Source organism: Nuphar pumila, chromosome 3 (assembly GCF_984573655.1).
Source record: "Nuphar pumila chromosome 3, dmNupPumi1.hap1.1, whole genome shotgun sequence".
NCBI lineage: Eukaryota > Viridiplantae > Streptophyta > Magnoliopsida > Nymphaeales > Nymphaeaceae > Nuphar > Nuphar pumila.
This window is the reverse complement of record NC_143251.1, coordinates 117,898,232-118,042,410: the sequence shown is the minus strand read 5'-3', so window position 1 is coordinate 118,042,410 and position 144,179 is coordinate 117,898,232. Positions and strand designations below refer to the sequence as shown.

The following is a 144,179-nucleotide window of genomic DNA, read 5'->3' as shown; positions in this document are numbered from 1 at the left end:
TGGGTATGATCTTTTAGAACTTGTATACGTGGATCTTTTTCTTTCTCTAAACCTTGTGAGAGAGACTGAATCTCTTAATGGTTATATGAGAAGCCTCAAAAAGAGAGCCATTATATAAGGTTTGGGGACTATAACCTAATGTGTATTCAATTAAGAGTCTGTATCCAATTCAACCCATTATAGAATTGTAGACAGAGTAGGTCTTTTCACATAGTGTACCATACCATATGAAATATCACATGGCTCAATCGGATTCAATAATATAAATCGGGCCTGAACCTAAGACAATCTATAATGTGTGGTTGAACGTATGTAGGCCCATATGATTTTTCTAACAATTTTTCACTTGGGCCACATATGTAATCTTATAATCACATATTATAACCTTATGAGCTCAAAAATATTGTCTTATCAATTAATATCTCTACCAATCTGGTTCATTGATCATGTCAACATAGAACCAAAGTGACCTTTATTACAAATAACGTAATTGAACTCATCAATGATCACATATATTGACATAACCAAATGACATGGATCAAGTATAGATGTGAAGCATGGAAATTACATACAATGTGATCAAACATGCTTATTTCCAGCTGGTCCTTCCTGAAAACTTTAGTGAGAACACAACATAATGAGTACAAAATGAAATTAAAACTTTAACTTTATACCGAAGTGGTAAAAAGAATGTTATTATAACATATAATGTCTAAATACAAACTCCCACTAAATCAACATATCATAAAATGATAAAATACCCATGCGAGCAATATGCTCGTAAAAGACCTTGGGTGGCAAACCCTTAGTAAGCGGATCCGCAATCATGGAGTTTGTACCAATATGTTCTATTGATATCTATCCATTCTGCACTTTTTTCTTAACAACAAGGAACTTAATGCCAATATGCTTTGACTTCGACGAGCTTTTGTTGTTATTAGAATATAGCATTACTGAATTATTGTTACAAAATAACTTAAGCAGTCTCTCAACATGATCCAAAATCTGCAGCCATGTGACAAAATTACGTAGCCATATTTCATGGTTGGATGCCTCATAACAAGCTACAAATTCTACTGCCTTTGTGGAAGAAGCAATGAGTGTTTGCTTGGCACTCCTTCAAGAAATAGCTTTCTAGGCCAACAGAAAAATATAACCTGACATGGATCTATGACTGTCTTGGCATCTTGCAGATTCAAAATCAAAATACCCAATGATCTCCAACTAATCTGGCTTTTTGTATGTGAGCATGTGACCTTTTGTTCTTTGCAAATATTGTATAACCCATTTGGCTGCTTTTTAATGATCCATAGCTGGGTTACTAAGATATCTGCCCAACATCCGAACAATGTATGCTAAATCCGGACGTGTACATACCTGAGCATATATAAGACTCCCCACAATAGATGCATAGGGAATCTGTTTCATAACCTTAAATTCAGGTTGGCATTTGGGGCACTGAGCGATACTAAACTTGTCTCCCTTAGCAATAGGAGTATCCTTGGTTTGCAATCCTTCATGCCATATCTATCCAGAATCCTTTCGATATAGCACTTTTGCGATAATCTAAGAATACCGCGAGAATGGTCTTGATGTATTTAGATTCCTAATACAAAAGAGGTGTTCCCATGATCTTTTATTTCAAATTTCTTTGTCAGAAATCTCTTGGTTTTGTGCAATATGCCTATACCATTACTGGCAAGCAATATGTCATCCACATACAAAACAAAAAAATAAATTTATTCATACTGAACTTGTGGTATATACATTCATCAACCACATTCATCTCAAAACCAAATGAGAGGACAACTTGATAAAATTTATGATACCACTGACGGAAAGTCTGCTTAAGTCCATAGATAGATTTCTTTAGTTCTTGGCATCGCCTGAGACAAAATATTCTGGTTAGATCATGTATATTGTCTTATCGATGTCCCCATTAAGGAATGCAATCTTAACATCTATTTGGTGTATCCCTAAATCATAATGAGCCACAAGTGCCATCATAATCCTAAAAGAGTCTTTCATAGAAACTAAAGAGAAAGTCTTTGTGTAGTGAATGCCTTCCCTTTGAGTAAACCTTTTTGCAGCAAGATAAGCCTTATATCTTTCCACATTACTCTTTGAATCATTTTTTGGTTTTAAATATTCATTTGCAACCAATGGGTTTCAGACCTTCAAGTAATAAGACAAGATCCCACACATCATTGTCTCTCATAGATTTAATCTTCTCATGCATTGCTTCAATCTACTTTTGAGAGTTAGAACTTTGTGTGGCTTGATGAAAGTTGATTGGACCATCTTCTCTTAGGCTAGTATCACCATTATGTTCTTATAGAAAGACAATATAATCATCTAAAATTATCATTCTTCTCTCTCTAGTGAATTTTCTTAATAACACTGGTTCTTGAGGTTGTTGAGTTTGAACTTTAGGAGTAAAAGCTTGATTTTGGATAGAGAGATCTAAAGCATTGCCTTGATCCAAATTTGTGGGGACAATATCAGGAATAAAAATCTGATCATTGTCAACCACAACTATAGGAAGAGAACAAGACTCTTCTTCAAAAGCAGAACAAGACTCTTCTTCAAAAGCATTATTTTTTACTTTATCACTATCCCCAAACTCAATACCCTCAAAGAAACATGCATTTTCTGTTTTGAAAAATGACTTATTCATAAGGTCATAAAACTTATAGCCCCTTGATCTTTCAGAATACCCAACAAAATAATAGCTAACCATTATGGAATTCAATTTCTTTTCATATGGTCTATAGGGCCTAGCCTCAGCTAGACATCTCCAAATATAAAAGTATTTCATATTAGGCTTTTTGCTTGTTCACAATTCATATGGGGTCTTGGTTACTGCTTTAGAGGGTACCCTGTTCAGAACATATGTTGCAATCTTTAATGCTTCTCTCTAGAGAGATTCTGGTAAAGTAGAATGATAAATCATTCTCTTTACCATATCTTTAAAAGTCTTCTTTCATCTCTCAGCAACACCATTCATGCTAGAAGTGTATGACATGGTATACTTAGGGACGATCCCACATTCCTCTATGAATTTAGCAAAGGGCCATGGACGTTGTTCACCTGATTCATCATATCTACCATAGTACTTATCACCACAATCAGATCTGACGACCTTAATTCTTTTGTCAAGTAGGTTTCCAACTTTGACCTTAAATGATTTGAACACATCTAGGGACTGAGATTTTTCATGAATTAAATCTAGGTACCCATAATGAGAATAGTTGTCTATAAACATAATAAAATATTATTGACCATTCCAAGAAGTCGTAGGAAAGGGCTCCAAATATATGTATGAATTAGTTGTAAGTCGTTTGTTATCCTTTCTATACCTAATATTCTTATGTTTGTCCTTTTCTCTTTTTTACACTCAACACAAATCTGAAAGTCAGTGAAATCAAGAGAATCAAGAATCTCACTCGACGCAAGCCTTTTAATTCTTGGTTTAGAAATGTGACCTAAGCGCTTATGCCATAATAAAGCAAAAATTTTATTTGTTAATTTTTTTTGTACCACAAAAACTTAATTGGAAGGTTCATTAAATGAGGCAATAATATCAAACAAATAAAGGTTATCAACCATAGATAAAGAACCAGTTTCAATAAGATTTAAATCAAAAAATAATTTAAATTTATTATTTTCAAATAAACAAGGATAACCGTATTTATCAAAAATAAAAATAGAAACCAAATTCTGCCTAAAAGATGGCACAATAAATGTTTCTTTCAAATCTAAATAATTTTCAGTCTTTAAAAGTAACCTAAAGTTCCATATTACCTCAACTTCAACTATTTTGCCATCGCCCACATAGATGAATCTTTCAACATTAATTGGCGGTCGACCACTTAGGCAACCCTATATAGACACACTTATGTGAGTGGTAGCACCGGAATCCATTCACAAAGTGTATTTGGTATAGAAGTCAAATTAATTTCAAAACAAACCAAAGTAAGGAGCATACATTTCTTCTCACGTGAGGCATGATACTTGGTATAGTCCTTCTTCATATGACCCTCCCTTTTGCAAAAGAAACAACTAGACTTTGGGTCCTTATGTCTTTTCTGTTTCTTCTACAATTGAGGGTCAACTGCAACTTCTTTAATCCTTTTCTTTTTCTTAAACCTATCCTTAGAGGTTACTGTCAAATGAGCACTCTCAGTCTTCTCTTGCTTCATCCTATCCACTTCTTGTACACAATGTGAAATGAGCTTATTAAGAGTCCATTTTTTCTTTTGACAGTTATAACTGACCTTGAACTTATTATATTGTGCAGAAAGGGATATGAAAAACAAATGCATGAGTAAGTCTTCAAACAACTCTAATTTAGTGCCTTGAGTTTTGAAGCAAGACAGGACATCTCCATAATGTGCTCCCTAATGCTTTCTTTGCCCTTATACCTCATTGAGACAAGACTCAAGAAAAGTACTTGTCTCAGCTTTTTCATTTTTCGCAAAATGCTTTTCAATTTCTTCAAGAAAATGTTTTGCATTTACCTCTTTGGACATGGTGCCCCTGAAGGATTTAAGAATTGTACGTTTCATGATCATGAGACTCATGCAATTAGATCGATCTCAGCATGCAAAGTTCTTTTTATCCTCAGCAGAACTCCTATCCGTAAGAGTAGGTGGTTGATCTTCTCGTAGTGCAAGATCCAAATCCATATATTCAAGAACAATCATGATATTCTCTTTTCAGTTCTTAAAATTTAAACCGCTCAAAACATAGATGAAATTAATATTTGCAGATATCATAAAAGCAGAGGTATTAACTGAATAAAGAACAAAAAAACTCATGATTAACATATATTTTCACATGCATCAATATAAAGTAACATATTAAACAATGGTGAACCCTATTATAAGATACCTAGCACAACATTGACACTTACTCTTTGGATAGAAGTGTTAACTTGTAAGTGGAACTCTCAAAACAGTAATCAAACATGAATAATTAGTTCGGTCAAACAACAAGTCTTTCTTTGAACCGACTCGTTATTCACATAAAAAATTTGAATAACTGTCTCATATTTATTACTCAAAGTATATATTTGGGTTCGGTCAAATAGTAATCTTCCTTTGGGCCGATCATTATTCGCATGAACCACAAATATATACACATAGCAATATTCCAAAATGAACAAATCTATATAACAGAGGTTACTTTGGCAATGTATTGATTTAACTAATTCAATTTAGAATATTGGACCTCAAAACAAAAGAATACCATCGTTTAAATATGTCAATACACGCATATGAATATAAAGTAAGCACAATCACAATATGCATAAGGCTGAAAATAACCAAAAATGGCCTATCAAAAGGACCCATAATGCACCCCAAATAGCCTTAAAACATAATAAAATCCTCATGATTTTTTTTATTATTATCTAACGCTTGTGCACGGGGTCTGACAAATCGGATTTGGCAAGACCCACCTATAGGTCCCATAAGCGGTCTGACCCAAATCAAGTCAGTCCCAACAACAACATGAGGTAGGGTGTTGGCTAAAAAAAAGGATCAGGTCTAACCGGATTCAGTTCAGACCCGACAATCCACTGAATTGAATGCGGGCCCATGTCGTAGGTTGGGTCTAACCAAGCCCAACCAATCCCAATGCATGGCTTGACTCGATCAGGTGGAGGTCGAATCGATCTTTGGTTCGGTTGGCTAAGAACCGATTCAAACCAAACCTTATGGTTGATTCGGTTCCTCAGGTCGTCGGCTAAAGAGGAAATCAGTCCAAACAGAATGACTGAATCGACCCTCTGGAACATCTCACAACAAATGCCCGAATCGGTCGACTCCTGAAGCATCACTAAGCTACCTCGTTGACACAGGTGCCAGAAGGCCGAACCGAACGTCAAAACCTACCGGCGGATGGCAGAGCAGAATGCTGATCCCCGATAGTGGAAGGCCGAATCAGACCTCTAGCATACGTCGGTCCTTAAAAAAATGACATCGATGGTAAAAAAAAAAACTCCAGACGTCGGCGAGCCAAGACTTTCCAGCAATGGTCAAGATCGACCCCTGATGCCAGCAACCCTACTGTCATCCGACCAACCAAAAAAGATGGAAGAATCATCTTGTCGATTGGCAATAAGAAGTGACAGGTATCTATGAGTATTTGACCTCCCACTGTCCGACGATCAGAAGGAGGAGGACCCTTCGTCGCTCGCCATCCGGCGATCCGAAAGAGGTGAATGACCCTCCTGTCGACCTTTAGGCAGAGAGAAACAAAAAAAACTAAAAATCTACTTTTGTCGATGGCCAAACGATCCGAATGACAATGCCTCGTGGTCTGAGATCCGAGACTCTGAACGGGTGTGACTGACCTTGCCGACAGGGGCAGGCAATGCACGTCCATCTAATCGAGAGGGAGAAAACCCCCTCCCCTACCTAGGCGTTGTCTGTCATCTGGTCAAATAAAAAGGAGGGAAAGACTGATCGGCCCTTCCTCCTATAGAATTCGGCAAATAAAAATGGGAAGGGGCCGAACGACCCTCCCAACCAAATTGTCTGATGACGCAAAGGAAGAGGGTCAAACGGCCCTCCGATCCATCCGAGTATAATTGAATGGCCGAGGAGGGTCAATCAACCCTCCTCTGCCCGCGTTCAGCCATCGACCAAGCTAGATCGCCACCAACAACAAAAATAATAATTTAGGCAATAAAATCATATTTTCAACGATTCAATGAGAATAGTTACTCTAATACCAATTGTTGAATTTAAAAATCCATCCAAATAACTAAAAAGACTGATTTACATGTTATCATTAAACCGTTGAAATCAAAATCAAAATCAAAATCAAAATCAAAATAGAACTTGATGCGAAAACGTACCTGAATCCACAAGCACTGCGATTGATCATTGACGAATATGATCTTCCAGAACATGTATACGTGACCCTTTTTATTTCTCTAAACCTTATGAGAGGGAATGAATCTCTTGATGGTTATATGAGAAGCCTCAAAGAGAGAGTCATTATATAAGGTTTGCGGACCATAACCTAATGTGTAATCAATTAGGAGTCTGTCTCCAATTCAGCTCATTACAGAACTATAGACAAAACAAGTTTCTCCACATAATATACCATACCATATAAGATATCACATGGCCTAACCAAATTAAATCACATGTAAACACAATTTTTCTAACAGTAAGCTTATGGAGTTTTACACTGCTAGGATAACAACCATAAGTACAGCAAGTAGAGCCTATAATAAAATTGCATAACATATGAAATATAGCGGCACGCTCAGTGTAAATATCAAAAACAGATGAAGCAAAAAAAAAGGGGCATGTATAGGAGTTTTCACCTTGAAAATGAAGTTAGGGTATATGAAGTTATGAATTGAAGGTCCAATATTTGACATGAAATAAACCTAAGATCTTGGTCAAGATTAATAATGGACCAACGTATCCCCAAGAGGTACAGTCCATATCATGATTCATCCATAACTGTCACAATGGGGTTAAATGTGGATGCAGTTTTTTGTGGCCAATCTCTCAAACATTTCCATCACTCTCTCAAACTACTAAGACCATTACAAAGTTCTAGTTCGGCTTCCATTCAGAATACCAACTCTGAACTGTTCACAGATGGTAGCGTCGTGAATGGTAAGCATAAAAAGGAGACATACAGAAGAACAGCCTGCCTGCATTTCCTTTTATTAGACTCACACACCATCTTTAATGAATCTTTGATACTTGATAAAGTCTGAGATCAGTGAATCTCTATCATTTATCACCAAGTCACTTCAGCCTATAGCATATGTTATTAATTCTTTTCCGGTATTGGAAAAAACCAACCACCTGATCTGAAACATCCCCCGTTGGGGACAGAAGAGCCATGACAATGTGGGCTTAACCCTTGATGCAGTATCGCATGGTTTTAGATGCAGAGCTCTATATTCATACACGGCCGGATTGGATTCTGATAAATCATCAAACACATGAAGTTCAAGAACTCGAGCAAAAGAGCTTGGTGGATTCTGATCGCTGATCAATTATTTTTATACTTTGCAATACCGCCATCGAAGTTCAAGAACTTGAGCACAAAAACAATCATGGCTCATGTTTCAAGAACTGCAACGAGGCATCAAGCTTTCTACTCTTCTGGGTGCCCCTTGCAAGCTTTCTGGTACAAAAAGCCACCATGGTGACATTGAAACTCGGATTGACGGTCAATATTGAAAATTCTGGCTCAGCATAACCAAGAGATCTTGGCTTCCAAGTCCAGAGATTGTAAATGAAGCAACGAAGCAAAAAATGAAACCAACTGAATAACAGGAGAAACGTAGTCGTTCTCTATCACAAGTTCTTGTCAATAAACTCACAAATCCTCTCTTCCATGTAGATCCGGTCCTGATATTGCCGAGGCATGTGCCTCTCATCGGGGAAGATTAGGAGCTCATATGGCTTACCAGCACCGATAAGTGCATTAACAAGCCTTGCAGTGTGCCGAAAATGCACATTTTCGTCGATCATTCCATGCACAAGCAACAACTTGCCCCTGAGTTTGTCCACATGATACATAACAGAACCATAGTCGTATGCTTCTGGGTTGTCCGCTGGCTTGCCCATGTATTTTTCTGTGTAGAAAGTGTCATAACCATCCCAAGAGGTAACCGGAGCACCAGCAACAGCACAGCAGAAGGTATCTGGAAATCTTGCTAAGGTGATGGCAGAGAGGTAGCCACCATAACTCCAGCCATACAGTCCAATGTGTTCAGGATTGGCAAGGCCTTGTTTTATAAGCCACTCTGCACCAGCAAGCTGATCCTCAGCATCAATACGGCCGAAGTTGTACTTGCAAGAGCCTTCAAACTTTAGTCCTCGCCGTGATGTGCCTCGGTTGTCCAACTGCAAATCCAGATAAAGTAAAACTGAAGCATTGAAAACTGCAACCCTATTTACAGAAAGCACAGACACCAAACTGAAAACTTTAGAAAATGGACAATTCAGATTTTTCATCAACCAATAAATGAATGAATATAGATTTTTTGGATAGCCAAGATGGGGGGTCGGTCAAAGAGAGGTTCAAACTCGAGAACCACCTCAGTTAAGATGGTGCAACGCTACTAGGCCAGCTAGTTCATTCAAACTTTATGAGCACATCATTTTTACGAATGTAATCCCCAAAGTTCAGAACACATCTATGTAACGTGGGTACTTCCACCAAAACCCTGAATCTGTGGTCATACCCGCACTAGCACTTGCACACTTTGGTATGGAACTATGGATTAATCAGGTTTTGGACTTGACTGATTTTAACTATTTTATGATCGAACCAGTCTGTAGTTAAAGCTTGAGATAAAAAGCATCCAATATTTACTAGATACTTAATATTCATTTGTTAGTTAATTATATATCTTTGACGTGTTTTAGGGTTGACAGCCCACAATTTTATATATAGAGAGAGAGCATTCCGTAAAATGTAATATATTTGTGCATTTTTTTTGTGTTTGTGTGTGTATATAGCCGTTCCCCCATACCCATCCTTTAGAAATTTACTTCGTGCCATGTTGTACCCAGTACCTGCACCTGTTCCTATGTTACATAGCATCCTGTGAACCCGTAAATCATCAAAGAAATTTATACTTTTAAGTTCCTAAGTGTGTATTCTGTTTAAATTTCTGCTTCCAAGTAATAAAATACAAAATTGACGTGGGATCTAAGCATCAATGGTTACTCGACCAATCCCACCACAGAGCACTAAATGGTTCGCCAAAGAAGCAAAGAAATTATCGGCTGATTCCAAACAAAAGTTCCTGGCAATAAGTTCTTAAGGCAATGTCTCGTAATAATTCCTAGAACTAGAAAATCAACGAGTCACTTATGTTACTAAGAACGAGTCATTTAAGCCAACTCAAAATCAAAATCCAACAAGGCAGCACAAAATTTTCAACAGCTGTTTCAGAGTGAGATCTTGCCACCTTGGTTGTGAAAGGAAGCCACATAACCCTTTGGGACAACTATATAACACCAACTTGGCATATATATATATATATATATATATATATATATATATATATTGGCAGCTGCTCAATCCATCCGTACTCAAGAGGAACACAATTGCGCACGTGATGAACGGTCAGTGTGCAAAAAATAGCAAAAAAGATGCCAAAACAAGCAAAAAAGGCCTTTAGCGGTGCAAGGTTTTTTTTTTTTGCTGGGACCTTTAGCGGCGCTCAAAACCGCTGCTAAAGGTCAGCTGGGGATGTGCCCAGTATTTTTTAGATTGTTTTTAGCGGCGGTTTTGAATGCCACTGAAGGCCTTTTTGTGGTTTTCAACATTTTTTGTGCAAAAAAATGCTGAACGTCCATCACACAGGTGATGTACATTAAGCAAGATTGAGTTTTTGATTGAGCACATATGGATTGAGCAGCTACCACTATATATATATGTGTGTGTGTGTGTGTGTGGGCGTGTGTGTAAAAGCTGCACAAAGTTCATGAATAAATATATTAAAAAGGAAAAATAACTGATCTGTGATGGTCAGCAATCAAGATTCCAATCGCAAGTGACTCATTGATCTATGGATAGTAACTTATAGACTGTAAATTTCCTTCTCAAACTATTAATCTGAAGACGATATATGCAATTGAAATTTCTTATATATTTCCTTATCATGCTGCTGTTCAATGCCCAAATTCTTATGTTGTGAGCAACTTAGCAATGTTATAAATAATTTGTAGCCCTTTTGAATATCTGTTTCCTTATTTCTAAAGTGTATGTCGTCTTCCTTGAAACTGACGTGTTGCCTAACCTTTCACCTGTCTATATGCAGATACCTGCACAGAACTCTCAACTGCTAGGGCATCAGTCGGGCAAATCACATGATACCAAGAACCAGTTTAGTAGAGACCCATGATCTCCAATGCTGGCTTACAATTCACAAGCCATATCCAAAGCATGGAACCCAGAATTTGTGTACCTCCATTTTCTGTGTAAGATGGGAAACACCTTAAACTAGCAAGTGGTAGAAAGATGGACTTTACCATTAAACAAAAAAGTAAAAATTTGACAAAGCAAAAATAATAAATTATAACTAAATCTGAACAATTTTACCAATTCAAATATTATAAAAAACTAACCTTCCAAACCAGGATTCCTTTGCTTCGAAAGTAATGTGCTCTCATATCAACAGTGTTCAACCATGAATCATAAACAATTTGGACGCTTGGACCACCATAGACACTGATCAAGGTCTTGTATGGTGGAGGCCCAAAACTTTTCCCATCAGGTCGATACAAGGCCCCATAGAGGACAGTACCATCACTTGCTGGAACTTCTAAAATTTCTGGTGGCACCAGTTGAAGCCTTTTGCATCGAGGAATAGTACGCGGCTGCTCAAACAGGGGCACCAACAAGCTTCCATCTAGAAGTGAACAAAGCAATACTCTGGGTGGTGTATTTAGGGAGTCATGAATATCAACGAACCTCTGCATCTGATGATCAAGGACAACCACATGCCTCCCGTTTCCATGGGTCAACCTCTGAGGCATCTGCAACGGGCTGCTCCAATCAGGAAATAAGCTAGTGCAGTATAAGTTGGACTCCAGAGGTCCATCCTTGGTTCCAGTGAAATAAATAAGCCCAGCATTCTCATTTACACCAGCAATTTGCTCAACCATCCAATCACCCTCAGTGATGGTCCCTAAGCAATCCCCATTCTTATCATGGAGATAAAGATGCCTAAAGCCAGTTTTCTCACTGGCCCAAATAAATCCCTTTGCAAACTTGTTTACACCTTTGTGTAGTGGCATAAAGCAACCATGTAAATTAATCCACACATCTGATTCTTCCACCAAGAGGAGTGTCCTGTCACCTGTGCTGATGTCAAAAGTGATTATCTTTAGTTTAGAGTGAGATCTATTCAATACCTGTGCAGCAAGAACATTGTCAGGCATCCATGTGATTCTTGCCAAATACTCTTCATCATGATCCTGTGTGCCACAAAGAAGGTCCATCCACGTAATTTCACCCCCAGAAGCAGAAACAACACCAAGTTGCACTTTAACATTTGAAGCACCAGAGAAGGGATAGGCATGATCTTCCTGAGCATCAGAACCAACATAATCTTTACCTTGATGCATGATTCTGAAAAGTGGAATTTCAGTTGCATCGACTTGTGTAAATGCGATATATTTTCCATCTAATGACCACCAGAATCCAGATTTTCGATCCATCTCCTCCTGTAACCATTGGATGGAAGAGCACCTACACTTTAACCTGATTGCCCCAAAAGTGGAATAACAACTCTTCAAATGAATGACATGGTTGAAGCTTACCTGTGCAATATACTCAGCAAGACCATGGGTCTGCAAAACGTCAACATACATGAGCACCGTCAATCTGGGAGTTGCTTGAAGGGTTATTTGTTCATTCTCATATGCCAAATTTTAGCATCAGAACACAAAAAAATGGTCAAAAACCAGTATTTCTAAAAACACAACTGAAACCTCCATCTTTTATAAAAAAATTGTAAAACCTATGTCACATGGGTGCGGGTGCGGGTGCGGGTGCGGGTGTGGGTGCGACACGGGTGCGGCGCAATTTCAAAAAATTTGGACACGGGGACTCGGCTATATATATATTAAAAAAAAATAATATATATATATATATATATATATATATATATATATATATATATATATAAGACTCGGTCAAAGTTGTTCCCATTAGGGGACAGGTGATGAGTTGTGAAGGCATTTTGTACACTTTCTTCATACAGGAATAATTCACTTTTGGGCACTTTCTTCATACACTGTAATAATTCACTTTCTTCATACAGGAAAAAACCACAAAAACTTGAGTTGTGCCCATTCTGTACTTAAAACTTGAAAGTGTACAGGTTTTTTAGTTGTGATGGGTTTTTTTCCTTACAGCTGTAGCCCAGAAAATTTTAAAAAAAAAATTCAAAAAAAAAAAAAAATTCCAAAAAATGGACCAAAATGACCCTGGGTGCGTTGACCACACCCAGGGTCGGGTTGACCGAGTCCGAGCCGCACCCGTGTCGGTGCGTGTTGACGCGGGTGCGGCGACCTTGGAGCCGAGTCCGTGTGACATAGTGTAAAACAAATATGTGAAGCATGTATAAAAGTATTAAGTATTACACTCAAGCACGACAAGGTTCAAGGATAGAGACAAACTGTAACATGCATTAGTGTTCCCCGAGTTATATAGTGTTTCGGGTAACCCTGGTCATGACTATGAAAGTCCTGATAAAGCGCAAAACGTGCAGGGAAGCGACCCTTTTAAATGGGAAACACACTTCCCAATATCAGTAAGCGAGTTTCCTTTTTTGGGGGGCTTGAACAGTTTTAGCCTTTACTAATTTTTTTTAACCAAAAAATAAATGACACTTTGTTTTTTTAAAAGGGTAAAATAGTCATTTTAAAATATCATGAAATAAGAAAAGTGAAAACAAGTAGGGTTTGGGGTTTTCGATTCCCAAACCCTACCCTCTCTCTCCCTCTCTCGTTCTCGATTCCCAGACTTTTGGCGACCTCCATGGGTGTCTTCAGGTCTCTCTCTCTCTCTCTCTCTCTCTCTCTCTCTCTTTGTCTTCATCTATTATGTGGCTTTCTCCATGTATTCTTCAGTGGCTACTCAATTCTTTAAATTTGCCTCATACATTTATGCTTGAAAATTCAATAATCTTTTGAAAAGGAATTGCTAGATATCATTATGCATTTATAGTATAAAAACAAATATTTAACTTATATAGTTATTTGGTTGTATTTTGTACTGCCATATAACCATTATTGTTTTCTCTTTTTGAAAGAAAAAATATGACATTTGTTCATTTATCTGTTATACCCCTGTTATTAGTTTCTTAGGAAAAGGAACAATGTCATCTTGATGTATTATATTAAATGGATGCAACAAGAATATGAATTATGATTTTTTCTTGATGAATTATTTATTAAATGCTTGCAATAGGATGCATTTGTTAAATGGTTGCAATAGGAATATAAATTATAAATTTTTTTTTGATGTATTATTTATTAAACGCTTGCAATAGGATGCATTTGTTAAATGGTTGCACTTGCATATATGACTCAATTTTGAGATTAATAGATCAGCTTTAATGTTATCTACTCATGCTTTATTTTGTCAATGATAATATAAATATTATATTTTGATAAATTAAAAAATATATAATTATATTTTTGCTTCCCTTTAGATTCCTATTCACTTCCCACTTGAATCCTAGATCGCTTCCTTATTCGTTTCCCCTTTGAATCTTGGTTTGCTTTTAATTCGCTTCTCTTCTCGCTTTTGAGACTATTTCGGTTCGCTTCTAAGTCATTCTGACTTCCCACTTCTTAAAATTTTAGAAGTGCATTGCTTCTCGCTTTCGCTTCTCGATTCGCTTCCTGCTCCCGCTCTCACTTCCTCGACTGGCAACTCTGGTCATGACTGTTTCCAACTTCAGGTAATCAAGGTGTGATTGAAAATGCCTCAATGCCATCATGTGTTTTCATTATTTTGTCTATGCATGGATGGTGATGTTAGATGTTCTATAATGGCCAAAGTTAACATATCATAACAGTAAAAAGATGCTTTATTTGAGTTACCATTCTAGTCGGTCCGGGACCTCAAATGGCAAATAAAAGGCGCCTGCAGAGCATCCAACATGAACATCAACCACTATATCACACCTACGTTGTTTTTTCCTTTTTCCTTTTTCAGGCTCAGATCTAAGTCCACAAGTTCAGGAGCCAGATCAAATTAGACAACATATGGTCTGCTCCCATCTAGACCCAAATTAAACCTGAATTCAACCCTTTAGAGTACATTACCAAAAAACACAATATTCTCAAAATCTCACCTATTTTGAAAATATCATGTTTCTATAACAATATTAACACAATAAAAACAAAATTTGCAACATTTTCATATCATTAATATTTGACTTACATTTTTATATTAACTTTGTATCTTTACATATGCCAATATTTTCTCGAGAAAAAATATATTTTTCAAAATATCACGAGATTTTCCCTCACTGAGATTTTTCTCAAAACAAGATTTGTAACATTGTTATTCAATATTCAGTAATCACAACCGGAAACTTTTTTCCCTTTTTGGTCCTTCATTTCTACATTAGATAATGACATAAAGATAGATGGGACAGAGATTTTGTTGACAGATGATCAACTACTAAATGCCAAAATTTTTCAGCCAATTCTCATATTTTCATCATGCATAGAGTTTACAAATCCAAGACTAAACAGGCTATAGAGGCAGATTTTGTAAAGAGATATGCGGAAATATAAAGAGTTTTATGAGCACTTGTAATGTCCTATAATGGACAAACAAAAGAGACAATAGCCAAGTCCACTAAGGGACAACACATACACAAGCCTTGAAAAAGGCAAAATATAGAAGCCGCTTTATTGAGAGAGTGAGAGAGAGCTCTCAAGCACATCCAATACAAAGGGATTCCCCCCTATTTATACAAGAAGAATTGAGGGAAAGGGAGGCCACAAGGCCTCAAAAGGTGAGCCAAAAAGGGGGCTCCCATGGAGTCGTTGGGGGCCCCAACGACTCAATGGTGTGACCCCTTTAAGTGGCTTAAAAAAGATAAAAAAAAGAAAACAAAAAAAAAATAAAATAAATACAAGAAATAAAAAAGGAGAAAAACAAGTACCCCTATCGGGTACTGTGTGAAATGACCATAATACCCCTATCAGGTATTATGGTGTAATATATATATATATATATATATATATATATATATATATATATATTGTTACATATATTTTAACACCCCCCCCTCAAACTTTACGAGGAGATGACCGAAAGTTTGCCAAGGAGAAACAAGAAGTGAGGAGCAGGAAGTGCTTTAGTAAAAAAATCTGCGAGCTGATAGACAGTGTAACTGTCCCCACGGAGATACTCATCACGAACATAGTGACAGTCCATTTCTATATGTTTGGTCCGCTCATGAAAGGTGTGATTGCTGGCAATATAGATAACACTTTTGTTGTCACAGCAAAGCTTCGAGGCATCGGAGATTTCAACTCTCATATCTTGAAGAAGACTTCGAAGCCACACAAGTTTCATCGTAGTAGTTGTCATAGCCCGGTATTCAGCCTCGGTAGATGATAAAGAGACTTTCTGCTATTTTTTGCATCTTCAAACAATTAGCGAATCTCCTAAAAAGATACAGAAACCCGTAGTTGAGATTCTGCTATCATTTGGGTTTCCTCCCCAGTCAACATCAGTATAGGCAAGCAAATTTAATGAACAGAGTGAGGATAAAAATAGCCCTTTAGTTAGAGTGTTTTTGATATAGCGAATAATCTGAAGCATGACACTCATATGCACAGTTGTAGGAGCATGTTAGAATTGGCTGACAGAGTGAACATCGTGAGCGATGTCTGGCCTGGTGATGGTCAGATAGGTGAGAGATCCAATGAGTTTTTTGGAGGGTGTAGGATCATCCAGTAGAACCCCCTCCTCCAAGTGTAGTTTAGCGTTGATGACCTCTGGAGTATCCACCTTTTTGTCATCTGTAATTCCAAATTAGGAACATATATCTGCAACAAGCTCCATCTATGATAATATGTACCCCTAGGGAGAGTATGCAACTTCAATACCAAGAAAATATTTGAGAAAACCTAAATCAGACATATCAAAGTTATCTTTTAACATATTTTTTACATCAATAATACCACTTTCATCATTGCCTGTGATGATCATATCATCAACATAAAGTAAAAGAATAACAATACTATTACCTGCACTTTTAACAAAGAGAGCAATGTCAGTATAACAAAAACGAAATCCCAACTTGATCATGATAGCACTAAATCTATCATACCAAGCCTTAGGGGCTTATTTAAGACCATATAAAGCTTTTAATAATTTAAGGGTTTGACCTTGTTCAAAAGTAATTCCCGGCGGAGGATCCATATATACTTCTTCATTTAATTGACTATTAAGAAAGACATTTTTAGCATCTAATTGAAATATAGGTCATTTCTTAGATGCTACAGCAATTAGGGTTCGAACACTAGTCATTCGAGCAACAGAAGCAAAGGTCTCCTTATAGTCAATGTTGTATTCTTGTAAGTATCCCTTAGCCACTAATCTTGCTTTATATCGTTCTAAGGAACCATCACTTTTTGTCTTAACTTTGTAAATCTAACGACATCCAATAGCTTTTTTATTTGGAGGAAGTTGAACTAATTCCCAAGCTTTAGCCTTCTTTAAGGCATCTAGTTCAACCCTCATTGCTTCAATCCAATATGGTATATTTTTTCCTTGATTATAATGAGAAGTATCATAATATGAATGTAAGGCTATTAGACAAGCTCTATAATTTGGTAGGAGAGATTCATATGAAACAAACCTATTAGGTGGAATTGATTTTCTAGAGAAGCGCCTAAAGAAAGTTTCTTTTAGAGGTTCATTAAGCCGCAAGAATTTTTCTAAAGCACTAATAGGTTTCTCTTGCTCACGCCGGGTGTAAACATGTAGATTGTCACCATTAGTTGGTGATATTTCAATATTATGTGTGAACTATTATGTGTGTTTTCTAATATTTTGGAATGACTTAAAGATTTATTATTTGAATCTTCTAAAAGATCATTTAAAAACATATATTCAATTTCATTTTGTTTGTCTAATATTTCAAATTTGTTCTCCTCTTCTAAAAAGGTCACATCTTTTTAGACATAATTTATTGTTTTTATAATCAAATCATCTATAGCCTTTTTGATTTTCGCCATACCCCAAGAATACACATTCAATTGCCTTTGGTGATAATTTATCACTTTTATGTAAAAGAATAAAGCATTTACATCCAAAAATACGAAGACGATTGAAATCGGGTGAGATTTTAAAAAGTTTTCATAAGTAGAAATATTATTTAATTTTAAAAATGACATTTGATTGATTAAGTGGAGGTTAACACGGCTTCGGCCCAAAATTTTTTAGGAATATTTTTAGAAATAAGTAATGATCTAGTGGTTTCTAAGATATGTCTATGTTTTCTTTCCGCTAGACCGTTTTGTTGTGGAGTTCTTTGACATGATCTTTGATGACAAATGCCATGTTGTTTTAAATATGTTTGAAATTCATTAGATAGGTATTCTCCTCTGAGGTCGGATCTAAGAATGAATATGTGACTTTGAAATTGATTTTGAATTTTTGCACAAAATTCTTTAAAAAAGGTAAAGACTTCTGATTTAAGGTTAAGAAAATAAATTCATACATATCTAGTATAATCATCAATAAAGGTCACATAATATGAATAACCACCTTTAGATAGAATCAGAGATGGTCCTCACACATCGGGATGCACCAATTCAAAAGGTCTAGTTGAAATAAAGGTTCTTATAGGAAATGGAATAGACTTCATTTTTCAAAAAATACAATCTTTGCAATTGATATCTTTTTCCTTACAAAACTTGTTTCCAAAAGGAAAAAGATACATTTTAGAATAACTTGGATGTCCAAGTCTTTTATGCCAAGTTTCAATACTTTTGTCTTGGGCATAAGTACAAAAAGATTTTATAGGGAGTGTCTAAGTGATCTATGTAGTAAAGATCTCTCTTTCTATGGCCTTGCCCAATCCGCTTCCCGAATTGGAGATCCTGCACAAAGTACCCTTGAGATGAGAAAAATATTTCACATTCATGGTCGGCAATTTGGGAAACGGAAAAGAGATTGAGATTTAGTTTAGGAACTATTCTTACTTTTGGAACAAAAAAGTTTTGAAAATGTTTAGGATCTAGAGTTCCAATGCCATTTATTTTGAGAAAAGTTTCATCGGCCGTAGACACACAAGACATTTTTGAATTGGCGCAAACGTTGGTTAAAGCATTTTCATGGAGAGTCATGTGAAAAGAAGCTCCGGAATCTAAAATCGAAGAATACGTACTGGGAGGTGATGAAGAGGCAATAGTGGCACCAGAGGTGGAGGAAGTAGCTTTCAAGATTTGTTGGAGAGCCATGGATATTTGACCAAGAGTGTCCTTGAGATCCCCGTTTTTGCCTTCATCTTCTTTAGTGGAGGATTCCTCAACGGAAGCCATTGATATGTCCCGGCTCATAACAATGATGACATATAATCATCTTCCTTCCACCATTCCCTTGTTTTCCAAAATGAGGTGGCTTGTATGTTTTAACATGGTTGTCGGGTTTAGATACGGCAAGAACATCATCCATGCTTTTACTCATGCCATGCCGAGTCTCTTCTTGAGTAATTTCGGCAATGACATCCTCTAATGGAGGAAGAGTGGATCTATGAAGGAGTGAGGATTTCATTTGTTCAAATTCAGGACGAAGCCCAAATAAAAATTGAAACAATCTATCTGGTTCCATTTGTTTTTGTCTCAGCTCAACATCCTCCATAGCCACCAATTTAGGCTCTAAAAGAGTCAATTCATCCCACAAGGGATTTAGAACACTATAGTAATCTTAGATGCTCATGTCCACTTGTTTTGTAGTTCTAGCTTTCTCTTGCAAGAAATAGGCTCTTGCAAGATTTTTTTGGGTATACATACCCTTCATGAAAAACCAAGCTTCATTGGCTCGGCGAAATTTTGCAATATTAGCACATACCTTAAGTTCAACATTATTCATAAACCATGCTAGGATTTTTGCATGGTTGTTTTCTCAATCTTCCACTTGACGTCGGTGGTCTTCTATTGCTTTGAGGCGAGCATCTCCCTCAAGAGCTTTTTCTTGGCCTCCTTCCGTCTTTGTGAGCTTAAGTTGAGGTTCCGGAATGATCCCCATAATATAACCCCAAAGCTTGTTTCCTTTGAGATTATTTTCCATTGCGGATGCCCATATCATGTAATTTTTTCCATTGAGCTTGAATGATAAGTCGATATTGGTCTTCATTGCTTCAATAAGAGAGTATATAAAAGAAGCGGAGAGAGATTTCACCTTGGAAGAATCGGATGGCTCTGATACCATGTAAAGAGATGCAAAAATATAAAGAGTGCTATGAGCACTTGTAATGTCCTATAATGGACAAACAAAAGAGACAATAGCCAAGTCCACTAAGGAACAACACATACACAAGCCTTGAGAAAGGCAAAATATAGAAGTCGCTTTATTGAGAGAGTGAGAGAGAGCTCTCAAGCACATCCAAATACAAAGGGGTTCACCCCCATTTATACAAGAAGAATTGAGAGAAAGGGAGGCCACAAGGCCTCAAAAGGTGAGCCAAAAAGGGGGCTCCCATGGAGTCGTTGGGAGCCCCCAACAGTAATAATTGTGACCGTTGGGGCCCCAACGACTCAATGGTGGGGCCCCTTTAAGTGGCTTAAAAAAGATATAAAAAAAAGAAATAAAAAATAAAATAAATACAAGAAATAAAAAAGGAGAAAAACAAGTACCACTATCAAGTACTGTGTGAAATGACCATAATACCCCTATTGGGTATTATGGTGTAATATATATATATATATATATATATATATATATATATATTAACAGATTTCCTGCCTCAGATCATCCAGTCACATACATTACAGTACAGAATGGCATTTGTTTCCCTACCACCACCTCACTCTTTTGTAACATTAAGATACAACAGACTGCTACATTAATGACATTTTAGGGAATGGACTAAATATAGGAGGAGAACATCAAACAGGGAGTTTGGCACTTATTTGAAAGGAAAGAGTGAACTTTCATTAAGGGCGCATTTGCATGCCATGGATAATTTGGAATTTCTGCGGAAACACATGCACAAAGCATTTCCACAGGTCCTACCATAAAAACACAAACAGAATCCCTGCTTCCTTTTTTAAGACTATCAAAAGCAAGTATAATAATAGTTATCGATCATTTTATTTACTATTCACCAGTTCTCCAAGTGTTCTGGAATTGTAAGTGAAACCAGTGTAACCATGGCAAAAGTTGCATGTAATGAGGAAAAGAGAAAAGGAGCTACAAACCAGTACTAATAAAATTCAGCACATACTGAAATAAGTCAGCAAGTAAATAATGAAACACAACAGCAAATGAAGAAACTATATTTTACCTTCAAACTTCCTCTAGCACCAAAAGTCAATTGTTTGGATTCACCAGTTGATAAATTTAGAATGCATAGTTCATCGTCTCTTACATAAGCAAGCATAGATGCATCAGGAGAGAGATGAGGATCAATGATTGGTGAGGAAGGAGCACTTGGAAGCTTAAGTTCGGCCTCCAAACCAGGAACCTCCTGAATATAAATCTGTTGGCAAAGAAAAAGCATCGCATTTCAATATAACAGACAGAAGTCAGAATACAAAACGGAAGCATATGAAGCAGCCAAAATTTAGTTATGCAAAAGCATTATGCCAGTGTGTGTGCGTGCATCTGCGTATGTTGCTCAAGCTTGACACTGAACAAAATGCTCCAAGGTCAGAAGAAATCGTTGAACGTCAATCTATGGCTGCTTCAGAGTAACCACAGGGCAAAAAAGAACTGTGAAATTTTAATGAGGAACGATTTATTGCATGAAATACAATAAGGAAGAAGAGATGGATGCTGCATGATAAATCAACTCAATAGAGCAATTAGCTTACAACAGTGTTGGACAATGCTTGGGGAAAAAGGCTGGCCAGAATCATATGGTTGCTTTTCTTCTAGAGGAAAGAAACAATGACGGACAGAGTACTAGCCTCAAAGACCCACAATGTAGATTTTCGCTAGCCAGTGGCTTCTGAAGGAATGCCAAACCAGCCAAGACATTATGTATGGTGATATACCTTGAGCTTAAATCATCTCACTAGGGCAGTGGGCAACAACTGCACCAAGAGGCAAGAAATAGAACCACCTAAAAGTGTAGGAAGCAGAAAGGGGAAGTAACCATGCATTGGAATCAGGATCATGAGATAATGGATTGTGATAGAGTGGAGCAGCTAATGGAGCCTAACACCCTTGAAGTCTGTGCCCTCCCATAAAGGAAAATTTTCTACTACAAAAGAACTAATATCGTGAAGAAAATAGGAAAGCATCCCAGGAATCAAGCAAAACATCTCAGGATAGCCTCCACAGATGAGAAGAGGAAAGCTGTAGATGAAGCCTTTTAAGCAAGCATCACAGCCATCAGTCACTGCCAGAATGCAGTAGCCAATAACTGAGTGTAATCCGTTTGGAGTTGATTTTTATTTCTCTCAGTTTAGCAATATACCAAAATAGGAACTGATTCAAGTAAGTCACCAGATCACGAGACAAATGCTTACATTTACTAAACCACTAGAGAAGTATCAGTAGCATATTTGAATTTCACCAAGCCATGAAAGAAAACCACCCCGCTTCCTATTAATATACTATTGGGCTTTTTGACATGCTTCAAGTGACCACAATGAACATACGATCAAAGACTTATTCAACCATTAAGAAAAAATTGTGATCTCTTCCTAATCCACAGAGTCTGCATGTTGAAACTTTGAACTATCAAGGACATGTTTTCCCATCAAAGACATGAAGACTAAAAATGAAAGAGAACTCCCAGCATTAATATTCCAAAAGTCCAAATAAAGAAAGAGAAACAGACTATCCTCATGTAAACTATAACTTAAAGATGGAAATACTAACATATAGCAGGATAAACATTGTAAACCACCACATGAATGTATGTTCTTGTACTATTGAATGCGTGCAGAACATGGTTCAGAGCATTAAAGAGAAAGGATACTATCACAACTACAGAATAACTTAAATTCACGCAGATAACAAAACAAAGAAAAAACGGAGTAGAAATAAAGAAAAACAGAGTAAAAACAAACAAACAGACCCCGCTAGGCAGAGGGATCATGATTTTGGCAGGCTTAGAACAAGACTTTGCCCATTCGTACCGGGTGACTCCCAACCCTCTCTCCCTCAGCCTTTCCCTCCTCAGCTTCTCTTCCGCAGACAAACTGCTCTCCCCTAGATTCCCACCCGGTGGACTAAAAACCAACACTTGTTGTTGTGTCAACGGGTCGAACACGAAGACATTGTAGTTCAGGGAATTGTCCGGACTGAACAAGAATGAAACCAAGCTATCGTCGGGACTGAAGCTGACAGAAGTCGGGGCGACGTAACCGGGCAAAGGGTATTGAACGATCTCCTCTACAGGGAACAGTAAACAATCATCTGGGCTCTGTTTAGCACAATTATCAGTGGGTGGCATGTTGTCTTCCGATGATTTTCTTCGTTTGAGTTTCCTTTTCGAGTTGGCGCGCATTCCAGAAGAGTTCTAAAAGTTAAAACCAATTTTCGATCACATGCATATGAGAACGAGTGAAAATTCAACATGAAGATCACACAAGATCAACAAAAATAGGAACTTTTTTTCTATATATAATAACAACGATCGACCTGAAACATTCTAAGGTAAAACTCAACGAAAATACCGAAAACTGCAGCTGATGGAGTGCTGGAAGAAATCAGAGGGAATCGTTTAGAGCCGTTGCAAAAAAGAAACAAAGTTTCAAGATTTTCCGATATTAATAAATGCTGAAACCGTATTTGACTCGGATTCCATCTCTTCAAAAGCCCTAGTTTTCATGCACTGCAATAAATTGAAGGGGAGAATAAGATAAAAATTAGTGAACTCCAAAAGATGGAAAGAAAACCTGTTTGGCTAACATAAAAACAACGAACTTGGAAGGTTCAAGTTGACAAACGATAGGATTTAGCTCTACCAACCAAACGGGGGGAAGTAATCTAATTCCGTCTAAGACAAGCAAAAACGCGAAAATTTAATCAGAGAACGGAAAGTAGAGGGGGAAACAAAAGGAGAAAATTTTGTTGTTACACAAAAATCCCACCAAAAAGTGTGATTTCTCTTCCGATTTTAACCAGAAAGAAACAGAATCGATCAAAAGAGGAACATCCTCAAATTTTCAAACTCGTTCTTTTCTCGATAAAGAAAAGCCCGATTCTCTACGCAAAATTTCCCGAAAAGAAATAAAAAAAAAAAGGATATCGAGAACGAGAAAAGTACAAGGGGTTGGGAATGGTCCAATCAAGAAAAGAACCCCAGAATTTCCCGTTTGGTGGAAATGGAAAGGAACAAGGAGGAGATCAGGCCGAAATCCGGATCTCGAAAGAAAAACACGGATCGAGGTTCTCGCGAGCGGAGGGCTCCGGTGATCGCGAATTTGTGATGCCGCGATCGCCAACAACGAGATTTCCGGAATTTTGAGTTTCGAAAATCAGCCTACGCCGTTTGTACAATGTGGACTGTACTCTAGCTTCTGGAACCAGCTGAGTGATAGCCAATGGGTTGGATAAGTTTTCATCTATCCGACCCGAACCGAAATCGAATAATATTTGGGCCGGGTCTGATTTTTGACAAGGATCTTGGATCTGTCTCGACGCATTCTTCTTACCTGAGCATTTCCCATCCCCTTGTAAGTAGAAGTGAATGTTTCATAAATTTTGGTGGGTTGGATATTGGATTCTATTTTTTGACCCCACATAGTGACCACTGACCACCAGTTGTTTGGGCTTGTTTGGATCCACCTTAATGGGTTTGAATTCGACCGCTTGAGTAGATCCATAGTAAAGGTGGCAGAAAAATGTAAAATGCTTAAAATTAATTTTTAATATTATTTTAATAGTTTTAACATATGTTTATAAATAATTTTGTAATTATTTTTTAGCTGGAACGATTCATCGGTATCGCTCCATTCACCTTGGCTGGCCCCGATACTATTTTGACAACATTGGATGGTAAGGAAGCCGAGAGAGAGAGAGAGAGAGAGGTTGTTTTGACCAAATATGTTTTTATGGATGCTTATGGCTAAAATAGTAGAATCGATTTTTTGATTATATTTTTCTAACGCAAAAAAAAAAAAAAATTAAGGGTTGATAATTCATTACGTTGTACACTTTTGATTTTTCAACCTTGGAAAAAATCTGGCATACAAGTCAAGAAAACATGACCTAAGAAACTGATTCCAACCAAAACCAAACATGTAAATCAGATCGGGAGGGCCATATGTGTCGAAAAATAAATAAAAGATACAATTAAAAAGTTTCCACTAAAGTAATCTTGCCCACGTGGATAGCCAACATCATCCCCTCTCTTGGTCAGGCTGCATTGCTTCCTCATGGTATTACTCTTCATGTGTGTTCATCAAGTCTGTTTTTTTTTGTTTCAGCTGTTCATTTTTTGCATTGTAGACGCCACTCACTTAAAACTTTGAATGGATCTCAAGAAATCCGTGAGACTCATCTAAGAAACAACCTATCTATCTAAGGTGCTCAGGCTGCCATTAATCAAATGGATGAACGGCATCCAAAGCAGCTTCGACTAGGAAATAAGGATTTATACCTACATGTAGGGGTGTCAACGGGTCGGGTTTACGTAGACCTGGCCCAGACCAAACCCTATAGGGTTTGGATATGGTGATAAATAACCGGATTACGTCCCAATTAATACATGGTACAAAATGAACTTTACGTTTCTTTCCTCCCCACATGGATAGAAGTAGGTAAACAGGAATTAACTCTAACTCCCACATGATGAAAAAAAGTAAAAGATCTCAAGAAGAAAATAATCATATTTGACCACTGTACATTGCTAACATCAGGAAATGGAATAATCGTGAATTTCGGGTAACTGGCCGAGCCGCTGAAGTAGCTAAAGTAGTGATAAATCCTGTCAATAAAATAGGTCCTATGGAAAGTCCGTCGATTCCGAGTCTCTAGTGAAAATCAAAAAGATTTATTTACTTTTTTTCATCATGTGGGAGTTAGAGTTAATTCATGTTTACCTACTTCTATCCATGTGGGGAGGAAAGAAACGTCTGAACTCAGCTACAAAGTTCATTTTGTACACTGCACGAGGTTCCATTTTTCTCTTAATGGGAGTTCTAGGTATGGGTTTATATGGTTCCAATGAACCAAAATTAAATTTTGAAACATTAGCTAATCAATCGTATCCCGTGGCATTGGAAATAATATTTTATTTTGGCTTCCTTATTGCTTATGCTGTCAAATCACCGATCATACCTTTACATACATGGTTGCCAGATACCCATGGAGAGGCGCATTAGCCCAACCCGAGTTCCGATTAAGACCAACAAATTTTTAACGTAAAAATGATAAAAAATATTATTTTATTAGGTATGGTGAGAGTCTTGTTCATGTAGTTTTTATAGGGTCCGGGTATAGTTTTTTTTTTATATATAACAAATCCAATTAGACTCAAGTCCAAACCCAATATAATACCCGAAAATCTGGTGTTTCTGATTCTACCTGAATCCCAACAAAACCCATGATTTTTTATGCTCCACATGGCCCATTAAAATGTCACAGATGAGGTCATCAAACATGATATCACAGTACAATTCTAGATGTGCAAAAATAGAATGGTGAATGGGGGCATTTTTTATGCACCGACGCTGCATATGCAGCGCCTCAGACAGACACTCATCTCAACATTTTTTAGATGAAGAGAGAAATGCCTAGATGGACGGCTGTACGAGCGATACATGATGCAGCGGTGCCGCATGCTGCATTTTATGTGAACACACATAAAAAACTTCTTGAACCATACTTTACTGTTTTAAATTTTTTCATGATTGAATTTGAAAGTAGGTGCTAACAAAAAATGTGCGTCTAACAACAGAACAAGGTTTTTTTTGGACGTTTTTGTAAATCTTACCGTGCAAATGTGCTCAGCTACAAATCGACATGGGGGCCAGCCCTTTTTTGACAGAAAAGTATTGATTTTTTTAACACCGAATATTTGTGAAACTTTTGGTTTGTTAATTTTTAATTATTTAAAAACCTACCTAGGTGTTGGAATTGAATGATTCAAAAGTAGATCACACTTATATAATCAGATTTGGAATAAACAAATCTCAATAACTTTTATTCAATGACTAATTACACAGGGTAGAGGTAGCTACACATCTTTTGGTGCGGATCTTTGTATGGCATTAACGGGGTGGAATTCATAAGTGCAAGTTGTTTTGACTCTATTTTTTTTATATTTACCGAAGAGGATCAAAGACCTAGTTGCACTGGCTTTGCTGCCAAACTTATGATCGCTGTCCTGACAATGTAAAACTTCATGGGCTTACCCCTTTTCTCATGGAGTTTCCCTGCTTCGGCTTGCACAAGGGGTGGCTCCCATGCAATTGGACCTAGACCCCTTAGTTTCCTTTAGAACCCTCAACATTTTTTCTCGCTCCTTACGGTGATTCTCATGATTTTTTTTGTTGCATTTTGATGGGGTTGTGATATCCTTCTTATCAACTTTTCTGGTTATGTCAAAACATAAGTTTGATAAATATATACATATATATATTGTTTTATTTTATTTAAACTTTTATTATAGCCCCATGTGTATTTGTGTTTGGTTGTTTTTGTTAATGTTTTTTTATGTTTTATTTAATATTTATCATCAGATTTATTATTGGGGTTTACTATGTTTATGTTTTTTTCACATTCACACACATATATTTGTCTATGTTGTCGATGATTTATATTTTTTGTTTGTTATTTAGTTAATATTTGGTATTTTTATTTTGGTGTAATGGGGTTAGGCTTGATTGTGCACAAGTATTGAATATGCATTATGAGATTATTGTGAGTAGTTGGTTTTTTGTTGTTGTAGGTAATTATGTTAATTGAATGTATGAAGTATATATAGATGACCTTTTCACAAATGTTATTTTCATTAGATGAATGATATGTTGTGTAGTTGGTGCAGACAGTTAATGATAACCTCTAAAAATATTAAAATATGATATTATAACATTCATCACCCTACTTAGAGATCTATAGTGGTCTCCAAAAATAGTAGTTTTAAAGAATCTATAGCTTTGATGTCTCGTAAAATCATATATGCGGAAGAGTAAATTATCATTCGGTATAATTGTTCTCCAAAGATATGCCAACATATATGGATATATGTCTTGGACGATGATGATATAAATTGATATTATTTAGTGATGATATTTACTTAGTTGCTCACAATGCTAAAAAAAAGGTTTGTTGCTTTTAGAGTTAAATAAGAAGAAATTGTAAGTGATGTACAAGAAACAATTGATGAATAAAATAATGAAAATTATCTAAAAAATGTGCATCTATCTCATGCACAATCTATCAAGATAAGTCATTTGGCAAACATGCAATTGTCACAAAGAGTAGACAATATTGATGTCCTAAACATTGAGCTCAGACACGCAAAGGGCATGCAGTTGCCTGATCTAGTTAGGTATATAGATGTTTAACACGCAGGTAGTGAAGAACTTCTACGAACAATGGATATTGTACATAATCAGAGGATCATTGTAAAGGATGTGAAATCACATGGGCAAACCAGTGTCAATGATCTTCATAGCATTAATTTGGATGACATCCAAGCTTCTTGGGCAGATAACAAATCTAGGTACAAGTTGTTGGACATTGTAATTTATTCTTGAGATATAGGTATGATGATGAATATAGATATTCGACATTCTGGCATTGAAAAAAAATTCATAAATAATTGATGTTGTATATAATTAGAGGATCATTGTAGAGGATGTGAAACTACGTGGGCAAACCAGTGTTGATGATCTTCATGATAGTAATTTGGATGACATCTAGCCTTCTAGAGCCGATGACAAATCTAGGTACAAGTTGTTAGACATTGTAATTTATTCTTGAGATGTTGGTATGATGAGAGAGGTGTTAATTTTATCGTTAATCTTGAATATTGAAAATGCAAGAATATTGCATGCATGAAAACAAGCAAAGCGATATATACGATAAATTTTGATTTAGTTTATGCAACCCAATAATCAACTAATGGTACTAGTGATTACGTTGACAATAGAAAATTAAATGATATCGATGATTATGACTATACCATGTTGGTTGAGCTTGACTCAGAATTGATAGGAGAGGACGAAGACATTGATGACATGAAAAAAATAATGATGAGTGAAATTGATGTACGAATGACAATTGAAAAGTCAAACCCTTGCTATGTTGTATAAGTTATATAAGCATTTGTTAGGCAGTTGAACTATTTTATATTTTTATACTAATAAGGTATGGTTGAATAGGTTCGCATTAAATGAATTCTTATATAATGAAGAGCAATTGCAAATCATTAAAGTGAAGGCATCTATGTTGTATGACGAGTTGTGTAATGAAAAACTTAATGATTGAGAACATTTTCAGTAGCTGACAACATGCTCAAACGATTGAGAAATTGCTTTTGGCAAAAAGGTTTACTGATCTTCAGCACTATCACGAGTTTTTCAATGATCATGCAATCAGAAATAACTATAAAGCAAAATATGTGAATAGCTGCAATAACAGATTCATTGTCATATACACGAGAAAGAACCTGTAGACTATGGTTTATTACCCCTGAAAAATCTATTACACAAAGGTGCATAAAGCAACATTCTTTCAAGTAAAGAAATATGAAAGCAAGTATATATGTGGTGGATCATTGAACAACCTTATAGTGAAAAAGGCATTTTCCAAGTAGATTTCAGATGTTATTCACAAACACATTCACAATAACCCTAAGATAACTCCAAGAGAAATCATGACTGACATCAGCCACGAGGATGGTATGGAGGTTACTTATAAACAAGCATAGCATGGACATGAATAAATGAAAGAGGCACTATATGGTTCATTTGAATAGTCCTTCAGGATGATTTTCACCCATTTGGATCATTTGATGAAGGCTAATCGAGGATCACTACGGTACATTGGATCGATAGAAAAGATTAATTTAAGTATTTTTTCTTATCCTTTTGTCCATGTATTGAGGGGTTTTTGAAATGATGTCTTTTAGTTCTTATAGGAGATGACATATTCCTAAAATGAAGATACATGAGTTTATTATTATAGGCTCATAGTATTGATCTTTGTGGTGAGATATTTTCAGTAGCATTTACAGTTATAGATAAAGAAATGAAAGATACATGAGCCTAGCTTTTAGGGCATGTAAAATAAGAGTTCATTGTCTTCGATGAATGTAAAGAAAGATTAAAGTTTTACAGTTATCTCATATAAACATAAAAGACAAAAGTATATTGTTCCCCACACATATCCTACATGTCATGTTGGATATTCTATAAAGCACTTAACAAATAACTTTTTTACAAAATTTGGTTCACCACTTAGTGCAATTTGGTAGAGCACAGCCCCAACAATCATGCGATAATAATATAATTATTTTCTTAAAAAATACAGGAGCAAGATAAAATTGCATATCATTATATTGCTACCGGCGTGGATCCGAAACATTGGGTTAACAATCACTTTTCAATAAAAGATATGGGTGCTTAATATATAATATAACAAATAGTTTCAATTCGTGAATTCTTGTCATACATGATAAGCCCCTAATTTTTCTTATTGAGAGGCTTCATCTCATGCTGATAAAAATTTAAAAAATATATATATATCAGGTAAAAAATATCATGCATTGTTGTGCTTGAGGTAAAAAATAATGTAATGACACTTAAGAGAAAGACAACACAACTACGTATGTAAGTAGTGCAATGCCACTGGCGTCGGTACGAAGCCCGTGACTAATCTCACAATTATAGTGTTGATCTTGAGAAACAATTATGCTCTTATGAAAAGTGACAGGTGAACGAGATTTCATGTGAGCGTGTGATCACATGTATTTTATATAAAGACAAGCTACTAGAGAATTACACACAATATGTCATCCACTCATTTTTTTATTTATCCACCAAAAGTGGGTCGTAGAGAAAGGTGATCTAAGGTGAAGAGTCAATAAACAAAACATAAGGTTATTGTGACATACAAGTGCAGTGTATGTGGTGAGGTTGACCATGATAGGCGTAAGCACAAAAAAAAATATGTTTGAGTACTTATGCTTTGCAAAATGTGTATTTGTTAAGAGTTGTTTAATGAATTGCTTATTTATATTTATTTAATATTTTTTAATAAACTTCTCAATGTCTTATGCCTTCTATATATATCTTAAGTAGTTTGTGATATATGCACATAAAGAAAAACATGACAGCAAAAAAGAAATCAAACCCCAACCTTAAACACGGACCCAATTATGATACCTGAGGTATAATGAATGTCCCAAGTCATGTGTGTATACAACCAGTGGTACTAACATATATGTGTTTGTAGACATCACAATTTTATAATGCCCAAATTACTAACATTTTAAGACAAGTATTTTGTAGGTACTGTTAAACGAGAATCAGGCATCCCTCACACTCGAATGACAAGGAAGATTTTGTCGTCCATCTAAAGGATGACTTTTTGTGTTGTCGTCCGTTATGGGATGATAGAATGAAATGTCGCCCGCTATGGGATGACATAAATGGAATGTTGTTCGCTATGGGATGACATTGTCACTTTGTTGTCTGCTATACTGAATGTGTGGATAAACCATATGGCTTATCCTTATCTCCACCCAACCGCCCTGTGCGTCTATCAGGACGGAAGAACTCTTCTTGAAAGAACTTTATTTTCGAGAAGACTTTTCTAGATAAGTTTATACTCTTCTAGAGATAAACTTAGATTCACTGAGATTGGATCTGGGTTTGAAGAAGTGCCTTGACCTGTATCCCATTCTGAATCCTATAAATAGGGGCTAGTCCCTAGGACCTAGACATCTGAAATTTCCCTGTTTGAGCTTCGATTATGGAGAGAAGAAGCCATAACCTATTCATACCACTCCAGAATCAGTCTACTCATGTTGAAGTATTGTTGAAGTTGCAACCTTTTTATCCCAATGTAGGAGCATCACAAGGATTGAAGAAAAAAGTAAAAGCTTAACGGGTTTCGAGCCCCAAAAAGGTGGTTTTCGGATAATTCATTCTTTTTTTTTATTTTCCTTATTTTAAAGAACAAATACTAATATACTTTGATCCGTTTTGCATATTCTAGTATCTCGATGATGCAAATCAGGCTAAGAACAACAACAAAACTTATTTCGACTTTACCTTTCTCTCGAACAAAGGATGGTCTAGATTTGTATATGACATCCCCCATATCTTTCAAAAAGGATTTCATCAAAATCTAGATAAGTCAGTTTTCCCTATTCAAAATATTTTTATCAACAATTATTGGAGATCACAACAGGATGCTATTTTTTGTTTTGATTTCTCGTAGTTAGACTTGCATCATCGAAAGATTCTTGAGTTGCAACAAATGCAAGAATCCTTATTCTCGTGTTTTCTCTTCATCGGATGACGAAACCTGTTTTGCCATCCATTGATTTTGTTGTCCAGTATTCTGTCATTAGGTACTATGTTGTCCACTCTGTTGGTAGCTTGGTTTCTCCGTTTATAGAGCTTTCTCAATAGATTTGTCATCTGCATATACTCTCCCTGTCAGATTTTCCATTTACAAACAATGTCATCTATAGACAATGTTGTCTAGGTAGCTTTTCCCCATCTATAGAGCTTTCTTAGTAGATTTGCCATCTACAAACAGTCCCCTTGTCAGATTTGCCGTCTGTAGACAGCATTTTTTATAGGGCTTGTCTTTCTTTCTACAACATTAGCAGACAATGTCATCTACAACTCACCCAGTTTGGCAGATCTTTTATTTAGTTTTTTTAATCGTTTATCCCAGGTATAGGCTGCTTTTGCATGAGTTGCATACATAAATATTAGGCTTAGGTTTTTTGATAATTTTTAGAGATACTTGCTAAAGAAAACACATGCTCACTTAGAAAATAGGAAAAATATAACCTCCAACAAGTTAGGGTTTGTTTGAGATATTGCTTGATCTTATTGTGTGCTCTTTGTTTTTTTTATCTCCTATTCTTTTAGGATAGAGACCCTCTTTATTTATTTATTTTTTAAATTCTCCCATCCTATCATTTGGATCCTCAAATCCCTCCACTAGTATCTTTAAGTTATTAGCTTGGGTATATTAGTGGTGGTACCATTGGAGCTAAATATTTTACACTAGTAACCTTAAGTTGTTAGATTGAGTATATCGATATGACCCAGAAGAAAACCATGAATCATAGAACTCGAAGAGACCTCACAGATCAGTGGACACAACTTTCGATGAGAACTAGGGTACTCATTGTTTTAGAAAAAACAAACTCTTGTTACTTGTTTGGGTCTGTGTGAATCATTGTTTGGGTATCATGATACCCGATCAAGAACCCAAAATAACTAACCTTCATCCATTCCAGCAGAACCATCTCTAGAAAATTCTACCCATGGGATGCTATCTATGAAAAATCCTACGTACGAGATGCCACCCCCATATGATGTTAAATACCCTCTTTAATAAAGAATTTGAAGATGATACCCACACAAATGTACCTGGTGAGCTTGAGTGAGATCCAACGAAAGGAAAGAGACTTAAGATCCCAAAACCTTGCTTCATAAGGCATTCACATCGTTCTCGTAAATATTCCTCCATGAATTATTTGATAGATACCTCCAATTTAGACGGGTCTGCAAGGAGGAGAGTTCCAAGGGTTTCCCATGTTAGATCTCCACCCACGTGAAGAGACCTTTGGGCATAGATGAGATAGTACATGAAAAAGATGAAAACAAAAATGGTTGAAATTCAGAAGAGAAAAGAATACGAACAGGCCCATATCATGAGAGAGATCTATAGAAGGGCAGAATATGAATAGAGTCAGGCAGCAAAGACAGATAGAAAGGGCAAACAAGACAAGAGCTAGGTAGATGCAGAGAGAGGAATTTATAGACCTTGGGTAACCCGTTTGATCCAAACTGTATCATAAGAAGCAAAATGAAAGATAAAATCTTTGGAGGACATGGTCTAGAACCTCAGTACCAGGGTGAGGTATATGAATATGAATTAGAGAAAATATTCTTTAAGGGATTTTCTGCTTGAAGAGTATGACGATGAAGAAGATATTCCTCATAAGTTCTTAAAGTTTAGTGGAAAGGAAGATATCAGAACTCATATAGCCTTGTTTATTAGAAGTGCAACCAATTATCAGAATATTGATAGGAGTTTAATCTATTGGTTCCCTAGGAGTTTGGAGGGAGAAGCATTAAAATGGTTTGCTACCCTAAACATTTAAAGTATTAGGGAATTTAAACAAATTATGAACCTCTTCATGAATTGATTCAGATTCAATCTAGAGGATCATGAATTCATAAATAGATGACGGGTCATGAAAAATAGAATGAAAGAACCAATCTTGGATTCCCATGCATTAGGAACAGTTGAGAAGAGAGCAAACAAGAGCTGAGAGAAGAGCCCAAAGAACCCAGGAATCAGAATGAGAACATACACGATCAGATAGAGAGGCCAGAAGAAAGAATAGACAGACTCCATAGCCACAAGAAGAGTTCAGTCAATGGGGAGAGCCCTAAGTATTTGACATGGAGAGAGTCCACAGATCCAGGCCCATACATTCAGTCCAAATCATGTCATTCAAATCAGACAGAAAAATCAAATCTCTGAAAGACATGGTTCAGAACTTAACGTCCAAAATGAGATATATGGACATGGACATGAGAGAATATTCTATGAAAAACTTTTTGCCTGAGGGATATGAAGATGACGATGATACGCCTCCCAAATTCTTAAAGTTCAATGAGAAAGGGGACCCAATGACTCATTTGTCTTTGTTCATGAGCAGTATGGCCAAATATCGAAATAACGATAGGAGACAGATCAATTGGTTCCCCCGAAGCCTTAAAGGAGAGGCCTTGGAATAGTTTGACACCCACAACCTCCAGAACATCAGAGAGTTCAAGCAGATGATAAATCTGTTCACAGAGAGGTTCAGATTTAATGTGGAGGCATTTCCTACCATAAGCCAGTTGTACGATCTCAAGCAAAAGAAAGAGAAAGGTACTTAAGAATTCATTAATCAGTGGTGATCTATGGCTAGTAGGAAGAAAGAATTTATTGTGGATTCTTATACACTGGTCATTTTAATCGACAACTTCTCTTAACCTCTACAGATCCTCATTAACATGACTCAAGTTGAAACATATGATGAACTCATCAAGAAGGCTTCAACTTTCAAGGTATATATAAAGAAAGGAGTGTATAACAGGTTTCTGAAAAACAATAAAGAGAATAACATTTACAGGAAGTCAGACTCGGCCAAGGGCCAGGTCAATACCATTAGGGCCTCAAACAAAACTCCAGCAAGAAGGGGGAGAAGGCAAGTAATCAGAAGGCCTCAAAGAAGCAAAATGAGAATAGATACAACGACAATCCTAAGTGGATCAAGGATAGAACATTCACCAAGTTTGAGTAGTATCAGTCACAGGTCATGGAATTGTTGCTACAGGATTGCCTACTCAGGTTACTCGAAGTGTCTAACCCACCAAAGATGAAAGAGAATGACCTAACTAAGTACTACTGATAGTTGTGGAGCATGACACTGAAGACTGTTTCATCCTAAAGTGCATTGTTCAGGATAACATAGAGAGTGAAGAACTTCTGAACGAGAAGCAGCTAGAGACCAGCAACAACAATCATCTTACAGTGATTCAGGCATGTAAAGCGAATAAAAACTTATTCTCAGGGAATAATATAAGACAAGGGTCATCTAACAACACAATGATCTGCATTCTACGAGCCCTCATCTGCAGTAACTATTCTTGTTCGATGACTCTGGTACCTCAAGTCAGTTATCAAAGGGAGATAAGGGTCCAAAAAAGAGGAATCCTATGGAAAAATCAGAAAGTCAATCAAATAAATGTGATGTATCTGAATCCACTAGTCAGCAATAATACAAAGGTTCCTCTCTTGAAGTCCATTACAGAAAAGGGTGGCCTTCCCACACAGTTTTCATTCTTCAAAATGTATAAGGTCATTCCAGTTATACCAAGAAGGATAACCTAAGGTCTCAGACACAAAGGGCTTAAGCAGCAAGCCAAAAGAGAAAAGCATATATAGGTCTCGAAGAACAACTTCTAACAAAGGGCCACATCAAAAAACATAGGACAAACTCTCTCTCCACGAAGACTCAGCCTGAGGCAAAAAAGCTTCAAGGCAGCCTGCATTCCCTCGTCTCTCTATCTAAAAAGGTTCAGCATGCTCAAAATAAGACTCCAATAGGATAGGGCAGAGTCATAATGGTATAAAGGAGGAAAGTTTTCCTATATGGATCATAATCCCACAACCCTAGTAAGCCTTCAAAAACCTTAATTCTATAAAATAGTATTTTGAGAAAAATAAAAAAATTAAAAATTTCAAAAAAATAGAAAAGTTTTCAAAATCCAAAAAATTAAAAAAACCAAAAATATTAGAAAAATGTTTTCTTCTTCTAAGGTTCAAGCTATCTTCTTCATTGCAGGAGCATGCTATTCATTTTGATGAGACTAAGGAAGTTTTTATCGGACCATTTCTAATTATGACTTTCTGACAAAATCATGTGGGGGTAAGTCAAAGGAATTTGAACCTATCCAGAACCTATATATAGGGTATTGCAAAGCCATCCAAATTTCAAATCTCTCAGAAAAGAATGAACCTCTAGCAGCCAAGCATCCAAACATCTAATCCCAAACTGGCTCGACCTCATTCGATGAGACCCAGACGGTCTTGAAAGCCTGGTTTACCTATAGACATTGGCTTGACCTCGTTCGATGAGACCCAAATGGTCTCCACATCCCAGTTGTTTCGAACACTAGCCCAACCTCATTCGGCAAGACCCACAACGGTCTTGGTAGTCCAGTTCACCTTGAATCTAACAGTCATAAAAAGATGAGAATGTCATCATGTTGCTAGATGTATCATTGCATTGATCATTAAAGTTCAAGGATCTTCTCTCAAAACGGATCCAGCTCTCATAAAAATGGTCATTCCTTCAAGTGTATCTCTGTGCATGAAAGTCTAACATATAAGGCATCTAATTCTTAGGGTAAGATAGGAAGTGACATAGTGCGGCCAATGTACTTTTATCCAATAATTTCAGCCCACGAGTCTATAAGGATGAATTATAGGGGTACATCATTATTATCAATGCATAAATATAAAGCCTTTGGAAGCTGACTTAGGTGACTGACTCTCAAGAAAAAGAGTAGGGTGGTGAATACCTTCCATGCTGATTTCCTCATTGGTTGGTCCTCAGAAAGGTTTTTCCTTCTATCTCAATAGAAAAATATTGAAAAAGTATGCACAAAAAGAGCAGTGTATTTAAACTAATACTTACCCTTGGGACCATGGCGTGGTGGTAGGCTTCAGTCATGAAATGACCTTTGGAGGAGGGATTGAAAATAAAAGTGTGTTAGGAGGAAGCTAATACTTACATTTAGAACTTATGACAAGGAGGCAGGCTCCGCTCGGGTGTTCTTAGAGACAGAGGTTGGATAGATAGGAGCATCCCTCCTAGATTGGGTAGTCATGAAACCCATGATTGCCAGATATCAGTTTAAGGAATGATAAAAGTAAAAATAAACCTCTTATGGGATAAAAGTTGAGGCTAAAAAAAGGACTTACCTAGGGGCATAATTCATACTTGAGCGTATTCTCACCCGAACTCTAGTCTTTCAAAGTTCAAGCCTTAGTGGGAATCCTTAGACCTAGCAAAAATGCTTGAGACTTAACTCTGTGTTTCTATAACTTGCCACTTGAAACCAAGGTAGAATTAAAGGAGAAAATTTTCAATGAAGCCAAGTGTCACTACCTTAGACCAACCTAAGATAAGGAAAGTCTAAAGTGTAGGAATCACAAGTTTAGAAATAAACTTGTTCGGAAGGTTCTAATTTTGAAAAAAGAACAAAAAACCTTTATCCTAAATGATCAATCATTCATGACTGTCTTAGGCTCGCTACCCATGCATGAGGCTCACTGCATGTCATAAAATATTCATTGCATGCATCATAGTCATAGAGGCCCTGAGTCTGAGAAATACATAGAAATCACTTCACTAGCTAGGGGCAAGCTAAATTAATCATCTTATTGGAAAAACTCCACTCTATTCATAAACCCACAAGAGGTATAGGACTCTTGTTGCTTGCACTCATGAATTTTCAAAAGATCATCATCAAAGACATCAAAAATCAAAATAAGCCTAAGAAGTATGAAAGCAAGTCACATCCTTGCCTAATGCCTAATATTTTTTTCCAAACAAAATATTTCTCAAGCTAGCCTGACCTCGCTTAGCGACACTACAGACGGTCTTAAAAACCTAGTTTACTTTCTGACACTGGCACCGACCTCGCTCAACAAGATCACCAAATGATTTTGGCAACCCAATTGTCTTCAGACTAATTTGACCTCGCTCGGTGAGACCCATAACGGCCCCAATAATCCAACCCCTTATTTTCTTTGGATGTTGGCACCAACCTCATTCTGTAAGACCCATCACGGTCTAGACTGATGTCTTCTTTTAAATCGTTGTAATTTTGAAAAGATTTTTATATGTAAAACATGTGAAAACTAGACATCAAATAATTAAAACCGGTTCTCACTAGTGGATGAAACCGGGTCGAACTCAGGGAACGGGAATATTTCGTATTCAAACACACAAATCTAAACTAATCTTTATTGCCGAATTATTAAAATGTAAAATGTTCAAGACAAGTAAAAACAACTAACTATTACAACAAATGAATACCCTTCGCAGAGGGCGTAAAGTGCAATATTTACAAACCCATTTAAATTCCTAATTCTAAACTGAAAAGTAAAAAGAAGCTCTATTCTTCGTACTTCGTGTCACGTAATCAATTCTGCTCCAGTCTGGTGCTATCCTGCACAATTCAAAGGAACACGAGCAGTACCAGAGATAGAAGTAAAAATTATACTAAGCTAGCTAAATGCTAATTACGAAAGCATGTGAAAGCAAAATAGAAAATCAATGAAGGACAAAGACTAAAAAAATTACATGCAATCACTGAATGAAAAAGACAAGAATTTTAACACATGAACAAACCGGAATGTAAGAGTAAACAGGAACTCAGAATTACAAGAAAAGCTGGAAATTACTTAATTGAAAAACAGAAACAAAACAAGGAATTATCAATGACACTACTACAAATTATACTAAAAATCAAAACAGAGGCAAATCTATACTAAAAATCAAAATACAAAGCATGCAGGAATGAACAAGCAAGAAATAACAACCAAGACAGAGAATGCAATAGAAAAACTGGAAAATGACTAAAAAGCATCAAGAACTACAAAATAGGAATTTAAAAACAGCAATAACATTGAATATTAACAATTGCAAAAACTGGAAATGACTTGAAATGAAAAAAAAACAGAAAATCAAAGCTGGAAATGAAGAAAAAGAAACAAGGAAACAACTAAAAAAACAGAAAATCAATTAAACAAATAAAAGCAGGAATTATAAAACCGAACTAACAGAATTTTGAATGCCAAAAAAAAGAAAACAAGAAAATTAAAACAAGAAATTAAAGACAGAAATTAAAAACATGAACAATTTAGCAACAGAAAAAAATGAAAACTATACCTAATGTAAACATTAAAGCAAACAGGAAATATTATGTAAATCTAAACATGAACAATGCAGAAAAAGAAAAAAAACAGAAATAACAAAAACAAAGATTAACAAAAACCGATAACACAAGAAATGAAATGATGCAAATCAAACAAAACAGAAATTAAAACATCTACCGATTCTAGATCTAAGCAGAAATGAAATGAAACAGAAAATTTTTAAAATATGCAGATGCAATGAATGATGCAGAGGATCGGCAATGAGGAAATACACAGAAAATAGGAGAAGCTACAGGATTCTATCTATTGTTTTTTTTATTTTTATTTTCTCATTTTTTTTATTTTTATTTTTATTCTGTTTTACACAGAATTAATGGAAGAAGAAGAAGAGGAATATGAAGATCGGAAGAAGAAGAATTGAATCAGACTTATCGTGAAATGGAGGAAATCGGGGAGAGGTTGGCGGCCTCCACCACCACGCCGTCGCCGGAAGGAAGAGTCCACCACCACCATCGGCTGGAAGACTGAATAGAGAAAGAGGGAGAAGGGGAAGGTAGGGAAAGAAGCAGCCGATGGTGGTAGCTGGTGAGAAGAGAGGGAAGAGAGGGAAAGAGGGGAAAGGGAAGAGGTTCTGGCGTGAATTGGGGGAGGCGCCTGATTTTTTTGTTTTTTTGGGTTTTTAACAGCAAGCAAACCGGTTCACCGGTTTGTTGTTGTTTGCTTTTTTTAGTTTTGAAAGAAATGCAAACCGGTTAAACCGGTTTGTGATTATTATTATTTTTTTCAGTTTTAAAAAAACCCAAACCGGTTAAACCGGTTTGTTATTATAATTTTTTTTCAGTTTTTTCAGTTTTCAAAAATCACAAACCGTGTAATGGTTTGTTTGTTTTTATTTTCAAAAATCTAAAATAAACTATTTAAAAGATTTTATTTGCTAAAAACCTCAAAACCTCATTTGATTATTATTTTTTTCTAAAAAAATATAACTATTCTAATCTATATATTTAATATTTTTTTTGTCTTCTTTTCTATAAAGAAAACCAAAATTATTTTATTAACTAAATTGCAAAATAAAGCTACTTTTTCAAGCATTTTCTAATTTTAATTCATTTTAGCTTATTTACTCAAAACCAGCATAAAATTGGGTTTTAAATCATTTTTTTATGAAATCATGCATATTTTTTATATAAAATAACCCTAAAATATATGCATGATCATAGACAATCCAATTTTTCTTCAAACACTGGCCTAGCCTCATTCGGCAGAACCACATCCAGTCTCAATGACTTAGTTTTCTGATCTTTGAGTGTCTACTTCTTTGTCATAAACCGATTTACATCGATTAATGACAAAGAGGGGCATCTGTAGACACCAAAATTTTTATGATGCCTAATCTCTAATATTTTTTCCAAGTGTGCAGGTAATGGTAGAACCAATTTAGCCATCCGGTGATAGATGACAGAATAGTTTGGTCATCCATTATGGGCGGCATAACACAAGTGTCATTCAATAAGAGAACGACACAACCAGATTGTCATTCAATGTATCGAACATATGCAGATAAGTTCAAGCTTATCTTTATCTCCTTCCAACCATCTTGGTATGTTTCTCAGGATGGGAGGACTCTTCTTAGGCAAATCTTTGCACGGGAAGAACTCTTCTAAATGAGTGCATTAAAATCTATAAATAAGGACCTACCCCTATACCATGAGGCATCTGAAATTTGCATACATATGTGTTGGCTCTGCAAGAACACATCTATATTCGTCCTACCAACATGTTATCTAAGAAGCCTCTGAAGAACGATCACATCTACTACAGACAGAAGAACGAGCCTAAACAATCAAACAAAACCCCATATTCAAAAAAGATATTTTATCCATATCCCTAATCCATTTATTTTAATCTTTGATTAGGTACTTATACACAATTTTGTGTTTGTTTTGCATATTGCAATCTACAACAGAGAGATTCAAGCTACAAGGATTGAGAAAATTTGTTTCATCTTTACCTTCCTGCAAGGCAAAGGACAATCAAAGCTTGTAATGGCATCCCCTACATTTTTAAAGAAGGATCTCACATGAATCCAAGTAAGTCAATCCTCTCATGTACAAATTTAATCATCAACACCTCTCAACTGCCTTGCACATCTCTCAAGGCGAGATGACTCTTCTTGGAAGAACTTATCTTCGAGAAGACTTTTCTGGATAAGTTTATCCTCTTTTAGGGATAAACTTAGATCCATTGGAATTGGATCTGAGTCCAAAGAAGTGCCTTGACCCGCATCCCATTCTTAGTCCTATAAATAGGAGCTAGCGCCTAGGACCTAGGCATCTGGAATTTCCCTGTCTGAGCTTTGATTCTGGAGAGAAGAAGTCCTGGCCTATTCATACCACTCCCGAATCAGTCTACTCATACTGAAGTATTGCCAAAGGTGAAACATCTTTCATCCTAACGCAAGAGCGTCACAAGGATCAAAGAAGAGAATAAAGGCTTAACGGGTTTCGAGCCTGAAAAAAGGTGATTTTTTGGATCATTTGTTCTTTTATTTTGATTTTTCTTATTGGATCATTTTTCTTATACTGATGTACTTTGATCTTTTTTGCATATATAAGTGTCTCAACGATACAAATTAGGCTATGGGGATTGAAAAAACTTATCTTTGCTTTACCTTTTCCTTGTGCAAAGGACGATCTAAACTCGTATATGTCGTCCCCATCTTTCAAAAAGGATTTTATCAAAATTCAGGTAAGTGAGTTCTTTCCTATTCAAAATATTTTTATCAATAATGTTTATATTCAATTTTAATTGATGATAAGAATATGTTAATGAAACAAAAAAAAATGTATACCAACCAGAAGGGCCAAAAGAGCATAAATTTTATGAAGAAACTATGTTGACAAATGATGCAAATGTTAGGTTTGCATGTTTGTTTGTTTGCTTTTTTGTTATATTTGTATGTAGACTCATTTGAATTCACTAACATGAATGTATCATATATTTTGATTATAGAGTATTTTAGAAAGATTCATAGAAAGACTCCAAGCATCTCATAATCAGGACATGACAACATGAGCGAAAATGCCAAAGACCATTTATGTCTCAAAAGTGTCATTCTTGTTGTTTTTCTAACGATTAATAAAAACTAACTAATAAACATTATTTGTTCACATCAAATGGTCAAAACTAAAGGGATGTAAGATGAGGCTTGTTCCTTCTTAAAGATCGATAAATTGTTATATCCTTTGAATCTAACAAGGTATTCGTTAGACAACTTTGCATATTTTTTATTTTGACAAAGAAAGTTGGGGTTAAGCGAACCCTACCAGTTATTAGAAAGAAAATTTACGTATACAAAACATCAATTTTCATGTGCATAATGATCTAAAACTCGATTTGTGTTGCAGATCTTAATCCCTGTCAATCGGGACAACAAACACTGAGTTTTTTAAGAAATGAATATGAATGTGAAGTAACTGAAGCTGTATAATTTCATGGGGTCCACGACTAATATAAATAAGAATGATGGGCACTTTCCATACTTCGTGGGTACAACATAGTACTATATATATGAGTAGAGCTTAGGTGCTTGTGATACATGCTTGATGTGTTTTTCGGGGTTTTTTTTTTGGTTTTTTTTTTTAAATTCTGACCATATGTATTTGATTTTATAGGGATCAACTCTTAAGTATTTGATTCCGACACATGGGTGAGTTTTATATGGTTCAAAAAATCAACGGTCCAAAATCATTGTAAAATTTTGAGGCTCCAAATAACATTTTTTTCATCGAAAACACATGATCCATGTACGGATTCCTCGTAAATTGACCATGCCCAACACATTTATGGGGTCAAAACTATAAAAAAAAACACCGAAAGAGCAGAAAAATTCATCAAGCACGTATCGCAAGCACCTAATGTTCAAGCACCTGCGCTATATATATATATATATATATATATATATATATATAGGCAAGAAAGAAAAAACCCACCCATGCGGAATGAAAGTATATTATAGCAACATTGGCCTACGCTATACTGGTAAGTTGCAGATATCCAAAGAAAGAAAGAAAAATTATAAAAAACTATTCCTATGTGCTACACTAGCAGCCCGTGTGGAAGATTCCTAATAACAACATTTGAACATGTCAATGACTTCCATATATAGTTCACGATTCCTTTGCTTTTCTAGACAATTTATAGCTGCATCACAAATCTAGTTTAGAATATTATTAATATAATCGCATGGACTAGGGATGCACAACTAGCGAGCTAGCTTGGGCTCGGCTGGAGCTCGACTCAAACTCGTTCAGGTAGATAAACAAGCTGAGCTTGATCAAACAATCAAGCTCAGTTGAGCTCGATTAGCCCGATTAAGCTGGGTTTGCATAGTTATATTATTCACAAAATATAGTCTAAGTAAATTTTATGTTTGCAAATTTGACACAACAATCTTTTTTTTTTTCAGACGTTGGAGGTGTTAGTCTTCCATGAAAGAGGTGGGTAGTTTGAAACGGTTTTCATTGCAGTTCAATTATTTTTGAAATAAAAAATGCTTGGCTCGAGCCGAGCTTGAACATCTAGTTTTTTATTCGAGCCGAAGCTCGGCTTGAACTGGGATCGTGTGCATCCTCCACATGGGACCATAATAACTTTTTTATGAAAAAAATCATGATTTGAGGCTGCTAATTTAGTTGAGTTGACCTAGTTGCAGTTATTCATCTGGCTCCCCAAACCCTTATTTCATCCATTCTCAGATTCACAGATCTCTCCCTTTTTCCCTTTATATAAGGGATCTCAAATCCTTATAATTTGAGATCACCCATTTGCGTTGTCTCAGATCTTTTGCATGGGGCCTGCACTACATCATCGTGCAACCTCCAAGTCTTGAATCTGATTTCAAATGAACCCTATGTTTCATACGTGAGAAACAGAAACACAAATCTCACCCTGATTTGTGTTTCACATGGTAGCAAGATCATGTAAAAGATTTTTCATGAGAAACAGGGGCTCCGTGTGGTTGGTAGGAGCTGTCAGTGCACGTCTCCCTGTGGTGGGACGTTGCAGGTTCAAAATTCCATGGTACTTTGAATAATAACTGGTAGGACATCTAACCTCAGTTTTGCCTTTCAAAAAGAAATAGAAAAAAGCAAAAATATTCCCCAAAAGGGTTTGGCCTGGTGAGATGGGGGCTAGGCCGCTAAGCAAGCAGTCTAGCATCAAATCTTATGGGCATCACCCCTTGGGTAAGTCGAAGCAGGCAAGGGGTAAGCCCATGTAGTTTTACGCTGTGATCAGGACAGTGACCGTAAGTATGGCAGCCAGAGCCAGTGTGGTTAAGTCTCTCTTCCTGGAGGGTGGTTTTTCAGTGTAAATATATAAAAGAGCAAAAATATTAATGGGCCTCACTTGCAAAAAAATACATTTGCATGAAAGAAGGAGCACCTATTGCTCTATGTTAGAGAAAAAGTAAAAAAAAAAGTGTTTTTTTTTAATGAATAATGTCAAAAAAGTGATTCTATGCAAAAAATAGCTTTTTTGCATTGATTAAGAAATGCTCACCATGAAAAAATGTAGTAGAAAAACTCTTTCAACAGGAGAGAGGTATGACCCTACTTTCACGTGAAATAAACAATCAAATAAAAAGTTATTTATCTTTAACCATTTCCTACGAAAATGGTGTTTTTTGTTTCACCATTTTCATGTCAAAGTGGCTCATTTTCTCTCTAAGATGGGTGAGACAAATGCCCATTAAGGGATGTTTAGAAATGAAAGAAAGCAAGTTGACTCAACATCACTTTATGTAAACCATGAGCCTAGGCATTAGGGATGTCAAAGGTAGGGTTTGGTTTGGACCCAGGTGAAACTAGACCCAAACCCGATATGAGATGATGGTACCATACCCGGACCCTATAAGAATTCCATGAACTAGACTCTGATCATAACCAGTAAAATAATATATATATATATATATATATATATATATATATATATATATATATATATATATATATATATATATATATATATTTTTTTTCTACATTGAAAATTGTGAATCTTAGTCGTAACTCGGGTTGGGCTGAGTTCGGTATGGAATTTCACAAACTATACCCAGCTCTATATATTAATCAGACCCTTATGGTCCGACCTGGATTCTAATAAACAAATAGCATAGTATCAAACAAAAAATTAATCTTGACTTTTTATAGTTATATAATACACTGCATTCTTATAATTCACACACATTAACAGAATGTTTTCCTTTCCTTTAAAAAAAAAAAAACTCTCTCGCTCGTCTCGTGTCTTCTTATATGTTATTTTTTGTGAAAAGCTATAGAGAAATAACGTATCCCGTGTCTTTTTTGCCTTGTCCATGTGACAACTCTAAAGGTGACACTGCACCAGATTGAGCCTTAATCTGCAAAGCATGCCAATGCAAAACCACACAGTCAAAAAAATTGTTACATGAGAGTGGGTCCGTGGTTCGTGGGTCACAGTATAAAGCACACTGTGGAGCGTATGACCCGGACTAGTTTCAAGGTCAACGATAGCGAAACTGATCAAATTTAGGAGTGGACATCGGGCTGGCCTGACTCAACCTCATCAGGGTCAGGCTGGACCAAGGTCTGATCATGCTCGAGTCGGATAAGGGGTCTATATATATGGACAGCCCAGCCAGGCTCAAGTCGAATCTGATTTTCCCTGATGGACATTTATTTCCCCTTTGCCTCAGGTAGGAATGTCAACAGCTTGTATTATCCATATCAGAACCGAATCTGAATCTAGTTAGTAGGATCCGGTAGCCAAAGTAGGAACGGATTAATAATCAATTAAAGTTTTACTTTGAAAGGTAAAGCACCCTAATATCATCCTAGTAACATGACCCAAAGCCATCTTATCCAATAAACCTAAATGACATAGCGACACGATCATTTGTTACTCCCTCTCTTGAAAGGACTAAAAGTAGGGATGGCAGTGGGGAGGGGCGGGGCGGGGGACAAGGTTTCCACCCCGCCCCGCCTCAAAATTTTATCCTCCACCCCCGCCCCGCCTCCGCGGCGGGGATGGATTTTATCCTCCACCCCCGCCTCCATCCCCGTTTCATACCCTTCATCCCCGGTCCAAACGGGGATGAGGCGGGGCGGGGATATTGCGGGGAAAAGTGGTCGGGGCGGGGTTGGGGCGGGGATTAGGCGGGGATCGTGGCGGGGAAAAGTGCACGTCCACCCCCGCCCCGCCTCCGCGGCGGGGATGGATTTTATCCTCCACCCCCGCCTCCATCCCCGTTTCATACCCTTCATCCCCGGTCCAAACGGGGCGAGGCGGGGCGGGGCCCCGCTTTCCCCCGGTCCACTGCCATCCCTAACTAAAAGTGTTTGTAGAAATAAATTACTCCCTTACTTTTATTGGAAATACCATTGCTAACCGCAAGTTAAAAAATATAACCAACATGGCCAGTTTAAGGTTTACTTGACACTTTTGCCCTTTGTCGCCTAAAATTTTAGGCCTCTGAATTTTTCAAATGGCAACTGACATGGCGCCTGTTTTTTTTTCAGGTGATAATTACATGATCATGATCATGGCATCGAATTTGTTAGGCGACAAAAGGATAAAACTGTCAACAAAAAAATCAAGTGGCCATGTTTGGCATATTTTGTGCAGTGAATAGGCCATGTTTGACATATTTTTTTAGTCTCAGCCAAAACAAGGAATGGTGCCAAAAGTGAGTACCATCTACGTCATATCCGGAATAAACTATCCTTTGAAAGTACTTTAGAATATAATCTGGATGTTTGGAATGTAAATATTACTGGCCGCCATAAAATCTGGTGATTGTGTTGTTTTTATTAGTCAGAAAATTTAACTTTCAGTATGGAATAACCAAATCATTTGTACTACTCTCAGAATTCACAGGTTAAAAGCTAGTCTTATTTACCTGTCATGCAATCACAGTTTATCTCATTGACTAAATGTTTACAGTATGTAGGGCAGGCATACAAAAAACTTGAGAACCAAGAGAATGTGGAAGGACATTTTTGACAGACAAATCCTGAAACAGAATAACAGGGGCATGACTCCATTGTTCACCACCATCTCAATGGTTTAGTCAAGTGATTTACAGTATGCTTAGATTTTGGCCTCTTTCAAGTAGCTGAGTTCATCACCAAGTGACATACTATGCTGTCATCCACCTTTGATTGAAAAATAAAACTTGGAAAAGCTGTAGTGATCTCCCTGCAAAATGTAGCCTTTCAAGATTATTTTGCTTGAAAGTTAATAATCTAGCATTTAATAAGATACTCTTGAGTCTATTGTCACAAATCTCATTATATTTGTCAACATTCTGTAAAGATCTTTGGGAATTCCTGGGATGTTTAGGACCACTGTTACTGGTAAATGGTAACCTAAAACAGTTTTTGTTATGCGGTAAAATATGTTAAAATTGTGTGTGACTTAGTAACAACATTCACTCTCCTGTAGGAAAATAAAGGCATCTGAGGTACAACTATTCCATATGAAATTAACAATGTACAAAAAGAAGAAGCTGACGTAGGAGAACACGACCATAAGTTTGAGATACAAAATATTTTCCCTCCATAGAAAGCGAACTATCCTCTATCAGAACATTGCTGGCGGCCAGATGTTTTATAGGTTGATTCTTTTGTGCATCTTTGAGATATAGGTACAGAAGTTCATCAATGGTTCTTAAAGCTCAAAACTCAAAAGCTGAACGGAGTAGCATATGCACAATTCAAAATTCATATATGGAGGATTCAGCATTGTTTTTAATCATAACTATGACTGAAACTCTCATCTATTCATTGAAAGATTATGCACTTGACTTTAAGCGGATTCAAATTGGTGACACCAAAGATGACAGAAAACATAAATCTTAATGCAACACTAAGTACAAGTAATGACATGAATACTACAAAGGGCTATCAACTGTCATGAGATTATGACAAATTACACAGGGAATAGAAAGAATATTTCTGCAGATGCATTTAATTTTCACAAGCAAGGCCACAATTCATAGCATGACAGCTAACGAAGAATTGCTAGTTCCAGCATTCATGATAATCAGAAAATCTTAATGTTTCTGATGTGTATTGCAAACTTTCTCTTCAAATTGTGTAAAGGTATTATCGCATCAACTAATCCAAGTGCTCAATAAAATCATCCATTTGTCAATAAGAAAATGGTTGAACAGCAGAGACCAGTTTGGACAAAGGACATTGTCCTGTTGGTTCTCCATTTTAAGAGAATAAAAATTTTCATGATGGTGATTTCAGTCAATCATTCTTTGATGCTTGTGGTCCTGTACTCTTCATATATCTCCATGAAAGCATATTCAACACCTCAAAGCCACCTGTACTTTCAGAACATGTCCTTTTGAGTTGAAACTGTTTTCTTAAATCCATCATACTAAGTGCATGCTTGCACATGCTACCTATCTTTCTTGTGTTGAGGTCTTGCAGTTCACCATATTGTATATGTATCACTTTCTGTTTCTCAATGTCTGTTTCATATTACTATATGAGTCAGGGATAACATCCCACTCCAACAATCCTTTGCTTAGGCGACAAGTCAATAACTACTGGTGCCATGATCACATCTCTGGACTACTCTTATCGATTAGCATGCCATTTTCCATGAGCAATGATGACACAGTTTCACCATCCAAGTACAAAAATCATTGCATGTCTTATCATGATGCCTTTACATGTTTCATGTGTTTGGTGTTTGAAACAACTTCATTACTTGCAAACAGTTCATGTTATTGTTCCTTTCTTTGCTAAATTTTGAAGTATTACACCCACCATCTTTCCTGCCCTCTCTTGGCATTCACCACTCAAGTACAGGCAAAAAACTGTCATGGTGTGTTTTCTTGTTCTATCCAATTCATATTCAATCATAATAGATTATGCAATATCATGATATTAGTTAGACAGCCTCTTATTGCATCCAAACTTTCAACAGGTATCTTGACAGAATCATACCTTGGACGCATACACAAAAGAATGTGGCTTGCAACAGCCAATCTTGTTTTGCCCCTCCTACATAAAAACTTCCCATATCAAGAAGACATGGAGATTATGGATGAATTGAAGCATGGAAGCAAGTAAAAATCCCAAGGACCCTGTAGTTTAAATTTGGCATATTCAGCAAATAAAATGTGTTGGCACTTCAAGTTTGCAAAGGTTGAGGGACGTGCATCTTTGAGGAAATGTTGCAGTTCAGAAAGCCATTCAAATATATTCTGATGAGAAGTTTTTGAGGCTTCCTGGGTGGAAGATGATCTCAGGGACATGGGACTGAGAAACCTCATGGAATTGCAGATAATGAAAATTTAGGAACAAACTGCTGATTTTCTTGTTGGTAACTTCAGAAGGACATACAAACTGGTGTAGATTGCGGAATAAGATGCCTTTGTGTACACATGCAAGAATTTCATCGTGATTTCTTAAACACCAACCTGTTTGATCTTTGAATATCAAGCATACACCTAGATGGTTTCTTCTGAATCTGAAGTGCGGATGATGTTGAGTGACAACATAGCATGTCTGATGGATTTGAAGTACTAAATAGAGCTGAGACAAATTGTAGATGGAAATGAGTACTAAATAAAGTTGAGACCAGTTGTACATTGAAGGAATCTCTAAGAATGAGGAGAGGGATGAGGAGAAAGAGGTATATTATTACAGTGAATGTGATGATAATATGCCTAAGAAAGATAACACGATGAGATCAGAGATGTTTCAAGACCAAGGAGGCTTAGTTACTCCCATTCTATTCTATACAATAACATATCAGCAAATCAGAAGAGTACCTTAACCAGTAGATGGATGATATACTGAACTTTATTAGGAGAGTATCACATGACATCTATATGACAAGAGGCAGGTAAAAGCATAGTATTTTTGTCTACATAGCATGAGATCACATCAGATATTTGGCAATTTTTCCAATATTACAGGCTATGGTAGAAACTAGAAGAAACTGAAATGTTGAAAACTATATCCTTGACACAATTAGGAGGATTTTACTTTAGATATGGAAGGGTCATGTTCTGTATTGATGAGGGATTTCGTGCCACAAATTCCCTCCACTCATCCTGATCAATCTTTCCATCCCCTTTTGAATCTGCACTGGCGAAGGTCTGGATATAACACGGAAATAGGCATCTCAGTCAAAGTACGACACAGATGTATGCAAAAGCTTACTACCCCATTATAGAAGTAATACTAAACTCTGCAGCAATCATCATGCAAACGAAATCATTTTGCCTCCCAGCAGACAATGGCAATAACCTTACCTTGTCAACAACGGATTCAACAACATCGTCAGAAAGGCTCATCTCTGATTCATTTAGCAGTGCAACCATCTCTTTCATCTATGAGATGGAAAATAATAAGAAGATAGCTATCAAACTATCAATGAAAGGATATTTACCGACTCTATCAAAAAATAAATACATCGCAGGTCAACTTCAGTGGGTCAATGACTAAATTGTGCATCTTTAAAATAGCATCTGAAATATTTTTGCATAAAAATGTACCTGTATGCATCAAATTAAAATTTCTATACTTTTGAAGAACCAACTCCTACAGGTCATATGCCAAAATAGGCATATTAGATTGTTATAAAATCTCTCTTCAGTATATTGATATTACCAAGCAAATTAATAATCATCGCATCTTCTATTCACCTATTCCTGACTAAATATTTGTGTATGCATGCCAGAGCCTCTCTCCATATGCACATGTACACGCAGATGGATGCACACACGTGCCTACATACGTGGATGCACTGCTTTGTGCAAGGTTTATCTTAGCAGCCACAGCAACCAACTGCTGTAAGAACGTTAAACAGAAGCAGGAAAGATGACCTTTATTACCAATTAGTTTAGCTTCTGAGTCCTAGTTCTTTATAGAGAAAAAGAAAAGAAAGCTGGGATCAATCTGATGATTACCTCCCCACGTTCAATATAGCCGGTGTGCCATATGTCATATAATTGAAAGGCAACTGAAATATCAGTAATCTGTATCAACTAAAAATTGGAATTGGCAACGAAATACTGTATAAACTGAAGTGAATCTTCATTAAATTCGGGATAGTCAGCATATTCTTACATGAAACTTTGTCGGATTCAGGTGAATTTGGATGAAAGATGCTCAGTGACCTAACGAATTCACCGAACTCAATTGCACCATTATGTTTTGAATCAAACAAGTCGAATATCTATAGAGGGAAAGACATAAAAAAGGGTGTTATTTGCTTCTAAAAATATCAAACACAACTCCATGGAAAATAACTGTCTTCCACTCATTTTTTGATGATCAAGCTGAGGGATTAAGGGTCCCCAATCCTTTCCAGTAAACAAGCCCCAGGAAAACTCGACTTTTTCAGAGGAAACACTTAACGACAAGAAAGGAAAATAGAGAGACCAACGAAGCTCTTACCCTATCAGAAAAGAGATTCTGCTTCTTACTGTTCTTGAACAGAGCTAGCTGAAACTCTTCCTAATTAAAATTGAAAAAAACACCCATCAAACACTAATAAACGTAAAATTATTCATTATTATGAAGAAGCTTTACCTTATGAACGTGAAATTCTTCAGCCAAATAAACATGAAATTATTCATTATTGTGAAGAAGCTTTACCTTATGAATGCACCCATCGTCCGCCAAGGAGCTGCTCAACTTTCTAAACAACTCATACAACGCTTCAACTTCACTAATAGTAACTGTAAAGTGTAAACCAAATCTAAGAGATTTGATTCAAATATAGTAACTTTGTAACATAGGACACGACAAAAATGATCAGATGCATGCCATTTAATGTTTAATCTTCAACTAAGGATAGCATACAAGCTATGTTACAAGGATATGCAGATATGAGGACATGTTACAGCAGCTTCCCTTGGCAAGTTAAAAAAAATGGAAAAAATAAGACAGTTTTCTTAATTCTTTTCAATAAAAATTTATTTTGATATTTTATTATTTAAAATGCATTTTATTAAGATAATATTAGGTAGTATTAAAATATTCATAAAAAATATAAAAATAATATTCTCGCATGTTGATGTCGGAATCAAAGTGTCTGATCATGTCATCAATTGGGATGCAAACGGGTTGGGTTTTGGATCCCAAAATATCAATGTTAAGTATTGGTGTGTATCTGCCTGATACACATCGTATCGGCAAAAATACGATACGCTACAGGCCTGAATAGGCTATTTTTTTAATAATTATAAAAATACAAAAAAAACTTTTAAATATTATTTTAAATTTATTTTAATAGGTTTAACATGTGCCACATTATAATTTTTTATTATTTTTGGGCCGATACAGAACAATTCAGTTGAGTATCACTATCGGGCGGATACAGTTGAATCAGTGGCCCAACGACTCAGAGCCGTTACCGATACTGACAACATTGCAAAATATAATAAGGAGTTGGGGAGTCGAGTCGGCGGGGTTCAGGCCCGGAACAGCCAAAATTTGCAAAAATGCCTTCATGAACCTGCCCCGTTTGCAACCCTACTCATCAGGGACACATGACCACAATGACCTGTTCCTAAAACATAGCATATAAGGGCAAGTATTGTTACATTGTACAATAAATTATTATTATTATTATTATTATTATTATTATTATTATTATTATTATTATTTGCTGGAGTTAGGCAAACACCTTTCCCACCACACACACAACTGAGAGGCTGTCAGCCAAAGATAGAGGGTGATGATCAGGTGCAGCGGCACACTGTGTGCAATCTGATTGCACCAGATCCGCCCTCCACAAGTACAAAATAGAGAAAAATACAAAATTATAGGAAAGCTATGGTGGAAAACCATTCAAGTAGTTTGTTCAAAAGTTTGACTTGTAGTGTATATGACTTTGGTTTAGTCGGCCTGGTCTCTCTGGAGACTTGTGATCACTGATATGAGCCCAATGTAACAAATATGGGCCATATTTTAGTCAGATCCAAAAAAAAAAGGTCCTTTCATTTAATGATATTAACACAATTTTAATACCTTTTATTTTTCACATATTTTTTTGCACTTTTTATGCATTTTAATGTTTATTATGTCGTTATTTTCTTGACATTTCCCTTAAAGTTAATGTTGGAGCTCATCTCAGGATCCTAAAACAGTTGAAGTTGGGACTGCAATTCTAGGTTAATACAGAATGTGAGTAATATAATTCACGATGATGTACTAAGCTAATTCAGACTAAGAAAATCAGGATAAAAAATTTTCCTAAGATCTGTGGATGCAAACGGGTCATGTTTCAGATCTCAAAATACATTGAAAAGTCGGTTCCAATCTGGTATAGCCAAATTTGGCAAATTCCTCTTACTGAATCTGACCCATTTCACAACCCTAACAACAGGGATCCTCCAATTTATGCATGTGCCTTATTTCCTTGTATAGTGGACCGGGGCAGGGGACAAGGTCTCCAACCCTGCCCCATCTCAAAATCCTACCCTCCATCCCCGCACGGGTTTTGATTTTAACCTCCTTCCCTGCCTTCATCCCCGTTTCATGTCCTCCATCCCCGGTCCAAACGGGGCAAGGCGGGCAGGACCCCATTTTCTCTCGGTCCACTACCATCTCTAAAGAAGGATCGGGCACGGGGCGGGGCAAGGCGGTGATCGAGGACCGGAAGGCCGGTATGGGAAAAAATGTAACCCCCCCCCCCCACTGGCCATCCCTACCCTTGTATACTATTCGTGATGGAAAACTGCAAAAAAAAAAAACGTGTCCCCATGTTCTTATCCAAGAATTTACAATCTACTCGCCTTAAATTGGAGTCAGGAGCATTGAGATTCTGTTAGGATTGAGGCCCTTATTAACGTCAACCAATCAGGGGGTTTATCTTTCGGCCAAAAATTCTTTTTTATTTTTATTTTGACTTTGATTAAACAAGGGCGCTATTATTGTGGTCTTGAACCACTCACTTATACGGTGGTACCCACTTAAGTTATATAAATATATATATTTAAAAAGCAAAACCTAACCTTTTTATCACGTTTAGCATATTTTATTTACTGTTTTATGTGTTGACTTCAGCATGATATTTTAAATTTGATTCCAATATTATAAACCATCCTTGTGTTCATGAATTGTGGGATCGCCGATTATTCACCACCTCAAAAATCAAATCTTGTGGTGAATTAGACATGATAAAACCTCATAAGTTAGTAAACAAAACATGTCGTTAGATCTAACATTTGGTGGTTGGATTTATACAAATAAGAGCATGTATCAGGGTATCGTATCATGGTACAGAACCACCATATATTTTTTTACTAAACAGTAAGCATATATTACAAAGATGTCTTTTTTTTATGAGATGTCAAAACGAGAAAAACCCTGGGTAAGGCCCCACGACCACCTTGCCCTACCTGACCCACCTATGAAAGCTACGGACACATCCGTGCAACAGTGAGGTTTGATCCAAAGCCTTCATGCCAACACCCTCACAACCGCCCCTTTGGCCACGCAGGTGACCTCGCGGTGGTATAAATATGCCTAAATTTTACCTTGCTTCTATGTTACAGGAACATGTTATGTAATCCTCACGTCTAGGTGACACATCCCATGTAGACATGCCAACATGTTCTACACTATTTTAATAATGGTTTTAATAGTAAATATATTTTTTTTATTAAAACATCAAACCCATATATATACACGATGAGGAACCTTTGCCGAGAACCGGATCGCCGACACCCAAGCCTTTACGGCGCCCACTAATTAAAGGCACCCATGGGAGATAAACCACCTATTTTTATAAATTAAAAACAAATAAAAATTCTTTGTCTTCATGTCTTGGTTTTAAAAAATAGAAAATGATTGTAATGTATGATAAAAATGATATGTTTTTCTTAAAAACCCCACAATTTGTGATATTTTTTCCTTGTCAAAAATTGCAAATAGCCAGTGTTTAAATGTCATTTTTACCTTTTGCATGCGCGGAACCAATGAAGTTCGCACGATATATCGCTCTGGTCTTCGGGTGCCGCATACGCCCACTTAAAATAAGATTCACACATTTTTTTTGCAGACTTCATGAAATTTGTATAAAATTATATGCGAACTTTAAACAAAATAAGAAAGTTCTCATATATTTTATATGAACTTTTTCAAGTTCTCATATATTTTATGCGGACTTGAGAAACTTTTACACGTAATTTTGAACTTTCTCAAGTTCTCGTATATTTTATGCAGACTTGAAAAAGTCCACACATATTTTATGCGAACCTCGTCAAGTTCCCATGAAGTCTGCAAAAAAAAATGTGTGGACCTCATTTTAAGTGAACGTATGCAACACCCGAAGAGTTGAGTAATATATCTTGTGAACTTCATCAATTTTGCGCATGCAAAAAGTAAAAAGAGACATTTTAAGGCTGGCTATTTGTGATTTTGAATATGAGAAGAATATAAAAAATTATAGAGTTTTTAAGAAAACCAGTCAAATTACCCATACAATATGATCATTTTCTATTTAAAGAATTGTTGCATAATGAAAATAAGTCGATTGCAGTTCTGAGTAACAAAAATTAGGCAAGATATTTTTGTAAAAACTAGGTTCCTTAGCCTTGAATATTGATCTTTGAGGCTCTCTTTGGAAACCGCCCATGGAAAGAACCAAAGTGCAGCATAAATCTAGCCGTAAGGATGTTATCTACAAGATTAGTTTTATAAAGACCAGCTCTTGAATCCTCCAATTATGATACATAAACGAGATTTTTTTAAGGCTTAAAATTCAACGGCTCATAATCTTCATAAATATTCAAGCATTTAAAAATCATATTTTTTCATCGAAGATACACAATCCCTAGTTGATTCCTAACAAATTCACCATGCTGAACACATTTACATAGTCGGATTTTGCAAAAAAACATGCCAAACACATCGACATAGTTGGATTTGCAAATGAACATTCTAAATGGCCATATTTCAGCTCTCATATTCTAGTGACTATATATAAACATTGTAGATCACATGCATAAGGTCTGATTTACAAAAAAAACTTTAAAAATATGAAATAAAGGTGATTTCTATTCAGTAGTTTTATAGCTTCTTTAGTACCAAATATTTATACATAGTTTTGTACCTTATTTAGTACCAAATATTAATGTGCATTCGTGTGCCCTTGCGATCCACTTTTCTTTTCAACTTATCATTCACGTCCATGAAAAACCGAAATATCGGCTTGCAGGCTTTCCCGCTCTAGCACCAACAATTAGTAGCATGAGCTGATCGAGGTGGTATCCATGTCCCCTGTAGGAACTGAATAAAAAGCATCCTCATGATTAAGAATGAGAAGAGCAATCCCACACGTTACAAAGCTTTTCCTCAAACACAGTATCGCCAAACATATGCTTCTCATTCAAAGGAAACCCTGAAAAATCTCACAACCACACAACGGTTCCCCACACTCGGCAACGAAGAGCATGGGATTACTTTTGGTGATAGTTCTATTGCATCATGTGGCATGAGGTGTTTAGCATGATCCAAAACCATGAATCATATTTTTTTCAATGAAAAAAGACGAGTTTATGAACCGAAAAATATCGCACAAAGCCTTATAAAATCCTACCGAGCCGAGTGTCTTGATCTAAGATTTCCACTTACCAAGCCATGTAGATCACATCTATAAAGTTGATTTCATGAAAAACAAAAAAAAATGAAAAAGAAAGAGGCCTTGGTACCCATGTCGTGGGAAACAAATCTGTTCCCAGCAAGTAAATTCAAACCAAGTATAAGCAAATCCTCAAAGGTTGGATCATCAAACTTTCAACTCAAAGTTCAATGTTGCAAAACAGTATCAGTAGTACATCCACACACATGTATGCAAAGAGACTAAAAGTTCTAATGACATTTACTTTTCATGCTTGTATATACCTTTGGCAAGCTGTATCAGTAACTCCCTTTAGAGCACAAGCTTCGAACCATGAAAGCGACCCAAGCTTAAAGGCTCAACAGGAAAGTATTGATAGCTTGATCCAAGATAAAGGATACAATCCTTCTCTGAAGTACACAAACTGAGCCAGCAGAGATGACACCACTTTGCCCAGATCACCGAATGCACCTCTCCTTGAAACTCACCATGCAGCGACCAGCATGAGATGGCTCAAGAGACGATGGGCAATAGAGCGCCAACTCTTGAGCAGCAGAGGCTATTGTAGTATTACATGCCTCGTCTGGGATTCTGAAGGATGAGCTCGATAAAATCTATGATCTGTCCATGGCAGCTGGTGATTCACAAGTCTCCAAGTCTTCAACTTCAGAAGTCAATACAAAGCTAGGAAATGCCAAGGTAATATCCCTGCAAAAATCCAGAGAGAAAATATAAGTGACCCAAAGTTGCAAACAAAAGGACAAGTTAAGGAAGCGATTCAGATACCACAAAGCATGATTTGATCCAAATGATCAGCATAGAAGTTCAATGGCAAATTTCAATTGTGGCAATACGTGGCCTTGCACCAAGGAAACAGAAACAGGAAAGATCTTAGGAAATGGAAACGGGAAACAAGACTTTTTTAGGCTCATGTAAAACGAAAACTGCATGTATAAAGTACAAATATAGTAATATATGTGAACAATATTACAAGTTTACACTTTTATTTATAAAACATGTGAATGCATTGATTACATGATTTATATTTGCTACAATCGATTAGAATCTCATGATGTGAGTTATTTTGACACAATCAAACCTGATAGATCTGTTCAGCATGCTCTATTTAGTAAGAATCGACTCTTGGATGATGTTTTTTCGACAAAAAAAAACGTTTTTATGAGTCCAGAAAAATCAATACATTCATATCCATTGATTTTTGGATCGCCGGAAAAAAATGTATACAGGTCAGATTCCAGCGATCCAAAAGCCGGCTCCTACTAAATAAAATATGTAGATTACATCTACGGTGTTACATGCGAGGAAAAAAACCAAAAAAGGGTGACGGCCACTTTGCTAAGTCGATTGTATTTACAATCAACTGTAGCAAATATATTCCCTTGATTACAACTATAAAGCAACCATACAAGTTGTACTTTCATGTAAACAAGTGATAGTTGTTCTACTTGTAATAAAATAGTAAATAGCATAGTACACGGTGCACTAAAATTTCACGATTGTAAGAATTGAGGTTTAGGGTTGAAATGTAAAGACTCAATTCAAAGTGCACTTTCTCTTCAACAAACCAGGCTGGTAAGATTGAACAAAATAAAGCTTGCACCAAGATTACCCATTATCTAATATAATACTAATGGCATGGCCAAATAGTTACCCTATTCAGAATTCACACAATACTCTCTCTCTTTGAGACAGTTAGTGGCAACCATCTTCCTTAATGACAAGAGACTGCTAATCCTGGTGAGATTGGTACACACCCAATGGCGATATTCTCCACCTGAGACTTGACAGATCCTTGGCATGCATGACTAGAAACTACATGGCCATCCACATCATCAATATTCAATATTAGATGTGCTCATCTCGAAAGAGCAGCAGGAGACTTTTAACTCTTGATTCTTAAACAATGGATAGCTCCCCATGACTTACATCATAGTTCAAATCTTCAAACTGCCACCCCTTAGTTTTTATTGGATACCTTCATGAAGGTCATTCTAGGTCCTAAGAGTTGAACATGGTGACAGATCAAAATATTTGTCAAATGCATGAGTAGGGTCACTGTGTAAAAATACGCCTTAGTAATCAGGTTTCTTTCAGTAAAGCCAGTTTCCTCCGATGTTTCAAAACTTGCCAGTCCAGGCTTTTCACAAGACTCGGAAAACTCACAAGTTGACTCAGCCGAATAAGCAAGTTTTCATATGACTTGGTTGGGTCAACTTATGATTCAGCCAAATCATATGTATATGTACATTATTTATATATCATATAAGTTTATATTGTATATATTTTGCATAATGCATATGTATTTATATTTATGTAACTGCATATCATATATATTTATGTAATTACCTATATATCTATTTGATTAATACATTTAAAAGTTAACATGAACCGGTTGAATCACCGAGTTCACGCCCAGACGAGTCCCGACGCACTGGGTTTTAAAACATTGGTTTCTTCATGATTTATTAAAGATGGTAGGCTTTTAGTGATGCAATACTCACTTCAAGTATGGTAAAGTCATGTTCTTCATCAAAGAAGGATTTTGTGCCACAAACATTTTCCATTCCTCTTGATCAATCCTTCCATCGCCTTTAGCATCAGCTTCATCAAAAGTCTGCAGCACATGTAAAACCACCAGACACGTATGAACAACATAATCTAAAACTAACATCCAAAAAGAGGTCCAATGGGCAGTTGTGTACCTTGTCAACAATTGTTTCTACGAAATCATCAGAAAGATGTAAATCTGATTCATTGAGAAGAGCCAATACCATCTCTTTCAACTAAAAAATAATTATTGAATCTAACCATTAACCCTTCAGAAAATCATAGATGATCTAGGAAAGGTTCTCAGGAGGACCAATGCCAAACAAGTCAACCAAAAAATGCAAGGATATTAAATACATCAGTTGAAAGAACATAATAAGAAGCCACAAGCAGAGGGAGAGTGAGAAGTTTGAAAATTCCATAAAGATACTTCAAATGTCCTCCCCTCCTTGTGAATGACTACTAACTTTGTGCTCCATACTCCATAAAGTGAACAACTTTGAAAGATCACAGATTCACCAATAGTTTAACAACGAGCTTCGGTATATGATTAAGGAAACAAAGCCTGGATATTAGAAAGGTGCATTGATAGTTTAGGCACCTGACCTACAGAAGGTTTGAGCTTGAAGCCCAAACCCTAAATGAGCACTTCAAAGCCCTGGCCTAGTAGATCAGTGAGTTGGGCTTGTGAACCACTCTCAACACAGTTACAATCCAAAGGCCACTTGAATCTATTAGATCTAACCTAGTTAAAAATGTGTGTGTACGTACAGGCATGTGTGTGTGTGTATGGGATTATATTTGGACACTAGACTGTCATGTAAATAAACCATGTGAATCATATATATATATATATATATATATATATATATATATATATATATATATATGCGTGTGTGTGTGTGTGTGTGAGAGAGAGAGAGAGAGAGGCTTGATGATCATTCACTTCTCTAAATACTTTAACATGAAAGGTAACAGATACTGTTAACTTAGAATCATTAGTAGTTAAAAGTTCATAAGAAAGCATTTACCTCTTCTCGCTCAATGTAGCCAGTGTGCCTTAAATCGTATAGTCTGAATGCAACTGCCACAAATTGTTCCCATATCATTAGCATAAATGTGGTTTAACCGAGTAAAATGAATAACAAAGACAAAAAAGAATCAAAGATTTAACTAACTAAAATGAATATCCACCATAGTTCCAACACATGAAGTGTACAAGTAAGCCAACAAAGGCATTGAAGCACATGATTCAAACACCAGATGTTGAAAATGTACCCCAGGGTTCAACATGGCAAATCAAACAATGATACCAAAAAGGTCAAGCATTTACCAAAGCATTTGTATGCACATATCATCTCTCTGTCAGTGTGAAATATGGTGCATATGCATAAGCTCTAGGCTCAGATAAAAGTTCAATAGTCATCTCCTTTCGAACACAGAAGGCATAAAAAAAGACCATCAGAAAAGATTACAGTTAGAATAGGGTAATTTTTAGGTCCTTCAATAGGTTGTCTTATTATCCACGTGATGAAGAAATGATTCATTTAATTTCAAACCTCACCAAAAAAATAGACTGCAAAACCATTTGGAGGACAGTAAAAAAGTTCTTTTGTCCTTTTCCTACTCCTTCCAAGCACAGGATAACCCCAAGGAGTTGAGGGTTTTTTTCTACCAACCGGGACCCTCCCTTCACCACCTCCATGGGGATGGTCTACAAGGTTCATAACTACTACTCTCACTTACCTAGACAACATTTAGATCCAACTCTACCCAATTTTTTCTGGTTCACCCCAACATTACCCACTTGTCCGACTGTTACTGAGACATTTTTGGATATCAAACAAACCTCTCCAGAAGGTAATCTCTGGGTATTTCCTATTACAACAATGTACTTATATATATATATTCCAGTATTTGTACATTATTGTAATAGGAAATACCCATTAACACTTAATTTATTGCCTTTCTGTTTTTTTATTTTTTGTAACCTCATTCAATATGAATGTTGGGGCAGCAGTCAAACTAGCCAACAGTCATATTTATGACTGTTGAAGGCAGTCATATTTTTATTTTTTGTAATCTCATTCAATATGAATGTTGGGGCAGCAGTCAAACTAGCTGTTGGATGGATCCCAACAGTCATATTTATGACTGTTGAAGGCAGTCCAACAGCTAGTTGGACAGACTCCCTTTTGTTGTGGCTTGGCTCTATAAATAAGGGTCATTTCTCCCTTTTGTTAAATGAGCTTGTATCAAGCACTTGCTGAAATATAAATTTATATTTTTTCATATTCTTTCGCTAGACTATTAGTGGGTTTATGCTAGTATTCTTGTATTGACCCATAAGAGATCTTTGTGCTCTTTTGTTGCATTTGGAGATAATGTGGTGGACCGTGAAGATCGGAGGAGCATCAGTTTGTTGCCTCGGGAGGCGTGTTATCAACCTTCATCTATTTATCCTCCTCTCTCTCTTCTTTTCTTTTCTCTTTTCCTCTATCTTTCTCTTTACTTTAATGGCAAACAAGGAAGTTGTAACTGTTGATCCCGTCAAAATTGATGGGACCAACTACAACATGTGGGCCACTATGGTAAAAAGAATCCTAGTAGAAAAAAAAACTATGGAACGTGGTTGATGGTTCCACTTTGAAACCTCAACCCATTCTTACTCAAGTTGCTACGGGAGGGAATGGATCGACTAAAGAAGAAACATTTAAAGGAAAAGAGAAGGAAATGACTCTCTTAAGAGTACAAAAATGTCTATAAAGCATGGAAAGTAGGTCATGTTAAAGTTATCTCTTCATGAAGAGCACGAGCGAGAAACCATGTGAGAATATTTTAGAGTTTGAGAGAGTGGATGAAGCTTGGACTTTTATCAAGCAAACCTACACTCAAAAGGATTCATAACAAAATTCCCAAATGCACACAAGGTGATAAAAGTGTGTGGGAATACTATGGAGTCTTAAAGAGGCTATGGGACCAAATGACTAAGTTTGAACCCGTTTGGGATACCCCTAATGATGCTCGCCAAAGGAAGAATTATTAGAATTTTTTCAATTTATGCAAGGACTTAAGACCCGAATTTGAAAGTGTAAAGGTCACTATTACCCATAGCGAAAAGGGTGAGACTCCACCTATTCATGAAATTTTTGCCCAAGTGTGTATGGAAGAAACAAGGTTGAAATCCATGACGGAGCCCAAAGAGCCCAAGGATAATGTGCTAGTTGTATCAAAGCCCGGAGCAAACACCAACACCTACAAGCCTCTTCATTTTTTAAAATCCAATTATGGGAGGCAACGTAATGATGAAGGAAGTGTAGAAGGGAGCAGCCACCTGTGTAGAGAGAGAGAGAGAGAGAGACGGCTGCACAGAAAACTTAATCACGTTGTCTTAGATTAGGGCTTCTCTCTATATTAAATAGAGAGAGGCAAAAAGGAGAAATTACATCTAAGTCCTTATGAGAACAAAAATTCAGAAAACCTCTAATATAAGAGAAAACCTAAAACCACCTATTCTCAACACTCCCCCTCAAGCCAGAGCATAGATATCAATCATGCTCAGCTTGTCACAACATTTTGAGAAATTTGGCCTAGCAAGAGGCTTTGTAAACATATCTGCAACTTGGTCTTCCGACTTTAGGTATTTGGTAGTGATATGACCAGCTTGAATCATATCTCTTACATAGTGGCGATCAACCTCAATGTGCTTTGTTCTCTCATGAAAGACAGGATTGTTTGCTATATATGTTGTCGCTTTGTTATCGCACATTATGGTCATTGGAGAGGAAACCTTCACCTGGAGATCATGAAGAACAGTGCGAACCCATATCAATTCAGCAGTTGTTTGGGCCATAGCCCGATATTCTGATTCTGCACTCGACCTGGAAACCACATTTTGTTTCTTACTTCTCCAGGAAATCAAGTTGTCTCCCAAAAACACACAGATTCCTGTGGTAGACTTTCTATCTACTACAGATCCAGCATAGTCAACATCAGAATAGGCTACTATCTCCAGAGTTTCACCTTTCCTGAACAATAACCCCTTTCCAGGAGAGGATTTTAGATATCTGAGAATCATTATGGTTGCATTCCAGTGTACCTCAGTTGGTTTGTCCATAAACTGGCTAACTTTGCTTACTGCTAAAGCAATATCCGGCCTGGTCACAGTTACATATAATAACTTCCCTACTAGGGAGCGATAGCTTTTGCTATCAACTGGTTTTGACCCTTCTTCAAACAACTGAACTTTATGGTCCATGGGAATATTTGCTGGTTTAGCTCCCAACATGCCCGTTTCCTTTAATAAGTCAAGAACATACTTCCGTTGAGACAAAACCATCTCTTCACGGCTTCTAGCAACTTCTATACCCAGAAAATACCTGAGTGAACCAAGGTCTTTTGTAACAAAGTGTTTTTGAAGATGAGCCTTTGTGGCTTCAATAGCTTTCACATCATCTCCTGTAAGAATGATGTCATCCACATATACCACCATAACAACTATGCCAGAGCTAGTTTTCTTTATAAAAAGTGTATGATCTGCTGCTGATCTATTAAAGCCAAAGCTTGACATCACTTCAAACAACTTTTGAAACCATGCACGAGGACTTTGTTTCAAGCCATAAATCGCCTTTCTCAATCTACACACCTTCTGACACTCCCCCTCAACCTCGAATCCTGGAGGTTGTTGCATGTAAACGGTCTCAGATAGATCCCCATATAGAAATGCATTTTTCACATCTAATTGGCACAAGCTCCAATCATGCTGAACAGCTACTGAGAGAACAAGACGGATGGTACCCATCCGTGCAACAGGAGAAAAAGTTTCAAAAAAGTCAATTCCATATGTCTGAGTATACCCTTTCGCGACTAATCTGGCCTTGTACCTTTCAATAGAACCATCAGATTTGTACTTTATTGTATATACCCATTTACATCCAACAATGTCAGCATCTGCTGGGGAATCAACTAGATCCCGGGTATGCTGAGATACTAAAGCTGTCATTTCTTCTTTCATAGCCAGCTTCCAGCGAGTATCAAGTTCTGCCTGTTGATAGTTCAGAGGAATAGTTTCAGCAGATAAGGCTGAAATAAAAGACTTCATCTGATGTCCAATTCTGGCATGGGAGACAAAATGAGATATGGGATATAAGGTACATTGTCTTGTCCCCTTTCGTAGAGCAATAGGCCTGTTATCATCATCCTGAAGATCACGATTATCAGTAGAACTTACCTCAGAAGAAGAAGAAGATGAAGGCTCTTGCGGAAGTGGAGCTCTACGCACATATACCAATGGAGAATTATTAAATCTGGAAGAGGATGAAGTTTGGTTCGGTAATGAGGGCACAGATTTCAAAGGAAAAGGAGGTATAGGTAATGGAAAAGACTCAGCTGGATCAACCTGCAGCGGGGAACCGGAAATAGAGTAATATGGAGAGGATTCCAGGAAAGATACATCCGCACTGACATACTCTCGGCGAGAAATAGGATCATAACATCGATAGCCCTTTTGATTTTTTGGATAACCGATAAATATGCATTTTGTAGCTTGAGCGGCTAATTTATCACGGTCAGGGCCAAGTTTGTGTACAAAACAAACACATCCAAATATTTTTGGTGATAAAGAAAAAAGTAGAGCATTAGGTTTTAGGATATGTAATGGAATTTGATCACCCATAGAAGACGAAGGCATGCGGTTGATCAGATAGCAAGCAGTGGTAATCGCATCACCCCAGTATAACGCAGGAACATTGGATTGAATCATAATGGTCCTGGCAACATCAAGGAGGTGCCGACGTTTTCGCTCAGCCACCCCATTTTGTTGAGATGAATAGGCACAGGAAGTTTGGGGTTGGATGCCATGATCTTGGTAAAATTGTAACAGACCTTTTGATTTAAACTCGAGAGCATTATCAGTGCGAACAATCTTGACAATAGAGTCAAACTGAGTTTTTATTTCAAGAATGAGGGATTTGATAATACTTGGAACTTCAGATCGTTCTTTTATTAAAAATACCCATGACAACTTAGAGAAATCATCAACAATAACAAGATAATAACGACGCTGAGTCCTAGTAGGAATCTTACTAGGACCCCATACATCTGCATGAAGAAGTTCAAAAACTTTATTACTAGACTGACTCGAAGGGAACGAACTTCGATGATGCTTGTGTTAAAATATATAGCTTGCGTATGGATCTGGATCCAGATCCATACGCATGGTATGTTAATATAACACATGCTGTATATTTCTCATTAATGGCATCCTTGTAATATCACTGATATTACAAGGATAGCTGTATAACTGTTTATTTATATATTGATTAGGGCTTGGAGGTCGAGCATCTTATTGCCGCCCCAGCCATTGCTCTCTCTCTCTCTCTCTCTCTCTCTCTCTCTCTCTCTCTCTCTCTCTCTCTCTCTGTGTGTGTGTGTGTGTGTCCTGTAGATGCTATACCAGCCAGATCTCAAAACTCGCATGGTATCAGAGCACAGCGTGAAGAAGATCTGGAATAGCAGGTCGTGAACAGCGTGCGTGAAGAAGATCTGGAATAGCAGATCGTGAACAACGTGGGTGAAGAAATTCTGAAATAGCAGATCGTGAACAGCACCCATCTCTCGATCATGAACAGCAGCAATCAGCACCCATTTCCTGATCGTGAACAACAGCAATCAGATAATCGAGAACAGCGTGTTCAGCGTGAACAGCGTGTTCATCAGATCGAGAACAGCGTGTTCAGCGTGAACAGCGTGTTCATCCCTTGATTTCCCCTTCTGAAAGTTGGTACAGCGTGTTCATCCCTTGATTTCCCCTTCTGAAAGTTGGTACTTTTATTTTCCTTTCAGCGTGAACAGCGTGTTCATCGACTGTGTTCATCCCAAGTTCCTTCCTTTCTGTTACCCTATCGTCTGTGCTGGTTCCAATTTTTTTTTCTCTTGCCTAAACATCACCAACTGCTGTTTCCTTTCCTCTTTGTTGTTTTAGTGTTCTTTGTGCAGCACTTTTGGTCATACAGGTATATGCCCTATTATAGTTTTTACTGATTAATTAAGTGATCTCAAATCTGTTTATTTCTTTTCATTCATCGTGTTTTGCTTATTCATTATTCCACTGATATGGATTATTCTTCATCTTCGTCATCCGGTCCCTCTGCCAATTTCTTTAGTCAGCTCGTTACAAAAAAACTTACTCATTCTAATTTTTTGACCTGGAAAAGGCAAATCCTTCCTTTTATACGGAGTCAGGATCTCGATGAACATTTAGATGGTTTAGTTCCTATACCACCACGGCTTACTTTGCAGGAAACCAAAGATGAGAAGGGTGACACAATTACCATTTCCATTAAGAATCCAGAGCATACAGCTTGGAGGAAGCAGGATCAGTCTTTGGTTGCTTATATTACGTCAACACTCTCTCAAGAAGTGTTGGTTACTCTTTCAGATGATTGCACTGCGGCAGATCTGTGGAGTAAGCTGTCTCAGACATACTCTCAGATATCAGAAGCCCGAGTTATGTACTTAAAACATGAATTTCAAAGTTTGAAGAAAGGCTCCATGACAGTCATGGAATACATAGGCCGCTTGAAGAGTATCACTGATCAATTGGCTGTTGTTGGAAGTGCTATTGCAGATAAAGATAAAGTTCAACAACTTCTCAATGGATTGGGTCCTGATTTTGACATGTTTACCACAGCTTTATCATGCCTCCCTCACTTGCCTACTTTTGACGACCTCCAAGCGAAACTTCTTCAGCATGAGATGATTATGAAGCAAAGGGCAGAAGGAAATGAATCAGCTCGTCCTCATTCAGTTTTGGCCATGGACACTTCTGTAGGTTTTGGACGAGGGAATGGAGGTCATCAAGGAGGCAGAGGCCGCGGACGTTTCGGGCAGGGAGGACGTGGTATCTTGCCTACACCTAATATTTCAGGGGGGTTTAATACAGGGAATCAGAGGAGAGTGCCCACTTGTTTCTTATGTAACAAAAGAGGACATGTGAAAGCTGATTGTTGGTTCAATCCACAGAATAGAGGAAAAATAAACAAAATTGAGAATAAATCAGCTACTGCTCTGGACACAAAAGTGCCATCCACAGATATGCAACAACTTTTGTTATCAGCATTGTCACAGATGTCGATCAAGCAAAATGAACAAGGCGAATGGTATGTTGATTCAGGTGCCGCCACGCATGTTACGGGTAATGCGGGTAAGTTATCTCACTTATTGCCTTACTTTGAAAAAGGTAGTATAGTTACGGGAGATGGAACTTATCACTCCATTAGTCATACTGGCAATGCACATATCCCTATGTCAAAGTCCTCACTTCACTTGTCCAATGTCCTTCTTGCTCCTAATATTAAAAAGAACATTGTTGCTGTAGCTAAACTTGTTGACGATATGAATTCTTCCGTCGAATTTACTCCCTCTTCTGTTTATGTTAAGGATCTACGAACGAAGGAGACGTTCGCTAAGGGGGAGCGACAAGGAAACATGTACGTCTTCAAGGAGATTCCTTCAGTGTCTTCGTCTTCAGTCCCAGTCCTCCAGTTGCACTCGTCCAAGCATTCTTCAGTGTCTTCGCCATCAGAGTCTTTGTTTTTTCCTTCATTGAAAGTTTTTAATTCATCTCATTGTAATAAGCCAGATATTTGGCATAGTCGTTTGGGACATTGTAGTCGATGTTTCGTTGAAAATCTTGTATCTGATGGTCTCCTTCCAGAGTCTAGTTTATGTTCATTTTCTGATGATAATAATAAATGTTCTTCATGCGAACTCTGCAAAAGTCATGTTCTTCCTTTTCATATTATAAATAAAAGAGCTTCAAAGCCATTTGAGATTATTTGTTCTGATGTTTGGGGACCCGCACCTATTCCCTCTCTTTCTGGCAGTCGTTACTATGTTATCTTTATTGATTCTTATTCCCGTTATACTTGGATATATTTCTTAAAACACAAGCATGAAGTTTTTCAAATATTTCGGGAATTCCATTCGATGGTCAAAACAAAGTTTGATTGTGATATTGTGCGTTTACAATATGATGGTGGAGGAGAGTATTCATCGAACGAGTTTATTGCCTTTCTTCGGGATAAAGGAATAAGTCGACAGGTTTCTTGCCCTCATACTCCTCAACAAAATGGGGTTGCAGAGAGGAAACATAGGCATATTGTCGAGAGCGCGATGAGCATGCTACATGATAGCAATGTGCCCGTTAGTCTCTGGACAGAAGTTTTTCACACATCTGTTCATATCATAAATCGTCTTCCTATGGCACTTTTGGATCGAAAATCTCCCTATTATACTTTATTCGGGCAACATCCCTCTTACGATGAGCTGCGTGTTTTTGGTTGTGTATGTTATGTACATGTTGATTCATCTCTGCGGAATAAGTTTCAGGACAAGGCTGTCAAGTGCAGATTTGTTGGGTATGCAGATGAATACAAAGGTTATCGATGCTATGACCCTACTACAAAATGTATTAGGACCTCCAGAAATGTTGTTTTTGACGAACGAAATTTTCAGGTTAATGACTCTGCAGCGTTGCCATCTCGAGAATTAGAAGTATATGATCCATGGATGAGCGCAGATCTTTTTGCTAATACCGGAGAAACATGTCAGACAAATTGTCCTCCCTTCAGCTTGAGTAGGGAATTGAATGACTCACAGATGCATGTTGAATTATCTCCAATTGAGTCTCCAGCTCAGCCAACCCCAGTAGAACGCTTCTCTGGACAGATATATACTAGACGGGACAAAAATACAGAGCCGAGGAATGTGGAAAGCATCGCCAATGATTCGGCTCAAAGGCCGTCACGCATTAAGCATCCTATTCAACGATGGGTGAGTTATGAGACCTTCTCCCTTGATTTCCAGTTGTTTATGTCTCAGCTCACAAAACAGGATGAACCCACTTGTTTTAATCAAGCTCTTCAATCCCGTCATTGGACTGAAGCTATGAATGAAGAAATGGAAGCTCTTCATGAATGCCAGACTTGGGAAATAGTCCCTCGGCCAGAAGCAAAGAATGTAGTTGGCTCCAAATGGGTTTATAAAACAAAGTATAAGCCTGAAGGAAGTATTGACAGATATAAGGCGCGACTTGTTGCTCGAGGATTCACACAACAATATGGTGAAGACTACGATGAAACTTTTAGTCCGGTAGTCAAAATGGGTACTATTCGTGTCATCATATCCCTAGCAGTCGATCGAGGTTGGAGCCTTAGCCAGATGGATGTTAAAAATGCATTTTTGCATGGAGTTTTAAAGGAAGAAGTGTATATGGAGCAACCTCCTGGTTATGCCGAGAAGGATCCTACTGCCTAGGTGTGCAAACTAAGGAAATCTCTGTATGGGTTGAAACAGGCGTCTCGTTCCTGGTTTGAAAGTTTCTCTATGCAAATTCAGAGTTATGGTTTTAGAAGATGCTCTCTGGATCACTCACTTTTTATTTACCAAAAGGCAGACATTGTTATACTTCTTCTTATATATGTTGATGACATTGTGATCACTGGGAGTTCAGATAATCATGTGCAAGACGTGAAGCAGTTTTTAATAAAAACTTTCAAGATGAAAGATTTAGGGGAGTTGAGGTACTTTCTTGGTGTGGAAGTTGACAGACAACAAGACACGTTGACACTCATGCAACACAAGTACACTCTTGACCTTCTGGAAAGAGCCGGCATGACGAATTGCAAACCAGTCAGTACTCCTAGTGTATTACATCAAAGGCTGAGCTCTGAAGATGGTCATTTTTGTGTCAACCCTACAATGTATAGAAGTCTCGTGGGAATGTTACAGTACTTGACCTTTACCAGACCTGATATAGTTTATGCTGTCAATCAGGTATCCCAGTTTATGCATGCTCCAACGGAGGGTCATATGGAACTTGTGAAGCGCATTCTACGCTATTTAAAAGGAACTATAGGAGACGGACTTGTTTATCGCAAGAACGATAATCTGCATAGAGGACATGAACTCATCACTTATACAGACGCAGATTGGGCAGGGGATCCAGATGAGAGACGATTTGTCTCTGGATATTGTGTTTATATTGGACACAATTTAGTATCCTGGAGCAGCAGAAAACAAAAGGCAGTGGCACGATAGAGTACAGAGGCTGAATACAGATCGATGGCTGCAGGCACGGCAGAAGCCACATGGATTAGACACTTATTGAGTGATCTTGGGGAGACAATTATTCAATCCTTTCTTCTATGTGACAATCAAAGCGCAATAAACATTGCATGTAATCCTATCCAGCATAGCAGAACGAAGCACATTGAGATTGATCAACATTTCATACGGCAGAAAGTCGAGATGAAGGAGATAGAACTACATCATGTTCGAACAGAAGATCAAGTGGCAGACTTGTTTACCAAGGGGTTAACAGGACGTCAATTTTGGCTATTGAAGAGCAAGTTGTACATGATCCAAAATCACGTACAACTTGAGGGAGGGTGTTAAAATATATAGCTTGCGTATGGATCTGGATCCAGATCCATACGCATGGTATGTTAATATAACACATGCTGTATATTTCTCATTAATGGCATCCTTGTAATATCACTGATATTACAAGGATAGTTGTATAACTGTTTATTTATATATTGATTAGGGCTTGGAGGTCGAGCATCTTATTGCCGCCCCAGCCATTGCTCTCTCTCTCTCTCTCTCTCTCTCTGTGTGTGTGTGTCCTGTAGATGCTATACCAGCCATCGCAGCTTGCCCAACTGACATGCTTCACACTGAAATGATGTGGTGGAAGGAATCTGAGGAAAGACCGACCGAAGCTTTGACAATGAAGGATGACCAAGACGACAATGCCACTGAACAGGACTGAATGAATGTTCCACCGCAGCATGAACAATACCCATTGGATGATGTAGGTAGTAAATTCCATTTTCTTCATAGCCTCCACCAATCTTCTTCCCCGTCAGCAAATCCTGAAAATGACAACCCATTGGATCAAATATTACTCTACAGTTTTGTTCTTTTATAAGGCAACTAACAGAGAGTAAACTTTGAGGAAAGTTTGGAGCATGAAGAACATTTTTCAACTGTAATGAGGAGGATATAGAAATATTTCCCTGACCAACAACCGGGGAGGAGCTCCCATCGGCTAAGGAGACTCCAAGCTGAGCCTTAATATCCTTTAGATCTGAAAAAACACGTGAATTTCCACACAAATGTCTGGATGCACCAGAGTCAATAACCCACTTACTATCAGTCGGATGAAGATGATTTCCGGTTGAATATGCAACACCAGCTACAGGAGGAGTGAAACTCAAAGGTCGAAGAGCTATCAGCTCATCATATTCCGCACGACTAAGGGTGATACTACTTTCATTTTCAGCGATATTCTTTTGTACATTTGTTGCCTCGATAGTAGTCACATTTGCTTTAGGAGTATATGACTTTGATGAAGAAGAGGTTGGCCGACCATGCTTATCACAGCAACGATCTTCTAAATGTCCAGATTTTCCACAGAATGTACATTGAAGCTTTCCTCTGCCTCCCATACCACATCCACGTCCTCGTCCTCTGATATTATGAATATTTCCACGCCCATAACTAGATGGGACAACAAGAGCAGATGACTGAGTCACAGACTGAGATTATGGCAGAGAGATCGCAAGTCTACTCAGACGATTGTAAGCATCAGCAAGAGTGGGAACATCTGATCCAGTCAACATTTGAACTTTTGCAACAGAAAAATCTGAAGAAAGACCTGTAAGAAAACGAGCAACCATGGTTTGTTCTTGATGATCCTTTTGCTTCGAGCAACAAAGAGGCATGTGAGCATTAAGTCTTTCAAACGCAGCTTTGACAGAGGCATAGTACTGGGCCAAGGCCTGATCTCCCTGTTGCAAATTATATATTTCCTGTTCGACTTGCAGGATACGACTCACATTTGTTTCTTGTGAGTATGTATCACGAAGATTGTCCCACATCAGTTTGGCTGTATTATAGTAGATCAATCCATTTGCAATATGGGGTTCGACACTATTCATGATCCATGACATAACTATGTCATTATCTTCATCCCAAGTAACATATTTTCCCAATTTCTCAGTGGGTTCGCCTTCCAACAAAATGTGTTTTCGACGATGTCCAGATACCGACATTATAAAAGTTCTGGACCACCTGGCATAGTTGGTTTCATTCAACCTTACGGAAGAGCCATACGAGAAGGGGTTGGCAAAAGCCTTATACTCCCCAATCTGTTCCATTTTAGAATCACATTTCGAATTTTTAGCCATACTGCTCACTAGAACAAGTATTCAAGTAGAATTTTCCAACACTGCAAGGAATCAGCCCTGCTGTTTCCAAAAAAGAAAACAGCCCACAACCAGCATGTAATCACTCCTGCTACTTTCACGACAAAGGGATAGCTGAAACTAACACAACACGAAACAAAACTCGACACAGCAGGGAGTCACGACCATTGCTGCACCCAAACACACCACGACCAACAATAATATTCAGTTGCAACACAGATGAACACGACAACTGTTGTTCCCCAAACATATAAAGCATAACGGCCAATAAGTCTTCAGAAGACAGTAAAATAGATCAATCATATCTCGATCACACACAGCAAACACAGAAAAAAAAATCCAGAATCACGGCAGTCACGCAATCAGCACAGAAAACATGACAATCTCGGCTGGCACGCAGTATCACAGAAACTTGTTGCGTGACCCAAACAGCAGGAACAGCCAACAGCTCACGGTTGGCACGTAGCAGCACAGAAGCCTGCTGCGTAACCCAAACAGCAGGAACAGCAGGAACAGCAGGAACTAGTCAATCACGGCACGTCAATCACGACAGGCACGCACCAACAGGAACTTGTCAATCTCCTAAGAATCACGACAGGAGATGACAAAAAAAACCCCACGAAGAGAGAGAAAAAAACCAGATTCAAAAGAAATCGTTACGGCTCCAGGAAATCACGACAGGAGCTTCATCCTTAGATCTGACGACAAATCTGGGTAACATCCCAGATCTGTTATCAGATCTTCCACACTAGTGCAACAGCAAACCTGATTTTCACGCAGTCTGAATTTTTTTTTTCGTTGGTGAAGATCAGTCATCTTCGTGATCACGCTCCCAAGATCGAGGGCTCTGATACCATGTAGAAGGGAGCAGCCACCTGTGTAGAGAGAGAGACGGCTGCACAGAAAACTTAATCACATTGTCTTAGATTAAGGCTTCTCTCTATATTAAATAGAGAAAGGCAAAAAGGAAAAATTACATCTAAGTCCTTATGAGAACAAAATTTCAGAAAACCTCTAATATAAGAGAACTTAACCTAAAACCACCTATTCTCAACAGGAAGAAAGAAAATTGTGTCACAATTGTGGAGAACCGGGACACATCAAAACCCTACTACCTCAAATTCAAAAGAAAAGATTAGTGAAGAGTGGCAAGTGTAGAAGCATCACAAGGGGACAAGAATGAGTCCAATAGAGATTCAAAATCCATTGAAAACATGTCCTTATCTCAACTAGTGGAGGCCTTGCAACCATTTCTTAAAGGTTCATTATCTTCCTTCTCGGGTGCCGCGGTCTCCTCTTCTTCCACTCCAGGTAAGATTTCTTGGCTTTTAGACTTCGGTGCCTCATTTCATATGACTTCAAATATATCTCTACTCTCGGAATATAAAAATAATTCAAATAGATCTAATGTCTTTAATGTGGATGGTTCTTCTCTTGATATCAAAAGGATTGTTATTTTAAAAAACTCTTCAAACTTTTCTATACCCAAAATTAGATTTGTTTCAAAATTAAACTTGAATCTTCTTTCAGTTTCCCAAATAATCAATCATGGTTGTAAAATCAACTTTTCATCCAACCAATGCCTAGTGCAAGATATCCAGTCCGAGATACAGATTGAGGGAAGCAATAGAGAGAGATCTTTATTACATGGATCATATGATCATTCCTCAAAATTCTTTTTGTTGCAATATATAAGATTTGGATATTTCTTTATGGCATCAAAGGCTAGGTCATCTTAATTTATCTAAATTATCCAATATACAACATTTAAGAAAATTTTATAATGAAAATTTTGATTATATTTATTGTATTCTTGGTAAAATGAAAGTCGTTCTCTTTCAGTAAGAAGTTTTTTTCACCTCTAGATCTCTTGAATTAATACATTTAGATGTATGGGGTCCAACTCCTATTGTTTCTAAACAAGGTTATGCTTATTATGTAATTTTCGTTGATGATTATTCTTGCTATACTTGAATCTATTTTTTTAGGCAAAAAAAAAATGAAGTGTTTGAAAATTTTAAAACTTTTCACAACTTAGTCCAAAATTTATTTAAAAGCAATATTGTTATTTTTCCATCTGATTCAAGGGTAGAATTCATGTAAAATTATTTCAAAAAATATTTAGAACTTAATGACATTGTTTACCAAAGATCTTGTGATTACACCCCTCAACAAAATGGTTTAGCCGAAAGAAAACATAGGCACATTATAGAAACTACCAAAATTATTCTTATTTAAAAAAATATTCCTAAAGAATTTTGGGCCGAAGCTAGACTTATTGTTGTCTATCTCATAAATAGAATGACATCGGTGAAGCTTCAAAATATTTCACCTGTTGAAAAACTTTACAAAATTTCTCCAAATTACTCTAGATTGAGAACCTTTGGTTGCAAATGTTTGGACCTTACAACAAAAGATGATAAATGATCCCCTATAGGTATTCCATGTGTTTTTATCGGATATGGAGAAACACAAAAAGGCTTTATATGTTATGATTTAAAAAATAACAAACTTTATATTTTCATACATGTGATCAAAATGTGCCTGATAAAACTAGCAATTATTCCTTTCTGCTTGAACTGCTTCCTAATGATAAGGAAGACTCCTTATGCATTGATTGTGTGAATGAAGAACCACAATTAAATACTTCTGATGATGAGAACCATACGGTAGATAGACATCAACCACCTATTATTCAGTATAAACGACAAGAAAATATAGTGAACCTAGTGCTTTATAAAAATATTTCAACCTTGACTCAAAAATCTAGTATCATTAGAAGATCCACTAGGGAACTTAGACCTCCAGATAGATTTGTATCCTACGAGTCATTTTTCCCTCAATATAGAGCCTGTCTAGCAAAAATCTATTCCTACTTTGAACCTAATACGTACAAGCAAGCCAAAGATCATCTTGAATGGATAGCTACTTTGAATTCTGAGCTTGAAGCCTTAGACAAATCCAGTACCTGGACAATAAAAGATTTACCTAAACAAAAAAAATTATAGGTTGCAGGTGGGTCTACAAAGTTAAAACTAAGAGTGACGGCTCCCTTGAGCGATATAAAGCTAGGTTAGTAGCCAAAGGATACTCTCAAGAATATGGTATAGTCCATGATGATGCTAGGATGACCACTGTCAGAACCTCTATAACCTTAACCACCATTAAGAATTGGCAAATTTATAAAATAGATGCGAAAAATGCATTTTTAAATGGTGAACTAAAGGAAGGAGTATACATGGATCCTCCGCCAGGACAAGAAATTATTTTTGGAAAGGTTTTTCATTTACGCAAAGCCTTGTACGGCTTAAAACAGACTCCTAAGGTCTGGTATGATAAGTTCAGTTCTATTATTGTTAAACATGGTTATATATCCTATTATACTGACATTATTATGTTTGTTAAGAAATCTGAAGCAAGAATTGTTATTCTCCCTATGTTGACAACATGATAATCAAAGAAGGGGATAAACAAGGAGTTAGTTTTATTAAACATGTTTTAAAACAAAGCTTTGAAATGGCTGACCTAAGATTTTTTAGATATTTTCTAGGAATTGAAGTTGTTTATTCTGCACGTGGATATTTTCTGACTCAATCCAAGTTGGATACTAATATTATTAACAGGCCTGAGATTACAAATGAAAAAAAAGTAGATACTCCTGAAGTAATCAATGCAAAAAAGAAGATAGATGATGGAACACCCTTGGATGACCCTACTTCTTATCGCCAAATGATTGGGGCCCTTACCTATTTAACCATCACCGGACTTGATATTTCGCATGCAGTACACATAGCCGGTCAATTCCAGCATTCCCCTAGTATTATGCACATGAGTCTCGTTACGTGTATCATTAGATATTTGCAAAATTCTGTTTCTAAAAGAATTTTACTATCTTCTTCTTCCCCACTTGAATTAATTGCTTATATTAACTTTGATTGGAGAGATCACAATGATAGACGCTCAACTATTGGTTTTTATGTCATTATAGGTAACTCATTGTTGTCTTGAAAATGCAAGAAGCAGTAGAAAGTATCATTGTCATCAACTGAAGCTGCCGTCATGGCTACCACGACGTCTGAAATTGTATGGTTGAGCCGACTATTGGCAGATATAAGAGTGTTGATGAAGACACCTTCTCAATTATGTTATGATAATAAAAGCACCATATACATAGCTGACAACCACACATTCCATGAAAAGATCAAACATATCGATATGAATTGTCTTTATGCTTGAGAAGAATATCTTAAAAAGGCGATTATCTTGTCGTATGTAGCATCAAAGTTTCAACTGGCAGATTTCTTTACGAAGGCGCTTCCTTCTCCCCGGTTTCACTTCTTGCTTGACAAACTTTGTGTGATCACATCGTAAGTTTAAGGGGGAGTGTTAAAATATATATATGTATATGCATATATATTATATTTGTGTGTATATATATATGTATATATATCAATATTTGTACATTATTGTAATAGAAAATACTCATTAGGAGTATTTCAGTTTTTTTAGTGTTGTAATAGGTTGTGCTCATTATGGGCACAAGTCACTAGGGACTGTTAAAATATGTAATCTCATATAATATCTCATATGTAATCTCATAGACATGTAATGTTTTATCTCATTTCTAGTTAGGATTTTTCGTTTAATTAATTCTAGTTAAAATACAACTAGAATTAGCCAAACCAGTCCAAGGCCTTTACCTTTTTGACTAGTCAAAAAGGTACCTTTTTGACTAGTCAAAAAGGTACCTTTTTGACCAAGTCAAAAAGGTAAATCCAAAAAGAGTTGTTGGACTCCCCAACAGCTCTATTAGAGCCATTGGAGAGTCCAACAGCTCTCTTAAGGCTTCTCTCTACCTCTCTATAAATATGGGGCTATTCCCCTTGTAAAGACTTACTCTTGTTTTGGGTTTTTATCTCAAATCAATAAAATTGTTTATTTTTCATTTTTATACCCGTTTCGGGTTGTGTGTATTCTTAAGTTCTCTTTGTGAACCTTTGTGGTTCTTATGGTGTATTTGTGAGAACTTGTTGAGAGACATTTGTTGTAGCGTATTTTTCACTTTCTTACATGGTATCAGAGCAAGGTCGGTGGACGTGTATTGGGAAGCGTGCCATGCAACTACTCTTCAAGAAAGTGAAGTCTCTTTGAAGGAGTGCTTGTGTGTAGCCTTGAAGGGCGTGGAAGGCTACTTATTTTCGATCTTTGTGGTTAAAATATTCCTCTTCCCACTTGCTTTTCTTCTTCCCCTCTCATTCCCAAGCTTGTAAAATGGATGACAATGATAATGTCACCATTAAGTCCATAAAACTCAACGATTCAAACTATGTAACATGGGCTTCAATCATGAAGCATCTTATTTGGGGAAAGGGTCTATGGGGCTTAATTGATGGAACCGATAAGGAACCTAAACTAACGCTCACTAAAGAAGGTGGAAGAGAAGTACCTCTTTCGGAGGTGGAAAAAACTAAGGCCATCTCCACATATGAAAAGGAATGGAAAGAATGGAGAACGGGTCACGCCAAGATCATGTCTTGGCTAATTTCTAGTGTAGACATAAAGAAGTGTTCAAGTCTCGCAAAATTTGAACATGCTAATGATGCGTGGAAATATCTTAAGAGAATGTATTCTCTTAAAGATATTGCTCATATATGTAACTTACAAGAAAAGGTTCGGAATATGGTTCAAGGAGAGAGAAGTATTAGAGAATACTACAATAGCTTATCCGAACTATGGGAAGAGTTGGCTCTTCTTGAACCAAAGTGGCATTGTCCACAAGACATTGAGCTTCGCCAAAATCAAGTAAATGCAGAGCATTTTTTTCAATTTATAAATGGGTTGAGACCCGAATTTGAATCAACAAAGTCCGCTCTTCTACATCGGGGAAATGTTCCCTCTATTGAAGATACCATTGAAGAGCTAAGTATGGAAGAAAATAGACTCAAGAAACGAGTCGACAAAAGCGATGATGATACAGTTTTAGCTGTATCTAGACCAGGTAATCACATTCGCACATACAAACCTCCACATATTGGGAGAATAAACAATGAAAGGGCAAGGAGGCGATTTTGAAAGGAGAAAAGTTATTTGTTATTACTGTCATGAACCCAGACATGTTAAAACTTACTGTCCAAAGTTGAAAAAATCTAATGAGAAGAAGGTAGCTGTTGTTGAATCAAATGAATCAAATGAGACATCCATTGGAAACATGTCCCTGTCTCAGCTGGTGGAGGCTCTACAACCTCTTCTTAAAGGAACTTCTCCCTCAGCTGGAGTTGCGATCTCTTATGTTGGCACCACTCTGGTGCTTCTTTTCACGTGACACCAAATTTAAAATTACTGTCGCATTGTTATGACTCAAGTGGATCGAGTGTTTTTACTGCGAATAGAACATCCCTTGAGATAAAAGGAATAGGAAATTTCGAAAATAACTCTCAAAACTCAAAAGGATTTTGTGTTCCAAAGATTAGATATATCCCCAAACTTAATCTAAATCTCTTATCTGTTTCTCAATTAACTGATCATGGGTGTAATGTTTCCTTCTCTTCTCATGATTGTCAAGTACAGGATCACCAGTCAGGGAAGCTGATTGGGGAAGGCCATAGAGAATGAGGCTTATATTACATGGATTTTTTAGAATTACCCAAGAAAACATTATGCTGCAATGTTCAAAAAGTAGGCTTGGATCTTTTACACCAAAGATTTGGTCACCCTTGTATATCCAAGCTTCAGTACTTTCCAAACATGAAAAAAAATTGTAATTTTGAAACTTTCACTTGTGAAAAATGTATTCTTGGAAAAATGAAACGACTAGCATTTCAAGAAAGAACTTTTGTCTCCACTCGACCACTTGAATTAATTCACTCTGATGTTTGGGGTCCTGCACCAGTTACGTCAAAAGGTGGGTTTTTATACTATGTAATTTTCGTGGATGACTTTACACAATATACCTGGATTTACTTTCTCAAACACAAATTTGAAGTGTTCTCTTTTTTTCAAATATTTCATAATATGGTCAAAAATCAATTTAAGAATGATATTTCAATATTTCGCACTGATTCATGGGGAGAATTTTTATCAACTGAATTTAAAGAATATTTGAACTCACATGGAATTTCACACCAAAAATCTTGTCCTTATACCCCTCAACAAAATGGGTTAGCTGAGAGAAAACACAGACATATTATAGAAACAACTAGAACACTACTTATCACACATCAAGTTCCTAAAGTTTTTTGGGCCGAAGCTATTTTAACTGTTGTGTATCTTATTAATAGGATGCCCTCATCCTCAATAAAGAATATTTCTCCTACTGAAAAGCTTTATAAACAAAAACCTGATTATTCTAGACTGAGGGTGTTTGGGTGCAAGTGCTTTGTTTTTACAGATAAGAATGATAAATTCTCTCCCGTGCTATACCCTGTACTTTTTTAGGATATGCAAATAATAAAAAATGATACAGATGTTTTGACCCTAAAAACAACAAGTTATACGTTTCAAGGAATGTATCCTTTCTAGAAAATGAAAGTTTTTTTGAAAACAAAAATTCTACTGAAATAGATGAGTATTCCTTCTTGTTGGATCTAGTTTTAAAGGATAGTGAAAGAGAAATTGATCTAGATGATCAGATGGATGTGATTGATTCTGATCCTCATAGAAATAGTCAAGATTGTATTCAATACTCTAGACGAGGAAATTTAAAAAGACAGTGTGCCCTGGATAAATACACAAGGGAACATGAATCTGCCTCTTCATCTAGAAAATCCACTAGGATCTCGAGGGTTCCTGCAAAGTTTGTGTCATATCAGTCTTTTTCACCAAAACATCAAGCCTTTATTGCTCTAATTCATTCCTATGAAGAACCTCTCAGTTATGATATAGCCAAGGATCAACCAGAATGGGTCAAGGCTATGAAAGTCGAATTAGAAGCCTTAGAAAAAGCAAATACTTGGACCATTCAAGACCATCCTCCAAACAACAAGAAACCTATTGGTTGTCGCTGGGTGTACAAGGTGAAAACCAAGAGTGATGGCACTCTTGAAAGATTCAAGGCCCGGTTGGTGGCAAAAGGCTATTCCCAAGAATATGGAATAGACTATGAAGAGACCTTTGCCCCAGTAGCTAGAATGACCACTGTTAGAATCCTAATAGTTCTTGCATCAATAAAGGGATGGCATATCTTTCAAATGGATGTTAAAAATGTTTTTCTAAATGGAACTTTAGCTGAAGAAGTATACATGGACCCACCACCAGGAATGAATATACCTAAAGGAAAAACACTTCGCCTAAACAAGGCTTTATATGGTCTCAAGCAAGCTCCAAAAGCTTGGTATGATAAGTTTAGTAAGATTATGCTTGATTTTGGTTTTCGATTTTGTCTTACTGACACAACTTTGTTTGTTAAGAATTCTGATGCAGGTATTATCATCCTTCTACTCTATGTTGAAGACATGATCATCACTGAAAGTAATAAACAGGGAGTTTATGATATTAAAAAAATTCTCAAAACACATTTTGAAATGAGTGATTTGGGTTTTTTGAAATATTTTCTTGGTATAGAAGTTGCCTACTCACCTAGAGGTTACTTGCTAACTCAATCTAAGTTTTATTAGATATTGTTGCCCGGTCAGGTATTTCAGATGAAAGACATGTTGATACTCCTGAGATTGTGAATGTCAAAATGAAGATTGATGATGGAGAGCCACTCGAGAATCCGACTCCGTATAGGCAACTTGTTGGGGCTCTATCGTATCTATCTATCACAAGACCTGACATTAGGGGTGGCAATTTCTGACACGACCCGCCAACCCGACCCGCCAACCCGCCTCTTAGGCGGGTTCGGGTTGGGCTTAAGCCAACCCGTTTAATAAACGGGTCGACCCGCATAACCCGTTTATTAAACAGGTCGGGTTCGGGTTCGGGTTGGGGGTATGCCAACCCGCCAACCCGGCTGACCCGTTTAATAAACGGGTTAGGCGGGTGGGTCAACCCGCCAACCCGTCTGCCAACCCGCCAACCTGCCTACCTGCCAACCCGATCCGTCAACCCGCCAACCCGACCCGCCAACCTGAAAACCCGTTTACCCGACCCGACCCAACCCATTTATTAAATGGGTTGGCGGGTCGTGTCGGGTTACCCGTTTATTAAACGGGTCGGGTTCGTGTTTGCCACAGCCGACCCGTTTAATAAACGGGTCGGGTTCGGGTTGAGGTATGCTGACCCGCCAACCCGACCCGATTGCCACCCCTACCTGACATTACACATGTGGTCCATACAGCCAGTCAATTTCAACATGCTCCAACTTCTGTTCATATGGGAGCAATTTTGCGTATTATTAGATATATCAAAAATTCTATTTCTCGAGGATTATTTTTATCCGCTTCCTCTAACTTAGAATCGCTTGCTTATACTGATGCAGATTGGGGTGGTGATCCAAATGACCGCCACTCAACTACAGGTTTTTGTGTCTTTTTGGGAGAATCCTTGGTGTCTTGGCGATATAAGAAGCAACAAAAGGTCTCTCTCTCATCAACTGAAGCTGAATATAGGGCAATGGCTACAACTACTATGGAATTAGTCTGGCTTCGACGTCTACTTTCCGATATGGGAGTTGAAAGTCCAAAAGCATCAAATCTGTGTTGTGACAACAAGAGCTCTATCTATATTGCAAGCAATCAGACATTTCATGAACGCACCAAGCATATAGAAATAGATTGCTATTATGTTCGAGAGGAATTTTTGCGTGGCACCATCAATCTTCCCTATGTTGTTTCAGAATATCAGCTGGCTGATTTCTTCACCAAGGCTCTCGCTGCTCCTAGGTTTCACTTTCTCTTAGGCAAACTTTCGGTTATCCAACCGTAAGTTTGAGGGGGGAGTGTTAAAATATGTAATCTCATATAATATCTCATATGTAATCTCATAGACATGTAATGTTTTATCTTCTTTCTAGTTAGGATTTTTCGTTTAATTAATTCTAGTTAAAATACAACTAGAATTAGCCAAACCAGTCCATCATTGGACTGATTTGGCCTTTACCTTTTTGACTAGTCAAAAAGGTAAATCCAAAAAGAGTTGTTGGACTCCCCAACAGCTCTATTAGAGCCGTTGGAGAGTCCAACAGCTCTCTTAAGGCTTCTCTCTACCTCTCTATAAATATGGGACTATTCCCCTTGTAAAGACTTACTCTTGTTTTGGGTTTTTATCTCAAATCAATAAAATTGTTTATTTTTCATTTTTATACCCGTTTCGGGTTTAGTGTATTCTTAAGTTCTCTTTGTGAACCTTTGTAGTTCTTATGGTGTATTTGTGAGAACTTGTTAAGAGACATTTGTTGTAGCGTATTTTTCACTTTCTTACAGGGACAACACCGTCTTTTTACTGTCTTGTTTTATTGGTTTTTTATTTTTTTATTTTCTATAATCTCAATCAATATGACTGTTGGGGTAGTCAAACTAGTTGTTGAACTGCTCCCAACAGTCAGGACTGCCTCCCTTTTGTTGTGGCTTGGCTCTATAAATAGGGTCATTTCTCCCTTTTGTTAAATGAGCTTGTATCAAGCGATTTCTGAAATATAAATTTATATTTTTTATATTCTTTCTCTTGCCCATTAGTGGGTTTATGCTTGTATTCTTGTATTGACCCATAAGAGGTCTTTGTGCTCTTGTATTATTGTGTTCTTGTAAGCCCATAAGTGGCATCTACTTGTGTTTTTGTATTTCATTACAATCTTAGTGTGGCCGATTTACCCTTTTTTGCAATCAGTTTTGCTTCAGCACCTGCAGATCCAGCTAATTGTCCTTGATTGCATGAAGATGTGTTTGTATTGTCTACATGTATGCACGTCTGAATGCATGCACTTGGGCTACAAATGGTCCATGCTCATTAGGGGCCACACTCAGATTAGCCATGGCTTAGAAGACTGGAATAAAATAAACATAGTAGGCACTGGTTTTCCATGGGCGCTTGTGCCTAAGCCCATATTAAAAGCCTCATAAACAGCAGCAATTAGTCTCTCTTTCTCATAAGAATACCAGGTGAAAGAGAAATTTAACCAGAAAAGCACCCAATAACCACTATGGTTTAAGTCTGCAGACATTTGTTGGTTTCACCCAATCAAAATTATCAACTTTCAGCTCCATCTCAACAAGGTGAGTGCATTCCTAAATTCCATCAAGCTAAAATCAAATGTATTTTGCCAGTAACTTAAAGAAGTACTATCTGCTCAAAAGTAGCAACAATACTAGCAATCATCTTATAAATGTGAATGGATACATCTAAAACAAATCAAAATTTACTATTCTTAAAAAGTAGATATTTATCATACAAAAGAGTTTCCCAAAACATAACAATGAGAATGCAAAAAAATAGGTCACTAGAGAATAAAAAACACCTACATGAAATTTTGTCAATTTCCGGAGTATTTGGGTGAAAGATGCTCAGTGATCTGACAAATTCTCCAAACTCAATGACCCCATTGCGCTTGACATCAAACAAATCAAATACCTGCAAATATTAAAGAAGATTAAATGCAGAACCAGCAGGTGAAAAATTGTAAATACAAAATGTTGGTATCCCGTCAACATGAAGTATGAAAATGAAAAAAAATATAAAATCATGTACTCTGTAGAAGACTACTTGCCAGAAAATTTTACGAGTAAAAAGTTACCAGCAGTAATAAAATGTATTTCTTCAATTTATATTTATGAAAAGATATAACCAAGAGCAGCAATTGAGTCATCTTGACAGAATGATTTGTTAAACTGTATCTCTCTTATGTATATATATTTACATATATATAAAGAGAGATACATATGTGAAAATCTCTACAAAAAGAGATTGTGTGTAACACCACAATACAAGAAATACAAAGAGTGCACAAAGGCACAAAGGAGAACACTCACAAGTGCACGAAGGCACGGATACACATGCACAAAAGCATGAAACAAAATGAACTTCAATTCATAAGTTCCCAAGAGGGGCTTTACAAAAGCATTGTTATTGCATATGCACTCACAAAAAAGGATATGTTTATAAGGGCCACTAAGGCCTATTTATAATGCAAAAAGAAGCCACAGGTGCAGCTCAATATGACTGTTGGAGCTGCACCCAACGATCACATTTGTGACTGTTGGGGTAGCTCCAACAGCTATATGGAGTTGTCCCTTTCACAACAGTCAAAAAGAAAAAAAGTGTAAAAAGCAAAAGTAAATAAAAAATGAAAAAGTAAAAATGTTAGCCCATTAGGGTGGCTGACACCTATTGAGTAAAAGGACTGAAATACCCCTGATGGGTATTTCAGTTTACAGTTAAAAGAGACATAATATTTTAACACTCCCCTTCTAACTTAGGGTGTCACGACCGAAAGTTTGCCAAGAAGGAAGTTAAATCTTGGAGAACACAGCGCCTTGGTGAAGAAGTCTGTCAGTTGATATTCTGATATAACATAAGGAAGGTCAATGGTTTTTCTTAAATATTCTTCACGAACATAGTGGCAGTCCATCTCGATATGCTTCGTGCGCTCATGAAATGTGTGATTTTTGGCAATGTAGAATGCACTTTTATTATCACAACATAATTTTGTGGGCCCTTGAACTTGAATATTCATATCTTCCAACAAGTTCTGAATCCAAACAATCTCCATGGTAGTAGATGCCATGACTCTATACTCAGCTTCGATGGATGAAAGCGATATTTTTTGCTGCTTCTTGCATCTCCAAGAGATTAATGATTCACCTAAAAAAATACAGAAACCAGTGGTGGAGTGACGGTTATTTGTGTCACCTCCCCAATCAGAGTCAGTATAAGCAATTAAACTTAATTCAGACGTAGAAGATAGAAATACTCCCTTGTTTACTGTACCCTTTATGTATCTGATGATGCGAAGAATGGCGCTCATATGGACTGTAGTAGGTGTATGTTGAAATTGACTAGCAACATGTACTGCATGAGAAATATCAGGTCTGGTAATGCTGAGATACGTTAGGGATCCAACCAGTTGCCGGTAAGGTGTGGGATTTTTTAAGAGAATCCCATCATCAATCTTCATCTTCGAACCTACTATTTCAGGAGTTTTGCAGACCTTGTCATCTGTGATTCCTGATTTATCAAGAATCTCACAAGCAAGTTTAGTTTAAGACAAAAAATAGCCTCTCTGAGAATAGGCAACCTCAATTCCCAAAAAATATGTCAGAAATCCTAAGTCTGACATTTCAAATTTTGAAGTCAAAATAGATTTAATGCTCTTGATTCCCTTGATATCATCACCTGTTATTAACATATCATTAACATATAACAACAATATAACAATCCCTGCATCAGATTTCTTAACAAACAATGCAGTGTCAGTATAGCATGAAGTGAAACCATTTTAAGTCATTACATTGTTAAACCTATCGTGCCAAGCCTTGGGTGCTTGTTGTTAAAAATAAAATTGTATTCAAATACCCGATAAGGGTATTTTTGTCTTTTATCATATAGTACAGTCCACTAAGGACTGAAATGTAATTTAGCATTGTAATAAATAAACTGCCATACAGTTCCAGCACAACAGTCAAAATATGACTGTTGGGCAGCAGTCCAACTAGACGTTGGACTGCCACCCAACAGTCATAATAATGACTGTTGGAAGGCAGTCCAAAGAGATGGACTGCCTCCCATGTGTTGGAGTGAGGCTTTATAAATAGAGTCTCACTCCCTTGTTATTCCTCAATGCTTTAAGAAGCATTTGAGGGTTTTCTCTAGAGTTTTTTCCCATCTTATAGGCTTGTATGCCTCTTGTGCTGTTTTAGTATTTTTATCTCTCTTGAGATTGTATTTGGTCCATTAGTGACCAAGTGAGTTTATTAAAGCCCTGTGTTGGCATTGTGTTTGTTTCACTATTGTTCCATTGTACCTTGCTTCATTACATGGTATCAGAGCTAGCCTCTTGAAAGAAGGAGAATCTCGTGAAGGAAGTGTTCTTCGATTATTGATCATTCTCTATCTCCTCTATTTTAAACTCTAAGTATTCATTATGGGAGAAAGAGAGTCCGCCACCGTCATCACCTACAAACTCAATGAAAACAACTACTTGATGTGGGCGACGGTTATGGAGAATCATATCAAGGGAAAAAAATTGTGGGGTTTTGTTAGTGGTTCTACTAGTAAACCACAACTCAAATTGACTAGAAGTGAAGGAGATCAAGTCAAAGCCTTGTCTGAAGAAGAAAAAGAAAAAGTTCCAAAATAAATTGGAAGATTGGGAGGCAAGCAATGCACAAATACTCTCATGGTTTATGAATACCATAGATATAAAGATCGCCACCAATATCATCAAATTCAAGAAGGCATGTGACGCATGGAGCTTTCTAAGAAGTACCTTTATCCAAAAGGATATGGCTAGACTTTATTATCTCCAAGACAAGGTACGTAATTCAAAACAAGGAGATAAAAGTGTAAGAGATTTTTACGGTATTTTATCTCCTATTTGGGATGAATTAGCCATGTTGGAACCAAAATGGGAAGGTTCGGCTATTGATAAGAGAAGGACCCAAATCGAAAGAGAAAATCTTTTCTCCTTTCTTTATGGCCTTCGACCGGAATTTGAGCAAGTAAGATCTTTCTTACTTCATAGGACCACTTCTCCTTCTATAAGTGAGGGCCTTGCTCAAATTTGTCAAGAAGAGACAAGACTTGGAATGCACAAGTCTAATGATGAGGTCATTGCCATGGCAAGGCCCGGAAATTTTGTGAAAACATATAAACCACCTCACTTTGAGAAGAAGTTCAATGGGGAAGGACATAATGGAGGAGGATACAAGGGAGGATATAAAGGAAAAATTATTTGTCATCATTGTAAGGAACCCGGACATATAAGACCGGAATGTCCCAAATTTAAAAAGGTGGCCGCCTTAAGTGAAGAACCTCAAGAATCAAGAAAAGGGGGCAGCTTCAATGAATTAAATCTTGCTCAAATAGCAGAAGCCGTCTCACAACTTCTTAAGGCTGCACCTTCTACATTCGGAGCTGTCATCTCTTCCTCGTCTCCTCCAGGTAAGACCTCTTGGATTCTAGACTCAGGTGCTTCTTTCCACATGACTCGTAATGAATCTCTATTATCCGATTGCACTAAATCATATTTCTCATGTGTGTCAACTGCCGATGGTACCTCTTTAAAAGTCAAAAGCTTAGGAAACCTTGATGATATTTCAAAAAAAATCTTTGTTCCAAAAGTGAGTTATTCCCAAACTGGATTTAAATCTTTTTTTGGTCTCTCAAATTGCTGACTATGGTTGTAAAGTATTCTTCTCATCTAAGGCATGTTGGGTGCAGGATCTCCAGTCAGGGAAGCTGATTGGGCAAGGCCATAGACGAGGAGACCTTTACTACGTGGATTTCCTGTGTTTACCAAAATACTCGTTTTGTAATCATGTCAAAGACATTAATATAGATCTTTGGCATAAAAGATTAGGACACCCAAGTATATCCAAATTATCTCTTTTTCCATTTTTGAAAAAATTTTGTAAAGATAAAAATTTTGTATGTGAAGATTGTATACTTGAAAAAATGCAAATGATACCTTTTGGGTCTAGAACATCTGTGCCACATAAAACTTTTGAATTAGTGCATTCGGATGTGTGGGGTCCCGCCCCTGTCATGTCAAAAGGTGGCTATTCGTACTATGTTACATTTATAGATGATTTTAGTAGACATACTTGGATTTACTTTCTAAAACTCAAATCCGAAGTTTTTTCATGTTTTAAAAACTTTCACAATCTAGTTAAAAATCAATTTAAAACAAATATTAAAGTCTTCCGCTCTGACTCTTGGGGAGAGTTTCTTTCAAATGAATTTCAATTATATATAAAAAATCATGGAATTGTGCATCAAAAATCATGCCCTAGGACACCTCAACAAAATGAGATTTCTGAAAGAAAACATCGTCATATCATTGAAACTACTAGAACCCTACTTATTTCAAAAGAAATTCCAAAGCAATTTTGGGCTGAAGCTGCCCTAACCGCAGTCTATCTAATAAATAGAATGCCTTCTCAAACTTTAAAAAACAAGTCTCCTATTGAAAAACTCTTTAAAATTTCTCTTGATTTAAAAAGGCTAAGGGTATTTGGTTGTAAATGCTTCGTGCTTCTTGAAAAATATAGCAAACTCTCTCCTAAAGCCATAAAATGTGTCTTTCTTGGTTATGCAGATAATCAAAAAGGATATCAATGTTATGATAAAACAAATGATAAACTCTATGTTTCTAGAAATGTTACCTTTCTAGAAAATGACAGTGGATTTGATTTTGAAGTTCCTAAGGAAGAATCCGAGTATGCTTTCTTATTTGATTTGTTACCCAATAAAGGTATTAGTAATGATATTAAAACCTTCGAGTCTATTAATGACTCAAGTAGTGAACCATCTCAAGATCTTCTTCAATACTCTAGACGAAATACTGGGTAGCATCCATGTGCCCTTGACAGATATAATCAATTAACAAATACTAAAGAAACTAGGGTTAGAAGGTCAAAACGAACACATAGGCCTCCAAGTAGGTTTGTCTCATATGAATCCTTCTTACCAAACTACAGGGCATGTCTTCTAGCTATTCATTCCTATCATGAACCATCCAACTATAACGAGGCCAAAAATATAAATGAATGGGTTGAAGCCATAAAAATTGAATTAGATGCATTACACAAGGCTCACACTTGGACAATTCAACATCTTCCTATCGGAAAGAAGACAATAGGGTGTAGATGAGTGTTTAAAATTAAAACAAAAAGTGACGGGTCTCTTGAGAGATATAAAGCAAGACTTGTTGCAAAATGATATTCTCAAGAATATGGTATAGATTATGAAGAAACCTTTGCCCCAGTAGCTCGTATGACAACAGTTAGAACTCTAGTTGCTATAGCATCCATTCGAAAATGGCCGATATACCAGTTAGATGTTAAAAATGCATTCTTGAACGGAAACTTAAATGAAGAAGTATATATGGATCCTCCCCCTGGTTTGTCTATTGAAAAGGGCATGGTCCTTCGTCTTCAAAAAGCCCTATACGGGCTTAAACAAGCCCCTAAAGCATGGTATGATCGGTTCAGTGGTACGATATTAAAACTTGGATTTAAATCTTGTTACACTGACACTGCTCTTTTTGTGAGATCTACAGGTACCTCATTGACCATTCTTCTTTTGTATGTTGATGATATGATCATCACAGGGAATGATCAAAAGGAAATTAAAGATATTAAAATTTTACTTAAAAAGTCTTTTGATATGACTGATCTTGGTTTTTTGAGATACTTTTTAGGAATTGAAGTAGCCTACTCACCAAGAGGATATATTTTATCTCAAATCAAGTTTGCAGCTGATATTGTTGAGCGTTCAGGAATCACAGACACAAAATATGCTGATACTCCTGAAGTAATAAATGCAAAAATGCGAGTTGAAGATAGAGTATTATTAGATGATCCAACCCCTTATCGACAACTTATTGGATCGTTGATATACTTGTCCATTACAAGGCAAGATATTGCGCATGCTGTACATTCTGCAAGTCAATTTCAACATGCGCCCACAACCGTCCACATGAGTGCAGTATTAAGAATAGTTCGATATATCAAGAAAACTATATCTAAAGGACTATTCTTATCCTCTTCCTCATCTTTAAGTCTTATTTCTTACACTGATTCTGACTGGGGAGGAGATCCCCAATAACCGTCACTCAACTATTGGCTTTTGTGTGTTTTTAGGTGATTCTCTCATTTCTTGGCGATGCAAAAAACAACAGAAAGTGTCTTTATCCTCTACGGAAGCTGAGTACAGGGCAATGGCTACCACAACCACTAAAGTTGTGTGGATGAGAGCACTACTTTCCGATATGGGTGTTGATGTCTCAGAACCTTCAAAGCTATGTTGTGATAATAAAAGTGTCATATATATAGCCAGCAATCACACATTTCACGAACGAACAAAACACATTGAGATGGATTGTCATTATGTTCGCGAAGAATATTTGAAGGGGACCATTACGTTGCCATATGTCCAGTCCGAATTTCAGATTGCAGATTTCTTCACCAAAGCACTTCCACTACCTTAATTTTTGTATCTTCTTAGCAAACTTTCGGTGATTTCCCCATAAGTTTGAGGAGTGTTAAAAATAAAATTGTATTCAAATACCCGATAAGGGTATTTTGTCTTTTATCATATAGTACAGTCCACTAAAGACTGAAATGTAATTTAGCATTGTAATAAATAAACTGCCATACAGTTCCAGCACAACAGTCATATCTATGACTGTTGTGCACAACAGTCATAATAATGACGGTTGGAAGGCAGTCCAAAGAGCTGGATTGCCTCCCATGTGTTGGAGTGAGGCTCTATAAATAGAGTCTCACTCCCTTGTTATTCCTCAATGCTTTAAGAAGCATTTGAGGGTTTTCTCTAGAGTTTTTTCCCATCTTATAGGCTTGTATGCCTCTTGTGCTGTTTTGGTATTTTTATCTCTCTTGAGATTGTATTTGGTCCATTAGTGACCAAGTGAGTTTATTAAAGCCCTTTGTTGGCATTGTGTTTGTTTCACTATTGTTCCATTGTACCTTGCTTCATTACACTTGTTTCAGTCCATAAAGAGCTTTACGAAGATGAAGAACTTTATTTTTAGGGATTTTCATACCAGGTGGAGCATCCATGTAAACTTCTTCATTAAGATCTCCATTTAAAAAGGCATTTTTGACATCCATTTGGTAAATATTTCATTTTAGAATTGAAGCAATGGTGATAAGACATCTGACAGTAACCATACGAGCTACTGGAGCAAATGTCTCTTCATAGTCAATCCCATATTCTTGACTGTACCCTTTAGCTACAAGACGAGCCTTATACCTTTCAAGAGAACGATCACTCTTAGTCTTGACCTTGAACACCCATCGACATCCTATAGTTTTCTTGCCATTGGGAAGAGATTGAAATTCCCAAGTGTTAGCTTTTCTTAAGAGCTTTGAGTTCACTCTCCATGTCTTCTCTCCATTCAGTACATTGTTTGGCTTCTCCAAAAATTTTTGGTTCAAAATAAGAGTGAATGGCACTCAAACAAGCTCGATATTTAGGAGAAAAAGAATCAAAAGATACGAATCTAGAGGGAGTCCTTCTAGTTCTTTCAGTTCTCCTAGGATGAGAATCATGAGTGGAAATAGTCTCACTAGGTTCACTATATAGTTCAATAGCACTCCTAAAGGTGCTTCTATCTCTATGCGAATAAGTGATGGGTTCTCTAGATACATTTTCTTCTTGAGGGGTAGAAGGGTTAGAGTTATTGTTGATCACAACCATTTCATTTTCACTATTATATGTTGATTCATCATCACTAGAGATATCATCATCCTTAGATAAAAAGTCAAAAAAGAAAGGAGTAATCGGCATTTTCTAAATGAGATTCATTTTTTTCAAAACCACTATCATTTTCCAAAAAAGTTACATTCCTTGAAACATATAATTTATCATTCTTAGAGTCATAACATCGAAATCCTTTTTGAGTTTCCGAATAGCCAAGGAAAGCACAAGGAATGGCTTTTGGTGAGAGTTTATCATTTTTATCGGTAAGAACAAAGCACTTACAACCAAAAAATCTCAACCTATTATAATCAGGTTCTTTTTCATATAGAATCTCAAAGGGAGAAATTTTATCTAAATTTTTGGATGGAAGTCGGTTAATAAGATAGACGGAAGCAAGAGCCACTGCAGCCCAAAAATTTTTAGGAATATTTTGGGAAATGAGAAGGGTTCTAGTGGTTTCAATGATATGTCTATGCTTTCTTTCGGCCAAACCATTTTGTTGTGGGGTCTTAGGACACGATCTTTGATGGACAATGCCACAATCCTCAAGATATTTCTTAAACTCATTAGAGAGATATTCACCTCCGGAATCGGTCCTAAATATCTTTAAATTACTATTAAATTGATTTTTAATCATCATATGATATGTTTTAAAACATGAAAAAACTTCATGCTTATGTTTGAGAAAATGTATCTAACAATATCGTGAGAAATCATCCACAAAAATCACATAGTAAGCAAAACCACCTTTGGATATGACAGGTGTCGGTCCCCAAACATCCGAGTGAATAATTTCAAAAGGTTTAGTACTAAACATAGTTCTTTGTTCAAAAGGTATACTTCTCATTTTTCCAAGAATACAATCATTACAAGAGAAAGTATTTTTACAAAGATCTTTAACAAAATGTAGATAGGATAACTTGGTAATGTTGGGATGACCAAGTCTCTTGTGCCAAACATTTATGTCTTTATGTTGGGCCACATTACAAAAGGTGTTTTTAGGAATTTGAAGAAAGTCCACATAGTACAAGTCTCCTTTCCTAGAGCCTTCCCCAATCAATCTCCCAGACCGGTGATCCTGTATTAAACATTTATTAGATGAGAATTGAATGTTACACCCAAGGTCCGTGAGTTGAGAAACGGAAAACAAGTTTAAATTTAATTTTAGTATAAGTCTAATTTTTGGAATAAAGAAGTTTTGGGTTTTAAAATTTCCAATTCCCTTAATTTCTAGAGAAGTACCATCCGCGGTCGAAACAAAAGAAGGTGACACATTTTTAGAATACTTGGAAATAGAAGAAATGTTTGGGGTCATATGAAAGGATGCACCTGAATCTAAGAGCTAAGAAGTTTTACCTGGAGGAGAAGAGGTGGATACGGCGGCACCGAAAATAGCTCCCTTTAGAAGAGGTTGAAGAGCCTCCACAATTTGATTGAGAGATAGAGCTTCTTTTGAAGATTCCTCTTTGGATGGTTGAGATGTAGTTGTCATTGTTAGAAGTTTCTTCCATTTTGAGAGAACCGGTTTAATATGACCCGGTTCTTTGCAAAAGTGACACGAGATTTTGCTATAATCTCTTCTTCCTCCTTGATTACCTTGATTTTGATTCTTAAAATGAGGAGGCCTATATGTTCTTAAATTGTTAACGGGTCTAGAAACGGCATTAACACCATCACATTCTTCTTGATTTGTGGACATTGCAAGCACACTAGGATTTTGCTTGCTAATGCCCATACGAGTTTCCGCTCCACTTAATTTAGTTAAGACATCTTCAAGAGAAGGAGAGGTGAAAGAGGATAGGAGAGAAGATCTTATTTGCTCAAACTCGGGCCTTAGCCCATTCAAAAAATTGAAGAATCGGTCTTCTTCTAATTGCTTATGACGAAGCTCTATGGCTTCTCCACTCCACTTGGGTTCAAGCATGGCAAGCTCATCCCAAATTGAAGAGAGTTCCGCAAAATACTCTCTTATAAACATATCACCTTGAACAAGAGTTAACGCTCTCTTTTGAAGATAATACTTATGGGACAAGTCCCTAGAAGCATACATCTTCTCAAGATACTTCCACGCTTGAGAAACCTTTTTAAACTTTATAATGTTGGCATTAATCCTTGTCTCAACGGAAGAGAAAATCCAAGACAAGATCTTGAAATTCTTCATTTCTCATTCCTCATGTTTCCTACTATATTCCTCAAGAGCATTAGTTCTTTCATCTCCCTCAAGGATTTTGATTTCCCCTTCTTTAACCAAAGTAATTTTAGGCTCGGGTTCCGGAATCGAGCCTTGAATGTAACCCCAAAGCCCTTTCCCTTTGATGTGAGCTTCCATATTTCCGGCCCACACGTGATAATTTGAGCCATTTAGCTTGAAACCAAGAGAAAAATGAGAGTCTTTCTCACACATTAGAGAGGAAAGAAGAAAGAAAAGAATACGTACCACAATAAGATTTTAAATCTTTCTTGTTGTAGTAATCTTCTAAAATATTGAATGAAGAATAGCCTCTACTCCAATCACCAAAAAGTTGAAGGCATGTTTTTCGAGGCACTTGATATTGAGAAGAATCACACCAATTTCTTTCTCCAAACAACCTTGCTCTGGTACCATGTGAAAATCTCTACAAAAAGAGATTGTGTGTAACACCACAATACAAGAAATACAAAGAGTGCACAAAGGCACAAAGGAGAACACTCACAAGTGCACGAAGGCACGGATACACATGCACAAAAGCATGAAACAAAATGAACTTCAATTCATAAGTTCCCAAGAGGGGCTTTACAAAAGCATTATTATTGCATATGCACTCACAAAAAAGGATATGTTTACAAGGGCCACTAAGGCCTATTTATAATGCAAAAAGAACCCGCAGGGAGCTGCACCCAACGGTCACATTTGTGACTGTTGGGGCAGCTCCAACAACTATATGGAGTTGTCCCTTTCACAACAGTCAAAAAGAAAAAAGTGTAAAAAGCAAAAGTAAATAAAAAATGAAAAAGTAAAAATGTTAGCCCATTAGGGTGGCTGACACCTATTGAGTAAAAGGACTGAAATACCCCTGATGAGTATTTCAGTTTACAGTTAAAAGAGACATAATATTTTAACATATACATATATATATGATATATATATGTATATGTATCTATCTTTATATATATATGTAAATATATATGTTTCTCTCTCTTCTTGTAAAACCCGCAAGGGAATTATAGTCATTTCCCCTCTTTTGCGCATATTCATAATTATGAATATGCTCTAATGTTTTTCTGTATTTTTATTTTACCTTTTCTTCTTTTCTTTTTCTTTTCTTTTTCTTTTTTCTTTTCTTATTTGTTGACTAAAGCCAACTTGGAGGGGGCTCAACACTAGCTTTTGGGCCCCTCCAACGGTTAGAATTCTAACCGTTGAAGGGGCTCCAACTATGTCATTGGGATTCGGCTAGCAGGGTGCCGCACCTGCGTCGAGTCGCGGCACCGGGTGCGGTCAACCCGACCCTAGGTGCGTTGAGCGCACCCAGGGTCATTTGTGTTCAACTTTTTTATTAAAAAAAAAAATTGTGTCAATTTTTTTTTATTAAAAAAAATTTGTATCTCCCGAGACCACACCCCGGGACCCGCGCCGGGAGGGAGCCCCCAGACCCCCCTTTCTGCAAGGGCAAAAACTCTGAATCAGACTCCACAACTCATCAGCTCAACCCCTCCCCTGCACAAAGAAGAGGGCGCAGGAAGGGGCTCCCCTGCACAAATTATATATATATATATATATATATATATATATATATATATATATATATATATATATATATATATATATATATATATATATATATATAAAATTTGTCGCGTCCCCACCTCCCCACCCGCACCCATGTGACATAGGGCTCCAACAGCTAGTGGAGCCCCTCCAAGGCTTCTTGCTAGCTTATAAATAGGGGAGTTCCCCCTTTGTAAAACTCACTTCTTGGAGCTTTTGTTCTCTATTTTTCTCAATAAAGATTCTTTATATTTTATATGCCTTTGTGCATTTGCGTTTCTCTATTGTACCTTTGTGTACATTTGTTCTAAGCGTTCTTGTGCCTTTGTGCACATACCTCTTGGTGGTGGTGTGCTTATAGCACACTTTATCTCTTTTTGAGATATTTTCACATAGTATCAAAGCAAGGTTGAAGTTTGAAGATCGTGTGATTCTTCGTATTTGCAAGTGCCTCGAAAAGCATGCCTTTGGCCTCTTGGTGATTGGAGTGGGGACTTCTCTTTCCTCAATTTTTTGGAAGGTTTTTACAACAAGACTTAAAAGTCTTTTTGTGGTACGTATATATTTTTCATTCTTCCCTCTTTAATGGGTGAAAAAGAGTCTCATTTCTCACTCGGTTTTAAATTAAATGGCTCCAACTAGCATGTTTGGGCCGGAAATATGAAGGCTCACATTAAAAGGAAAGGTCTTTGGGGATATGTCAAAGGAACCATTCCCGAACCCAAGATCACCATTATTGAGAAGGGTGAAATCAATGTTGTTAAAAGCGTTGAGGCGTAGCGAGGCGCTCTACCAAAATCTGAGGCGAGGCGTAAGCCTCGAGGCGCAAAGTGTAAGCCTCAATTTTTAAAAAAAAAACTTAAAAAAACTATTAAAATTATCTAAAATTATAAATAAATAAAAAATGCTTTATTGATGAAGCAACAACCAACAAAAAACAAAAAATCTCAAATAAATACGGAAAAAATATCCAAAATGGTAAAAGGGCCACAACCATCTATAAAAGAATAGTCTTTGAGGCACCCACAAGAAGCACCAGCCTTTTTTAGGTGGGGATTTGGGATTTCATTAGCACCTCCTTTTTACTTCACTTTTGGAAAAGAAGAATCTAATTCTCATGAAGATACAATTCCGGAAAAGAACTATCCATATCACTCTAGCCAAACATTCCCCATTTGCAGTTATTTGGGACGTTGCAAGTTCAAATCTAAATGGTATGGTTGTTTTAATGGGTAGGGGTCTCCCTAACCCCAGCTTTCTCAGTCGGAAAAAAGTAAGCAGGGTTTATCACCTTGTAAGACGATCGCTTCATTAAGAAGCAGTTGACAGTCGTGTTTACTCAAATAGAACACACAAGATTTTATGTCACATGGATACACCCAAAAGGACACGAACATGTCATTATTGTGCAGTTTTCCATATAAGAGGCAGATATGGTTTGTTCTTTTTTTTTTTTTTGAAAGAATGTGTATAGTTCAGTAACTCGTTATATTGAAAAAGAAAATTTAGATAGACAAAAGGCAATTTGAATTATAAGTGATTTATACAGCTACTGAGTTTTGTAAACATTGAACCCATAATAACAATGCCCTTAATAACTTTGAAGAAAGGGGTGTCTACTTGGTCCAGAGGAGAAAATACTTAAGGATCTGATTTTATCACTCCATTTAGTTTTATTCAGTTAGCTAAAACCATATCTGATTATAATCAGATGCAATTATACTTTTTGACTTTTGTTACTGAATCTCATTACATGTAAAAAAATCACATTTGGTACGAGCTTTTCACCATCAGAATCCAAATCCACTTAGCCAGTATCTAATCAGACGTCTTCCACCTGAACCGGTGATTTCTTCCTTAAATATCAACAACAACGAAAACTTTCGGTGATTAAGGGAACCAAACAGTGAAATCATGGAGAACTAAGTTCAAGATCCAATCGGAACTGGATCCATTTCCAACCGCAGGTCCACCCCGAGTCTTTGTAGTAGTACCTCACCGTCTTATCTTTTATTTTTGAGAAGGATCACTTGGTAACTTCAAAACGCTGAGGGACATGGGTACCAATGATTAAGGACAAGCAGGAGAGCAACAAAACAATCTTTGCCCCTTCTCTCCTACCGAACCCCTTTTCGTTAAAAACAAACAAACATCACAAATCCTGGAGGAAGTGTAACACAGGAAAGGCTTGTCCGGGTCGGAATCGTCGAAGCCACATAACCCTTTCTCCCTCCTCATGCACTCCCTGCACCTACTGAACCTATCGTCCGTCTCATTCCACCCCACCTTGATCCCGTTCTTGATGAGGTCATTGAGGTCCGCAAAGATGTCTCCCAACTCCAGAAATTGCGCGATCAGAAAGCAGGGACGGCAGGGGAGCCAACCGAGAGAGAGGGAATGACTGTGAGAGAGAGGGAATTCGACGTGTGCACGTTCGTGAGCCCCATCGACAGCTTCATAACAGGCCCGGCGACCGTGACCCTCAACTCTACAGGAGAGCATTACTTCCTCTGCAGTGTCGGCCAGCACTACACCTTCGGGCAGAAGGTCGCCATCAACGTCGTCGCGGCCACCGCCTCCTCACCTCCACCGGCTAAATCTCCTGCCTCGCCCGCTCCTGCTGCTGCTAGATCTCCTCCAGCTGCATCGCCTCCTCTTCCTTCTGCTACATCACCTCCTCTTCCTTCCGCCGGATCTCCTCCTCCTGCTGGATCTCCTCTTCCTTCTGCTGCATCTCCTCCTCTTCCTTTCGCCGGATCTCCTCCTCCTGTTGGATCCCCTCTTCCTTCGGCTGCATCGCCTCCTCTTCCTTCCGTCGGATCTCCTTGTCCTTCTGTTGCATCTCCTACTCTTCCTTCTGCTGGATCTCCTCCTGTTCCTTCTGCCAGATCTCCTAGCGGGTCGCCTGGTGGTCCTGCTCCTTCACCCAACCAGCAGAATTCTGCGTCTTCACTCAACAGAGGCTTCGAATGGGCTACCCTTTTCGCCGTGGCTACTTGCCTTGCCTTCGTGCGGTAATCGAACACCCTCCTTTCCTTTCTTCCAAAGTCGGTGTCTTCCTGCAGAGATGGACGGATTTTATTATGGTTTTTTTTTAGCTTCTGGGGAGTTCAGGACTGGTGGATGATTTCTATTCTTCTGTGTTTTGGGTGTATAATGGCACTCCCATCTGGGGAGAGACCTGATGTTTTGTTAGCAATATGATGATTTGGGTGCTTTTTGTGTGCAACTCTTAGCATTAGCAGTAGTGGCCAACAACATGAGGCGTGCGCGCCTCGCCTCGAAGCGTACGCCTCAAAGCGTATGAGGCATACGCCTCGTACGCTTTTATGTTTCATGCATGCGCCTCAAGGCACAAAGGCCCTCGCCTTAAGGCGAGGGGCGCTTTTTGCGCCTTGAAGGGCGTTTTTAATAACACTGGGTGAAATAAAGGTTCTAGATGGTGAAGAGAGAGAGAAAGCTTTTGAAGAATACAACAAAAAGAATGAAGAATGAGAGAGGAAAACCTACAAAATCCTTTCATGGTTTTTCTCTTCCGTTGAAACGAAAATAAATGCAAACATATTGAAGTTCAAGAAAGCCTTTCAAGTTTGGGAGTATCTTGAAAGAATGTATACTTCAAGAGATTTGCCCCATAAATATTATCTCCAAAAGAAGGCATTAACTCTTCAACAAGAGGAAATGTCCATTAGAGAATATTTTGCCGAGCTATCCACTATTTGGGATGAACTTGCTCTCCAAGAACCTAAATGGAGTGGAGAGGCAATTGAATTGAGGGCCAAACAATTAGAAGAAGATCATTTCTTCAATTTTTTAAATGGGCTTAGACCCGAGTTCGAAAAAACAAGGTCCTCTCTTTTGTCTTCTTTCTCTTCTCCTCCGTTGGAAGATGTGCTTACCAAATTAAGTGGAGAAGAAACTAGATTGGGGATGAATAAAACCAATCTAAGTGTGTTAGCCGTTCTCTCAAAGGATGAGGATGAGGGTGCTTATGTCGTCTCAAGACCAAGGAATAATGTCAAAACATATAAACCCCCTCACTTCAACAAAAATCAAGGAGGAAGAGAAAATGATGAGCAATATGGAAGAAGAGATTATAGTAAAATCATATGCCACTTTTGCAAAGAACCGGGACACATTAAACCAGTTTGTCCTAAATGGTGGTGGCTATGACTACAACTTTCCAACCAAACAAGGAGGAAGGACCTTCAACTTCCAACAATGCCACTTTGTTTCTAAATCAAATCATAGAAGCTCTTCAACCTCTTCTCAAGGGATCCGTTTCCGGAGTCGCCATGACCACCTTCTCTCCTCCTGGTAAGACTCTTTGGCTCTTAGACTCGAGTGCATCCTTTCATATGACTCCAAATGTTTTTGCACTTTCTAAATACTAAAAAAATTTGTCACCCTCTTTTGTCTCTACCGCGGATGGGGCTTCTCTTGAAATAATAGGAATTGGAGATTTTGAAAGACAGTTTTTTTATTCCTAAAGTTAGATTTATCCTAAAACTAAATTTAAATTTGCTTTTCGTCTCTCAACTATCGGATCATGGGTGTGATATCAAATTCTCATCAAATAAATGTTGGATACAGGATCGCCGGTCCGGGAAGTTGATTGGAGAAGGCTCTAGGAAGGAAGATCTATACTTTATGAAATTTTTTCAAATTTTAAAACACTCTTTTTGTAATGTTGCCCAACATAAAGATATAAATGTTTGGCATAAACGCCTTGAGCATCCAAATATTGTCAAGCTTTTTTATTTACATTTTGTTAAAACTTTATGTAAAGACAACTTCAATTTTAATGATTGTATTCTTGGTAAAATGAGAAGCTTACCTTTTAGACAAAGAATTATGTTTTCAACTAAGCCTTTTGAAATTGTGCATTCGGATATATGGGGACCAGCACCCTTTGTGTCTAAGGGAGGATTTTCATATTATGTTATTTATGTTGATGATTTCTCAAGATATAGTTGAATATACTTCCTCAAACATAAACATGAGGTTTTCTCTACCTTTAAGGTTTTTCATATAATGATACAAAATCAATTCAATAGTAAATTACAAATTCTTAGAACCGATTTCGGGGAGAATATCTTTCAAATGATTTCAAAAGTTATATTGAAAATAATGAGATTGTTCATCAAAGGTCTTGCCCCAAAACACCTCAACAAAATGGATTAGCCGAACAAAAACATAGACATATAATAGAAACTACAAGGACCCTACTCATTTCTCAAAAAGATTTTGGGCCGAAGCGACTCTTGCATCGGTTTACCTCATAAATTGACTTCTATCCAAAAATTTGAATCAAATATCCCTTTTTGAAACATTGTATAAAAAAAACACGATTACAATAGACTAAGAATTTTTTGTTGTAAACGCTTTGTCCTCACCGACAAGAACGATAAACTATCTCCCAAAGCTATTCCTTGTGCGTTTTTGGGATATTCGAAAACACATAAAGGTTTTAGGTGTTATGATATTAAAAATGACAAACTATATGTTTCAAGAAACGTAATCTTTTTAAAAAATATGAGTGATTTTGAAGAACACAAAACTAATGAAGATAATGCTGATTACTCTTTTTTGTTTGAATTATTATCTAGAAATGAGGATTTTTTTAGCGATGATGAATTGAATGAGGAAGGGGATATAAGTGAAAGTATTCCACCACCCATCCAACTTGAAGAAGAAATGATAGTTGAACCAATTACCTACACACATAGAGATAAAAGTACCTTTAGAAGTGCAATAGAAAAGTATAGTGACTCTAGTGAACCCTCCAACTATTCTCGAAGAACCGAAAGATCTAGGAAAAATCCTTCTAGATTTATATCCTATGAGTCATTTTCTCCAAAACATAGGGCATGTCTTAGTGTTATTCACTCATATCAAGAACCTAGGAGTTTTGAAGAAGCTAAAAAAAGGATAGAGTGAAGGGACGCAATGGATAATGAACTTAGAGTCCTCAACAAAGCCAAAACTTGGTCCCTTCAATATCTTCCAAAAGGAAAGAAATCAATAGGATGCATATGGGTTTTTAAAGTCAAAACCAAGAGTGAAAGATATAAAGTTGTCTTATTGCAAAAGAATATAGTCAAGAATACGGCATCAATTACGAAGAAACCTTTGCCCCCGTTGCACGAATGGTCACTGTAAGATGTTATCACCATTGCATCTATTAAAAAATGAAATATTTACCAAATGGATGTTAAAAATGCTTTTTTAAATTAGGACCTTAATGAAGAAGTTTACATGGATGCTCCTCCTGGTATGGATGTACCAAAGGAAAAAGTCATTCGCTTGCAAAAAGCGCTTTATGGTTTAAAACAAGCCACTAAGGCTTGGTATGATCGATTTAATGAAGTAATGGTTCTAGATGGTTTTACTTCATGCTACATTGACACTGCTCTGTTTGTCAAAAAGTCTGATGCAGGAATTGTGATTTTACTGTTGTATGTTGATGATACGTTGATAACAGGTAGTGACATAAAGGGCATCAAAAGCATTAAAATCACTTTAAAAGAAAGGTTTGAAATGTCAAACTTGGGGTATCTGACTTACTTTCTTGGTATCGAGGTAGCCTACTCTCATAGAGGCTATTTTTTTGTCTCAAACTAAACTTGCATGTGAGATTCTTGACAGATCAGGTATTAATGACAATAAAATCTATGAGACCCCTGAAATTGTGGGATAAAAAATGAAGATCGATGATGGGATACCTTTGGAGGATCCCACCCCCTACCGGCAACTTGTGGGGTCTCTAATGTATCTTAGCATCACAAGGCCAGACATCTCTTATGTCGTGCATACTGCAAGTCAATTTCAGCATGCTCCTACATCCGTCCATATGAGCGTCGTTCTCCGAGTTGTCAGATACATAAGGAGAACTTTAAACAAGGGTGTTTTTCTTTCCTCATATTCTGAGTTAAATTTAATTGCATATATTGACTATGATTGGGGAGGTGACCCAAATAATCGTCACTCCACTACAAGCTTTTGCATTTTTTTAGGTGAGTCTCTAATCTCATAGAGATGCAAGAAACAACAGAAGGTGTCTCTATCATCCACCGAAGCAGAATATCGAGTCATGGCTTCTACAACTATGGAGATTGTCTGGATTCATCAGTTGCTGCAAGACATGAAAATTCAAATTCAATGACCCATAAAGTGATGTGATAATAAGAGTGCAATCTATATTGCTAAGAATCACACTTTTCATAAGCGGACAAAGCATATTGAGATGGACTGCCATTATCTTAGAGAAGCATATCTACAAAAAGTCATCGACCTTCCCTATGTGACTTCAGAATATCAGTTGGCAGATTTCTTCACCAAGGCACTTTGCTCACCAAGATTCAACTTTCTCCTTGGCAAACTTTCGATCATTGCGCCCTAAGTTTGAGGGAGGGTGTTAAATTGTATCTCTCTTATGTATATATATTTACATATATATAAAGAGAGATACATATACATATATATATATGATATATGTATATGTATATATATATATATATGTATATGTATCTATCTTTATATATATATATATATATATATATGTAAATATATATGTTTCTCTCTCTTCTTGTAAAACCTGCAAGGGTATTATAGCCATTTCTCCTCTTTTGCGCATATTCATAATTATGAATATGCTGTAATGTTTTTCTATATTTTTTTATTTTTATTTTACCTTTTCTTCTTTTCATTTTCTTTTTTCTTTTCTTGTTTGTTGACTAAAGTCAACTTGGAGGGGGCTCAACACTAGCTATTGGGCCCCTACAACAGTTAGAATTCTAATCGTTGGAGGGGCTCCACCAGCTAGTGGAGCCCCTCCAAGGCTTCTTGCTAGCTTATAAATAGGGGAGTTCCCCCTTTGTAAAACTCACTTCTTGGACTCCATTCTTCTCAATAAAGATTCTTTATATTTTATATGCCTTTGTGCATTTGCGTTTCTCTGTTGGACCTTTGTGTACATTTGTTCTAAGTGTTCTTGTGTTTTTGTGCACATACCTCTTGGTGGTGGTGTGCTTATAGCACACTTTATCTCTTTTTCAGATATTTTCACATGATTAACAGGAAATAGAACTACAGCTACACGTGGTCATGGGTCAGAGAGTGCAAATCACCATGTGATCAAAGACCCACAACCTTAGGGATCAAATAAGATGGATGGATGGCAAGATCACACTATCATAACCCACATGGGCTATCCCAGATTTCCTTCGACGGGGAAAAAATAGAGCAACAAATATAACCATGCTACCATGAAATCTTCCTTTGTCGTTCACAAATAGCTTCAGTTTGATATGATGATATTTGAGGAAATGAGCAAAGATTGGATGAGGAATCAATTCCAGAGGAAACAGATGGAATTAGTTCACTAACACAAAAGAATCAAAGCCACCAATTGGAAGGAGTTTAATGTCTCTCTCTCTCTCTCTCAACACCCTATGTCATTTCACACTGAGAACTCTAGGATAAGATAGTATCTCTTAACTGATCCAGTCATCACATTTGACACTATTTCCAGAGTTACCGAAAACGCCTAGCCAAGTGAGGAAGCGCAAAACGTCGCGCTTTTGAAACGCGGTGAGAAGCGCCAAAAATTTTTGGAAAGTGTGTTTCCCATTTATGGGAAACGCGCTTCCCCTCTTTTTTTCATTTTTATTTTTATTTTATTTTATTTTATTTATTTTTATTTTTATTTTATTTTATTTTATTTATTTTTATTTTTACTTTTTATTTTTATTTTCTCTTTTTTCGCTTCCCCCTCGCTTCCTATGTCGCTTTCGAGACGATTCTTGATTCGCTTCTAAGTCGTCCCACGCTTCCCACTTCCTAAAATTTTGAAAGTGCCTCGCTTCCCGCTCCCACTTCCGCTTCATCGACTAGAAACCATGCTATTTTCTCTATTTAATGTATCCACAAACTGTTCTCAAAACTTGTTTACCACGACAAATATGTAGCCCATTTGGAAAAGCCATATTTCTTAGCAGAGGGTTTTAAGATATATTATGGTTGGAAACTATGTCACATGGATATGGTTGCAGATATGATGATACAGCCATTTTTATGAAGTTTTGAATATGACTTATAGAAGGGGACACAATATTGGGCCAGAAAGGATTTCCTGTGTGACATAGGTTGGACATCATCAGGCCATGTGTGCTGCATGTGGAGCTTGAAGCTCCATAAGATCCAGGCCCCACCCATCCTGAACAATAACTGGTCTGGGCTTGGAACCAAGTAATCAGAGAAGCCCAGCCTGGCCTGGCTTGACCTGGCCCAACCCTGTTACACATATGCATGAGCTTAGGTCCTAGGCATGAGACTAGAAGACAAGGGTACAGGAAAATCCCAAAGAAGAGTTAGGCAAGGCCATCAGAGAGTCGAGCCTTCTCCCAGGCTCATCAGACTCAAGTATACCTGACTTCATGCCCACCTCTAAGTTTGAAGTCAACAACCAACCTCTGATTGCCCAGAAGAAAATGTAGGTTAGGGGCATAAGCGTGCATATAGTGAGTTCACATAGATATCTGCTTATCACACTTAGTGGATTATTAATCCAACATCAATCAATTAAATATGATATACATAACCTTCATGCATTAATGAAGGGGTGCTGATGCTACTAACAAAAGAAACAACTAAGTAACTAGGTCCATCTTGATAACAAACTAGCAAAAATAAAAAGAATCAGAACACTAGTACTTACACGATCAGCAAAGAGATTCTTTTTGTTGCTATTCCTGAAAAGTGCAAGCTGAAACTCCTCCTATTTAAACACATAAGAAATACCAACAATCATTACACTTAAAAGGAGCAGGAAGCGAGTAGAGTCACCAACCGAAAAACAAGCTTATAGAGCAATATTTTTCACCAGCAAATAGAGGAGAAGGAACCGCCAAAAGAGATACCTTGTGAATGAGACCATCATTGATAATAGAACTGCTTAATTTCTTAAAAAGCTCGTAAAGGGCATCTACTTCACTCACGCTAACTGCAGATAAAAAACAAAACTTTGTATATTAGATTCTAAATGCTATCCAAGAAAAAGCTGTAAAAATCTAAAAAAAATTAGGGAGGAACCACTTAGAGTTGCACCAAAATTTCGAAGCTTTCTTTGCATGGAAACCATACCAATATTTTGAACCATACTGTATTAGTTATGTTGACATCGCATACTTTTCTTGACATTGAACAAATTACTGGGCAATTAGACAACTAAAAAACATACGTTTGCTATTACATGCTAGAAATGAGAGTTCAGAATATAAAGAGAAATGACCAAATAGCCAGCAGAAAGGAAAATGCTTACGGACCTTGAAGAAGAAGAGGGTTACAACTTACAGGATGTTTCAGCAGCAAGAACAGAAGGGTCCTCATAACCAGGTGGTTTCTTCGGATGCTTCGAGAAGATACAACCCATATGAAACAACCACCAAAGGGAGAATCACCGTATATTGAGTGGTCACCTACATAACAACCAAATTGTTAATTAGTGTGATGTAGAGCTTGGAGCAAGTAAATCTCATATGTTTGAATTTCAAGCAAAGCAACACAAAGTACAATCTCAATATCACGCGTAACAACTTTTTTCAAAACAAGGGTTCAACGACATTCAACATAACTACAACAAAACGCCCTTCTTGTTCATTTGGAGGCCCCTGATACTCTAAAAAGAGTCCATGATTTCTGAAATGCCTTTCAGGACCCAACTTTTCATTGAAACTGTCAAATAGATACCTCGTTACTTTCGTGGTTAAGGTTCCTAGAAACATGTCAACTCTAACCTTTTTCTGAAAAGGGTATGGTTGCCTATTTTGCTATGCAATAAGAGTAGTTAGGTAATTTTATTATGAACAACTAAGTACCAACCTTTTCTTAAAAAAAAAACTCACTACCAACCTGAGTTAATCCATCTGAGGTATCCATGAATGCAAAAGACACCTTTCCCATATCGAGATCACTTTAGTAAGTTGTATAATTGACATACAGAGTTGACTGCTATTTTGGCTAATTGGCTGACACATATTTGAAAAAGACACTTTCGAAAGGCCATTGTGTGCCTCAAATTGATGATTGAAAAAAAAAAAACTTGTGGACGTCACATTGAAAACAGGCGTCAAGATTGAAACTGGATATATACTCCCCCGATTGATAAGAAAACTTCAAGGGTTTTACCGACCGAACACCTGACAATACAGTTCATTGGATTTTCTCTTGGCTCTCCCCAAAGTACGCTTCTGAATGTAAAAAGATTAGAGATCTCCTTTCTGACTCACTGTAAACCACCCATCTACCCGCGCACCCCCATCCCACCCACAAATAGTTTCCAGTGAAGCAACCATTTTTTCGGCCATTATGTCCCCTGAAAAAGGTGGGCTTTTGACCCCACTCTCTCTCCCCCTCTCTCTACCCATTGAAAGGAAGTGAAAATGGAGAAAATGACAACGATGACGACGATGATGATACTGAACAGGAAAGAGGTAGTAAATATGGTAAAAGTGATGACCCCGGTGATAGGGATCAATGATCAGTTAAGATGAGTTAAAGGAGGTAGAAAAAAAGAGGTGGCTTCCAATGGTTTATGATGATAATTTTGATAGGAAAGCTGTATGATGATGGTGGTCTAACGGAGGTGGTCTGGGGGATGAATATTTAATTAAATATCAAAAAAAATATTTCTAAAAACCAAAATAAGATTCAAACACCACTTCGGTTAAAAACAAAAACAGAACTTTTTATTTATAAAATGCGTTTTTATTTATGTTTATAAACAATAGAGACGACGACGATCTCATCGAAACAGGAACCCAAGCAAGATGAAGAACGTGCAGTAACCCGTCAAATCTCGATCTTGGAACTTCCCAAACGAAAAAACATAACGAGAGAAAAAGAGGGAGAACAGAAGAGCGCCAAAAACCAACCAGAAAAGGTACCCGCCAACCTTTCCTTACGGCCTGAATCAGTGAAACAACCGCGTCGGATCCTTCCCTCTTCCCCTCTTGAAATTCCGGCGGCTTTTGCCTGGAATCTCAATGGGAATTTCTCGTTCTTCCCTAGAATAGCAGAATCCCCATCAAAGTCCAGCTAAAACTTCCTCTCTCTCTCTCCACACCTTCAAACTCCCGGCGACTCCCTGAAATCTCAGGTGGAACTTCGGCGACTCTCTCTCTCTCTCTCTCTATGGTTTACGTCCACCTTTCCACCGCCATTGCTTCCGCTCCCTATTTATAGCCTTCTCGACCCATGCCCTCTTTCTCTTTCATTCAGGTTGAAATCGTAGTCATCTTAAAAGCAAGCCGGTTCATGTTTTATTGCCACATATAAATAAACTAGAGATTTAAGCGTTTAAGACTTTGGCCAAAGGATCTCACCGTTCAAACCAATGGCCTTGTTTTATAAAGAAGATAATTGTCACGCATTATCTGCTGAATTGGTCGCTCTCTCTCCGCCGATATCCCGCGAGTACGTCATCAATCTACGATATTTGACGAAAATGGTCCTCTCGAACACATTCACCCCAAGTCGCCCGAGTGGCAGTGGCTTTGGTGTTGGGGGTGAAGGAATGGACCCCTTCATCCCAGGTTCAATTTTCACCGGATGTCAGATGTGTGGATGCCTCTTTACCTTTATTTTGACAGAGAAAGCTGGGGTTAGGCAGACCCCTACCAGTTATACAATCGTACCATTGAGATTTGAACTTGCAACGTCCCAACATCCCAACTCAACATAAGGTGACATGCACTAACCGTCCTCCCCCTTTTTGGTGTGGATGCCCTTAACTGGTGAGCTCTCTAAGAGCTTGGGTGCCGGTGACCTCACTCAAGGTTTATTTGGCATGGAGGAGGCCCCATTAAGTATCCCGATTGTCAGTATGGATTTTTTGTCATAAAAAAGAAATAAAAAAAGTTTTTTTTTCTAAATCGTCCTTACCTTGTAACCATAGTGACAAACATTTTTTTTTGGCAAAAATTTTGTTTTTCAAAAACTTGCGAGAAATTGAAATTTTTTCATAAATCTCATGTTTTTCTGCAAAATCTTGCAATAAAAAAATAAAAAATAAACAAATTTTATAAGAAAATATTAATAAAATTATTTAAAAATAAAAATACACAGTTTTTTCATGATAAATAACCGTTTAAAATGTAAAATATTGCGTTTAAATCATGGTATTTATGTTTTTCTCATAAATCTCTCGATAATTTGAAAATCTCGCAAGAAATTGCCATTTTAAACTTTCAAGCAATTTATCACAAGATTTTTCATAAATCTAGCGATATTTGTCACTATTCAAAATCATAAACCTCGCGTTAGAGTAACCATGGTCAAACGTTGATCATGGTTAAGTGGTCAATGAAATAACCAATTTACCCTTGAGCTTGTGCACATTTCCAATCACAAGTCTCTCTCTCGATGATGTGTTTCTCCCTTTGGTGCAGATTGATTTTTTTTTTTTTTTTGCTTTTTGCATTAAGACTGCGTTATTTAGTATCTTTGTTCTAGTGGTGTTCTTGTGTGGTTAAGACATACGAAACGCCAAGCAATATGATTTCAAATAAGGCCTCATACAAATGGGAGATCAGATCCACCATCAACTCATGAGAAACCTGAGACATATTTCCAAAAAGGAAGCACCTTCAAGGATTATTCCAGTTGCCACTTTAAACATTCTACCAAAGAAGATTCATGTATCTCTATGGTATGGCCAAAGAACAGCCACCATCGTTCACGAGCCATTGCAGAGGGCACAAGAAGGATTTTCAATGATGGTCTCATAGCAGCGAGTTAAGCTACAGACAATATAATGTTGTAGAAGATGGGTTTCTCATAAAACCAAAGATGTCATTTCAATAAGTAGCCAAGATTATCATCAGTAAATAATTCGGAATCTACTGAACTTTCCCCTTTTTCCCTCCCTGATGAAATCAATGAAGACTCCGTATGAGCAAGTTCTCCAAAAGAGCGCCCTGATGAAACCGGTGGAAACTCTCACCGTGTAAGCAAGACCATCTCGGACAGGAGTCCTACCACCTTGGATAGTCTTGTAATTAAAAAACAGTAAAACAAGGAAGACTCAAGAATTATCAGAGGTGCTAATCTTGTATATCTCTCTCTCACTTGAGACCACTATGTACCTAAAGGACTCCTCCAAAAAACGTTTAACCTTGAGGTCCTCTTTCTGTTGAACGATTATTCTTTGAGAGATTGAGAGAGCATTCAAATCGTGGATGTAGATCCCTGTGATTGAACCACATTCTTTTGTTGTTTATGTGGTTTGGCAAGTATGCTATTTTTTCATGGAATCAAAGTTAAAGCCACCAACATTGATTTTTGTATCCAAGCCTCTCTTCGGGATTGTTCATGGAGTCCAATCGGGAGCAAGAGTAAGTAGTCCTCCCCTCCTACATCGCTTCTTGCTCTCAATAAGTTTCTGTATTTCTTGAGCACCAATCTCACGATGGATAAGTATGACTTATGAACCTTTTAGTTCAAGCCTCGGTTAATTTTATAGGATTTGCATGGTTACATTGATGGATTAAAGATCAAACTTGTGGAGTTCATAACCCAAGGTGAGAAGCGGGTTCCTAATTCAGAGTACGTGACTTAAAGACTTAAAGAAGGCATGATCAAAGTATGTGACATAAATTGTAGATCTTGATGCCTCGTTCGAGGTATGGAGGACGCAAAATTTATGAGACTTGTATATAATATGTATGTGTTATCATTGCAAAATTTTACTTTTGCAAGTCAAACTGATATTTTAAAAATAACTCACCTCCGTTTTAAAATGCAGGATAATTTCGAAGAATAGGACTCGTTTGTCGGTACGAAGTTCAACCGTTCTTGGCACCATAACCAGGGGTAATTAAACCAAGAATCAACCATATGTTTTGCTTTGCTCAACTTGTCTAAATCGATATTCTAGTTCTAAATGCACAAAGAATCAGGCATGTGCACTAGATTTCAGAAAATGCAGATTTGAAAACATGTTGTTTGCTTAAAATAATTAGAAATATTTGGAAAATGGGACACCTTAAAAATTGTGAACCATGTTGAGAGAACATTTCTGAAGAAAAGAAAATCGATTTCTGAAGAAATCTTGATTTGTTGTGAAAATTGATTTATGAGGAAAATCTAACAACTTTGAGAAAATTGATTTCTTTGAGATGAATTTATGAAGTAAATCAAAAGAAGAGGCGTGTGAACCTATGAAATACTTTCATGATGCAATCTAAACCCAAGTGAATGAATGAATGCAATTTGCAAAAAAATATTTTCTGAAGGATTTGAGAAAAAGAATTTTTGTGCCTTATAGAACTTAGATGAAATATATTCTTTACATATCCCTGACTATGACCACGAATATGTATTGAATATAGTTTATTTGATTCTAAAAGGAAAAAATATTTAAAAAACTTTGAAATATGCAATGATTTCTAAAAATGCCTAAGAGTGTAGGCCATTTGTGGCTTAGAAAAAAATGATAAATCTGGGTTTCGTTCGTATTCTCACTATGGTCATAAATACGAAACCCACCGAGTTTATCAACTCCTTATAAGCTAGTGCATGTGTTATTCGTGTAGACCATGGTGAGTTTGAATATGCATGAATCATCATTCATCACACATTGACATTATTAAATGAAATAAACTATATACAATGCAGTTTTATTCTAAGTAAAAAATTAAATTCTAATTCAATGTTTACAATTATAATTTACATAAAAAGAAAAATAAAAGAAAAGAAAATACACTCTTAAATGTCTCTGCAAAACTAGAAATCTTGTTAGTAAAAATATGTCGGCTTTCGAGATTTATCCAACAATATCTGGAAATTACTGAATTTATCCAAATATAAGCCTTTTTCTATGTTTTCCTTAGATAAACATAATAAAAGGTTATGTAAAATTGAAGAAATAATAAAGATAAATAACTTTGAAATTCAAAATTTAGAGAAAAATGACAAAAATACCTCTAAAAACAAGACTATGGCCTTGAAATTAGGGTTTTCAGAAAAGATTTTGGTAAAACTTTAGATTTAGGGCTCAAATGGATTCAAATAGACACCAAATCGGGTGTGAAGCTCCCTAGTATGATTATAAACATAATCAAACATTAAAAATATAAAACTTTTTTATAAAGATTTTGAAATATCATAAAATACTGATTTTCGCTAGTGTTTTACTCAAACCAGGACTCCGCGGGCACCCTGTTTTTGTGATTTGATTAAATAATATATCAATTGAATTAAAAAATCTATACAAATTAACATAGATTATTCTGATAACTTTAAAATTAAGCTGTATTAAAAACAATATGTGTTTGACATTATTTTAATATAGAAATTGAATAAAACCCTAAAAATATATGATTTTGCCCGCGGGCATGTACCTATTATAATGTTAGACCTGAATCAGGTATCAAACAACCATATAAATTCATAAAAAATTACAAAGAGATATTAGACAAATAAACAATTTTTTTCTTTTTACAAATCAGAAAAATCATCTTCGGTTAGGGAGATATCGCTCCAACAATATACGCTTGATTCCGGCAAATATATAACGAGTTGAAATAAATACATTCGATTTTGAGTATAGGAAAATATAGCAAATCATGTTAAAAAATTATAAAATTTTAGCAGATGATAGTCGATACATAAAGGGAGATTCTCTTTTTTATGTATTATCAATCAGATCTTTGGTTAAGGGGATTCGATCGACATAAGTCAATCTAGGGTTTAGATAGTGCATAAAGGCTAAGTGAAACCGGTTCTAATTTCTGTCAGAGGAAAAATAACAAACAGATATATAAAAATTTACAAGAAATACAAGACATGATAAATAAGATACTGCAACTTATGGATCATCGATCAGATCTTTAACGAGGGAGATATCACATCGGAAATTCGTTCCCAAACCCATATAGCATTTTTACATTTCAAAAAGCAGGGTTCGGTTTTCTATTTTTTTGACAGAGTTACATAACCCAAAATAATCTGATTTTTTATAAGAAATCACTGACATGTTCACAGTTTAACCCTAAAAAATTGTATTTTTTTGATAGAAAATCAAGCATGAAATAACCTCGTTCCCGCGTGCCCAGGATCAAAATCTATGGATTATCGATAAAGCATTAAAAATCCTAATCTAAGCATGAAAAAAAAAAACTTGCAAATAACAGCACAAATTTGGATTTGATGTTTTAATGGATAGAATAAACATGAATATGATAAAAAAATCAAAGAATACATGGTGAGAATTCAATTTAGCCTTTGAAAAGAGAGATTTGACCCATTGAATGGGTGAATCTCATCTTTTATTTAGCTTAAACATAAAATATAATAGTTTAAACGATTTGAAATCATAAAAAATTCCCTCACACAGTATTAGATGACTTTCTTGAATCGATTCCACGATTCTTGAACAAAAGCTAAGCTTGAAATCCATATGCAAGGGGCGGCAAGGGTGAAAATATAAAAAAACAAGTAATTAAACTAATAAAAAGCATGAAATAAGATAAATAAATCTTACCTTGGAGGTTGCTGCACCAATGGAGGAAGGAAGGTTGTTGGAGGAGAGAGAAGAAGCAAGAAAATAATAGGGGAGAGAGAGCATGGGTTGACCCCCTATGCCCCCTTTTTTATAATATTTTTCAAAAGCTATTAATTAGGGATAATTAATGCATTTTGACTTTTTCAAAATTTTATCTAATGAGGCTAACTAAAGAGGGCAATTTTTGATAAACTCCTAACCTAGGTGAGATACTAACCTAATTAGATTAACTGACTCCTAACTAAACCCTAAAACTCCCTTAAATGGGGGGCCATCCATGGGACCCACATTTGGTTTCTTTAAAACTTTTAATTTAAAGGTTAAAATGAGTTGTAAAATGCTAAGGTGAAAATGGACTTTAAAAAAAAACAATTTTGACTCTTTTAGACTCCTAACCTAGTTGGAACACTAACCAATTTTACAAACATGTTATTTTTAAAAATGCATATTGCATAGCATGACAAATTTTATATATATTGACCCAAAAAGTGCAACTTATTGTAAATTTTGAACATGCTACATTTATTGTGAAAATGACATATATTGAGAAAATGTTCTCACAATGATAAGAAAAGTTACACTAATAATTTTGAATCTTGACACATTAAAAAATGATAAACGAGTGAGTCAGCCAAATGTGAATCGACGTCAGCACCAATCCCGTAAAATTTTTAATAGTCTCTACGAGGGGTAATTTCCAATGCGAGGTAGTTTGGACAATTTTTTCTAGGATGATGAAAACTCAAGATTCAGGATCATTGTGAGGATGAAAATCCAAGATCAGTAAACCTAAAGGACAATGGATCCTTTTCCCTCAACCACGATGAATTAGAGAGACTTTGGGGTTCAGCTAAACAAAGCTTTAATATTTAATTTATTATAATGCATACTCTTATGTGTTTGGTACGTTGTTTACATATTTTGGGACAAGTTTTTTACTGAGATTAGTGAAGTTTGATTGGTATTTTGCCAAAAATCTAAAAGTCAGGAATGACTATGCAGGATCTATTATAAGATATCGTGGATGCGGGCATGATTTATACAATCTCTGGGTATCTTGGTCATTGTTTATTTAATTGAATATTTGTCCATTTCATTCGAATAAACTTATTGTAATAACTCTTTTAAATCGTTATGTGATGAACTTCTGGTTTTTATCTATTTTAATTAATGTCATGTTTGGATGCTAACCCCAGTAACTCACACAAGACATTCACCATTTCATTTAAATTATTTTTGTTGTGTTTATTATTTAAAAGAAAAATATATCAAAAAGTTTGGGTGAAATTTTGGGGCATTGCAGTTATGGTATCAGAGCCAAAGTTAAAACCCAGATCTGAAAGTGTGAATCATGGTCCATTCAGGCAACCCAACAACACTTTGTAAGTAGAAATTGTATTTAGTTAAATTTGTTTTTAGTAAAACTTATTTCGTGATGGCTAGATGCCAAGGAAAATCTAGATGGATGTATTGATTGAAGCTATGCAGGATCTCGTTAAGACAATGCAGCAACATGCCACAGTCATTCGCGACCTACCACTGCCAGTCTGGGAAAATGCCAACCCTAGAGTTGTGGATGAGGCAGGTTTCCAACTAGGACTCGGCTGTTGGTGATGCCATCACCGCATGAAAGGGCAGGCCTACCCCTACAACGGAGAGGGTTGTATCCATTATGGTGAGATAGACCACACCATTCAGGATTGCCAAATAAGGAAGGTCGTGGATAAAAAATGCACTACGGCAATAACTCTCACTAATAACGATTCAAATCACTCGATGAGACTTTCTTTGTATGTTACAGTGGCAAAAGAGTCGGAAGAAAATCTGCCAAAGCAAATACGCATGGGTAACATGAGGGAGTACCTTAAGATATACTCGCAATGCCCATGAAGGACAACAAATTTTTTTTTACCAGTAGTTGAAATGCGTCAGAAATAAGCTCGTAAAGAATAAATTCTTTTATGATAGTATTCTTATAAGGATGAACCAAATTTAATATCGTACCATTGTCGTGATCAATAAAAAATAAATAAAATTTAAAAAAATACTTTGATAAATAGATGTATGATAGGTAGTACTCATTACAAAATCTTATTAATATGGCAGATGAGTCATCGTGCAAATGCCAATAGGAACGTGAATGCAAACATAAACATGAACATAAATGTGAACACAAACACGAGCATGAATGCTAGCAATGCCAATGAGTAGCAGGAATAGAGAGGCTTTGTCATTGAGGCTCTCAATAACCTAGCACAAACATTGAACATGCACATGCAGAATCAACCCAGACATGTAGCACCAGTTTAGCCAAACCCAAATAATGGTCAAGTGACTTATGAGAAGTTCTTTAAGTCAAGCTTGCCTACATACTCAAGAAAAGCTGATCCTGAGGTGGCCGAGAGTTGGCTCGAAGAGATCGAGCGAGACTTTCGTGTTCTACCAATGCCACAAGACTGAAAGACTGACTTCGACATATATCGATTGAATGGAGATGCTCAAAAGTGGTGAGACATTATCTGAGGGGTTCGATTCGCTAGAGTAGAATAGATTCCATGGGGTAGCTTCATAGTAGCCTTTTTGAAGACATACTTCCCTCTACATGCACGATAAAAAAAACAATAGGAGTTTCTAGAACTCACTCAGGGCAACATGAGTCAAGTTGAATATACCACCAAGTTTCAGAGCTTGGAACGACACTACCCAAATCTTTTCCCTGATGATCAGGCCAGGGCCAATAAATTCATCTAAAAACTCAAGGACGGATTGAGATACTAGGTACGGACCCGAGGACTTTCTATGTTCAATGATGCCATCGAAGCAGCTACCACTCTTTGTGAAGAGTGAAAGAAATCAAAGGACAACAACAAGTATGGCATGAAAGGTGAAGTCCGCAGACCACTATTCAATGGCGGAAAGGGGCAACCTTCCTCTAAGAAGCAGAAATAACAAGGAGGAAACCACCCACCACAGAAGCAGAACTAGTCATGTCCAAAGTTCCACCGAACCCATTCGGGATAGCCATGTCCTCATAACATAGAAACTTCCCATTATTGTGGAAAGGCCGGCCATTATGCTCGAGATTACAGAAAAAGGATGGTGGATGCTTGGGGACAAACCATTGGAGGAAGGCAACCACCACCGCAGTAGCAACAACAACGACCACATATCGTCCAAAAGAAGTTACAAGGGAGATTGTATGCCACCACCGTCGAACAACTGAAAAAGAGCGACTTGGTTCAAGGTACAATCTCTATCATTGGACATGCGACACTTGCCTTATTAGACTGCAGAGAAACATATTCTTTGATATTTTTTTATTTTACAAAATAACTTAGAGTACACATAAAGCCACTGGATCATGCTTTAGATGTATATAATCCTATAGGCTTTAATTCAATGTGTGTGACATATGTATTCGATGTAAACATTGAACTAGAGGGCCATAGTTTACCTACTGATCTAATCATGCTGGACATGACTGAGTATGATGTAATATTGGGTATAGACTGGTTATACGAAGACTACGCATGTGTTATGTGTCGTGAGGGAAAGATTGTGTTGTCTCAACCTAGATGCCCTATAATCGAGTTTAGACTCTCAAGACTTATTTTAAAGAGTCAAGTCATCTCCACATTAAAGGCCTAGAAGTATATCAAGAAAGGATGCATTGCATTCTTGGTCAGCGTGACAGTTGTAGATCCAAAACACGTACCAATAAAAGGGTTAGAGATTGTTCAAGAATTTTGAGAGGTATTTTTTAAAGATCTGCATGGACTTCCTCAAACATAGGAAGTAGAGTTTGGTATCAATTTGGTACTGAAAATTGCATCTATTTCCAAAGCACCCTATCTGATGGCACTAATAGACCTTGAAGAGTTGAACAAACGACTATAGGAGTTGATGGATAAGGGTTTTATATGGTCCAATGTATTACTTTAAGGTGCACCTGTTTTGTTTATAAAGAAAAAGGATGGGTCAATGAGGCTATGCATCGGCTATTAGATGTTGAACTAGACCATAGTCAAGAACAAATACCCACTGCCACGTATCGAGGATCTGTTTGACCAAGTGCAGAACACAAAGGTGTTATCAAATATTGACCTTATATCGAGTTATCATCAGCTTTGAGTTAAGGAAGATGTCCAGAAAATGGCTTTTTGAACTAGATATGGACACTATGAGTTTATAGTCATCCCATTAAGACTCACAAACGCTTCGACTGCATTTATAAGTTTAATGAATTAGGTATACGACCCATATCTTGATTCATTTGTAATTGTATTCATCAATGATATTGATATACTTCAAAGACATGAAGTACATTGATAACATCTATGGATCATTTTAGAGACCCTTTAAAACCACCAACTTTATACAAAGTTCTTTAAGTGTGAGTTTTGGCTCGAATAATTAATGTTCTTAGGCCATATAATCTCTAAAGATGGGGTGTCAGTAGACCTTGCTAAGGTAACACTCGGCAAAAAACTTTAAAAAATAAAATACATTTTTTTAGACAGACTGAAACTTAAAAACCTTAACAAATAATCTTAAATGATGTTATAGGCAGAGTCAGTTCTAAATTGGGAGCCACCAAAGAGCGTAAGTGAGATAAAGAGCTTCCTGGGATTGGCAGGCTATTATAGATATTTCATCTAAATCTTTTCATGAATAACATTGCCCATGACCAAGATGCTGAGAAAGGGCACTAAGTTTGAATAAAGTGATAGGTGTCAGGAGAGTTTTCAGACCTTGAAGCAAAAGTTCGCTTCGGCTCCAATGCTAACTTTGCCATTGAGACATGAAGATTTTGTGGTTTTCACAAATACTTCAGGAACCGGTTTGGGTTGTGTCCTCATACAACACGACAAAGTTATAGTTTATGCATCATGACAATTGAAGACACAAGAAAGGAATTACCCCACTCATGACCTCGAGTTGGTTGTCGTCATATTTGAACTGAAAATATGGCGATATTACTTGTATGAAGACCAGTTCGAAGTATTTGCAGACCACAAGAGTCTAAAATACCTATTTTCTAAAAGAAAACTAAACATATGGTAACAATGTTGGTTGGAGTTTATAAAGGATTATAAGTTCACTATCTCTCACCATCTTAAGAAAGCGAACATCGTGGTCGATGCTCTGAGCCGAAAAGCAAAAGGCAACTTAGCTAGTCTAGTGAGACAAGTCTGGAAGATATTAGAAGAATTTATGGATTGAAAACCTTTTTCTAATGATTCCAGAGTGATTCAGATATCTAGCTTCACCATTCAACCTAAGTTTATTGTCAAGATTATCAAGGTACAAAAGATAGACCCTCAGTATGAGAAGCTAAAGAAGCTTGCGCAAGCAGAAAATGCCTCTCTTAGGTTGAAGGATGATAGAAGCTTATGGATGAAGGACCAAATCTGAGTACCAAATGACCCTAAAATAAGAGAAGAATTGTTGGATGAGGTTCATAGATCCAAATACACCATACATCTGAATAATACAAAGATATATAAAGACCTACAATAAAGGTATTGGTGGAACAAAATGAAACAAAAGATCACAAGATGAGCAATGTTGAGTGGATTTTTGAATATTTTTATAGTATTTCAAAATTTTTTATAACATTGCTTATTGTCATGATATCATCAAGTATGTCTAAAAATGTTTGACATGTCAATAGGTCAAGATCAAACATCAAAGACCAAGTAGAATGATGCAACAAATGGACATTCTACAGTGAAAAAGGGATCTTATCATGATGAATTTCGTGACAACCCAGGACCCGACCACAACATGATGCGATTTGGGTGATCATCGACTAACTCACCAAATTGGCACATTTCTTACCTATTTGGGTCAATCAACAACTGAAAAGTCTTAAAAAATTATACATTCAGAAAGTTGTGTGATTACATAAGGTACCAGTCTCAATTATATCGGACTGAGATCATCTCTTCATATCATATTTTTGAAGACAACTGCAGAAAGCATTGGGTACAAAGCTAATGTTCAGTACCACTTTTCATTTACAAACAGACGGACAGTCAGAGCGAACAATAGAGACACTCGAGGATATATTGTGAGCTTGTGTTCTTGACTGGAAAGGTGATGTCGATCCACCCAAAAAACCCCATAAATGGGTTTGATCCTGGATCAGTTCACATTGGGTCAAGTGCAAACCCGATCCACCCAAAAAAAAACCCATAAATGGTTCCGGTCTTGGATCAAGTCCTACTTGGAACAAGCACAGACCTGATCCAACTGAAACCTCGAAAAACGAGTCCAGAGACCGGGTCCACCCTTGTCGGGTTTTACTGTAGCAGCTACAGTAAAAACCCAACTCCTCCCCTCACTGAATGCATTTTTTTTTTTTGCATGAGGGTTACGTCCCCTCATCCTCTAATGCATGCAATTGCCACCGGCGACTGTCCTCTTCTGTCGATGGCCGACGGTGGTTGGCCACCGTCGGCCTCAGCCATCCATCGATGGCTGCAGTGGCAGAATACTAACGGCAGAGAATAGGGGACGTTCTTTGTTCCCTCAAACTACATCCCCCACCAAGGCCAGCCACATCCACCATCGGAATGGCCAGCTGCCATTGACCGAGGCCATCCACCGACAACGACAACCAGCCTGTGGCCTGGCTGAAGCAGACTGTGGCCCTGAAACTCAAACCCTTTGGTTTATTAGGGTACTTCCCCTCCTCCCTCCATTTGTAGATATAGACTGTCACCCATGACCGGCCTCCACCGCCAACGGCAACGGCCTGTCATAGTCTTTCACAGTCACCCACCATCAGCAAACAGCCAGCCTGGGGCCGTCTGCGGTCAACTGGGGTTGTACATAGCCATAGTCGTCGGAAGCCTCCAGCGGCCACTAGGGGTGACTGACCTCAATGGCCACCGGCGATGGTCGGCCTCAGGCGACAAACCATCGCCCGACATAGCCTAACCCGGCCTCCCGGTGGCTGCGGTGATGGGTTGTTGGTAGCGGGGGCTCCAAAACCCTGGTTGAAAACCCAAATTCTAGCGACCTAGCTCACCGACGCCGACCATCGTTGTCTCCATGGGGGGACAACGACTGTTGTCGTCCCACATGCAGTGTGTCGTCGGTCAATGCTTCCCCCTCACTGTTGACTTTTAAAAAACAAATGGGAGTTCGACGATGGAGAATAATGCTGACAAAAAAAAAGTGTGGGCGAGCATTGTATGGATGCCGACACCCCCACACCCCCAAATATGCACAGTGAAAGCGCGGCCTAGCTCATATCCCAATGTTAACATATGATGAATCGGGCCATGGACAATCAAAACAACACTTCAGTTGAGGTGGGTGGTCGGCATTTTCCTTAGCAAATCGATGCCCTCAATGAGCCCAGACTAGAATGTTGAGAGGTGAGCGTGACTCTTGAACCTCAGAAATGATAAGACAGGTAATACTCATCACAATAGTACGAGTCTCCAGTTTATAGAAAGATCTGAAAGGAGGTCCATAATGAGCTGAGCTTATATGGATAGTTATGAGACCGTAACCCCCAAAACCAAGAGCCTCTTCAATGTGTCCCTTAAAGGCATGTTTTGATGGCTCATCCCATGCATCGCACGGGATGAAACAGACATTTATAACATCTTTTTAACAAACATTGGATGCGGCAGACTGCATTTCGCATGTTCGCCGCATCCAATAAATATAAACTGTAATTGTTAATCCATCTCTCCCTTCCAAAAGCAGGTTAAATGTTCCCCTCTCTCCCAACAGGATCGGTACTCCATCTCATGTTCGGGTGTTCCCAAAGAGCGCCACATATAAGATGCAGACCGGCATGTATCCCCATGTGTGTTCGCATCATATTGCATCGTAATTTGGTGTCATCGCAAAGACTTAAGTACCCTTTACCGTCATTCTCTTCCTCTTTCTCGAACGGACATAAATGCCCTCCATCTAGAAAACTGAATCGGCGGTTCGTGAAAAGGACAAAACTGCCCTACATCGTTATCGTGCCAAAATATTCCGCAAAGTTTGCGTATGTAGCAAGTTGTATGTTATAGGATTTAAATACTTCAAAACAATACATTCTCGCCCTAAGCATAAAACTCTATCGAAGCATACTTTGCTTTCATTTGTTGTGGCTGGAGCATCCTTTCCTTTGTTCCTCTACCGTCAGAGCATCCGTTTCCGTCTTACGCGCAGTCGCAACATCGTTGTCACCTTCTGTTGCGTATTAGTTGTTACTGTTGCTTACTCTATATTTGGAATATCCAAAATCCTATCGTTTCAGTGAGTTTCGTGTAAGGTTTCGTTATTCAATCTGAAGGTTGCTTCTTATACAACGATTTGTAAGTTTGATAAATCTTACAACGATGTGTACTTATTAACCCAAATATTCCAATGATTTCTAATCATGATGATCGTTTAATGTGTTGTGCAGGTTAACAATGTCTGCGGCTCATCAGAGAAGAGATGCCTCGTCGTTCTATGATTTGTGTATTAGAGAAGTGATCCGTCAGTCTCATCTATCTAAGATTTTTGAGAGGTACCAAAATACACTACAAGAAAATTGTTAATTAGCGACAGATTAGCTAGAGATAGAATCTGTCGCTAATTCGCGACGGATTAGCGAGGAAACAACTTTTATCGCTAATCTGTCGCTACTTAGCGACGGATTAGCGACTGTATTTTTTGTCGCTACTTTTTATTACAAGAACACCATTTTAGCGATGGATTTAGAGAGGGAACTCTGTCGTCGCTAATTAGCGACGGCGTAGCGACAGAATATATTCCTTCGCTTTTTTGTATTTTGATTTAGCGACGGCGTAGCGACGGAAACATTCCGTCGCTAAATGTCGCGTAAATCCCTAATCCCATCCCTCTTTCTCTTTTCCCTGTTTCGCTGTATTGCTCCCGCCCGCCGCCCTCTCCCTCCCGCCGCCCGTCGGCTCTCGCCACCGTCCGGCCGCCGCCGCTCGCTAGCCGCCGCTCCCCGTCCACCGCTCGCCAGCTGCCGCTCCCCGTCAACCTCCCGCCACCGCCCGGCGACGCGCAGGTAATCACTTCTTCTTCTTCTTCTTCTTCTTCTTCTTCTTCTTCTTCTTCTTCTTCTTCTTCTTCTTCTTCTTCTTCTTCTTCTTCTTCTTCTTCTTCTTCTTCTTCTTCTTCACGCTGTACGCCCCGGCGATGGCCAATGAGGTTGAGCCCGGGCTATCGGCGACGAACCTCGCCTGAGCTTGCCTTGCCTCAAGCTCATGGCCTGAGGTGAGGCTTCGCCTGAGCCGGACTCACCTCAGGCTCATAGCCTGAGGTGAGTCCTCGCTTGAGCCGGGCTTGCCTAAGCAAGAAACACACACAACTGTTTTTTTGAAATCTGACCCTACAGATGTATTCGGCATGATTGATTTGCTAGAAAATTGCACTCGTATAGTGTTTTTTTATGAAAAGTGTACTTTTTCAGCTTGAATACTTTTGAAAATTGTACACCATCGATTTTCAAACCTTATAAAAACATAGCTACTTAATGGGATCGGACGATCCAATAGTTCATTCCTATAAAATCAAGCATATGTAGAAAACTCCTGTGTGGCCAGATTTTGAAAGAACCATAAAAAAACACTCTTCAAAAACTCAATAGATTGAACACAGATCAGAGTAGGCAGCTACTTCCTAATTTATATATATATATATATAGATATATATAGAATCGCAAGAATATGAGAACTTAAATAAGAGAACTAGGAATATGGGCATTTCCAACACTTTTTGCAAATCCAACCATGTGGATGTGTTTAGCATGGTGAATTTGATAGGAATCAACCATTTGGTTCGTGTATTTTCGATGAAAAATGTGATTTTTGAATGCTTGAATATTTATGAAGATTATAAGCCACTTATTTTAACACCTTAAAAAAATCTTGTTTATGCATCAAAATCTTGTTAAAATGACTATTAAAAAGAAAAAGCTAACAATGAAAAAGTATAGCAGGCTCTAGGCAACATTGGAAGACTGTGTATTGTCATCTAACAACCTGACTTCATCGCATTTCATCATTAGATATATCATCAACAGTTTAGTTGTTTTTTGCATTGCATAAGTGTTTGTGTTTCCCTAATTAGCTTCAATATTCATTTTAACACAGTGTTTTTTGCAGATTTCTCAACGAAACTCGCTTGTGCCCCGCCACCCGTGGTAAGTAAGTGACAAAAAAATGCAAATCGGGTAAATACCCATGGTGAGTAAGTGATGCAAGCGCATCACATGTTATTTAATTTATTGAATGTAACACTTTATTGTTCACACACTCACTTAGTTGTTGATATCTAGGACTGCTTTGTTGGAGTTCGGAGATCATGCTGAGCATGATTTTAATGTATGAGAATAGAAGTGTTCTTATTTTTGGAGTACGGAGTCCATGCTATGCATGGTAGTAGTTAGTGGGATATTGAAGTGTGTTTGCTGCAGGTACATGTTTGACATTTGTTTGATATGAATTATTTCAATGTATTGCAATGTTTGATGTGATTGTATCCATGCTTACATGTAGTTACTTTCAATTTGATTATGTCTTCCATGTGAAATTGTATACTGAAAGCATGCTTCAAATGAATGTATCGTGACATGAATAGTTTGCACATGAAAATATTAAGTTATCAATGCATGCATCATAATTCTTGTGATTGTATGACATCATATATTGCATGATAAATTTGGTATTTTCTTCATCATAGCATTCTGATGGTTCTCTTTTAACTGGTTAGGATACTATTCGTAACATCATACGACAGAATGACTGCAAATCGTGAATGGATGTACCGTAGGATAGTGGACAATGAGTTATCGCATGAATATATGGATGGTGTCGATAGTTTTATTGAATTTCCAACGGCAAGTGTCAGTACGGTAGATCCCACAGGTCGGATTAGGTGTCCCTGCAAGATTTGTAAGAATAATCTATTTGTAGAACCTCATGGCGTTAGACATCACCTATACAGGAAGGGTTTTGTGAGTGATTATCAGAACTGGATGTTTCATGGAGAAGAATTTAGAAACGACTTTGATGCACGGGTGAATGTGGTGCACGATAATCCATATACGAATTTGATATTTGATGTTGCAGGAACAGAACTGGGTTCTGCTATGAGTTCTAGTGATATAAGAACTGCCGTAGATGAAGAATCACCAAACGATGCAGCTAGTAGATTTTATGATTTACTTAAAGATGCTGATGAGCCACTTTGGAACGGTTGTGAGAGTCACACTATCTTGTCTGCAGTTCTTCAACTAATGAATTTGAAGTCCGAGTATAATTTGAGTCAATCATGTTTTGACCGTTTGTGCATGATTGTGAAGAGTATGTTGCCTAAAGATGAGAAATTGCCACAAAATTTCTATCGTGCGAAAGTTATGGTCAACGCTCTAGGTATGGGTTACAAAAAGATTGATGTTTGTCCAAATCACTGCATGTTGTATTTCAAGGAGCAGGAAAATGACATATCATGCCCGTCATGTGGGCATCCTCGGTTCAAGCCAAAGACAAAAGGCAATGGTAGCACGAGATCAAAGGAAGTTTCATACAAGTCGCTCCGCTACTTTCCTATCACTCCTAGATTGCAGCGATTGTATATGTCTTCAAAGACAGCTAAACACATGAGATGGCATGCAAATAAAGTTCGACACGATGAAAACAAGATCACACATCCTGTTGACGTTGAAGCTTGGAAGCACTTTGATCGTACTCATCAGAATTTCGCAATGGAAGTGCGAAATGTTAGACTCGGTCTATGTACAGATGGATTTAATCCATTTGGGGGTAGATCAACTCCATACTCATGCTGGCCAGTATTTGTAACTCCATACAACCTTCCACCAAGCTTGTGTATGAAACGTCCAAATCTTTTCTTGTCTCTGTTGATCCCTGGTCCGACCTCACCTGGCCAAAATCTTGATGTATATCTAAGGCCATTGATTGATGAATTAAAAGTACTGTGGGTTGACGGTGTTACCACGTAAATGGTTATCGATTCCATACGAAAGACTACGGTATAAACAAATCAACGATAAATAGTGGCGTGTGTGTCAAGGGTAGCAGCTACGGTGAAAATGAACATGATTACTACGGTGTTATAGAGGAAATAATGGAGTTGACTTACTTAGGCATAAATAACAGGGTAACTTTATTCAAGTGTCATTGGTTTGATCCAACTGCAACAAGACTCAACAAAGCTTCAGGCATTGTGGAGGTGAATCATAAATCCAGGTTTGGAACATATGAACCATTCATATTAGCCTCGCAAGCTCAACAAGTTTATTATACTTCATATCTGAGTATAAAAAAGTCAGATAGAAATGAATGGTGGGCAGTTTGCAAGGTGAAATCCAAACTATACCCCGAGTATGATCAGTTACAGGAAGATGAGTTAGCTGAAGACAGTGATTACTATCAATCAGATGATGTCTATGACTTCGCTTATGGTCACGATGTTGCGCATGATATGCATGTCATATCTTCATTGGCCGATGAAACATTCATAGAGGAATGTGATCCAAATGATGTACCAAGTGGATGGGCAAACAATGAAGAAGAAGAAGAAGAAGAAGAAGAAGAAGAAGAAGAAAGTCAAACTAGTGACGAGGAAGAATTCTCAAGCTAGTGAGCAAAATCTTATACTACAAACCTCTATTTAAATGCATTGTAATACTTGATGTGAGTTGTATTGCAATACTTGGTGTGAATGATCATAAATTTTATTTGAATGCATTGCAATGCTTGATGTGAATGACTTGATTGCATTGTAATACTTGATGTGAATGATTTCAATTATCTGAATATATTATAATTTATGCAATTAACGAATGATTTGAATTAGTGCAATACTTGATGCCAATGATTTGAATTATTTGAATGCATTGCAATGCTTGATGTGAATGACCTGATTGCATTGTAATACTTGATGTGAATGATATGAATTATCTGAATGTATTATAATTTATGCAATTAACGAATGATTTGAATTAGTGCAATACTTGATGCCAATGATTTGAATTATTTGAATGCATTGCAATGCTTGATGTGAATGACTTGATTGCATTGTAATACTTGATGTGAATTATTTGAATGTATTGTATGACATATGTTATTTGTTAGAATATGGTTCGTGGAGGTTATAGTGGTCGCTCATCCAGTAGTAGCCAGGCTCAACCTTCATCTTCACGGGCTCCTGTGATAGGTATATCATATAACTAATTAGATGTTTGATTAGTTCAAATGCACATTCTGAGAATTTCTAATGTATTTTTTTACAGATGATGTTGCGCCTGTACATGACCCACCTACACCAGTTGATCACACAAGTCAACAGCCAACACAGGAAACAGGGTCTTCTCAGGCTGGCACAAGAAGACTCATTCGAATAGTGTATATCGCTAATCGACCGTAAGTATTTTGTTTTAAATTATTGCATATCTTTTAAATATTTTATATTGATATTTACTGTGTAACAATTCATGTGCAGCACGAGGTTTGAGCCACAAGAAGTAGTACGGGAGATTAGGAATTCACTTCTTCAACATCTACCAGGACCAGTTGCTCAATGGAAAGAGTACCCAAAGGAGGTGTTAGACAGATTGTGGTCCTCATTCATGGTATACAGTTGTTCCTCATAGTTAATGTGTTTCATATTTAATTTATTTAAGCAATGTCTACTAACTTTCTGAAAATATTTATAGGCTTCGAATCGCTTCGCAACTACGGTGGAAGAAAATGATGCAAGGAAGGTGTGGCAGAAGGTGGCTGCCAATCAATTTGCAGACATGCTGCACACTATGAAGACTGCAGCAAAAAAAACATCTGGCGTAGTAGATGATCCATTATTGTGGAAGGGCCATGGTCCTATTACTATCAGGAGAGATTACTGGGATGAAATGTGCGATAAGTGGGCGGGAGATGCATTTAAAAATCGCTCTGCGAAGGCTTCACAAAATCGATCGAAGATGCCCAAAGCCCATCTACACACAGGTGGATCTAAGACATTTGGGAGCCACCTAAAGAAAATGGTAACTCATCAATATATAATATTAATTTTATAAGTATTGTTGCAAACTTGTGTACTAAATCTTTTGTCATTTAACTTCGCAGGAAGCAGAAAAAGGAGGCAGTGTACCATATAAGGATGTGTTTGTAGAAACACATAAACGGAAGACCACGGGAGTCTTCGTATCAGAGAAGGCGAGAACGACAATGGTATGTATTAATTTTATTAATAATCATTGCAATATATATGCAAGTTATCATAATGTTATCATTAATTATTAATGAATACTTTAAACATTATTTTGTAGGAGGCATATGAGCAACAGATGGTAGAGCGATATGGCGAAGACGCTACTCAGCATCCATCATTTGATCCTACAGCATGGGTGACTGCAGCAGGTGAACCAAAAAAAGGTCGCGTGTTCGGGTTTGGGAGTAATATGAACACTTCAACAGTTATTGGTTCTTCCAGTTACGGCTCACCGACTTCTTGCGTCGACATAAGCTCCAAGCAGCCGACTATTCTTTCTGGTGATGATGTACGCGAGATCATTAATGAATCACTGAATAACTACTTTCAATACACCGTCGCTCCCTTTCTCCGAAATGAGATCAAGGCCGCTGTTCAGGATAGGGGATCTTTGATTCCAGGTCCCTCTCAGGTATAATCACATATTCAGTTTTTTGACTATTTTAGAGCACATATGAGCATGTTATATTCACATATTCAATTTTTTGACTGCCTTAGCACACATACGAGCATGATCGAATCACATATATAGTTTTTTGCCTGCCTTAAAGCACATCTGAGCATGGTAGAATCACATATAGAGTTTTTTTAGATGCCTTAGAACACATATGAACATGCTATAATCACATATTCAATTTTTTGACTGCCTTAGAACACATATGAACATGTTATATATCATTTATGATAGAATCACATATAAAATTTTTGGCTTTGCCTGCCTTAGAGCACATATGAGCATGCTATATTCACATATTCAATTTTTTTACTGCCTTAGCACACATATGAGCATGATAGAATCACATATATATATATATAACTTTTTGTCTACCTTAGAGCACATATGAGCATGATAGAATCACATATAAAGTTTTTTTGACTGCATTATAACACATATGAGCATGCTATAATCACATATTCAGTTTTTTGACTGCCTAAGAACACATATGAGCATATTATAATCACATATTCAGTTTTTTGACTGCCTTAGCACACATATAAGCATGCTATAATAACATATAGAGTTTTTTTACTGCCTTAGAACAAATATGAACATGTTATATATCATTTATGATAGAATCACATATAAAAATTTTGGCTTTGCCTGCCTTAGAGCACATATGAGCATGCTATATTCACATATTCAATTTTTTTACTGCCTTAACACACATACGAGCATGATCGAATCATATATATAGTTTTTTGCCTGCCTTAAAGCACATCTGAGCATGGTAGAATCACATATAGAGTTTTTTTAGATGCCTTAGAACACATATGAACATGCTATAATCACATATTCAATTTTTTGACTGCCTTAGAGCACATATGAGCATGATAGAATCACATATAGAGTTTTTTTATTGCCTTAGATCACACATGAGCACATGATAGAATCACATATAGTGTGTAATTTATTTCATTATATTTTGTTTATCAATACTGACTGTTCTTTTCTTGTGTAGGCTGCTAGCGATAATCAGGGTAGTGGAGCTGAAGGGACAGATAAAGACAAAGAACAAGAAGACGCACAAAATCTTGGCGATGATTAGAGGACTGTGTTGAAGAAGTTCTATTTTTTTTATTTTTCCTAATTGTAATTGTTGAATTGTAAATAATTAAACTTCTTAATTTTAAGGTAGAACGATTAATTGTTGTAGATTCTTGTTATATGAATTTTTTTGTGTGGTTTGTTTTTTATTTACAGGAAATATAAATTGTACAGGAAATAGAAATTGTACAATTCCCGGTAATTAATTTTCAAATATTTTTTTTTTAATTTTTTTTCGTGTTTGTGACGGATTAGCGACGGAACCATCCGTCGCTATTCATATTAATCTAGCGACGGCGTAGCGACGGAATTAAATCCGTCGCCAAGCGGTGGTCGACGTTGAGTACCGGCAGATTGGCGACGAAATATAGCGCTTGTTATTCCGTCGCAATTGGCGACGGAATAATTCTGTTGCCAGTTAGCGTCGAAATATTCGCAACGTAAGCATACTGTCGCCTCGTTGTCGCTAATCCGTCGCTAACATGGTTAGCGACGGATTAGCGACGGCATGTGGTCGTCGCTAATCTACTGCTTTGTTGTAGTGATATACTGAAGATTGAGAATGATGAAGATAGGGCGAAAGCCTTGGAATTGTATTATGCGGATGATTATCCCTCAGATATCGATGCTGCAGAGCAAAGGAAGAATTCTGAAGAACGAAAGATGCAGAAGAAGGATGACAAAGAGAAGGCAAAGCAAAGAAATAAGGAGGAGAATGAAAAGAGAAGGCAGAGGAAGAAGGTAGAGAAGAGGGAAAGGCAAAAAAAGAATAAGGAGGAGAGGGAAAGGGATTTTAACAATCGAATGAAGGATGCTAAAGCGGAAATGGAGATGATATACTTGGAGCTTAAAGCAAGGCGAAACAGGGTAAAGCTACTGATAGAGGCGGAAGAGAGGCGAAGGCAAATGAATAAGGAGGAGGAAGAGAAGGAACAAAATAAGCCTCAGGATGAGGAAGAAAAGGAAAGGTGAAGGAGGGAGAAGGAGTCTGAGGAAGGTAAGGAAATGCAAAGGCAGAAGAAGGAGGATGAGCAAAAGAAGGAAAGGCAACAGAAGGAGAAGGAGGAACAAAAAAAAAGAGAAAGGAAGAAGCAGGAGGAGGAAGTGCAGGAAAGAAGGAAACAATATTTGGAAGAGAAAGAAAGGCGGCGGAAGGAGGAGGAGGAGAAAATGAGAGAGAAAGGAAGAAGAAGGAGGAGGAGAAAAAGAAGAAGAGAGAAAAGAAGGAGAAGGAGGGCGTGAAAAAGGAGAGAGAAAAGATTGAGATGTTGAAGCCGGAAGAGAAGAAAAGGGAAAGGCAATGGACCAACCTGAAAGGCCTAGGTTGGAGAGAGAACAGGAGAAAAGAGCGACCAAGGTAAATAAGTTCGTCCTGTCTGTGAAGATTTAATAATATGTTTAGCGATTTTGGTATAGCGATTACTGTGTTAGGTATTAATATGTATAGCGATTACTGTGATAGTTTGTGTGCAACCAATATTATTTATATCGATTAGTAGAATATTATTTATAAGTACAAATGGAACTAATTTACAATTGGTAGGAATAATATGTTATTTTGTGTTACTGGGAGGTCACAAGAGAAGTAGAGCACCAGGTGAAAAGCTCGGAGGTTGGTGTCAATGGCCTGTAGTTCTGTCGTGGTATGGTCAGCTGAGTGCATATCAGAAGGACCGATTACGAAATATGCACTTCTGTGGCCTTTTGGACCAACAATATTTTGAAACTTGCTGGAATACCATGACCCACCTGGTAAATAAGTGGAATGATAAGACGAACACATTCCAGTTTGATTCTTTTGAGATCACCATGACTCTAGAAGATGTGGCGAGGATCACTGGCCTTAAGTGCGATGGCAGTGGTGTCCTATTACGGCATTCAAACTATAACGCAAGGGAAAAATGCACGGCCCTTTCAAGAATGTCGATGGACGAATGGAGTCAATGTATTTCTGGTGGAATCAAGTCCACATCAATGAAAGTCTCATTTTTTTTATAATAAATGGGAAGGCCGCTCCGCTACTTGTGCATCTGAAACAGCTGACCAAGAGTTGCGCGGCTTCCTTCTTTATTTTTTTGGTCTTACATTATTGTTCGATTGTTCTGGTTCGAGAATAAGTTTCATGTGGCTGCAGTACCTGACAGACTTAGACGAAGTCAACAACTATGCCTAGGGTGCCGCTATGCTCGCACACTTGTACAATCAACTCTGTCGTGCGAGTAATGGTACGAAAACAGTTGAGGGATTTTGGTCATTTGTTCAGGTATTTGTTGATTACATACTTAGTAATTGTAGACTAATCTCATTGAAGGTTGTAGTGTTACTAATAATATTATTTTTGTTAGGCTTGGGTGTGGGAACATATTATCTCATTGCGTCCACGTTGTGGCCCTATGATTTGTGGTTTTCTAAAGATCGGTCGCTGGGCTAGAATAAACATCACAATTCATAATGCTAAGTCCATTTTAGATGGGCTGCAACTAAATGAGGTAAACGTTCTAAAATTGTTTACAATTGTGTCAACATTTATCATTGAGTATTATAAATCATTGTAATGTTTAGCATTCTTAAGTAATCATCGCTGCAGAATTGTCTTCCGTAGTACATATCGTTGTCGCCATATCATGCTTAAGTAAATTGTAATATATTTGTCACTCGTTATTAAAAAGAATTACCAATGTATAGGTTTTGTGGAGACCTTATGGAGATGGGGAGGACGATGACCAAGATGTTGTTGCAGAGGCTGCTAGATTGTCTGACTGCGATTTGTGGCTGTTTTGCAATTATGAAGCCGAGTTGCAGCATGGTAGTCGAGTTCTCCTACAATATGGCTTGGGGCAGTCTATCCCAAATAAGTCTTTGGAAGTGAGAAGGAAGATGAATAGTGGTGGGGGCAGGAACGTGAATTGGCGCGATCGCTACAGGGACAAATTATTAATTTGGAACTCAGGTGGTGTTTGTGCTGTATCGTATGATTATAAAAGAGGACAATTTGATCCCTTCTATTTCGAAATGTATTGGGAACTAATGCGGCGAAATCTGAAGATTGAGAAAATTGTGAACCCATGCCTCTCAACTGCCCCCTCTCATGTTGCAGCCCAGCCTCTACAACCAAAACATCGTCTCTCTCTGGTTACAACAACGATTCCTTCAATAACAAAGCGCGATGAAGAGTGAACACTTGTTACAAAAGAGAACATTGTCTCTGCCGTAATGTTCGAACTTATGGAGAGGGAGAATAAGAAATTAAGGACAAAAGTAAGCAATATGGGGATACAATTGAACTCAGTGGTAGAGATAATGACCAGTTTTTTTAGTAAAATGGACGCAACCAAGACGCCACCCAGGATAGACAGTCCACCAATAAAAAGAGAGAGACAAGTCTAAGATATTTCATCTGATTCGCCAAGTGCCATGGAATAAACCCTAAGTATTTTTTTTATCACGATAGATATTTGTTGTAATTGTATAATTAATTGTCGTAACGTGACATTCTTTTATTGTTTATTTCTTTATTATTACATCTAACAGACACGTTTCGTCTGTGGATCTCGTAAATAAATAAACTTTAATAAAAAATATATGTCTGTTGTTCAGAAATTGTGGCATTGCCTAACCTCTTTGATTGATTGAAAATCACAATATAAGCCACAGTTTAACTCGTCGTTTTTGAATGACAGTCGCAATAGATGTCTGATTGGCACGAGTAATATTGTTCACAAATCACAATATAACTCATCGTTTTTTAATGAAAATCGCAAAAAACATGCGATTTATGCGGTCAACATGATCCCGTAATCGACGTTAGGAAATGATTAAGGTCGTCATCGTTATGATAGAGCATTTCTACTCAGCAATCGCTGTATTTATCTCCGCCTCGATAGAAAATCATAATTAGGATTTGCGATGTATGCCGTGAACAATAATTGAACGAGTTCTGACGTCGTAAATGATAACAGTCAATAGCGATAAGAAAAGTTTGATGCTCAGAAATCGCTACTGATGATCATCAGTAAATTGAAATCGTGCAATAGGATGCCGGTCAGCCAACATCGGTACGATATGGTTCCCGGTCAGAAATCGCTCATTTGCAGGGACACCTTCAATGCAAACCGCGAAATAGGATTGCAATTCATGAGGTCAACAACGCAAACGACAATGGCTTGTAATAATCGGCTTTTGTAAATGGTGTAAGTCAACATCGATTTTTCGGTGTTAAATGATACTAATATAAAGCGATAATGAACGTTTGTTGTTAAAAAACCGATAAGGAAAGTATTTGGCATGAATATATTGATGTATCCATATATGATAATCAATACAATAATCGTCAAAGATTATTCATACCTGGAAAACGGGTTTGTTCGGGTCGGGTCAATCTCCCACTCAACTATTGTTATAATATGAAGTCAAAACGACGGTTTTGTAATTATTTAAAATACAATCATTTAATTTGCGGGAGGTTTTTGAAAAAGGGCAGCATGTGAAACGATGATTTTTTAATTATTTAAAACGCAATCATTTAATTTGCGGATGGTTTTCGAAAAAGGCGGCATGTGAAAAGACATATTTTTATTTATTTAAAACACAATCATTTAATTTGCGGGTGGTTTTCGAAAAAAGGCGGCATGTTAAAGGACATTTCCCTTATATTTGACTGACGACGTCGATTCCGTAGCTGCGTTGCAAAGGTGGCATCGATATCTTCGTCCATGCATGGCGCCGAAAAAGAGGACGATGGGAGCAATACGACCAGGCATGGCGCCGAAGGAGAGGACGATGAGAGCAATACGACCAGGCACGACACCGAAGAAGAAGACAACCACATCCACAGTACCAACACTAGCGCTTAAGGCGTATATTTTTTGAACCTCCTGACCGGTTTAGTCAACATTTGCCTTTTCATGTCGTATTTCGACTTGTGTTGTTTACTGTAGAAAATAATTTCAATGTTGAATTCTGAATACTACGCTCATGGTGCACTCAGTGCAACATCTATAGACAAGGGTGGGCGACAACGCTCTAACGAGTTTGTAGATGATATCGAGCAGATGCAAGATGAATTTGCAGACGGGAACACTATCAGTAATTTTGTATGTATGTAACCACTATCATTTTCTAGGTCATCGGTTTGTATATTTTGAAGTTTGTAAATTTTTGCAACCAGACAATGTGTGATTTTGTCAATTATATTCAAAGCAACACAACGAGCAATACAATACGCATCATCACCCCTTATTTCATGGTATGTCTGGTCTGCTATTATTTTATTTGCTTTTATGACTTACTCACGTTTCTTGGTGGTTTTACCTTACTATTTCATGCAATAGATGTACGTCCGGCGAAAGTCATATACCAGTGGATTCGTAGATGCACTACCTTGTTGGAACAACGAAGATGAGTGTGTAGACTCTTCAAATTTTGAAAAGGTGAGTGAACAAACCTTTTCTCCAAAGTTTAGTCGTAACATCCTCATCACGATATGTCTATGGAATCATAAATTATTGTATCGATTCACATATTTTACTTCCTACACTCTGGCAAAATCCTGAACATTGGGTCTTATACGAGATGAATTTATGGGAAAAACAACTATGGTGCTACAACTCATTGGACTGCCACAGTGGTGTAGAACGTGACACTATGCATTTTGTAAGCTTCTGCCTATAGGTGAATCGTAGCTATTTGAGGTGGATCGGACTGTACTATATTATCCCTTTATCACAGGCAGGATTCCTAAATGACCTTGTGGGTGTCGACATTGCCGAGTGAATGTTGCTCTGTGCTGACGATGCTCCTCTACAAAGTAATGGGGTCGATTGTGGCATATTTGTAATGAAGCATATTGAAGCAATATACAAAGGAGAAAAACTTTGTTTTGACGCTGTATGAGCTTTGTATCCGCTGTTATTATGGATTCCTGTTATATATTGGTTTCGCATTACATATTTTGTTGCAGGAAGATATACCGAAAGTACACGAAGAAATATGCTGAAATTTGATTGAGTTTAAAAAGAACGGCAGACAAAATATGTAACGTGAAACCTATCGATTGCTCTATCTGTACAACCTAACAAGCTCCACCACCACCGTTCTCACCCTCCTCCTCGACACCAACTCCGACGATGCAGTCGCAGCATGGTGAGGAGCGGTCGGCGGAGGTGGAGTTGGCTGACGTGGAGCTGCCGGCGGTGCAGTCGCAGGCTGGTGAGGAGCGGTCGTCAGCGGTGGCGAGGGAGCGTGGGTTGGCGGAGGGATGGGGTGGCGCTGGGAGGGAGGAGGCGGGTCTGCATGACGAGGGACGCGGTCGGCGCGCTGAGGGTGGCCAACAAGAGCTCCACCGCATCCTCTTCCTCTCCCTCGCGAGGAGGAGGTTTCAGAGGAGCGGTCGTTTCGGTGACGGGGGTTCATCTCGCCGAAATCTGAATCGTCTGGTTTCTGGTATCAACACAATCTGAGAGACCGAGACAGAGAGACAGAGACAAACTGAAGATATGTAGGAAAAGGACTTCTGGTAGGCAAATTTTGTAAGACTACAAAATTTGTAAATCTGTCTCCATTGAAATATAATTCGAACATTACAAAACACGCTTGTAAATCATTGTACTGCTTCATCTACGAAAATTAAATCGTATCGAGAAATAGTTTTGTGTTGTATGCGCTTAACCAATGCTAGTAGTATTGAGAGCTAATGTTTGTTAGCGTCTTAAGAAATTATTCGGAATCTCATGAGAATGAAAGAATCGATCTGATTGGCATTGCTTAACCAAACATAAGAAAATGAGTGGGGAATCAGAATCACAAAGGGCCTCTTGTGGTTGTGATTTGGTTTAGAGTAACATGTAACCTAGCAAACCAAACTTACCCCAAGTGTACTCCCTAGTAGAAAAGAAAAACAGAGCAGGATGTAGTTAGGGTTGGTAAACCAACCAAACGAGCCGAGATCAATCTTGTTCAGGTTCAGCTTTTTTACCATGCAACTCAGATGGAGCTTTTCTCATGCTCATAGGTAAATGAGCCCAACCAAATTCGAGTCCGCTGAGTTGAGCACCCTTTGTTCGTGCTTGACTCTTTTTTTTGTTAACGAGCTGCTCGTAGTTTAGTTTGCTAGTTACATGAACCTAACACGAACAAATTCATAGTGAGTTGAACCAAGTCAAACCACAAACTGACGGAGGGTGATAGGACGTTTCATTAATATTTGAATGACACATCACACAGGTTAAGGATGTGTTCCACTTTGCTTCGCGAGTAAGGAACCGACAAACCGACAATTCCTGCATAAACAACTTGTTCTTGAATCGAGTGTATAGGAGGCTTCGATGCAGTTGAGGTATCAGGCTAGACTTTTTTCATATGTCTGCAATATCATAATGAAAGGAAACGTCATTTAAATTTCAAAAAAAATTCAAATTCTTACACAAGATTTCATGGTAGTAGCAGTGAAGATGACGTTAGACCATTATTTCTGAACATCAAACCTATCTTATTGCTGTGTACTATTTATAATTACGAAAGTGACACTAATGGCTCTTTTTTACCGTATTCATCTCGAATCTCTTCTGTGATTTTCATTTTGTGCGTGTCAGCAATAAAGCGATGTTTAAACATCAAACATTTCATATCGATGCTGACTATTATCATTTCGAACATTAGAAGCCTTTGATCATTGCATACATCGCAATCTAATTCTGCGACTGTCAATCATGCGGGTTGAGCGCACATCTTTTATCAATTACAAGTTTTCATTATTTGCGCATGCTTACCATATAAATCCTATGTTTTCCTTGCGGTTAGCATTAAATGACGACGAAGAATATTGCGATTTAAGAACAACAACCGTTCCTTATCGTTGTTGAGTATTATTATTTTTTGGGCAAACATATACATTTTGCTGTAAGATATGCGCCCATGATAAAGGTCAATAGTGGTAAGATTTGTTTGCTGATCAGGAATCGCTCTTTTGCTGAGACACTTTAAATGCAAACCGCGAAAAAAGATAACGATTCATGCAGTCCACAACGACTTCTAATATTTGGTCGACATATTATAGATTACACACAAGTTGGTTGTACCGTCTCTAAAATCTACTTGAAATAGACAAACATGAAATTACTTTTGCGTGGTGGGCACCGTTGGTCATTGCCTTTTAGATCCTCGTGGCGGCTCTGCTAGTTTCTCCTCCGCGATTAGAAAGGATGTCAATTTTTTGCAGAGTTCTTCGCGAAATCCAGGTATATCAACCTGCAAAAACAAATTGTAATGTGGAACCAATAGACATGCATTTAATCCCCAATAACAGAGGCCAAGAAATGACATATAGCATCGAAACAGGGTTCTACACCATTGTATATCACTTCAATGTACTTCATTACAAATACGCCACAATCAACGCCATTATTTTGTAAAGGAGCATGGTATGCCGTAAGATAGATCCACTCGCTAACGTCGACTCCCAAAATGGCTTTGACGAAACCGATCTGAGAATAATGCGGCCGAAAGTAAATTCATGACCCCAGTACACGACATGATACTCATATAGATGGAATCTTACGAGATGGGAAATGTCAAGCCGTAAACCACTGTCAATTTCCAACGAATTGTAACACCATAGTTGTTTTTTGTGTAGATCCATCACGTATAAGACCCAATGCTTTTCAGATCGCTAGAGTGTAGGAATCAATATCTACAAATGGATCGTAAAAATGCTATTAGCACTGTTATGCTGTAACCTTGCACTCTAGGTTTGTTTACTTACTTTTTCACTTGACAAAAGGTCTCTGCAATGATTACCGTTAACCCAATAAGGTAGGCTGTCTTTGAATCCACTGGAGTATGGCAAACAACGTAAGATAGTCTGCAAACCGAAACATTATTAACAACAATGTTAACATACGAATCAACTGGACAAAATCAATAACCAAAAGCAACATAAAATACAATCGATATACCATGAAATACGGGCTGACGATGCTTATAGTCTTGCTTGGTGCGTTGCTTTTAATATAACTGACGAAATCGGATATAGTCTGTTTGCATCAAATATGGTGTTGTTAACTTACGTACACATGGCTTACGTATATAGACAACTTCTACTAGTTTCATACGAACAAAATTACTGATCATGTTGCATTATGCGAATTCATTGTGCATTCGTTTGATGTCCTCCAGGAGTGATTGACTAAGTTTTCGCCCAACTTTGTCGGTGGATGTTCTACTGAAATGAATAAGGACATTGCAATGAACGATATTGAAATTACATTATAGACTACACAACACAAATCACAAAAATGGCATGAAAGAGACAAATTTTGATGAAAATGGAGATGATGTGTAGACAATATACGCATGATTCGTCATTGTTGGTCGTGTAGTTGTCTTCGTCTGCCTCACCGACCACAATTTTCTATGTAGCTGGTTACATGTTCGAGTGAGGAACTCTAGGTTTATAAAGGAACCGTCGGTTTGACTGTTGCTGGTTCACGAAGTAGAAAATAATCACACCGTCCAGTACTTGTGCGACTATTTATGAGACAAAAGATCTACTGCTCAACCACCGTGATTAATGAATAATGTACAATAAATCAAAAATTTGTGGTTATCGCTTGGAACTGCGTAAGTTGACTTCATTTTTGCTGCATAGCAAGTTGTGGTTATCGCGAGAAAGCGATTTGTGTTGTAATAATCGGCCTTTGTAAACGGTGTAAGTCAACATCGATTTGCGGTGTTAAATGATACTAGTATAAAGAGATAATAAATGTTTGTTATTAAAAAACCGATAAGGAAAGTATGTGGCATGAATATATCGATGTATGCATATATGATAATCAATACAATAATCGTCAAAGATTATTCATACCTGGAAAACGGGTTTTTTCTGGTTGGGTCAATCTCCCACTCAACTATTGTTATAATATGAAGTCGAAACGACAGTTTTTTAATTATTTAAAACACAATCATTTAATTGGCGGGTGGTTTTCGAAAAAGGGCTGCATTTGAAAGGACGTTTCCTTTATATTTGGCTGACGACGTCGATTCCGTAGCTGCGTTGCAAATGTGGCATCGATATCTTCGTCCAGGCATGGCCCCGAAGAAGAGGACGAAAGAAGCAATACGACTAGGCATGGGTATAATAGTTATATTACCAACAACGAATATATTGAATTCACTTGGTAAAATAAGCAATAAAACTAGAGAAGCAACACAGAAATGAAAGTTCTTAGAGAAAAAATAAAACGTAGAAATGCAGAAAACTTCATATGTGCTTGGTTTGTAGTAGCTCACTACTATTGCTAAAGCTAAAGAGAACAACAACCGAAATAGCAAAACCTGCCCTACCAATTAACATTTTGGTTGCTGTAAAAATAGCTAATAACTCCCTAAGATAACAAATTGCACTCACCAAAATAGCACTTGCAACTGAATCCATGGGCTAAGATATTTTGGGATGCAAAACAATCAAAAGTTTAATAATATAAAATGAAAAGAGCCGAGAAAGAAAGAGTGGACTAGACCTCGTCGGGGTGGAAGCAAGGGTGTATGATCCCATTCATGTCAAGATAAAGAATATCAAACTCAATCCCGTTGGGGTTTGGTCTGCCTGTGTCTATGAACTCAACTCCATTTTCATCCTTTGTTAGCCTCTCCTCTTTAGCAGCCACAACTATCTTTGGATACTTGTCAACAAGCCACCGGTAGAAGGATGGCACACCCATTAATTTCTTCTAGCAATTCTCACGAGAAAAAGAAGATAAATCTCCAAGAGAAGAAAAGAAGCGCGCGGAAATATACCACAGAGGGATCTGAAAGATCTCACATTAAGAACTCCAAAGCGATTGTGAGAAATTATTGAGTACCACTTACACTTGCACTTCCACTGTTAAAGCGAACAAAGCGAACAAAGCTCCCCCTTTAACAGATGAAGAGGTTTACTTACCTCCTAAGAAATGAAGGGAGGAAAAGAAAAGACACAATGATTAGCCTTTTATTTATACTATATAGCTAAAAGTTTTCAAAAGATAACAATAATGATTTCAAAAGGCAATTGGAGGTGTTGGGAATACGAAAGAATTGATGGAGAGAAGAAGTTGAATCGACGCTACGTCATAGCTTTACCTTTTGAAGTTGGTAAATTGACCGGAATTCCATCTTTGTCCCATGGACGTTCCATGGTTGATCTCTCTTCATCCAGGCATGGCGCCGAAGAAGTGTAAGCTTCGATTTGTGGTTATCGCTTGGAACTACGTAATTCGACTTCGTATTCGCTGCATAGCGAGTTGTGGTTATTGCGAGAAAGCGATTTGTGCTGTCAGCTGGACAACGATTTGTTTCCATCACTGGATAGTTTGTGCTGTGAGCCGGACAACGATTTATGAGCATCGCTGGATAGCGATTTGTGGCTTTTGCAGGAAGTCGATTCATGACATCGCTGAATGACGATTTATGGTTATCGTTGAATAGCGATTTGTGGCATCGCAACATAGTGATTTGCAGGTATTGTTGGAATGTCAATCCAAGCGGATTGAGAAGGGTTGTTCAAGTAAGCTTTATTGGGCCATTGATCAAGGTTGCGATTCATTTTATGATCTGAGTAAGCTTTCACCTGCGTTGTTCAGGTAGGTGGTTGCACTATGTTGGACTTGTGTAATGATAATAAAAAGAAATCATTTTATGATCTGAGTTTTTTTGGTTGATTTAAACAAGTTCTTTATTTATTGAATTGCGATTTACTTCCAATAAATAGAACGTGTCCTAACATAGCTGCCAATCTACTTCCAAGATAGTGTCATGTTCACAAGTTATGAGTGTCCTTCTTTATTTATCGTCATTTGCGCTTTAATCATTGTGTAAATTGGAATACTTGTAAAGCGCAAACCTCCTCCCAACATTGAAATAGAAAATATAAGACACTGCATTAAGTTTCAGAAGAAGTGCAAACTTCCTCCCAACATTGATTACATACCAAAAGACTTGTAAAGCGCAAATGACGATAAATAAAATAATAATCTATTTTACAAGATGTTTATACTTTAAGGTGATTTATCATGTAGACCCAACGATTTTTCATGTCGATAAGGGCTTAAACGATTATTAGTTACGAGGGGCGAATGTGCACCATAAAAAATTTGTCAAGAAGAACAAGTACAAAGAAAAAGAAGGGCACTCATAGCTTGTGAACATGACACTATCTTGGAAGTAGATTGGCAGCTATGTTGGGACACATTCTATTTATTGGATGTAAATCACAATTGAATAAATAAAGAAATTGTTTAAATCAACCAAAAAACTCAGATCATAAAATGCTTTCTTTTTATTATCATTACACAAGTCCAACATTGTGCAACCACCTACCTGAAAAACGTAGGTGAAAGCTTACTCAGATCATAAAATGAATCACAACCTTGATCAATGACCCAAAAAAGCTTACTGGAACAACCCTTCTCACCCCGCTTGAATTGACATTCCAACAATACCCGCAAATCACTATGTTGCAATGCCACAAATCGCTATTCAACGATAACCACAAATCGCTATTCAGTGATGTCATGAATCGACTTCCTGCTGAAGCCACAAATCGCTATCTATCGATTTAAGCAAATCCAACCACGAACCGCAAGTCGTCACTGACAAATCACTATAAACTCTTAACAAATCCGACAATGTGGAAATCGGGTCATGCAAAGAGGCATGACAACTAAATTAATATCCTACACGAGATTCCTTTGTCCCATACCTATCTGTCGAATGCATCAGAGCCTGTCATGAAATAGAAAATATAAGACACTACATTAAGTTTCACAAGAAATGCAAATCTCCTCCCAACATTGATTACATACCAAAAGACATGTAAAACTGAAGCTGTCATTGCCGGAAATCTCGTCGGGAGGAATGAAGGTTTCAACGTTTGGTGTTACTTCTATAGGGTATTGCTGCATGTTAGACATTACACGAGTTGGATATTGACAAGCTTCACGTAATGAGAAGCAATATAATGTCTTACATACCTGCTCATTCGAAGGGCTTTGTTGTTTTTTATTACAGGTTGGTTGTTTCTTAGTCCTTTTCTTGCCAACCAATTCTAGTGCACCCTTTGCCCTCCGACGACTGCGATCAGACGCAGGTTTTCTTTTGATACCCTTCGCTTCATGAATATGTCCATCATAATCAACAACGTTCACTACTGACTAGTTGAAGATAATGTTTACGCTTCGGTGCAACTTCTCAGGAGTGTCAAGCGAAACATGATTTTCACCTACGCTGTTCGATCCCATTATCTTCGACTGGTATTCATTCGCTGCAACGGACTTAAGGTGAATTAACTCCACGTTTTCAAGTAACTCCATTGAAGCTTTTCTCACGGATACATAGCCTTCTTCACTTCTCGCTGCCAAATCAGCAACATGCATAAATGACCTACACAGTTGTTGGTAACGGGAGGCTATGTGGCACTTCTCGTCAACACCAGATTTACTCACATTGTCCATAACACTTTTCAATCTTTGCACGTATCTTCCATCTTTGTATTACGTAAGACTCAGGTATTTCTTGTATCTTCTCTTGATTGAGTGCCTTTAATGCATGACAACATAAAATACCTTTGAATTCATACATTTTGCACGAACATTCAACTCTTCCGTTGTCAACATTGTACGTGACATGTGCTTCCTGCCTTTCGTGATGCTTTTCGCCCTGCCATAAAATATGGTATTTGTGTATATTCTCGGTTTACACGAGTTTTTCTATTTTGCAATTCATGACATGTAACACCTCTTTCTTGATCCATTCAAATACAGTTAGTGTATACAGAGCTGCAGGTCACATCAATATTTTCATGCCAAAAGTTAAAGGTCATGTATTGAAGCATTTCACGTCTTGTTCAAGCTCATTCTGTCTTAGACCGTCTACAAATAATTCATATTGTTCCATGAAATGAAACATTGTTAAACATGAATACAAGGTTTTTTTCAGCGTGGCATGCATAGATTTAGCTCTTTGTGTGGTTATCATACCTGCACAAAAGTATTGTCTTCCATATGCCAATGCCCACTTCTCTTTTTCTGCATATAAATTTTGTAACCACGGACATTCTTTAAGGTCGTATGTCTTAATCATTTCCTCCCAATCTGACATAAAGGTGACCTCGTCTACGCTATGAAGTACACACCTTGTAAACTTTTTGTCAAACCCTTTCTTCTGATTAAATATGTGTCCTATGTTCTTTGCTGCATTTTGAAAGATATGCCACAAACATAGGCGATGATGTGCATCTGGCCACACATGAAGCATTGCCGCCGTAATTGCGTGATCACCATCTGTAAGTATAACTTTAGGTTGCTTCCTATTCATTGACTGTGTAAATACTCTGAACAACCACTCAAAGCTTTCCTTGGTCTGGTCATACAAAAATGCCTTGCCTAATATATAACTGTGTGCGTGATGGTTCACTCCGACAAACTGCACAAATGGCCACTGTTCAGTATTAATCTTTACTGTAGTATCAAATACAAGCACATCATTGAAGCATTTATAATCTACTATTGACTTTGAATCTGCCCAAAACATATTCACAGCATATCCATCTTCATCCACTTGCATTGCACTAAAGAAACCATGTTCATTGCTTGATTTATTCTGTAAGTAATCAACCAAAGAACATATTTATCCATTCTTCATGTTATCTGTCCTCTTACTTCTCAAGTGGTTTCTTAGATCCAAAGGTGTGAATGACACATTATCGCGACCACCATCTATGTGGGTAAACAAATTGTATGTCTTCCTTGGTGCAATGTCGGTGCTATCGGGTATTTCAGCCATTGCAGCATGCACTACAGTTACTTTACGATGTGACCTTAGCATAGGAGTCATAAATGATGCAGATAAATCTTGATTATGATCACTGAT

The 144,179-nt window shown here is 37.4% G+C and overlaps 3 protein-coding genes across 8 annotated transcripts; all 3 read right to left on the bottom strand.

The window, feature by feature from the left end:
* Nucleotides 1-8,309: 8,309 nt before the first annotated feature.
* On the bottom strand, nucleotides 8,310-24,316 carry LOC149843437 (uncharacterized). 2 transcript variants are annotated; one of them, XM_090001831.1, is made up of 6 exons: nucleotides 23,984-24,316; nucleotides 22,790-23,548; nucleotides 21,047-21,241; nucleotides 12,321-12,350; nucleotides 11,124-12,224; nucleotides 8,310-8,888 (listed from the first exon to the last, which is right to left on the bottom strand). In XM_090001831.1, the coding sequence occupies exons 2-6, from the start codon at nucleotides 23,219-23,221 to the stop codon at nucleotides 8,337-8,339; spliced, it is 2,310 nt and encodes a 769-aa protein (XP_089857957.1). In that variant the 5' UTR covers nucleotides 23,222-23,548; nucleotides 23,984-24,316; the 3' UTR covers nucleotides 8,310-8,336. The 2 variants fall into 2 exon arrangements, with proteins under 2 accessions (XP_089857957.1, XP_089857958.1); XM_090001832.1 differs by having other exon boundaries at nucleotides 22,790-24,316.
* A 23,027-nt stretch (nucleotides 24,317-47,343) lies between these two features.
* On the bottom strand, nucleotides 47,344-55,401 carry LOC149843436 (calcineurin B-like protein 7). The gene is made up of 8 exons (XM_090000912.1): nucleotides 55,338-55,401; nucleotides 52,029-52,111; nucleotides 51,828-51,887; nucleotides 51,498-51,606; nucleotides 51,338-51,390; nucleotides 50,681-50,758; nucleotides 50,412-50,524; nucleotides 47,344-47,598 (listed from the first exon to the last, which is right to left on the bottom strand). The coding sequence occupies exons 1-8, from the start codon at nucleotides 55,399-55,401 to the stop codon at nucleotides 47,508-47,510; spliced, it is 651 nt and encodes a 216-aa protein (XP_089857038.1). The 3' UTR covers nucleotides 47,344-47,507.
* A 1,687-nt stretch (nucleotides 55,402-57,088) lies between these two features.
* LOC149843435 (calcineurin B-like protein 7) lies at nucleotides 57,089-108,114 on the bottom strand. 5 transcript variants are annotated; one of them, XM_089999792.1, is made up of 9 exons: nucleotides 107,838-108,114; nucleotides 106,258-106,382; nucleotides 105,825-105,907; nucleotides 105,623-105,682; nucleotides 84,236-84,344; nucleotides 60,600-60,652; nucleotides 59,724-59,804; nucleotides 59,523-59,635; nucleotides 57,089-57,708 (listed from the first exon to the last, which is right to left on the bottom strand). In XM_089999792.1, the coding sequence occupies exons 2-9, from the start codon at nucleotides 106,334-106,336 to the stop codon at nucleotides 57,615-57,617; spliced, it is 672 nt and encodes a 223-aa protein (XP_089855918.1). In that variant the 5' UTR covers nucleotides 106,337-106,382; nucleotides 107,838-108,114; the 3' UTR covers nucleotides 57,089-57,614. The 5 variants fall into 5 exon arrangements, with proteins under 5 accessions (XP_089855918.1, XP_089855920.1, XP_089855919.1 ...); XM_089999794.1 differs by having other exon boundaries at nucleotides 107,850-108,087; XM_089999793.1 differs by having other exon boundaries at nucleotides 107,858-108,087.
* Nucleotides 108,115-144,179: the final 36,065 nt, after the last annotated feature.

What these genes read in the sequence shown, in the direction of transcription:
- LOC149843437 (XM_090001832.1), bottom strand. Translation starts at nt 23,221, where the DNA reads ATGCGCGCCAACTCGAAAAGGAAACTCAAACGAAGAAAATCATCGGAA. An exon ending in GTGCTAGAGGAAGTTTGAAG is followed by an intron (nt 12,351 to 21,046) that starts GTAAAATATAGT and finishes GACGTTTTGCAG; the next exon opens with ACCCATGGTCTTGCTGAGTA. An exon ending in AAGGAATCCTGGTTTGGAAG is followed by an intron (nt 8,889 to 11,123) that starts GTTAGTTTTTTA and finishes CTGGATTTGCAG; the next exon opens with TTGGACAACCGAGGCACATC.
- LOC149843435 (XM_089999792.1), bottom strand. Translation starts at nt 106,336, where the DNA reads ATGGGTTGTATCTTCTCGAAGCATCCGAAGAAACCACCTGGTTATGAG. An exon ending in GCTACATTGAGCGAGAAGAG is followed by an intron (nt 59,805 to 60,599) that starts GTAAATGCTTTC and finishes ATTATTTTTTAG; the next exon opens with TTGAAAGAGATGGTATTGGC. An exon ending in ATGACTTTACCATACTTGAA is followed by an intron (nt 57,709 to 59,522) that starts GTGAGTATTGCA and finishes GGATTTTTGCAG; the next exon opens with GGATATTACCTTGGCATTTC.
- LOC149843436 (XM_090000912.1), bottom strand. Translation starts at nt 55,401, where the DNA reads ATGCGGCACCCGAAGACCAGAGCGATATATCGTGCGAACTTCATTGGT. An exon ending in TGGTTCCGCGCATGCAAAAG is followed by an intron (nt 52,112 to 55,337) that starts GTAAAAATGACA and finishes TACACTTTACAG; the next exon opens with TTACTATTAGTGAAGTTGAA. An exon ending in AGAATCTCTTTTCTGATAGG is followed by an intron (nt 51,607 to 51,827) that starts GTAAGAGCTTCG and finishes TTCCCTCTATAG; the next exon opens with ATATTCGACTTGTTTGATTC.